At 44.4% G+C, this 144179-nt stretch overlaps 5 protein-coding genes across 8 annotated transcripts in view; 1 reads left to right on the forward strand and 4 right to left on the reverse strand.

Moving 5' to 3' along the window:
• Positions 1 to 6236, reverse strand: part of ADAMTS12 (ADAM metallopeptidase with thrombospondin type 1 motif 12) — a 309194-nt gene extending 302958 nt beyond the window's left edge. For both annotated transcript variants that reach the window (XM_055123852.1, XM_004605602.2), the window contains exon 1: positions 6110 to 6236. In XM_055123852.1, coding sequence (XP_054979827.1) covers positions 6110 to 6236 — 127 coding nt within the window. The remainder of the gene's footprint in view (positions 1 to 6109) is intronic.
• Positions 6237 to 25745: 19509 nt separating this feature from the next.
• RXFP3 (relaxin family peptide receptor 3) lies at positions 25746 to 31765 on the forward strand. Its single transcript, XM_055123689.1, has 2 exons — positions 25746 to 26010; positions 26276 to 31765. The coding sequence occupies exon 2, from the start codon at positions 26487 to 26489 to the stop codon at positions 27885 to 27887; it is 1401 nt and encodes a 466-aa protein (XP_054979664.1). The 5' UTR covers positions 25746 to 26010; positions 26276 to 26486; the 3' UTR covers positions 27888 to 31765.
• A 3747-nt stretch (positions 31766 to 35512) lies between these two features.
• On the reverse strand, positions 35513 to 62305 carry SLC45A2 (solute carrier family 45 member 2). Of its 2 annotated transcripts, none has more exons than XM_004605560.2 (7): positions 61918 to 62305; positions 58914 to 59090; positions 48787 to 49112; positions 42179 to 42322; positions 41346 to 41469; positions 39914 to 40128; positions 35513 to 35737 (listed from the first exon to the last, which is right to left on the reverse strand). In XM_004605560.2, exons 1-7 carry the CDS (start codon positions 62303 to 62305, stop codon positions 35513 to 35515), a joined length of 1599 nt encoding a protein of 532 aa, XP_004605617.2. The 2 variants fall into 2 exon arrangements, with proteins under 2 accessions (XP_004605617.2, XP_004605616.2); XM_004605559.2 differs by having other exon boundaries at positions 35513 to 35740.
• A 5601-nt stretch (positions 62306 to 67906) lies between these two features.
• Positions 67907 to 84955, reverse strand: AMACR (alpha-methylacyl-CoA racemase). Its single transcript, XM_004605558.2, has 5 exons — positions 84611 to 84955; positions 81238 to 81381; positions 78531 to 78691; positions 73070 to 73256; positions 67907 to 68624 (listed from the first exon to the last, which is right to left on the reverse strand). Exons 1-5 carry the CDS (start codon positions 84855 to 84857, stop codon positions 68215 to 68217), a joined length of 1149 nt encoding a protein of 382 aa, XP_004605615.2. The 5' UTR covers positions 84858 to 84955; the 3' UTR covers positions 67907 to 68214.
• A 6605-nt stretch (positions 84956 to 91560) lies between these two features.
• Positions 91561 to 109935, reverse strand: C1QTNF3 (C1q and TNF related 3). 2 transcript variants are annotated; one of them, XM_004605557.3, is made up of 6 exons: positions 109852 to 109935; positions 101629 to 101740; positions 98990 to 99144; positions 96377 to 96506; positions 93438 to 93537; positions 91561 to 91720 (listed from the first exon to the last, which is right to left on the reverse strand). In XM_004605557.3, exons 1-6 carry the CDS (start codon positions 109933 to 109935, stop codon positions 91561 to 91563), a joined length of 741 nt encoding a protein of 246 aa, XP_004605614.1. The 2 variants fall into 2 exon arrangements, with proteins under 2 accessions (XP_004605614.1, XP_004605613.1); XM_004605556.2 differs by having other exon boundaries at positions 109633 to 109935.
• Between the last annotated feature and the right edge of the window lie 34244 nt (positions 109936 to 144179).

Here is a 144179-nt window from a genome sequence, read left to right on the forward strand (position 1 = left end):
AGTGGGTAGGACGTTTGCCTTGCACATGGACAACCCAGTTTCAATCCTGCGCATGCTATATGGTCCTCCAAGCACCGCTAGGAGTAATTCTGAGTGCAGAGCCAGGAGTAACCCCTGAGCATCACTAGGTGTGACCCCCCCCAAAAAAGCAAAGCAAAACAAAAAAAAACCTATTTCTTACTGACATGGAAATCAGTGGCTACCAAGGGTGGGAAGGCCTACCAAGGGATCACTGTGGCCCAAAAGCAACATCAAGTCCAAGCAATAATGAGGGAATCCTGCGCTCATTTGGCTTCCTTGCATTCCATTTAGAGATAGGTCCTTGTTTTCACTATATCCACAGGCTAGGACTATAAGTATATCCACTAGAGTGAGAGGAAGGGCCTCGGCATTAAGAGTCACCCATTTGGATTTACTGAATCCTCACAGTTCTCTGTGATGGGTATGATGGGTTCCTCATTAGCACTCACTCCCACCTAAGTAAAAAAAGAAGAAAGAGGGAGGAGAGTTCCTGCTTAAGAATTTCAGTGCTCCTGTTTACAATAGCCAGAATCTGGAAAAAACCCGAATGCCCTAGAACGGATGACTGGTTGAGGAAACTTTGGTACATCTATACAATGGAATACTATGCAGCTGTTAGAAAAAAGGAAGTCATGAATTTTGTATTTAAGTGGATGGGCATGAAAAGTTTCATGCTGAGTGAAATGAGTCAGAAAGAGAGAGACAGACATAGAAAGATTGCACACATCTATGGTATATAGAATAACAGGGTGGGAGACTAACACCCAAGAATTGTAGAAATAAGTACCAGGAGGTTGACTCCATGGTTTGGAGGCTGGCCTCACATTCTGGGGAAAGGGCAACTCAGAGAAGGGATCACCAACTATGATGTAGTCAAAGGCCATGCTGGGGAAGGGTGTTGCGGGTTGAATGAGGGCTAGAGACTGAGCACAGTGGCCACTCAACACCTTTATTGCAAAACACAACAGCTAATTAAAGAGAGAGAACAGAAGGGAATGCCCTGCCACAGTGGCAGGGTGGGGTGGGGGGAGATGGGATTGGGGAGGGTGGGAGGGATGCTGGGTTTACTGGTGGTGGAGAATGGGCACTGGTGAAGGGATGGGTTCCCAAACTTTGTGTGAAGGAAGCATAAGCACAAAAGTGTATAAATCTATAAATGTGCCCTCACGGTGACTCACTAATTAAAAATAAATAAACTTTAAATTAAAAAAAAGAATTTCAGTGCTCTGGGGCTGGAGTGATAGCACAGCAGGTAGGGTATTTGCCTGGCATGCAGTTGACCCAAGTTTAATTCCCAGAATCCCATATGGTCCCCCAGCACCTCCAGGAGTGATTCCTGAGTGCAAAGCCAGGAGTAACCCCTAGCATCACCAGGTGTGACCCAAAAATAAGCAAAAAAAAAAAATTCAGTGCTCTGTCTTCTGTCTACACTGATTCTGCATGGTCTACACTGAGAATGAGAGGTCAAGGGAGAGCATCAATAAGGTGATGCAGAAGAACTGAGTCACACTATAATTGCACTGCAATCTCTTGAGAGCTGATGGAGATGCGTTTCATTCCTAATATGTTTTAACTCCTTACTTAAAATTAGATGTGAAACTTTGGTCACAAATGTTGGGGATACTTCATGAAACACTCTGAGTTAAAGCAGTTGATATAAGTACCTTCGAAATTACAAAACATCTGGCGATCCCTTTTCTTCTGCTTAGAAAGGAGAGACAAGAGAATACTTATTTACCTGGTAGATATTATAAAATAAAATCTACATTTATTCTCTGTGATGATTATTTTTATCTTAGAGAGAAATTAAGATTTCTAAAACTCCATGTTAAAAGGACCAAAGCATTCCTATAATGGTCAGAAGTTTATTTTCATCGTTTTCTTCCATGGGTTCTTAGAACCTCTGGGTTTTTTTGTTTTTTTGTTTGTTTGTTTGTTTGTTTGTTTTTGGTGGGAAGCTACAAATGTTGAAACATTGTGGAGAATTAAATTCATCCCGTCTAGTTAAAAATAAACCACAAAATCTGAATTTGCTCACCAAGCCTAGAATAAATAACTCATAGGTCCTACTTGTTTTTAATTAATGCACATAAAATATCAAAACTCCTCTTATTACTTGTCATCTTGTTGATCATTGATTTCCTCAAATGGGCCCAGTAACATCTCCATTTATCCTAGCCCTGAGATTTTAGCAGCCCCTCTACTCATCCTTCCCAATGGTGCCGCATTAGAGGCTCTTCAGGGTCAGGGGAATGGACCCATCATTGTTACTGTATTTGGCATATGAATACACCACAGGGAGCTTGTCCGGCTCTCCCCAGTGCGAGCAGTAAACTCTCAGTAGCTTGCCAGGTTCTCCTAGAGGGAAAACTAGGCTATAAGATGCTTCGAGAGCTTGGTTTTATAGTCTCTGGATGTTGGCTGTTGATGGGATTACACTTACACGGCGCCAGGGGCAGTTTCTGGGTGTGACTTCCTAGCTACTGGAAAATGGGGAATCTGGGTGGAAGAGGCCCAGTCCCTATCCGAGCAGCCTTGGAGATCTTGGCCCCAGGTCCCGCACACCTGGGTTCCTCTGCCAGTTCCTTCAATGCCTGAGGTTTGTCTAAACGTGTGGAGAGTGGCCTTTTTATAGAGGAAATTATTTTATTCTTGCAAAATGTATGGTTTGCAGATAGCATAAAACAGGATTATAACATTTGCTCTGGAAGACATGCGACATTTCTCCATTCTCGCCTCAACCTGTATAAAGAGCAATTGTCTTACATTGGGCAAAATGACAGCACTACTGATTTCACAGGGTTTTCAAGAGCAGAAGAAACATGGATATGGCCAGTCAAAACACAATGGGGACTAGAGACCCCCAAGGCATACCCTAATCCCTATAGAAGAAAGATTATAGGTCTGTATTCTATGTGCAGGGTCCATAGTTCCCGTTGTTCTGATTCTTTGTAGGAGAACATGGGGTTTGTCCTTTTAGCCTTGCCATAGGGAACTTAGTTTACCTTAGAGAAATGTCCTTTCTGTATGGACACAGGAAGACAGTTAATATTATGTTTGTAACTTGGGAGTTGATTGACTCCAATAATATTTACTCCTGGGCATCTGCTTCCTCAACTCAGTTGCCCTTAATTCCTAGCACCCCAAGAGCAGGGTCCCAACGAGGGACGGAATGGACTCAGGGCAAGCTCTGAGCTACCCTGGCATCGAAATGGGCCAGGCCAAAGCGCCACAATACTCAACTATAAGTTGAGAGCATGGTCATGGACAATTGCTGTCATGATCCAAAGGTAATGACGAGATTAGTACCCTGCTGGGATTAGGAAGACTAACCTGGCCTGAGGACTGTGGTCTGGATTATATAGTGAATGTCCTCAGGAAGAACCAAATTTTAAGGTAAGGTTCTATCTCTTACTGTGCTCATACAGAATGACATTGCTAGAAATATTAGAAGTAGATTTACTATAACTATTTAAGCAGATTACTAGCTCACACCCTGACACACCCTTGTTTGGAATCACACCCTTGAGTGGATCTCCTTAAATGAGATTTCCTTAGATGAGATTTAGTTAATCTTCTCAAGAAATGGTCTTACCCTTCTTTGTTGATTTGTTGATGTTAAACCCACCTTTGTGTCACCACCCTATGTAGTTTGCTATATAAACTAAGACTGTGGGGCACTGAGGGGGAGAGAAAGAAGACAGAAGGAGACAGAAGAAGGGGAGAAGAAGAAGGTAGAGGAAGACAGAAAAGACAGAGAGACAGACACAGAGCGACAGGCACAGAGAGACAGATAGAAGAGAGCACAGTGGCACACACATAAGCAGAGCACAAGGTGAAAGAAGTGTCTCTGTCTCTGCTTCTCTCTCTGTCTGTTTCTCTCTCAGTCTCTCTCTCTCTCACATACACACACACACACACACACACACACACACACACACACATACATATCCCATGCCCCACAGCCTCTCTTAGTTCTCCATGGAAAACTGAGCAGAACTATCTCCACCAATTTGATTTACAGCAAATATTTTCACGAAAAGTGTTCAGAAATCGAAAGTTTTGCATAAAACCTCAATACCTATGTGTCTCTAGTAAGCTCTGTATACGCTACGTTTCAATTTCCCACCCTCAGCATATAACCATGAGGTGCCCAGCGCAAACAACCATCTCTCACCATCCAGAGAGCAAGGCCCAGGGCTCTGCTCCCCACTAAGCAGAAATCACTTAGGAGATGTGAAGCAAGCCAAGCTAAAAGTCAACCCAGGAGAATGCGTGTCTTTGAACCAAATCATCTCCAAATGCCTCGGGAAGCACCAGCAGGCTTGTTTGTGCTGCCGCAAAAGACAGACTTCTCACAAAGGGGCTGCTTTGCAAAGAACAACAAACGCTGCTATTTTAAACTTGGGGGTGGGAGATTGTATCTGAGTTTACACAAGCAGTGCTGGCTGATTGACATCTAACCCGGGGTTTGCAGGCTGCAGCTTACAAGGAAAGCAGAGGTACTTGCTTCTGAGCGCTCTTGAAGTCATAGTAAAGAGTCGTGTTCCAGCAGAAATCTGAAGTTGCAACGTCGACAGAAAATCTTGATGGATATCCTCAAGAGTGACTGCTCCGAGCTTCGCCACCCAAGTTGTCTTGGGGCCTATAAGGCGGGTCAGAGAGCCATGGACGCTTCCCAAGAAGCAGACACAGCAATGAACAGATGCTCGTGCAGCACTGAGGGTGAGTGTGTGAGTACATACGTGTTTGTGTGTGTGTGTGTGTGTGTGTGTGTGTGAGCACACACTATCCCAACTACTGCTCTCGGCTGGCAGTGAGACTTGATGAGAAGAAGCTTTGGAGTCAGATGATGTGAGTTCAAAATACACCGCTAGGCTGGCTCCAAGCCTCTCTGTGTTTGGGCTTCCTCATCTACCCACCAGGGACTGAAGGCTCTTTGCTGTGTCCAACAGGCTGGCACAGAGTGGCCCCCAATCTTGGCACAATGATCATCTCCTGTAGAGAGGGGCAGCCTACTGTGTGGGGTATTGATTGGTCCTGCAAGGAATACTTTCTCTTATAGGCACCGTGATGTTCTCAGCTCCCAGAGTCTCTGAGGCTTCTAGGCCCAGGTAAAACAAAACAGCAGGGGCTGGAAAGACCGTAAAGGGGTCTCACACATGCCTGGAACACCATCAATACTAGTTCCATTCCCGGCACCACACAGTCCCTTGCGTATCTCTGGGCGCTGCCCTAGAGATATCCTAGGCACCAAATAACACTGCATCCTCCCCATCACAGTGAATCACCAGCCCAGTTGGCCAAGATTTGTCCAAAGAGCTCCTAGGACTCCCTGAGCACTGCTGAAGAGCAACCCCCTACAAAAACAGAGACAACAGTCCTGGGGTTATTGGCTTTAAGAAAACATTGTATCACAGTTACAAACAGTCCATCAACTCGGACGCTCTCTAGGTAGCATTACAGATTTCAGGAAATTCAGAGAAAGCAGTAGGCAGCTCTAATCAGAAAAGACAGGGCAACAGGGCAAGATGAACACCTAGGAGTAAATACCCAAGCCCGCCCCCCCCCCAAAAAAAAAAGACAGTTATTTTACAAACACAATCCTCAGACTTTCCAGGAAACCAAAATCTAGCCAAGCGCACTCAGCAGGGGAGCGGAATCACATTTCGCCTCCTGACCAGAAGTTTAAAATCACCTAGAAACACTGCAATGACCGCCTCCGGCCGGTTGGAAATTTTTTTAAAATATATTTTCCCCTCTCTCGGTTCAGAGTCTGAAAAGCAGGGGATGGAAAGCAGGAGGCATTCAAAGCGGAGACAAAAGGAGGTGTAGGGGGTCCCTGCTCCCTCTTGGGTCGCCCCTGCAGAGCACTCAGCGTCACAGCGCCTGGAACTCACCCCTCCCTGCGAACATCGCCTCCCACACCTCAGGAGTGGGGGCGTGGGTGGGATGGGGGTGCACATCGCCGGGTCCGGAGCTCAAAGTTCTCTGCGGAGTTCAGAGCTGGGGGAAGGGCCAGGGAGCCCTCAACTTTTTCCCCCGGTGCTCAGCACCTCCGCTTTGGAAGGAAATAAAAGCCACTCACCTTGCCTCTTGTCGGGGAAGCGCACGGGGCGCGGCAGAGGCGACCCCCCATCGCCCAGGGTCCCCAAGGGCAGGAGCTGGGCCACCACCCAGAGCTTTGCAAGCCAGCTCCTCTGGGCACATGGCATGATTCAGTTGTTGGGGCGGAGGGAAGTCACGAAGTTTCAGCTCTCGGCTCCGGCGATCAAGTCCTCGCCTGCGGCCGAGCAGAGGGACGCGGGGGGGACATGGTCCAGGAGCCGGACCCCAGCGGCTGCCCCGCCCGCGGCTGGGAACTCCCTTGGCTTTTGTAAGCGGGAAGGGACCTTTCCCGCCCCCTCCTGAGTGCCGAGTGGGGGGGGGGTGATCCCTCGGAACTGGGATGCGGACCGGGTCAGGGCCGGGAGGGCGCAGCCCACCCGCTCTCCCCACCGCGGTGCCTGCAGCCCGCCTGGCAGCCCGCTCGGCGCATCTTCCTCCGGGACTCCCACCCCCGCTTCTCCTCCGCCCCGCCCCGAGCGTGGCCAAATAGGGGAGACCTGGGTGAGCCACCCGGGCGGGACTCAGAGAGGGGCGGGAGGGGGGTGGGAAGAGGGAGGGAGGGAGACTGGGTCGCCCCTTGCAGACTGCGAAGATTGAGCACAAAGATGGGGGGAGGGGACTCCCCCCACACTGTAGCTCACTGCCGCCCCTTGCCTGCCTTTCTCCTCCCACTTTCCCAACTTTTCCCAACTTGACTCTTGCAATCCTTCCCAATCAGGCTTTTCTGAGAGTTTCCAGTGGGACTCGGACTAGGGTTTTCATTTGTTTTTTTTTGTTTGTTTGTTTGTTTTGTTTTTTTTTAGGGTTTTCATTTGTAAAAAGCAAATAGGCAGCGTTGCTCCGGCCAACTCACACAAGTGGACAGGGTTCCAGGGTCGGAGGGAACGGCCATCTAGGCACTGAGTGCTAACAAGTGCTCAGACCAAACCGCCCTGAGGCCCTGCACCTCCGCGGCAGGCAGCCCCACCTTTCCTAGCCCGCTTCCTCCTCCTCCCCCTACCCCAAAGCAAGCCAGTAAGCCGGGCCAGTGGAAGCGTCCAGGTGTTTGTCCACTCGGTCCGCACAGCTTTCCTGATCATTCTCGGGCCTTATACCAACACAGAGGTGTTGGGGAGAGGCATCCAGAGAATTGAAGCATAACCCAGAGAATTGAAGCATAACCCAGCCAAAGGCAGAAGCAGGCTTCCTTACTCCACCCAGGAGGAATCTGACCCCTTCACCAATTCCCCAAGGCTTCCAGCCAAATGCGTGTATTCAGCATGTGGTTGGAATACCAATTCACATGACCTTGCTCTGGCAAGCCAGCCAAGTCAAAGCACCGACCAAATGCAAGGTGGACTCCACAGGTGCAGGCACACCAGCCTGTTTCAAGGGGTATGTATTAGTTTCCTGTTGTTTCGGTCACCTGCAACCATAAACTGGGTGACTGAAACTCACGTGTCCTCTCTTACAGCTCTGGAGTTCAGAAGTCTGGGATGGGAGGGCGTATGGAGCTAAAGCTAAAATATTAGCACAGCTGCATTCCTTTCCAGGGCAGTGGGCAGCAGCCGTCTCCACGGCTTCCAGAGACTACCCAGCTCTTTGGCCCATGCTCTCTGCCCCCATTTTCACGACCAGCTGTAGCCAGCTGAGTCTTTAACATCACATCATCCTGTCACCCTTTTTCCTTCTTTTCTACTTATGCGGACCCCTGTCAAACTAGGGTTCACTCAGAAGATCTATTTTATAGTCAGCCAATTAGCATGTTGAATACCATGACTTTTTCTCCCATGACATGTTCTATTATGTCTGCAGGGCCAAGCAGAGAATTCCTCTGTGACTCCTGCTAACAGAAATATTAGGGGATGATCACAATTTGGTACCAAATGGATTCAGATAAGACAGGTGTGTCTGATGTTGGCATGAAGACCTGACAGAAAGGCAGCAGCAAGGCCCTGAAGGAATTCCTTTGAAGGAGAACATTTCCTTTCACTTTCCTTTTCTTCCTCAAGTCTTTCATCTCTCTTTGTCTTTTGATTATGTTCTGCTCTTTCTCTTCTTCCTCCTCCTCTTCTTCCTTTTCTTCTTCTCTTCTTTTTAAATAGACAGCAGGTTCTCTCCTGAAGATAAGAGATCACTGCTGGTGTGCCCGCCCCAGGAGAGCACAGAAACCTGAGCATTCTGCCCCCCCCCCCGCCGAGTCCCAAGATATCAGGAGGATCATTGAACACTCTGGCCACACAGATTTATTGTTGCTGTCACTATTTTCCTTGTGCTTTAGACAGGAAAATGAACTCTGATGATCACTTACTTGTCTGGGAGCACAGCCCTACAAAGTGGGAAACCAAGCAAAAGCAGTGAAATTCAGAGAAGTGAAAAGTCTCAGTTAAGTCACTAAGCAGATTCAAATACAGGTTTTTCATATTGGAGGACCTTTGTAATTCATCATTCAAAAAGAGTAGGTGGAGAAGAATGATTACATATAGATATCATCACAGTGTCATGAGTAATGGTTGAAAACTTTTTTCCATATAAAATAACAAATTGTGACAAAAGACCAAAGATACCTCATAAAGAGCTCCCTTTGCTTATTTGATTTAAGGTGTTACCAACATTCACACTTTCCTAAAAGGCCCTAGGCATAACTAAAGCATAACGTATAGCTAAATTCAAATGAAATTAATGCACTTTTCAGAGCTGTCATTAGCAATGGAAAGATAAAATGACAGCATCCCAATACTCCCATCCTCCCCAAAGAAAACCCATCCTAAATAGTCCTAAAATCACAAATTAAACCTGCTCTCAAAAAAGATTTCACATTTGTGAATCTTATTCGAATGCCACAGCCAGTGCACCATAAAATTACTGCATCACACTTGGTAGTTTGCAGAATCAGAGGACAGAGGAGAGAAAAATCTCCCTCAAAGGGTTTCCAGAGTGGTTAGATAAGAACTCCACCTGGGAATCAAAAACATTGTCTTCAAAAGTTTTATGGTTAGGACCAGAAAGATAGAGGAGCAAGTTGGGCACTTGTCTTGCATATGGCTGATTGATTCACGGTCCATCCCTGGCACCATGTAAGTTCCCCTGAGCCTGCCAGGAGTAATCTCTGAGTTCAGAGGCAAGAGTACAGAGCACCACAAGTTGTGCCCCCCCCCACACACACCATATGGTTAAATATTGGTGTCACATCTATTGTCTTTTTTTTAAACCTTACTACCATTTCCTGGAAAAGATGGAGCAGGTATTTGTAACTCTCTAAAGTATCAGTCAGTTCATTTTATATTTGCATAGACTAGTGTTCAAGTTCAAGACATGTGATTCTAGACAACTGAATCAATCATCAGAACTTGACTCAGGACCAGTAATAATAATAATAATAATAATAATAATCAAGACTAGCAACTTGATCAATAATCAGGACTTCCCTCTAATAATTCTGACAGCCCTAGTCCCAAGAGCTTATCCCTCTGGCTCAGTTTGAAGACTATTCAGTTTGAATCTATTTTTTTGCTTTTTATTTTTGTGTCGCACAACCAAAAGCGGCCACATGGTCCAGGAGTATGTTTACTCATATGTGTGGCTCAGCCTGAGCATGTGAAGAGCGGCCTTGAGCGTGACAGCAGTTGGATTCTGGAGGTTTTTGACTGCCAGAGCTGGGTCCCTTGGGGAGGGGAGGGCTCTCACACAGCCCCCCTCTGGAGCACCCTGTGTGAAATAGCCTGGTGCGGAGTCTGGTGGCATGGTTATGGGGGCCTCATGTTATGCCCCATTTTGGAGAAACAGCCATGTGATCTGGATGTGATCGATGGCATGTTTATCTGGTGCTGGCAGGAGGTTGTTTATGGGCGTGACCCCTGGGTTGCCAGAGACTGGGGAAAGAAAGCAGGCAAAGGACCTGGATCCGTTGAGTCCAAGGTCACAAAATTCCACATTACCTGGGTTCCATAGGACTTCACTCATGCATGAGGCTCAACCTGAGCACATGGGAAGCGGCCTTGAGCTTGACTGTGGTTGAGTTGTGGAAGTTTTTGGATGCTGGAGCTGGGTCTCTTGAGGCAGGAAGGCTCTCACCTGCACTCCTCTGGGGCACCCCAGTGAAGACAGTCTGGCATGGGGTCAGGGCATTCTGTAGTGCTCTCTTTTGGGAGTTTTAGTTTATAGTCCCTGGGGTTTGGCCATTGATGAGATTACATGGTGCTGGGAGCAGTTTGTGAGTGTGACTGCCAAGCTTCTGGAAAACTGGGGAACTGGGGGGAGGAGGCCCAGTCCCGATCCAACTGGGCCTGGAGCTCTCAATCACAGGTTCCTGCTTACCTCTGTGCTACAGGTCTTAACTGCATCTTTTGTACTCTTTTGACATTTATGGGTCTCTTAAATAAGGCCAATAAATGAGCTTATATAGTGGAGCCAGAGGTGGTTTCTGGGTGCGTCTCCCACATACCTAAATTTTGGCTGTTTAATTCTTTATAAACTTGGCCCCAAGTTGTTAGAGTCTGACCAAAGGCACAGCAGCGATTTGGGGGTATCTGGAAGTCTGAAAGCACCATCAGGCTGCTGATGTACTCGCCCCACAGGTACAGGTTGACCGGCTGGTGTCACCATACCCCCATCCTCTCCTCAATTTAAAGAGAACATAAGTTGAAGACAACTGTCAATTCATGATTTCTAAGTCTTAGCAGAATGGGAAACACAGAACCTAAAGAATAAATATTCTGGCAGATGTTGAGATAGCAACAGTGTGAAGAAGGATAAGGGTGGTAACTGATGAGATAACTGGGAACCCTTTATTTCTATACAGGAATATTGATCAAGAAAACACAGCAAGTTTCTCCCTGCCACTGACAAAAAGCATCCAAATGAAAGAGAGAAAAAATAAAATGAACTTTGAAGTGATAGATTAGAAACAAAGGTATCAGTATAAAACCGTAGTTGCTGAAATTTAGAGATGTATCTAGAAATAAAAATATAAGTTTTGATAAGTAACATATATATATGGATATACAATCTCTATGTCCATCTTACTGAAGAAGTTGTAGAAATAGTCCCCCTAAGCAAGAAGTATACCTGACACTCAGATCTTGGATTCCCAGTGCCATTATCTTTTCAAAAAGAACTAGTCTTCCTTAGAGAAATAACTGATTCTAGAACTAGTGTTTTGAAAATAGATACCACTAAACATTTTAACGCTCAAGTCAAAAATAGTTGAACAAAGAACTCAAAGGCAGTTGAAAGCATATCAAAGGATAGAGAAATGAACATAAAAGGGCTGCCACTGGCCAAATTTAAGCAAAAATACATCATAATAGTAATGAATTATTAGTCACACAATAAAAATTTCCCTAATCAGGGCATATGGGTGTGGCTTGGAGTGCTTGCTTTATATGCATCTGGCTACAAGTTCAATCCCCAGCACCACCCTACTTGCCAACTACAACCCTCGTGGTACCACCATTGGTATTCCTGGCACCGCACAAGGAAGTGTGTGTGAATACAAAAGCTAGTCTGCAACGATCAAGGAACACTATGACCATGTGTGTGATACCCAGTCATGGCAACAACAGCAAAAAATGCAAGGGAAGGAGGTTTAAAAAAAGTAGTTCAGGAACTGGCGCGATAGTACAGCGGGTAGGGCATTTGCCTTGCACGTGGCCGACCCAGGTTTGATCCCCAGCATCCCATATGATCCCCTGAGCACCGCCCAGAGTAATTCCTGAGTACATGAGCCAGGGGTGACCCCTGTGCATCGCCAGGTGTGACTCAAAAAGCAAAAACATTAAAATTTAAAAAATAGTTCATCAATCCATACTGTGCTTCACCCCTTGGAAACTATGCATACCTTATATAGGTTAGATAATATATTTACAAAAAGTGATAGAATTTATGGTCTGGTGTATACAATTCATCTCACTTTTTCTTTTTCTTTTTGGGTCACACCCAGCGATGCACAGGGTTTACTCCTAGCTCTGCACTCAGGAATTACTCCTGGTGGTATTTGGGACACCATATGGGATGCTGGGAATCTAACCTGGGTCGGCCTTGTGCAAGGCAAATCTCTACCTGCTGTGCTATCTTTCCAGCCCCAGTTCATCTCTCTTTTAAGTGAATAAATAAAATTAGTTCCAGTGACGATAAGGGTGCCATAAGAATTTCTACACTTTCCTTTATTGAAGACAGCAATAAATTGTCCATATATGAATTATGATTTTAATATATAAAAAAATCCGATTTTTGACAAGTGTATGTATATATGAAATCAGAAATTTTCTCCTCCTCCTTTGCAATCCACTTGTTCCAACTTACATCAATTTCAGAGAGTCACTGTCTTGTTGTCTGTCCCAAGATCAGTTTGTATTTCCAGATGCTTGCATAACTGGAGTCATGTAGGATATATTCATTCTGTCGTCTATTACTCAGCATTACAATTTGAGAATCAAGGATGCTTTGTGTACCAATGTTCAACTCCTTTTCATTCCTTCATACTACTCCACTGTATGGATCTATCACATTAGATTTTTCATTCATCACTTCACCTACATATCTGTTGAGTTTGGAAAAAATAACGGCAAAAAACTTGATGACAGACACCTACCTAGCCTCTCCAGACAATTGACAATCAAGGCCCCACAGTGTCCCAACAATTGTATTTCAGTGGACTTCAGTTCTATCCTCTGGAAAAGTAATTGAACCGCCATACAGAACATCAAAAATAACAAGCAAAAAAAAAAAATCAGCTTTGAAACTGAGCTGGATTAAGATAAAAGATCTCTCCATGGTTTTGTTGAGCTGTTAGATATCTCCCCAGCCTGGAGATGAGTGTTTGTAGCATGCAGATTCTTTAGAACACAAAGAAAGACTGTGTGCTTCCCAGACCCTTTCATGAGGCCCCGAGACAGATGGCCAAGGGGTAGATGCCTCTGTAAACACCTTTACCCACCTCAGCCACATCCCAAACAGATAGCTGCCAGGAAGGCCTCTTTTGTTGCTGGGAGTCCCTCTGAGCCTTTGACATTGGCTTTGCTATCCTCCTAAATGTGCAGGGAGTGTCCTGAGAGGCCTCCAAGGGTTGTGTTATATCGATTTAGTTACTGCTCCCCTTGATCAGATTAAGATGCTGTAATTCATCTTTTGAAAATAAGAAGGGTGATATGTGGAGTATTTTGAAACCCAGCATGAGAAAATGAGGTTTACAGCATATATTTACTGAATGCATGGATTAGTTACTATGGAAGGCAGAGAGAAGTCTGAAAGACTCCACAGAAAGAGGTGGTGTGATTGTGTAGGTAACAGAAAGAAGCAGGTAACTGAAAGGCATTTTATGCATTGAGATTCAGCTTAATGGAGCTTATAATTCCCAACAATTCATTTTCCACCTGAACTTGAACTGTAAAACTGGCACAGGCAGGAAATGGGAGGGGAGTTGTTGATATGTTATGTGTGCTGGGAAAACATGGCCTGAAACCCCAACTAGCCTAAAGGCATGAAGGCCTTTGACACAAAGCCCATCCTGAAAATCATTCATTTGAAAACCACTGAATGGAATGCAATGAATGAATAGAAAATCACTGAATGGAAAAATCATCGAGATGAAGAATTCCAAGGCAGCCCACAGATGGGCTTTCTTAGATGGCTTTTCGAAAGGAGAGGTGCTAGACCTTTGAATGGAAGAAACTCTACCTTGGAGAACCACACCAACAAGTGAGGACTATCAAGAGAAGAGCACTGAGGCCAGAGAGCTAGCAAAGCAGTAGGGTGCTGGCCTTGCACATGGCGGACCTGGGTCCAATCCCTGCCACCACCTATGTTTCCTTACCAGGAGTGATTCCTGAGCTCAGAGCCAAGAGTAAGGCCTGAGCACGTGGGGTGTCAACAGCACCCCATCCACCACCACCCCCCAAAAAGACCCTAGCAAAAAACTTAAAGGAGGGGTAGTTTGGGAAAACTATATCTCTCCCAGACGCTACAGAAGGAACCAACTCTACTAAATCTTGATTTTTTTACTTCAGAACTGTACATTTTTATTGCTTTAGGTTACCCAGTTTGTGGGGATTTGTTATAACAACCCTAGGAAATAAATGCAGTGTCTAATAAAAGTGAATAGCTGTCATTATGTATCCACATGGTGAATAATATAACTTAATATTAAAGTATTAAATTTCAATAATAATTTAATATTATCAATACTGCGTGTCATTGCCATTATTGGTGGTGGTGGTGATGGTGTCTAACACATGGCTTTCCACAGATTTAGAGCTCAATTCATAATTACAAGATGTGTGATATCTGCAGATTGAAAAGAAGGGGTGTTGGGACTGTCCTCACATACTTCAGGGGTCTACAGGAAATGGATCCTTTGCTCCACTCTCTTATGACAGGCCACTTTGTGGAACTCTGGAATCCAAAACTTCTGGGCTTGGGGCTGGAGCGGTAGCACAGCAGGTAGGGCGTTTGCTTTGCACGTGGCCTACCCGGGTTCAATTCCCAGCATCCCATATGGCCCTTTGAGCACCGCCAGGAGTAATTCCTGAGTGCATGAGCCAGGAGTAATCCCTGTACAATGCCCAGGTGTGACCCTAAAAGAAAAAAAGAAAAGTTCTGGGTTTTTTTTTTTTTTATCACCAGTATATTGACTTCAGGAGTGATTTCTGTTCTCTTCTCCAGAACTCTCTCAAATTGTCTGCCCCACTACAAACTTTCTAGAACAATCTAGCCACATGACCACAAGCTTTCCAAACTCACATCTTGTTCTACTTACCCGTTAATTCCATATTGTATTATTTGAATGATGGCCTTGTGTACTGACTCTTTTCATGCCCCTGTATTATCTCTGGGCTAGAGCAATAGCGCAGCGGGTGGGGTATTCGCCTTGCACGAAGTCAACCCGGGTTAGATTCCTCTATCCCTCTCGAAGAGCCAGACAAGCTACTGAGAGTATCTCGCCCACACGGCAGAGCCTGGCAAGCTACCTGTGGCATATTCGATATGCCAAAAACAGTAACAAATCTTACAGTGGAGATGTTACTGGTGCCCACTCGAGCAAATGGATGAGCAAGGGGATGACAGTGACAGTGACAGTATTATCTCTAGACTTAAATTATAAGTGCCTGAACATAAGCATGACAGTGTTTATCTCTGTTATAAAACACAGCAGGAATTCTTTGTGCTTTTCTTAGACCTAATGGATGTTGCTATGTTTTTAACAGACACGTTTCCTGATCACATCTTGAAAGAATAGAATGGGATCATATTTTTCATTCCTATCCCCAGCAATCATTTTCTAAATCCCATCCTGAAGACTGTAAAAACCCATCTCAACCCTGTCTTCTCAAGAAACCGCAAGGATCCAGCAGCAACGTTTGCAAACTCCATAACTGTGTCTGGGTCCTTGCCCCTTCCCTGACAACGTGAACTCTGAGTGAGTCACCTTAGGCTGGACACTCAGGTCACAGTGTGGAGTCCCATGGCTCTTGCTCATACAGGCTATTTGTCTTGAGTAACTTAACTTCAATCTACTCTAGGTATAGTGTCAGATTTTTCATCCTGTTAAATCAGGAGAGATGCTCCACGGAATTTTCCTAACACTTGGAGAAAGAATTTCAGAAGACTGTTTACCCTGCTATTCATCTTGGCTATCCTGGAGCTCACATCCTGAGGATCTCTACCTAACTCTTTCCACAGGGAAGCCCGGGCCCAGTCAGCCCAGAATTAAGCCCTCTTGATCCCTTAGCCAAGAGCAGATGAAACCTCTCCACTCTACTTCTAAATATTCCACTGGCAAAAGAGGTCTTGATTTCCTGCATAATAGTAAGTCTTTCTTTCACTCCAAGGTGAGGGCCTCCCTTCTTGGACAGAATCAAAGCTATCACAGCAGGTGACAACAGAAAGTTTGAGGGGGAAAAAGAAGTGGGGAGAGGGGGCTGGAGCTACAGTACAGCAGGTAGGGGGTTTGCCTTGCACGCGGCCGACCCGGGTTCGACTCCCAGCATCCCATATGGTCCCCTGAGCACCACCAATGGTAATTCCTGAGTGCAGAGTCAGGAGTAACCCCTGTGCATCGCCAGGTGTGACTCAAAAAGCAAAAAAACAAAAAAAAGAAGAAGTGGGGAGAGAGACCTGCATCAGAAATGATCATTTGCATGCCTTCTGTCTCTAAGTGCTTTCCTTGGGTAACTTCATTTATTCTAATAACTTAAAAGTCAATTCATTCCTAGCTAATAAACTGCAAATACTGATGTCTCCAACTGCCTCTTTGGGCAGGGGTGTGGAGGGGGGCACACCCAGCAGTGCTCAGAACTTTCTCCTGGCTCTGTGCTCAGGAATCACTTCTGGCAGGGCTCAAGGGACCATACAAGGTACCAGAAATGGAACCCAGGTGGGTCACGTGCAAAGCAAGCACCCTGGCCATTATACTATCACTCCAGCCTTTCCAACTACCTATTCCACCTCTGAATTTCAAAAAAATAATATATCTGTAAGGGTCTGGAAAGATAGTTCAGTGGGTGGGGCACTTGATCCACATGCAGCCAACCTAGGTTCTATTTCTGACACCCCATAGGGTCTCCTGAGCCCATCAGAAGTAATCTTGAGCACAGAGTCAGGAGTAAGCCCTAAGTACCACTGGGTGTGACTCCAAAACAAATCAACAAAAAGTTCTATACCTATTTTCCCTAAATATGCCTTTTTCCCAGGCTTTCAGTCACTGCTGATTCTTCATAGCTCCTGTGGGTGAGCCTGCACTGGAAACCACCTTTCCAACTCTAAGCCCATGCAACCAGTTACTGTGTTCACATCCTGGGGATTTCTTCCCTGCCAATAAAATTCAAGCCAGGGTTTCTCTCCATCTTCACAAGTCAGTGCTTGTGAATATTTGTGTCCCAACCAACTCCAGAGGCTGGACTCCCACCACCATCTCCAGTGTGATAGTATAATCAGTACAGCCTGGGGGTGAGGGTGGGCGGTGGGCAATTAGGTTAGGAGGGAGGAATGTTTCTGAATGGAATCAATGTCCTTCTAAGAGACCACAGAGAACTCTCAGGCTGCTTTGGTTACTGGAGGACACAGCACAGGAGCACAGAAGGCAGGTTTTTGTGAATAAAGCTGCAGGCTTTCATCAGATACCAAGTGTGCTGGTTTCTCAATCTTGGACTCCAGGCTCCCAAACATGAGAAATAAATGTGTTTCTGTGTATGTGTGTTTACCCAGTCTGTTGTTCTTGTTGCTATAGTCTGACCAAATTAAGCCAATTTTATACCACTTTTTGCTCTATTCCCTAATCTTTCTCCAGGATCCCAGCTCGAACCTAATTGCCTTTCAACCTTTTACCCATAAATATCCTGAGGTGAGGGGGAAGTTGTGTGCTCAAGGATCAGCTGTGCTCAGGGCTTACTCCTGGTTCTGTGCCCAGGGATCCCTCCTGATAGGACACAAATATGTCGTATTAGGGGCCGAACCTGCATCAGTCACCTACTAGACAAGTTCCTTATCTTACTGTTCTGTTTCTCTGACCCAAATAAGTCTTGTTTTTGTTAGGTATAAATTGAGTTACATAACTTCCCTGCTATCATAATTTGGGCCTTCCACCCAAAATCTGACCAGAAATAAAATTTCTAGTAAAAGTACTTTATCTAGAAGACAATCCCAGAAAACACTAGAATAAAGACTAAAAAGTATAAGGAAGGGAAGAAATCTAATCAAGAGTACATTACTGGGGCTGGAGAGTTAGCACAGCAGGTAGGGCATTTGCCTTGCAGGTGAACAACCCCAGTTCGATTCCCAGCATCCCATATGGTCCCCCAAGCACCACCAGGAGTAATTCCTAAGTGCAGAGCCAGGAGTAACCTGTGCATCGCCGGGTGTGACCCTCCCGCCGCCCCCCCCGCCAAAAAAAAAAGAGTACATTACCAAGAAAACAAACAGATTGCCAACAGAAAGTTTATGTCTTAACTGAGAAAAAGAAAATAGAGCTGGAGAGCTGGTACAGAGGCTAGGACACTTAACTGCATATAGCTGCTACTAAAACAATGGTGTGAATCCCATCACGACACCTCACTGGGTGTCACGCCTCTCGGCACTGCCAGGTGTGAATGAAATAAATGATACGTGTATATATATGCACATATATGTACATGTATACATATGTATATGAATGAAAGACTGACAAAGAAAATAGAATGTAGGGGTATTAATTTATCAATCAATTCTCATTTGTCTTTTGCTCTAAATTTTCTGGCATGTGAGGATAGATGAGATCCCTGTGACCTCTCACTCATCCCACAAGGGAGCAAAACAGGTTCTGGATGCCAGAGAGTTACACGTGCTGGTATTTGAAAGATAAGATGGCGAGTAAACAGAGAGTACTTGTGAGGGAAGGTGGCAGGATGCCAAGGGCATCTATACCTACTCCAGTATTCTCTAGCAGCTTCCCATTGGGTTTCAAGTGAAATCTAACCTCCCAGTCATGCCTCCTGGGCTTGTCTAACCTGGTTTTCACTCACCTGTTCTCATCAAGCAGGCCCTCTTTCCAGAATGGTCTCCCTGCCAAGGTTAACTTTGGTCTGTCGCTTTGCCTGATGAAATGAAATGCCCGATTCTATTAGTCAACTATTGCTCAGAGCTGGAGTAAGAAAGCTGTCAACCTCCCCCAGAGATATTACCTTGTCCTCTCTCTTTTTTCCATATTCTTTTGTTGGGATCCACCAAGAGAAACTTGAACCCATACGTTTCCCATTGCCTTCAACATGACTAGTGCAGATGCTCCATAGAAGCTGGTTGCCATGGCGTTGTCCACAGGCCAGGCCTGGGGTTAAAAATCTGAAGGAAGATGTGAAGTGGGCAGAGAAATAACTGTGATTTCAGCTGCCCTTCCAATGGAAACAAGGTCAGAAAGTCATGGAAAATGCAACTGTGTGTGTGCCTGCTGTCCCACACAGAAATGTTGCTGGTGTTTTATTTCAGCTCTCCTGATCCTGGGGGTGTTGTCTTTTCAGTGTACTGAAAGGTTTTTGATATTTCAATTTGTTTCAGTCAAAAATCAAAGATACTGCTGGAACCACGTCCTTGATCTAATACACAGAACCAAGAAGCTCTGTCTAGTGAACTCATATCAACAAATGTGGCCAGACCCACATTACATTCATTTTTCCACCCTGGTTCAGCACTCTTAGCATGCATTTCTCTTCAGTGTTCCCTGATTCCATCAATAAAATCGGCAAACTTTTGCAGTGCTTTCGGTGGGCTCTGGATTTCATGACAGGTCACACTGGAACCCATCAGAGTAGATCCTTTAGAGAACAACAATCCCTACAAGTACCTGTTAGGGGGACATAGCAGTTTCTTGGGAAGGGGAGCTGTCTTCAGATTAAAAAATGAAACTCATGTTTCCCCAAGATACTGAGAAGGACTTTTTATAATTCAAAGAAATTTTAAAGGGTAAAAAGACAAGGATAATTGTCATCAATGGAGTCTAAGAAAAGTTGCACAAGAAAAAAATAATCATATGCTATCTGGCTCAACCTTTAATATTTATATAGTCATTGCAATGCAAATACTGGGAATGGACTGTCCAAGAGCAAATATAGCTAAATGGAGAGATGTTAAAATATTAAACAGGGAAGGAAATACATAAGAAAAAGGTTAAACATTCAACTTCCACCATAGGAAGTAAAAAATTATGATGCCTAAAGGAAAAAATAAAGTAGCAATACAAGCTTATCAAACAGAATTATGAAACATACAGCAAGAGAATCAGTTTGAACGTTTGAATGAGCAAAGAAAAATGAAGGATCCATCAGTCTGGAAGCTACACTTGAAAAACAATAATAAACGCAGGCTGGAACAATAGTACAGCAGCTATGGCGCTTTCCTTATATGCAGCTGCTCCGAGTTCAATCCCTGGCTCCCCAGGGACTAAATATTTGCACTCAGGGATCACTCCTGGTGGGCTCAGGTGATATGATATGTGAGAAAATAGTTACCCGTTCACCTTGCACCGTCACTGTCACTGTCATCCCATTGCTCATCGATTTGTTCGAGCGGGCACCAGTAATGTCTCTCATTGAGAGACTTATTGTTACTGTTTTTGGCATATACAATACGCCACGGGTAGCTTGCCAGGCTCTGCCGTGCGGGCGCGATACTCTCGGTAGCTTGCCGGGCTTTCTGAGAGGGGCGGAGGAATCGAACATGGGTCGGCTGTGTGAAAGGCGAACGCCCAACGCTGTGCTAGCACTCCAGCCCACTGTAGGCAGTAAAAAGTAACTTCTGCTGGAAAAGCTAAACCTTCAGCTTTGTTGTTGTTGTTTTGTTTTGTTTTGTTTGGGGGACATATCTGGCACTGCTAAGGCTCTGTGTCCAGGAGTCACCCTGTCAGGCCTTGAGTGACCATATGGTGCTGAATCAAGGTCAGCAGCACTCAAGACAAGCACCTCACCCACTGTGCTATCTTTCCAGCCCACTTTAGTTTGTTGGCAGATATCTGAGACATCACAACTTTTCTCCTTTCATAGTTTGCCTCTCCTCTAACATGAGTTCAGGACCACTAGCAGCAGAGTAACACCAGGGTGAGGTCAGGACACTGAGTGACCTGGAGTGCCCCTGAGTGCAGTAACCAATGGTAGTAGTATCCAGATGTCATCAAACTGGAGAGATAACTCATGGGCTGAGTATAGTATACTGCAAGGCATGCAAAGCGTGCAGATTAGGCATTCAATACTTAGCACTATGTGGTTCCCTGACCACAGAGCCAAGAGCAGCCCCTGTGAACTGTTGTGTGTGGCTTAAAACACAAAACCAGCCAACAACCAACCAACCAAAGAGAAACCACGAAGCCAAACTGCTCCACTGCAGATGGGTATTGTAGCAGTCAATGCACCAAGTTTCCTGCATTTTCCTTCTAACCAGACAAGGTCAGGGTATGAGGCTTAACACATGGGCCAGAACCGTTTAGATTTTCTTTTTTTTTTTTTTTTTTTTTTGCTTTTTGGGTCACACCCGGCGATGCACAGGGGTCACTCCTGGCTCATGCACTCAGGAATCACCCCTGGCGGTGCTCAGGGGACCATATGGGATGCTGGGATTCGAACCCGGGTCGGCCACGTGCAAGGCAAACGCCCTACCCGCTGTGCTATCACTCCAGCCCCCCGTTTAGATTTTCTAAGAATATACATTCATCTATGAACCAGAGTAACATTTAGACAGAATTCATTGAATTTTATTAGAGCTCTGTAATAGCTTATCTGGACAGCATTTGGAGATCGGGCTTTCTAATGAGAAGGATGAATCTCGGGGCTGGAGCAATAGCACAGAGGGTAGGGCATTTGCCTTGCATGCAGCCAACCCGGGTTTGATTCCCAGCATCCCATATGGTCCCCTGAGCATCGCCAGGGGTGATTCCTGAGTGCAGAGCCAGGAGTAACTCCTGTGCATTGCCAGGTGTGACCCAAAAAGAAAAAGAAAAAGAAGGATGAATCTCACCAGGGCAGGTACATGGGTAGTATAAGAAATTGAAACATGCATTTTTCCAGTTCCCACACAAAGAAAAGCTCCTAAATGCTTTCCTAAACAAGAAAATAAACAGATCTATTTATTTAAATAGATAAATATGTCTGCCACTTTTGGGGTCATACCCGCCGATGCTCAGGGGTTACTCCTGGCTCTGTACTCAGGAATTACTCCTGGCGATGTTCGAGAGACTATATGGGATACTGGGGATTGAAACTCATGCAAGGCCCAACCTGCTGTACTATCGCTCTGGTCCCAAATCTATTTTATTATATTTTAATAAATAGATCTATTATTTCCTTGTCTAGGAAAGCATTCAAGGCTCTGTGTGTCAACAGATGACTGGATACAAAAATATGATGTATATAGTCACAACAGAATACTACCCAAGTGAATTTTTAATTGAAAAAGATGAAATTTCGCCATCTGCAACAACACTGATGGACCCAGAGGGCATTATGCTTAAATCACTGTCATTGTCACTGTCATCCCATTGATCAACGATTTTCTTGAGCGTGCCCAGTAATATCTCCATTCGTCCTATCCCTGAGATTTTAGCAGCCTCATCCTTCCCAACAGTGCCACATTAGAGGGTCTTCAGGGTCAGGGGAATGACACCCATCATTGTTACTATATTTGGCATATGAATACATCACAGGGAGCTTGCCAGGCTCTCTCTTGCTGGCAGGAAACTCCCGGTAGCTTGCCAGGTTCTCCAAGAGGGAGAACTAGGCTAATTTTCTGGTAAGGAATGTAAATTATTTTTTTTTGTTTCTTGCCTTCAATCAGGTGACCAGGAAATCCGGAGTCCAGGTTCAAGATAAATGGAGAGTGAGGGACTGAACAGATGGCCTATGCAGCAGAGATCTTTGTTTTCATGCTAAGAACAAAATTCACAAAGATTCCATGTGAATTCCAACAACCTCCAGAACCATTCCTCAGCATCCTCTTATCTCACCTGTTCATCCCAAGAATCAGCATTAGACTCCAAACAAAGACCTGGAGGAGCTGTGAGCAGAGAGAGGACAAACCTCCAGCCCAGACCTGGGAAGTCCCTGCCGTGGACCCGGAAATGTCCTGGTGACAAGTACCTTCCCACATCAGGTCGCAGCCCCACATAGGGGAGACACTGCCAGATGCTCCATCCTCTCCTGGGGATGCATAGCAGGCTGGAACTCTGGCTGGCTGTCAGGACAGGCATGATGGGCTCAGTGTACATGGGAGGATATTGCAGCCCTGAGATCTGGGACTCCTCCCTGCGCCCAAAGGAAGGTCCTTATGGGCCTAACCAGGGGCTTCCTCCTAGGCCAGGAGCTCCCTTGATTAAGCACCCCTGAGCTTCAAGGCTGCCCACAGCAACCACAGCCCCCAGAGTGGTTCCGCCATGGGGGCAGCCCCAGGGACTCAGCATGAACAGCCCTTTAGTCTCGTTCTGCCTCAAAAAATTATCATGCATGTGTGTGTGTCTCTGTATGTGTGTTTCAACAGGCAGTGCTCATGGCTTATTCGAACTTGACACTCAAGAATCACTCCTGTTGTGGGTTGGGGGACTGTTTGGAATTCTGAGAATTGAACCCGGATTGTCCCTGTGCAAGGTAAGAGCCCTCTCCACAATACTACCACTCCAGCCCTTTCGAAATAAATTTCTTTCAAACATAGCAGGAGTGCTCTCTAAACAAATCCCTTTGTTTGGGGATCACATGCTTAAGTAAGTCAAAGAAAAACATTGCATCATTTCACTCATATGTAGCATAGAGACCAACCCAACAAAGGAGTGACCTCAAGTTCTCAAGTTATAAAAAATGAACTTGAAAAAATAACGCTGAGATAATTAACTTCTACAGAACAATAGAGTATTGGGGAAGAATAAACTCCAGTTCAGAACTGTTCAAAAGTGGAAGGAGTTGGTTCTGTTTCGTTTTACTAAAGTACTGGCGCCCTCTAGCGGGCCTGCTGAGCAGTCAACTCTGAGTCGTTTCCCGACTGTTCTTACTTTGGAATCAGACCCAAGGTATGTTTTGGATACCACATTTCTTCTTTCTTCATCTTTTATAGACTAAGTTTTTCCCTATCTCTTCTCATGCAAGGTCACATCTTTTTTATCACTGTAAGCAAAATTGCAAGTTCCACATTACCCCAGAAATAAGAACAAATATATTCTTGACACTTCAATTTAGTCTCAATGAGAAGAATATTTCCGATTTCTGCAGTGGCATAAATCACATCTTAAAAGGTATGATTTATACCAGAGATACTGACAAGAATTTTGGAAACTGAAATTTAAGAAATAATTCAAATAATTAATACTGTTTACCTTTGTCTAAAGGACTACCTAGAAGATTCCTTAGCATTTACTTCTATTGACCTTTTTAAAACACCCTGGGAAAGAACTCAAACTAGAGTAGTAGGATAAGCAAGTGGAGAGGCTGGTGGTCAAAAACCAGAGTGATGGGTCCTCTGCTCTAATTGGAGCAAGATAAGAGAGTGCAAGGGTATCTGAATTTGGGGGAAGAGCTTTGGGTCAGGTCTCAAATGGTGATATCAAATGTCTGGAAGATCAGCTCACCAACTATATGTTTTTATGTAACTTCTCAGATTACACCAAAGCCAAGGACAGTGCCTGAATCCAGGATCCTGCAATATGATATCCCCCACCTCCAAAACTCTTAACCATCACTATTTTAAGTGGACAATTAATTATAAAAGAAGTGCGGCTTTGAAATAAGCCATAGAAAGAAGGACAAATACCAGATGATCTCATTCATTCATGGTATAAAGAGAGAGAAATAGAGAATAGACAGTATGAAGTGATGGTAAATCCTTGGCCTTGAATGACAAATCTGAGATGACCAAGCATCCTCTCCTGGTTTGGGAGAGGAAGAGGTGGACTAGAAGTGACACAAAGACCTAGATGAAGGGTCTTGTGCATACATAGTAGTGAAGGTGTAGTAATTTTTTTCACCAAAACCACCATAACTAATGATACCTAAACTATAATAAAATTCCATTGTGTGTTCAAAAGTGGGGCTGGAGAGATAATACAGCAGTAAGGCTCTTGCCTTGCAAGGGGCAGACCTGGATTCCATCCCCGGCAGCACATACAGCCTCCTGAGTCCTCCTAGGCTACACAATATGCAGCTGTTAGAAAAGATGAAGTCATGAAAGTTGCTTATAAGTGGATGGACATGGAGAGTATCATGCTAAGTGAAATTAGTCGGAAAGAGAGGGACAGACATAGAATGACTGCACTCATTTGTGGAATATAAAATAGCATGAGACTAACAACCAAGGACAGTAGAGACAAGGGCTAGGAGGATCACTCCATGGTTTGGAAGCCTGCCCCACATGCTGGAGGAGAAGGCAGGTGGGATGGAGAAGAGACCACTAAGTTATCCAAACCACCACTAAGAGATCGCTCGGGATGGGAGATGTGTGCTGAAAGTAGACTATGGACCAAGCATGATGGCCTCTCAGTATCTGAATTGCAAACCATAATGCCCAAGAGTAAAGAGAGTAATACGAAGGAAGGTTCCTGCTACAGAGGCAGAAGGTGGGTGGGGTAGGGGTGGTGGGAGGGATACTGGGAACATTGGTGGTGGTAAATGTGCAATGGTAGAGGGATGGGTGTTTGATCATTGCATAACTGAAACTCAGGCATGAAAGCTTTGTAACTGTATCTCATAGTGATTCAATAATTTTTTTTAAAGCAGTGATCCCTGAGCGCTGCAGAGCCAGGAACAAGTCCTGAGCACCGCGGGGGGTGGCTCCCAAATTAATAAAGCGAATAAACCGGGGAATGGGGGCGTGAGGGGACTAGATTGTGCCTGCGTGAAAGTCCATCATCTGATTCAGCGTGTGGGCATGAGAAAGAGGCCACTGTCTTCGCTTTCAAGAAAAAGAAGTGGGAGAGATATTGAACCATTTTCTCCAGGAGGGGAGCATTTCAAAGAGAACGGGAGCAGGGGGCTAGAATTTTGTGATTAAGACAAGGCACGAGATCGCAGACCCCAGGCATCTGCAGCAACGCGTACCCGTACAAAGGTGACCACACAGTTCCCTGCGGAAAGTTTAGAGAGGCCTGGGGTGGGGGTTGGGGGGAGGGGCTCTGCGCTCCCACGCCTCTTCCCTCCTTCCTCCACCCCAAGCCCAGAAGGCGCGGCCAAGTTCAGCACCTCGGAAAGCGCCCCCCTCTCCTCCCGCACGCGTGTACGCATGCTCCCTGGACGCCCCGCAGCCGCGGCTCTGCGGGTTCGAGTGTGAGCGGGTGAGCAGGGCGAGCGGGGAGTCGGAGCGGGAGGCGGCGGCCGCAGCAACGCCCCGAGCCCCGAGAGAGTCGGCGGGATGGACAGAATTCTCTCCGAGAGCTGAAACCTCATCCCGCCGCCGCCGAGGAGCCCGCCAGAGGTATTGGAAAGAGAAGGAGTGAGGGGCGAGGGGGACTGCTGGAAGGTAGCGGGCGGGGGGCTCCCGCCTGCGTTCCGGGGCGGCAGAGTGGATCTCGCGCCGGTACCCAAGTGACAGTGGGAAAACGCACTGGAGAGACGCGCGGCTCTAATGGGTCATAGAGTGGGGGGGGGGGGGGGGCGCGGGGGACTCCGCGCAGGGTGGGACCCCCTTTGAGCGCCCACCCACCGCTCGTCCCTCTGTTTCTCTCCAACTCCCCTTGCAGAGCAGACGCTGAGCTTGGCTCCCGTGACGCGTGCTTGCCACCCTGTCCCCAGGCTCCGTCCTCGGTGGCCACCTCGATACCTGTCGCGCCGCGCCCCGAGTCCTGGCCTCCTCCTTGGGGCGAGCTGGACCCCCTCGCAGTTGTGTCCCAGGGACCATGACCTAGAGGAGCCCGTGCGTGCGGGTGGCCGCTGCTCCCACGAAACGCCACCATGAATACGAGGGCGGCGGATGGGGACGAACTCGCGGAAATCTGGAGTCTGATCCCGGAGTTTCTGGACCAGGCGGCCAACGCCAGCGGCAACGCGTCGCTGGCGCTCCGGGACGTCTGGTGGCAGCTGGGGCTGGAGTTGCCGGATGGTGCGGCGCCGGGGCATCCCCCCGGGGTCGGGCACGCGGTGAGCGCGGACACCGAGGCCCGGGTGCGCGTCCTCATCAGCGTGGTGTACTGGGTGGTGTGCGCCCTGGGCCTGGCCGGCAACCTGCTGGTACTCTACCTGATGAAGAGCAAGCAGGGCTGGCGCAAATCCGCCATCAACCTCTTCGTCACCAACCTGGCGTTGACCGACTTCCAGTTCGTGCTCACCTTGCCCTTCTGGGCCGTGGAGAACGCCCTGGACTTCAGGTGGCCCTTCGGCAAGGCCATGTGTAAGATCGTCTCGGTCGTGACGTCCATGAACATGTACGCCAGCGTCTTCTTCCTCACCTCCATGAGCGTGGCGCGCTACCACTCGGTGGCTTCGGCCGTGAGGAGCCACCGGACCCGAGGGTCCCGCCTGGGCGACTGCTGCGGCCGGTGGCGCCTGGGGAACGGGCGCCGCTGCTCGGCCAAAGCGCTGTGCGCGCTCATCTGGGCCTCGGCCGCGCTCGCCTCGCTGCCCACCGCCGTCTTCTCCAGCACCGTCAAGGTGATGGGCGAGGAGCTGTGCCTGGTGCGCTTCCCCGACCAGTGGCTGGGCGGCGACCGGCAGTTCTGGCTGGGCCTCTACCACCTGCAGAAGGTGGTGCTGGGCTTCGTGCTGCCGCTGCTCGTCATCAGTCTGTGCTACGTGCTGCTCCTGCGCTTCCTTTCCGACCGCCGGGTGGTGGGGACCGAAGGCGGGGCGGCAGCGGCGGCGTCGGCGGCGGCGGGGGGCGGCCCGGCCGGAGCCAGCGCCCGGCGGCGTTCCAAGGTCACCAAATCCGTGACCATCGTGGTCCTGTCCTTCTTCCTGTGCTGGCTGCCCAACCAGGCGCTCACCACCTGGAGCATCCTCATCAAGTTCAACGCGGTGCCCTTCAGCCGCGAGTACTTCGTGTGCCAGGTCTACGCCTTCCCGGTGAGCGTGTGCCTGGCGCACTCCAACAGCTGCCTCAACCCGGTCCTCTACTGCCTCGTGCGCCGCGAGTTCCGCAAAGCGCTCAAGAACTTGCTGTGGCGCCTGGCGTCGCCTTCGCTCACCAGCATGCGCCCCTTCACCGCCACCACCAAGCCCGAGCCCGAGGACCCGGGGCTGCAGGCCCTGGCGCCGCTGCACGCCGCCCCCGAGCCCGACCTGCTCTACTACCCGCCAGGGGTGGTGGTCTACAGCGGGGGGCGCTACGACCTGTTGCCCAGCAGCTCCGCGGACTGACTGGACTGATCGCGGGGCGCGCGATGCCTGCCTGGGGAGTGAATTGGGGGAGGCTGGGGGTCAGGGGGAAACCGGATGGAGAGGTAGGTGGACCGCGCGCTTCCACCCCGTCCCTTCGCCCTACTCACCTGTTTTCCTTCCAGCGCTGCGCAGTGGGGCGGCTCCTAGAACGGAGAAAGGCGTTGAGGATGCCCAGAAAGTTGGGGTCGGGCCTCACAGCGCTCAGCTGAGCTCACTGATCCTAGAAACTTTTAGGCGGCTTCAAGGTGCCTCCAGCCAGGGGAGTGCCTGAACTTTCCCTCTGAGCCGGGGTGGGCCAGCTTGCCCGCACCAAGAGCTGGCTTCCGGCGAGAGTTCTCTGGGAAGGAGAGTCAGGCGCAAGGAACGTTTTCGGTGGTGGTGGTGGTTGGGGGGTGCAATGTCTGGGATAGAGAAACAGACTCGGTCTGCCCCAAGGAGAAATGCCCCGCGAGAGGGGCGGGTCCCCTTGGACCCTTGATTGTCCCGACCTGGCAGGTGGGCAGATGGCGAGCGCAAAGCACGACCGGGAAACCGCCTCCGAGTTCAGATGTCACTGGAGCCCACCCTGATCGCTGTGCTTGAGAACTAAAGGCTGGGGAGTGGCTTCTGATCTCAGCGCGTGTTTCCCCGGGTGGACAGACCCCCTCAGGCTACTCCCCTAAAAGAAAAGGGGATGATGATTCCTTGGTAACCTAGCAGGCAGGGGAAGTCAGAAAGCCCCGCTCCATCCTCAGCTCCCCTCCCCCTCCCCCACCCCCCACCCTTAGTTGGAAGAAATGGTACCTGGGCTGCGCCCAGGGAAGCAACTTTAAAGGGTTTGAGCGCACTCGCTACCCGGAACTGGACTTCCCTGCAGACTTTGACCAGCCCGGACCGTGGGAATGAGGGTGCTGTTTTGAGTGGGATCTTGACTGGGATTCTGAAACACGACGAGCGGCTTGGGTGTTTTGTGGGCTTCCATGGAAGACACGGATGCTGTGGGAATGCTCAGACAGTTTCTGGAACCAAAATTCTTGCTAGCTGATGTCTGGTCTTTCCAAAGGGAGTATGCAGTGGGGAAGGAGATTATGGGAAGACTTGAGTTAAAGTTCAAGCTTCCTAAAGGGTCTGTTTGGGGGATGAGGGTAGAAAAAATTTAGGTGTGATGGTCTCTCGACTGCTCACCAGGTTCAAGGAGAGCAGGTGGGAAATAAAAGATGAATTCTTCCTGGTTGCCTCTATGTCCATAGAATTGTCTCTGGAGAGCTATACATTTCTCAGCACAATTCTGTCCTGATCTCACGGGTTGGTTCTTTTTTGTTGTTGTTGGGCTGTATGGGGGGGTAGCAGGGGGGAACTCTGAGAACTGGAATTAAACAACTGCATGTACCCATTCATCTGGCAGCTTTGACAGAGATGCATGCCAGTGTCTTTGGCAACATGGTTTGAAGTCAAGAAACAGCAACTGGGAGCCAGAGTGGGACGGTGCTTGCCATACATGCGTCCCATCTGGGTTTGATCTCTGGCACCTCATATGGTCCCCCAAGTCCCGCCAGGGATGATCTCAGAGTGCAAAACCAGGAGTAAACCCTGAGCACAGTTGGGTATAGTCCAAAAAAGAAAAAAAAACACATTAATTGGTGTGGTAATTTTATTTATTTGTTCATTTGCCTGTTGGCCACACTCAGAGGTACTCAAGGCTGACTCCTTATTCTGTGCCCAGGGATTACCTGGCAGACTCGGGGGACTGTGTGGGGTGCCAGGGATCGAGCTCAGGTTGACCATGTGCAAAGCAAGTGCCCTGTCCTCTATCCTATTGCTCAGACTCCTGGTGTGATAATTTTAATACAATAAATGGCCATTCCAAAAGACATGTCTGCTTAAATAGCTTCTTGAACTGTATATCAGTATGTTGTAGTTGTGCTGGAAAAGTCCCTTAGTGTAGCACTGCACTGTCATCCCGTTGCTCACCGATTTGCTCGAGCGGGCACCAGTAACGTCTCCATTGTGAGACTTCTTGTTACTGTTTTTGGTATATAGAATATGCCATGGGTAGCTTGCCAGGCTTTGCCGTGCAGGCAGGATACTCTCGGTAGCTTGTGGGCTCTCTGAGAAGGATGGAGGAATCAAACCCGGGTCAGCTGTTTCTCACTTCTTATGTATTGTATTGTGTATTGTTGAGTTCAGTCCCTTAGTATCTGAGACTTAAAGCCCAAAGGGTGAGTGTCTGAGATTTAAGGTTCAAAACGTGACAGTGCAGTTGCTAAACTGACACCTTGCTGCAGAAACAAAACCTGACTGACTCTATACTACACAGTCTTCAGAAGTGAGCTATTTTTAGAAAACAGGATAACGCTTTTTTAAAGCAAAGGACTGAATTAAGTCTTTCTTTGTCCTCTAAGAAGAAAACATTAATATATCAATCGTTTAGCAATTGGGCTTATGAAGACTGAAATGGAGCCCTTCTCAGAGTTCCAAAATAGAGAATAAATTAAAAAGTAAACGCCCAGAAAGAGCAAATTCTAGCATGCCAGAGACCCATACATTATGCTGCCATTAGACTCTTGGTGAGGAATTCTCTTTATTACAGCAACTTGCCATTTCAATTTTGACAATAAAACTATGTGTGGGTAGTTCATGTTTCTTAGAAAAGTGTATTAAAAGGTGTATTTCTGCTACAGTGCGTGCAAGAAAAACAGAAGGGGCTGGGGCAAGGATTCATGGGAAAAACTGCCAAGAGAATCACCTTGTCCCTATAGAGTTCTGAGGACTTCTGAGGTCATGGTGTGAGGAAGCAACACAGGAGATTTTTGTCTACCACAAAGAGAAAATAGCCAATTTTGAAACCAACTTGAAGTTTGAAGTCAGCTATTTATCTTTTTTTTCTATTTATCTTTAGAGTGCCTGTTTTGTATGCCAAGTCTTGTAGTGGGTACTGAGACTTCATACACAAACGACTTTCCTGACTTCCAAGTACTCAATATAGAAAACCCTGGAACTATAAACTGCATATTATAGATAGAGCTAAAAGAAAATATCATGGAAAGAGAGGGGTTAGAAAACTTGGTTCTGCTGGGGGTTCAGAGACTCCCCTGGCCAGAGTCTTTGAGATAGATTTAGAAATACAAGTACAACTCTGGCAAAAAATGACTATTAAGACAAGGAATGAGGATTTCAGGTAGCTGAGCTAAGAAACACAGCAATCAAAGACTCAGAGGTTGCAATGTTAGTTGCCTTGCAGGGAAGCAGGAAACAAAGCAATTCAGCATCCTTTTTTCCTACAACATTTCCCAAGATTGGTATTAGTATGCACAGATCTGTGTATATGACTTATTCATTTGTCTGGGACTGGGGCATTTTCATTCGAGAGAAAACATAGCATTGGTATACCATGAGTGGGTAGCTGCGTGTTCAAAAGTGGTTAAAGACTTTTCAGTTGAATTTGATATGCCAAAAACAGTAACAGCAAGTCTCCCAATGGAGACGTGACTGGTGCCCGCTCGAGCAAATCGATGAGCCATGGGATGACAGTGATAGTGGCAAATTGAATTCTGTCAATTTATCCCAACCTCAGTGGAGATGGTGTGAGTCTTTAAATATTTGAGGAGGTAAAAGGAAGAAGGAACGAGAAAGAGAACATCTGATCTGGTCTCTTACTCATCCTTGTTTCCCATCCAGTGTTCCTGCAGAAGGAGCGTCATTCCCAGTAAAGGCTATGTCCCCTGCTTGGCCATAGATGACAACTCCTGAATTTGGGGGATCCACATAAGAGGGCGCTCAGCTGCAGGTCACTGTCCCAGGACTTCCACACATTCTTTTCAAAATCTTCATAACCCAAAGAAACCCTTGGAGAAATAATCTGAAAATAAACACTAGACTCTGGCAATAATTTCACTTCCATTTATTTCGGGTGTAAGGGACACTCCAGACAGTGCTCCAGGGCTGCTACTGACTCTGTGCTCAGGGGACCATGGGATGCTGGGGGTTGAACCTAGGCCTCCTATACGCATTAAGCGTTTCCCCCAGCCTGAATTGCACTTCTTAATCTTGCCAAGTCTGAGGACAGGTAGGCAAAGCCAGAGAGCTCGTCCCTCCCCGTGCTAAGGCCACCCTAAGTCAGTCATGACTCTGCCTCTTGACCATGAGTGGTGTGAGCATGAGGAGTGAGGAAGACTGGGGAGATGAAGGAGTGTCGAGTGTGACTCTCCCAAAGAAAGAGATCGCTTCATTTGGGTGTGAGGACAAAATACAAGGAAGGGAAGCAGAAAATGTGAAGCGTACAAATGAAGAAAGCAACCCGCAGAGGATGATAATAGAAACTATGGTACCCACAGAGGTCAGAGCAGAAGGCCCCACCGGGTGTGGGAAGCCCCCAGGAAGTGGTAGGAAGCACAAGGGCCTGTGGCCTGGAGCTAGGAGTAAAGCTTTATGGTCAGCAGTTGATGGGCATGAGCAGTGGGCAGAAAGGAGGGAGCACTTTGGTTTCAGTCTTAAGCCCCCCGCCCCTCCCACACACACATAGATACAGCCAGGGGTGTCACTCACCGGGAACAGCCAAGAGATGCTTCTTAGGCTCAAAGAGAGGCTGCCCAGAGAATTGCAGCAGTGAGCTGCTTGCCGAGCAATAGGGGAAAACACGGGTCTGAGGTAACACAAGGCAGAGGAGAGGGAAGGTAGGAGAAGGAGGAGAGGGAAGGAAAAAGAAGGAGGTAGGGAAGGGAGGAGAGGGGAGCCAGGGAAGCTCTTAGGTTGTGCTCCTAGCCAGCTTCCTTTAGCCTTGGACCGTGGTGGCCAGGGCCTTGGCCCAGATTGCTCTTCAGGAGTTTTTGTTTTGTCTTCCCCCCGTCAGCTCTATCTCTCTCCACCACCAGGTCTAGCCATCACAAGACTACCCACACCTTCTAGATTTTACTCCAGTACCCAACACCACAGAAGAAAATGGCCCCGGGTCTACTTCTCAGGGCTTTGGGCATCCTTTCCTGGGTCTGGATTCCAGAGGAGGGGACCACACTGCTGAGCCTGCACCCTGCTAGCTGGGGGTGGGGGGAGGGGAAGTAAGAAGGTGCTGTGGGCAGATGTGGTAGAGGTTGGATGGCAGGAGAAGATCTGGAGGGAATAAGAGCCAAGGGAAAGGGAGCAGGAATGGGCTGTAGATTAGGGGCTTCCATTCATAGTCTGGCTCTGCAAATGTTCCGTATCAGTCTGCACCCGCATACATCCACAGGTGTGTGAAAGGGGACCCAAATCTCGCAGAAAACCATACCAGAACAGGCTTCCTCTTCCCAGCAGTGCTACCCCAGGGAGCTGATGCCCAGGGCCTTGGCCCCACTGCCCTCGAGAAAGTGAAGACAGCAAGAGCTGCTCACAAATACCCTGTCACAGCAGGGTGCAGAGCCAAGCACCACGGAAGAACCGGGACAGGATCTCGGCATGAGGAGTGGGAGATGAGCGCGTGGAAGGTATGACAAGAGTTGTCATTTTGCAGCTTAAGTGCCAGGCTCCTGGCTAAGTGCTCTTCTAGCAAACAGCAGAGACTGGGGGAGCAAGATCCAAATCCAGGGCTACCATATGCAGGCGGGGAGCGTCAGGTGAGTCCTGCCATGCCTCTCTGCCTCAATTTCCTCATCTCCAATGAAGGAGTCCCGTATCAACCTTCTGCCCCAAGGTTGCAGATCAGCACAGCAGCCTAGAACACAGTAATGCAGTGACACAGAAGAGCAGCAGGCACTGCACACGCATCAGGTATTGTTAATGGAGCGATCCCAACTAGATCGTGAACAAGGGGGGTATGTAGAGTTGAACGGTTTAAGGGTGAATGGCAAAGCAAGGGTTAAAGAGCAGCCCAGTCCCCAAGCTGGCAGCCCATTAGACCTTAAATTACTGCCTGCCCAGCCTGATGAAAACCTGGTCATGAGAAGCAGTGGAAGAGACATGGCCAGAAAAAACATTTCTTATTGTGGAGGAGATGAGAAAAGAAATGGGAAGACAGTTTTCGAAAGATTTTCATATGGAACAAAGGTGCACAAGAAATGAGCTAGTTTATTTGTTTTGGTTTTGTTTTAGGCCATACCCAGTGATGCTCAGTGGTTACTTGTGGCTCTGCACTCAGGAATTACTCCTGCTGATACTCAGAGGATTATAAGGCATGCTAGGGATCAAACCTACCTGCAGTACTACTGGTCCAGCCAAAATGAGCTGATTTAATGGGGTAAATTTTCTGACATGAGATGTTCAAGTAGACTTGTCAGGGATATCTAAGTTTATATGAGTAAGTTAAGTATGAAATAAATATGGGAAGTTAATGTCACAAAAGGAATCTCTAGCTTTTTGAGTGTTGGCATAGTTCATGAGAAATATAACTCCTGCTAACTCAACTCAATATGGACAGTGATTGGAAAATGGAACAGGGGTGGAAGATCTGGAGAGATGGTCCAGGAGGTAAGACACACTGACCTTGCACACAACCCCAGTTCACTATCTGGCTCTGCATTTGGTCCCCCAAGCATTACCAGAGGTCACTTTTGGGCAAGAGCCAGAAATAGCCCCTGAGCACCATCACTACTCATCCTCCCAATACTCCCCGCTAGCCCCAGAGGAAAGCAAAGACGAGGGCCTGGACAGAGCCCAAAGGGCTGGAGTTTAATATGTGGGAAGTCTGGGTCTCTTCTTGGATACTAATGATCCCCTGAGAACTATCTGGAGTGATCCTCAAACACTGAGCCAGAAGCAGCCCCTGCGCATCCCCAAATATAACCAAAACTGTACCTTCCACCCTCCAGCGCCCCTCCCCCAATAAGTGCAAGCATCTCTCTCTTTCTTTTTTTTAGAGAAACATAGAGATGATTTTTACCTCTTCACTTTTATTTATTTTAATTTTATTTTTTATTTTTTGCTTTTTGAGTCACACCTGGCAATGCACAGGGATCATTCCTGGCTCTGCACTTAGGAATTACCCCTGGCAGTGCTCAGGGGACCATATGGGATGCCAGGAATTGAACCCAGATCGGCTGTGTGCAAGGCAAGCACTCTACCCGCTGTACTATCGCTCCAGCCCCAAGTGCAAGCATCTTATGTAGCTGTAGTTTGCTTCTCAAGATTTTGGGTTTTTGTTTCTTTGTTTTGTTGGTTAGGGGGCTAAAACCAGTGATGCTTAGGGGTTACTCCTGGCTCTGCACTCTGAAGTTACTCCTGGCGATGCTCGGGGGACCATATAGGATGCCAGGGCTTGAATCTGGGTCTGCTGCATGCAAGGCAAGCACCCTACCTGCTGTACTACCACTCCAGTCCTAGTTCTGAAGTTTCACCATTGCTTGAATTACTCCCTGGAGAACAGTTGTGTCTTCTTGTGGCCCTGCACTGAGACAGTGAGACAGGCGAGTACTGTCACCGCAGCTGTGAATGGGAGCATGCACACCTCCTAGGACATGTGAATCCATCCTGATACACGGTGGCTGTAGTGCAGGAGGCCCGCTGAAAGCTAGAGCTTAGTAAGAGGATTATCGCTGAAGACACAGCACAGGGCTCCCAGCCAGCGATCCAAACAGGGCCGAGCTAAAGAGAAAATGGACTTCCAGCCACACGGGCTTCCCCGTGTCTGAGTTTAGGAACTAAGTCTCTTTATTGATTCAATCCACATATCTAACAAAGAACACGACGAAGCAGCAGCCAATCAGCGCCACCGCAGATGCCGTGATCACCACGACGCCGACGCTCCCGGCCATGTTGACCAGAAAGCCCAGGCCACCCCCAACCAGGATCTGGGCCAGCTGCACCATGCAGGTGAGGGCAGCGCAGTCCAGACCCTGCCCTCTGCCACAGTTAGTGTCCGGGTCAGCTCCTTGGGCCTGCCGCTTCTGCAAAGGAAACAGAGGAACTGTGTTTGCTTTGTATCCGACTTCCCTTCAGGGACGAGGTGAAACAACTTTTCCTGCAAAGAGTCTTGGTTGCAGTTAGTCAACTCTGCTTTTTTGGGTGACAAAGCAGCGATAGTACCTAAATGAACTGATGTTCTGATATGGCTTTGTGGACAGCAATATTCTTTGAATTTTAGGTAATTTTCACGTGTCACAAGATATCATCCTTCTCTTGATTTTTTTAATCATTAAAAAAATTAGAAGTCTTGGGGCTGGAGAGATAGCACAGCGGGTAGAGCGTTTGCCTTGTATGTGGCTGAACCAGGCTCGATTCCTGGGATCCCATATGGTCCCCTGAGCACTGCTAGGAGTGATTCCTGAGTGCAGAGTCAGGAGTAACCCCTGTGTATCACCGGGTGTGAACCAAAAAGAAAAAAAAGAAAAAAAATTAGAAGTCTTAATTCACAGGCTGCATAGGTCTTATTTAGCCAGTAGGATCAAGTTTGCTAGCCCCTGACATAAGGTCACCAAGAAATTCCACCTTGCTGCTTGTGACAGTCATCCCTTCCTTCTCCAAAATCTTAAATTCCACCACTGATATCCCCATGGGTTCAAAGATTAGCATACAAAAATAATCTTCCTTAAGAAGTCACTGACTACAATGTAGAAGAAATTTCATACACAGGACTAGAGAAATAGTACAGTAGGAAGGGTGCTTGCCTTGTACACAGGTGACCCAGGTTTGATTCCTACTATTCTACATTGTCCTGAGCATCACTGCAAAATGCAGTTTTTGTTTTGCATAAAAACCAAAAACAAGTGAACTGGTCCAGGGGGCTGAAGAGACAGTATAGGGGTAAGGTGCATGTCTTAAATGCAGTAATCCTGGGTTCCGTTCCTTGGCATCACAGAATCTCCCAGTACAACTGGTTGCAGTCCCAGAGCCCTACCACCATGTCTAAGTTCCCAGCACCACAGGGCCTGGGAACCACCACATCCCTGGACTCTTGAATTAAACTGTATGGAAGGCTCCAGAACCTCCTGTGCACCACTTGGGAAGTCCAAGAAACAAAATCCCCCGAAATACTCGGTAGAGTGGTTATATTAAGTGGACCAGAGAGATGGTGCTACAGGCAAACTGCTTGCCTTGTACGTGCTCATCCCAGGTTCCATCCCCAACATCCCAGGTGGTCCTCCCAAACACTCTCAGGAGTGATTCCTGAGTGAAGAACCAGAAGTAACCCCTGATCATCATTGGGTGTAGCCCCCAAACAGAAAAAACACAGAGTGGTTAGATATAGTAGCCTAGGGAAGACAAGAAGAGAGTGCAGAGAGAGCTAGGTAGGAGTCCCTTCTCAATATACACTCTGTGAAGCACTGGGGCTGTTGAATCAGATGAACCGATTACATCTGTAAACTGGTTTATATGATAGATGAGCAGCATCCTCAACATCATGCTGCTGTCAAGTGGAGGAGGCAGGATTAGCATTCAGGTTGCTCTGAGTTCCAAGCTGATGAGCTTTTGCCTAGAACCACCTAAATCTCTCCAGAGACAGTTCTCTGATAGCTATCTCTTCAACGGCAAGCCCCATCATGGATGGAAACATTCATGATAATACTGTTAAGGAACGCAGTGAGCTGCAGGTCTTGATAGAAAGGTCATTGATGGCACACACCTTGCTGCGTGTGCCAGATCAAAAGACTGGCATGAAGGCCAGCTCATGGACATGTGTGCATGTCTTTAACAGTTTCATGCTGGGATGGAATAAGCTCTAAACTGTGCCCTCAGAATTTACATCACTGTTCCATATAAAGGGATATAAGCCTCTTTCCACTGAGTAAATATGCCAAATTCTGAAAAGAAGAGGTGACCTTTTTATTTTATTTTTGTTTGGGGGCCATAAATGGCAGTGCTCAGGGTTTAACTCCTGACTCTGTGCTCAGGAATCACTCTTGGCAGACTTGAGGGGGACTACCTGGGTGCTGGTCAGTAGCATGCAAGGCAAGTGCTCTACCTGTTGTACTATAACCCTGGCCCCAAACACAAACATTTTAGAGCAGAAATTCCCTGGCTGGTAGTCTTCTGGTTCCATCTAGAGCCTGAGCTCCACAGCAGAGAGCGAAGAGCTGGTAAGAGTGACACCCTGTGACCAGCATCCTTCCTACACAGGCTGAATTACTGAAACCTGGACTTCCATGGCCACTGTTGCTTAGGAGTTCCCCATCCCTGGCCAATAAATGATTCCCCCACTCCTCCCAGGCAGCAGTTGGAGGGTGGGTGCTGCAGGTGCATTTTTGGCAAATGTCTGAAGTTCTGGGTTCTCTTTATTTTTTCTTTTATTCTTGGTATGTATGTGTGAGTGAGAGAGAGAGAGAGAGAGAGAGAGAGAGAGAGAGAGAGAGAGAGAGACCCTGGAGTGCTCAGGGATCACTCACTCACCCACCATATGGTGTGCTGGGAATTGAATCGGAACTGCCCATGCAAAAGTGTTCCAATATCTGTACGACATATCCAGCCCTCGGTTCCCTTTTCCTTGTCTCTTTCTCTTTATTTTTTGTTTGGATATTTTTGGGGGGAGGGAGGGAAGGGGAGCACACCCTGCTGTGCTCAGGGCTACTTCTGGGTCTGCACTCAGGGGTCACTCCTGGAGAGCTCAGATGCAGGAAATTAAACACAAGGCCAGTGCCCTCCCTGCCCTAGTATTGCTCCCTCCCCAGGTTCCCTTTTTTTTTTTTTTTTCTCTTTTTCCTTTTCCATTTTTTTTTTTTAATTTTTCCCCCTCATCCCCCTTCCTGCGCCTCATAGTATGGTGTACTCCACGCCACGTTGGCCAGCGTGGGGCTTTTGCTTAGCTCATAGTCCAGAGGTGGCTGTTACATTAAGAACCTTCAATATTTCAACAAAAACTTACTGTTATTATTTGGAGTTTCCCCCCCAAGTCTGACCTGTTCAAATGGAACCCTTTCACATTGATGACAATTATAAATGTTAAGTCGGTTTTGGATTTCTGTATAAAGTCCTGGGAAAATTCTGCCAGAAACCAATTCCTAAAGCTGTCTCTGGTTCCCGCTTGTTCCACATCCACCGGCTCTGCAGGGGCATGGGCGCCCGGGCCGAAAACCCGGCCGGCCGGAGCCGAGCACGGGCCCGACTAGGGCTGGCTCTGTATCCTGCGGCTGTTTCAAGTTCAAAGCACACATTTTTTTTTTTTTTCCGCGCCACCAAGTTCGTACCTTCTCAACGGACCCACAAAATGTCGGACACCACGCCTTCTCCCGGAGGGGAGAGAGACCAAGAAGGAAGGTTCTTTCCTCCGTTAGCCGGCGTGGGGCAAAGGCTTAATTCACAGTCTCCATACATGGGTGCAGGCACTTGCTGGAACCCCAATTCCTAAAGCTGTCTCTGGTTCCCGCTTGTTCCACATCCACCGGCTCTGCAGGGGCATGGGCGCCCGGGCCGAAAACCCGGCCGGCCGGAGCCGAGCACGGGCCCGACTAGCAGGTTCCCTTTTTTTTGACTCAGAGCAGTGGGATGGCGTCTCACAGAGCTGTGTCTCCTTCTCTAAGCTGAACCATAAACAGACCCGCCCTCTGACTCTCCACTCCAGTCTGGGCTTCAGTGAGGAGGAAGAAGGGCTGGAAAGGGCCCGTCATTGACCAGACTATGGTTCCATATGGCTAAGCATTTTAGCATGGATTTTTTTTTTCTTTTTGGGTCACACCTGGCAATGCACAGGGGTCACTCCTGGCTCTGCACTCAGGAATCACCCCTGGCGGTGCTCAGGGGACCATATGGGATGCTGGGATTAGAACCCGGGTCGGCCGTGTGCAAGGCAAACGCCCTACCCGCTATGCTATCGCTCCAGCCCCTTAGCATGGATTTTTAAGAATCCTTCACTTTCTTTTTTTTTTTTTTCTTTGCTTTTTGGGTCATACCCTAAGATGCACAGGGGTTACTCCTGGCTCTGCACTCAGGAATTACTGCTGGCGGTGCTTGGGGGACCATATGGGATGCTGGGAATCGAACCCGTTTCAGCCACATGCAAGGCAAACGCCCTACCCGCTGTGCTATCGCTCCAGCCCTAAGAATCTTTCACTTTCATCTTTGCCTTCTACTCTCCCCAGTCTTCCGGTGAATTGACCCCTTACCCAGGGCAGAAGTTCAAAACACACCTGTTCCTCCTTCTCCTCCCGGTGGTACTCGGCGATGAGGTTATAGGGCACGGTGTACAGCGTACTGGACATCACTCCAAATGAGGCACAGAGAGCCAGAGTGGGGTAGACTCTGGGGAACAGCCCGATGAATCCTGTCCCCAGGCCAAACAGTAAATACCCCATGAAGTAAAGACCCTTTAATCCCACGTAGGAGACCAGAGCTTTCTGGAAGTCTGAGGGGAGAGAAAAAGGAGCGATTATAGCTGCCAGGGCCACGTGGCACTTACTAATTCCAGACCATCCTTTCTTGTGTGGATTCTCTCCTCTTAGGAGCCTTTTGATACTGCAGCCGGAACAAAAGAGGCTCCTTATCTGAGCTTGAAAACAGCTGGCATTTGGGAAACAGTTTGAAATCCTCTGCATAAAGGAGAGCTGCAAATTGCCTGGCTAAGTTAATTTTCTTCTCCTGGGGGAAAGACCTGGCATACAACTAATAGGATGCAAAAAAAAAAAAAAAGTGGTAGCAAAGTGCAGTGACTGTGGGATCTGGGATCTTGTGGCCCCAAGGCAGAGGGGGGAAATGGTTTTTCTGAATCCCAGGGTCAGCCAAGCAGGTCATAGGCAACCCTAATACATAGAGGTTACTCCTGGCTCATGCACTCAGGAATGCTCGGGGACCATATGGGATGCTGGGATTTGAACTCGGTTCGGCCGCATGCAAGGCAAACGCCCTACCAGCTGTGCTATTGCTCCAGCCCCTGCTGATTTATATTGACCCCAGGGTTCAAACTCAGGTAGAAGGAAGAGAAAACCACCAGATTCTATAGAATGACCTAAGTCATTCCATTTCTCTCCACCCCACCCCTCGAACCCCTGACCTAGAGTGCTGCCTGCACAGCTGAGAAGCTGGCAAAGGGCACAGTGCAAGAATGGGTGACACTGGGGCTGGAGCAATAGCACAGCGGGTAGGGCATTTGCCTTGCACGCGGCCGACCCAGGTTCGATTCCCAGCATCCCATATGGTCCCCTGAGCACTGCCAGGAGTAACTCCTGACTGCAAAGCCAGGAGGTAACCGCTGTGCATTGCCGGGTGTGACCCAAAAAGCAAAAAAAAAAAAAAAATGGGTGACACTGTCCCAGACTTTGCATCTTGTCCCTTGCTGGGAAGGGGATCACACTGCCCTCAGCACCTCTCATTGCTGGCTCCTTCACTCACCACAGACAAATTCCTGAATGTCTCAAAACCTCACCTTCCTCCACGGACATAGCCAAGAAGCCCCTTCTTAGGGGGGTTGCTGGCAGGATGGAATATAATCAAATGTGATATGTGTGTGGTTCTTTATATGGGGGTAGGATTTCCTGACCTCCTTCGTGTCACCAGGACTTTGGTATGTCAAAGTCTGAGTTCGAACTGACCCTTTAGAAGAATCCCATGGAGGGTCACACTCACATGAGTAAAGCGATGATGACACGGAGTTGATGCACAGACCCCAGCACCCCACCTCGACCCCTCTTTGGTAGATGAAAAACTCTGTGGAATTGTGTGCACTGTAGGGATCCCCATGGTACACGATCTGAAAGAGAGATTGGGGGGGTGGGCTATAAATGCAGTATGGCAGGAACCCCTTCTTATGGGCTTTGCTTCTCCATCCAACGGGAAGTAGCATCTCTCTGTCTCTTTCTCTCCAATGGGAAGTAGCCTCTCTGCCCACGGGACTCATGCTAGGTACAGAGCTTCTTCTCCCATGTCAAAATGACCTTGACTCAGTGACTTCTTGCCAATTGCATCAAGTCTAAGCAACATCTCCCTGGGTTAGTGACATCTATCCTTCAACTTCCTGTTATACCCACCTGACTTAGGCAATCCTATCACCTGTTCACCTGTTTTCAAACAGTCTAGATGGGTTTCACTCATCTACACACATGTCATTCCAATTTCTGCTCAGAATGTTTCTCCCCCTTCTCTCTCTCCAACTCCTATTCACCTTTCAAAGCCCAAATCACAATGTTCCTCCAATAGGAAACTTGCCACAAACACTACAGCTCACGTCGATATTTTCCCCTTAGTTCTTGGATTTGATCAAGTACTGCTCCCGCAGTTGTCGACAGTATTGTGACAACTATATTGACTTTGGAACCAGTGTGTGAATAAACAACTTGACAGTGCTCTTTCCAATAAGTCCACAATGTCCATTTTAGAGGTTAGTCCAGAAGAACCCCCACAGGGTCAACCATGGGACTGATATGCAAATCAATGAACATGTGTGTGGACACGTTTGTTACCTGGCCCATGAAATCTGTGAAGAAGAGCATGTTGGACAGAAAGGCAGTCCATCCAATGAGGTGGCTGATGCAAAGGTAGCGGTAGTGGGGAGGCATGCTCATCAGTGCCCTCAGCAGGGACTTCATGGTCATTGTCCTTGGAGTCTGGAATCAAACATGAAGCCGGTATCACCTTTGGTCCAGACAGCCAGCTCTAAAAGCCAGGGCATGCAGCTCATGTAGATCTGCCTGTTGACCATCACAGTAGGTCACCCTCATGATTTTAATTATACATGTATACTTAACTTTATTTACTCATTTATTTATTTGTTTATTTATTTATCGAATCACCACAAGATACAGTTACAAAACTATTATGTTTGAGTTTCAATCATACAATGATTGAACACCCATCCCTCCACCAGTGCACATTCTCTACCACTAATGTTCCCAGTATACGCTCCCCCTTTCCAATTTTCCCCCTGCCTCCATGGCAGACAATTTCCCCCATACTCTCTGTCACCTTTTGGGCATTATGGTTTGCAATATAGGAGTATACTTAACTGTTTACTGTGATACCAGAAGGGGAAAAACCAAAACACAGTGTGTGCTTTGGGTCAAAGGTGAAAAACAACCCAAACAACCAATGTTTGCTTTCAGATTTTTTTTTTTTGCGATCTGGGGTGGGGGATGACTCCCAAGTGGTGCCAAGAGCAACTGTGACTCACTCCCAGCAAATATTCGCCACCCTGTCAGATGGCTCAGTGTTAGGGCCTGAAGGCAAGGTACCACTAGAGACCGGTGGTACTGGGGTCACCAACTCCTGTGATATGGGAGACCTCCACAGCCATATGCCAGGGATAAAACCAGGGCATTCCTGTACTATTTCCTCAGCCCCAACATAACCTATCTTGGAATGAAAATAGCAACACATAAATAAAGCTCACATATCTAAGCCAGCCCATGAATGATTACAATTCTTAGATTGGGGGCGGTGGGGCTTGCTTTTGCTTTCAAGCTACTGGGGCACTGCCGGGTATTACTCCTGGCTGAGAGGGTAGCTCCTAGCAGTGCTCCAATGAACATGACATGCCAGGAATAAAACACAATTTACACATGCATAACACGTATGATGCTGCTATGTAATTCAAACACAACTCATGCATGCACAAACACAATTCATACTTGCGTAATTTATATATTCACACATGCATTGCCCTTTGAGCCATCTCCCTGGCCCATTGTTTATATTTTTAACAATTTTTAGCACAATTTTAAAAACAATTTTTAAAGCAATTTTTAACAATTTTTAACACAATTCATACATTAACACATGCATGGCCCTTTGAGCCCTGGCCCACTGTTTATATTTTTAACTCTGAAAGCGCAGCTGGTTGAATTCCAGGCTTGCTCTTAGATCTCCACCCCTGGTGTTAGCCCTTTGGTTATGTTACGCTACATGGCAAAGAGATTTTTGAAGCTATAAAAGGTGATTAATCAATCAATTTTTAGTTAATCAAAAGAGAAATTTCATGGGTGACCCTAACCAAATGGTCCAAACTCTTTTAAGAAATGAGAGTTTCTTCTAGCATGGTACATAAGGGAAGATAAAAAGTTACAAAATGTGAGGATTTCTAGCTTTGAATGGGGTGGGGAGAGGGATACAAATGGAAATGAATGGAGAATAGCCCCCAGGACAAAGAGACTCCTAGTCAACAGGCAGTAGGAAACTCACATTCTCTAATTCAGAAACTGGATTCTACCAGAATAGATTTAGAAGCCAATTCTTCTTCAGTTAATTCTCAGACGAGAATCCAGTTCTGCATTCATATTGATTTTAACATGTGAGAGCCTGAGCAGAGCCCACACAGACTTCCGATCTATTGGACTGTGAGATAATAAGTGGTCGATACATTTGTGGTAATATATTGGGTAACAATAGAAAACTGCTACATACAGCCAATCATCTCTCTCCTCTTGGGCAGATGCCTCCTCTCAATTTATTTCTCTGAGTCTGCCATTAATCAACGAATATAAATGAGCCCATGTTCAATTAGACATTTCTGTGGCAGGAAATTGTATTTATTCATTGTTATTTGTCATATAAATTGATTATTTTTATTCATCAATATTGTAGTATTTAACCTATTGACCATGCGTGATCTTGCTTTCTATACCTAACCAGTATTATAAATAAATTATATTTATAATTTAAGATTATAAATACTGGTTAGGTATATATTTATATTCCTTGGAATATAAATATATATATAAATATATATATACACACATATACATGTATATATACATATATATATAGCCCCAACTCTTTAACTTTTTAGTTTAGACTTAAATTATGTTAAACTAGAAACAACTTTTGACAGAATTTTGATACAACTGTTTTGAGAATAATTTTTTAATAAAACAGTCTTTCACATCATGTCATATAAGAGAAGAGTCCTTGGAATAATAAGCAGTACGGTTGCACTTACTATAAATATGAACCTATGAAACTATGATCTTCAGTGTGGAGGGGCAATGACTCTCTTTTGTCAACTTTTCTTTTTTTCCTTTTGAGTTTTTTTTTCCTTTGGGGCCACATCCAGCAGTGCTCAGGGATGACTCCCAGCTCTGCTCTCAGGGATCACTCCTGGTGGGCTCAGGGGGCCATATGTAATGCTGAGAATAAAACCAGGTTGGCTCATTGCAAGGCAAATGCCCTACCTGTTATATTTTTGTTCTGATCCCAACCTTTCTTTATTCTGATTCTTGACATAATGAGATTGAGTCTTGGTTCATTCATTTATAAGATGGTATTCCAAGACTTTCAATATTGGTTAACTATTGTGGGAATCCCTCCCCCTAACAAAAGCCCCCAAGCGTGGGATATGCCCCTAGGGAAATAGTTTAGGTATTAGAATGCACAGAGCTTGCAAATATGCACCCAGGAAAGCAAAAAATACCAGGAAAAGATAGAACAAATGACAAATACCTTCCTGTGCCAGGCAAGCATAGAATAAGATTGTTTAGGGTCTTTTAGATATAGGAACAATATGGGCAAAAACAAAATAGGAAATTGTCCCCACTTTACTCTTTTAAATGTGCCTGCTGACTAGCTATCATGTATCTATTATATATGAATGCCTCTGCCAACTCAGACTATGTCAACCTGGGTGGGGGGAGCAATTGGGTACTTAATAAATGTCCAACCCATGAGAACATTTTGGGCTCAAGCTTGGACAATTCTAAAGCATGGACAGTTCATATGTGTTCATTTATTTCCTGTTTGCTATTCTCATTCTCTGAGACCAGATGGCAGGATTGACAACAAACTATAATGGCATATTTTTCTTATAATTCTTCTTGCTGTTCTTAAAATTCTTATGTGATAGTACCTATGACTTTTTTTGTGGCAGGAAATTATATTTACTCATTGTATATTTGTCAAATAAATTGATTATTTTCACTCATCAATATAGTAGTATTTAACCTACTAACCATGACTGAACTTGTTCTCTATACCTAACCAGTATTACAAATATAGACATTTCCCTGGAATTAAGAAAAAAATACTCTTATGTGTGTACAGTCACTATCAAAGTAGTGACCATAATGGAAACTTAATGCAAACTTATGACTTTTTCCTGGATCACAGGAAGAAGCAGTTAAAGGTTAACTGTTAAAGCACTTGCTCATAAAACAATGTGGCTTTCATGCCTAACACTACATGATTTTACTTCACTTTGCTTCCCTTCTTTCCCAAAACAAAATTTTAAAATATAGATCTGGTCAGTGAGTATTTATCCTCATTCCAAATATTCATCTATGCTTTGGCCTCCTATATAATTTTCTTACAACTTTCATTAATCTAAATTTCCCTTCATGTCCAAAAAATGTGAGGTTTCAAATTGTGCTTAGTATTTCTCTAAAACTTGGAGCTACTGCAATTATTCGAAGATTCTGTGGTTTTTTAACTCAGAATGGACATTCAGATGGTATCCTCTTCCTGACTCATCAGAATCCTTGGTAAGGCCTCTTCAGTGGTTCCAAGTACCTGGGCGTTATTTTATTGCATGGTTTGTGCATGCACCTCGGTCAACTGGAGTTTGGATGTCCATGGATTTATAAACAAACAAACAAAAGCTACAAACCATAGGGGGAGAGAGAAATCTTATTAGAGCACGCTGTAGCCTCTGTGTTAAAGGGATCAATGAAGGCAGGGAGGGAGTGGTAGCTTTTAAGGAATCTGGTTGAACCGTGATAATTCAGGCCTATTGTTATGCAAACAACCCCCTTTATCTAGTTGCACAGCCTGGTTCTGGAGAGTAAGGACTGAAATAAACAGTAAACACCAGGGCCCTAGCTCATAGTAGAGAATCACAGGGCTTAAAAGGAAACTTTCTGATTTCACAATTGGAAGTGAATAAGAATTAGACTCTTGGTTTTGATCTAAGATATGCTACTTAGTTTTTATTCTTACATTTTTTTTCCCTAAGCCAAATAACAAAAATCAGCTGGAACCAGCGGCTTTTAAAAATCCATTAATAGTTAAGAGAATGTATCCCAGTGATGTTGACATTTATGGTCTTGGTATATAAAGTTATCTCACCTTACCACTATTTATGTTTATGTAGAGCTTTTAAAAGTATTGCTAATATGATCTATCTTCATTGATCATTCCAATAACACCGAAAAACAGACAATCCAAACCAACAAGAGAGGTCAGTCTTGTAAGAGATAGGAGATGAGATTCTTGCGGGCAGTCGAAAGTTCCATTAGACCAGAGGTTAAGTCTCTATGCAATTTGTTCTTAGAGCACTCAAAATTCTGACGGGCTAATTATAACAGCAGATAAACCTACTGTGTGAGTGAAAAATACTCCACCTAACTTTGCCTGAGTGATCTTCTATAACCTGAAATAAGACCTCATTGGTAAGTAAAATTACTTTTTCATTTTACAGAAATGTCAATATACAAATTCATACATTCCAGAGGTGGTGACAGTAGGATTTGAACATCCATATTCTTAATCTTTAGATCATTTACAAGATCCTGAGAGATGTTCATTAAATGAACTGCATAGGTTAACCTGCTAGGCCAGGGTGGAAATGTCTAAACCGCAGGTCGTCTAAGGCCCAGGGTCTGGCCCTGATATGTGATGGATCAGAGAGTATACTTGCTGGCTGCCTGTGGCTCATCTACCTGTATTGTATGGCCTGTGCACAATATAATAAATATCCAAATGACCCTTGGGTGAAAAATTAAAGAAGCCTCCACCCCTGTTAGAAGAATGCAAAGGTCTTCCACAACTTCTTTGCAGTGAAGAATTCTTTTGTACTCTATTGTACTCTTTGTATTGCATTCAAACTCAACTTGAAGAAGATACAGCTGTGTATCAGAGTTTTCCAAAAGAGCTTTCTACAACGATGGGTATGTTCTATATCTGCGCTGCCCTGTAGATCAAAGGAACATTTGCACATCTGAGATGCCACCACAAGACTAAGGGCTGAGTTTTAAATTTATTTCCATTCATTTTAATTTAATAGTTGTAAGGGCTATTGGCCATCATATGGTCAGCATGGTTTTAGTCTTTTCTCTTTGACTAGTTCATATTTACCTAGTTCAATTTCTCTGGCATTAAGTAGAACTTGCTTTAAAATTTTCACTGTCACTGTATCACTGTCATCCCATTGTTCGTTGATTTACTTGAGCAGGCACCAGTCTATATTCCTCCCTGCCCTGAGATTTTAGCAGCCTCTCCTCTCTATTCCTCCCTGCCCTGAGATTTTAGTAGCCTCTCTTTACTCGTCTTTCCCAACAAATGGAGGTTCTTTCAGGGTCAGGGGAATGAGACCATCGTTACTGTTTTTGGCATATTGAATATGCCATGGATAGCTTGTCAGGCTCTGCCCGTGAGGGCAGGATACTCTCGGAAGCTTGCCGGGCTATTTGAAATATATATATATATATATATATACACACACACATATATGTATATATATGTATATATATACATATATGTATATATATATATATATATACCCAGCTAGACTGGGGTGGAAATCATACACACACACACACACACACACACACACACATATGATTTGTTGCCTACTGTCTGAACTCCATCAATCATGGTGTGGTAATTATGGAAAATGGGCACGAAGACTTTAAAACTTTAAGCTAATTAATTCACTGGTAATTCATTGAAAATAAACAATATCAATACTATGACCATAATCAACTCATGAACTACAAATTCAAGATGCCTAACTGAATTGCCAACCTAAAGAATACTGCTGCCTTTTGGAGGAATGGTGATCAAAATCTAAACAGCGACAGTATTACTCATGGCCTACAAATGAAGCCAAGCTTTCTGTATTGTCTAACATTTCCCAGCTGGATTTATCTTCCTAGTTCTGATATCCTGTAAAGGTAAGAGACAGGAAATCAAAAGGGAAACGTGCACTTTTCATTAGGGTACAAAGTCTCAATCCCAAATGCTAGCTGTTGAGGATTCAATCAGACTTCACAAAACTCTTCTCATCAAATAAGCAAAAAAAAACAAAGAATGATGTAAAGAAGAAAGTCAAGAACATTTTCAGGGAAAAAAGAAGTTGCATCTTTACCTGGTCATCCAGATTTTTATTTTTCCCTCCTTGCATCACCAGCTCTGAATCTGCATAGCCATTTTTAGCCTTTTCAATGGACCCATACTCAAACACTCTGTCTGAAGACAGTGGAGGATCCTGGGTGGCTTGCTCTTCAGGAATGTCTTTTGCCACATCTGTAAGTGGGGCTTCAGGGATACTGCACAGATGAATAAGTAAACACAGAGTGAGCATCAAGGCAGAGAAGAAGAACATGACTTGGAACTCTGTGCCAAACACTCTTCCCAGCTCCAGATGGGACCAGTCAATGGCACCCAAAAGGTAGCCCAGGGCACCTCCAAAGCCTGGAAAGGAAGAAAGAGCTGTATTAGCATATGAAGTGAACCATCTTCCCTTTCTCACAGGCCCAGCCTACCCCCTCTCAGTCTGCAGAGGCAGAGGCAGACTGGTTTGCTTGGAGAGGAAGTATAGCCAGGGCTAATATAGAGGAAGCAGTGATGTAAGGTCCAGCTCTAATGGGCTGGATCACGTGCTGTAATTTGGATTTCCTCGCTCATGATATGATAGTAACCTGCTAGTAGGGTTGCAAATGGAAAATTAAATAGTACTAGACACTCAGTTCAGTGCTTGGTAAATACTGCCACCCTCAGGAGCAGTGTGCAAAGAAGACTTTGAAACTCAATTCTCTACACCAGTATTCCTTAACATTTTCATACCCGTGGACTGACATACTGGTCCTGCATACTGATCCATGGACTCGCAGTTACAAACAAAGTGGTAGACCAGTGATTTTCAACCTCCGAACTTACATAATGGCACCCATCCATGGTCTATGGATGGACTGGGGGCCAAAGCACACCACTCTACACTGTTTAAGATGAAAAATTCAGGACCTTAAAAGCTCCCAAGAAGAAACAATTTCTGATTCAAATACAATATCATCATTTCTATTATCACTTATCTAGTAATAAGCTTCTTAGGGCAAAGAAAGTTAAATTTGTCTTTGTTCCATTAGGAAATGAGAAAGAGACTTGTTCCAATTGATAACCAAAGGAAAAATAAGAACAAAAGTTCACACATGAATTTTTCAAAAGTTGACTATCGTTTTACAGGACCCTGACCTGGAATCTTTCTGGAGCCTGGTGTGTGTGTGTGTGTGTGTGCGCGCGCGCGCTGCAGCGCGCACGCGCGCGCATGGCTCTACACTCAGGAATTCCTCCTGGTGCTGTTTGGGGAACCATAACCCAAGTTGGGGGAACCATAACCAGAAACCCAAGTTGGCCTTGAACAAGGCAGGTACCCCACGGGCTGTGCTATTGCTCCAGCCTCTGGTGTTTATTGTTTCTGCTTAAATATGTGATATCTTAAGGGATACTAATGAAAGTTTTCTCTCTCCACCTAATGGTCCAATATTTGAAATCTTGCTATTGGTGACCTATTCTTGTGGATTATAGTCTTAAAATAGTGCACCTGGTAAGGGCAAGTCATTTTGTTTCTCAGCAAAGGGTGGTAAGTTCTTGGATGTTCCTCCCGGTGGCAGGATCCAGTGTTCTTCAGAGAATGGCAGCTGAAAAGACTTTGGGTTTTAGGTGTCCCAGAGCTACAGTTGGATGTAGCTAAATGCCATAACCAAATATGCCTTGATTTTGAATGTGTGTGTCATTGGGGAAATGATTCTAACAAACACCAACTTAACACTGGATGGAAACGTTTCAGCTTCATCTCTCCACTTTCAGGTATGAGGAGCAGCAAAGAGCTGTTAGAATTCACTCAAGTCTCTCCTTTTGGCTTCCTCTGTAGAAATCAAGGATATTTTCATCAAAGTTCTCCTCCTACACAAGGCCTGGTTATTAGCAAGGAAAGCTAATACCAATTCTCACACTTAGATCTAGGCCTCCTTTCTCTCCACCAGCAATGCAAACCTCACTGTGGCTCCTGGATTCAATCCCCAGAGTGTGTGACAAATCATGAGTAGGATTATCCCATGATGTCCCCTGACACATAAGATAAGAAGTCTTTACAAGGAAAGGCCATCCAGGGATCCAGCTGACCCTTCCCAGAGTCAAGCTTGCATTCAACCTCAGCCGGGGCCAGAGGAGGGGGAGCAAATAGCTGTGCAGACAGATGTTATATTTCACAGCTAATGATACTATTTGAATAACGGTTCATTCTGGAAGAAGCCCAAGTGTACAGAAATATGTATTTTTTCCCTTTAGGTCATTACTGGGGCAGTTTCAGGACAAAGGAATGTAAAGTGGATCTATCTGAATCAGACTCTGCACCCGTCACATGCTTGTAATTGCCTCCCTGCTGGCCATTCTTCATCCAGAATCATGCACTCAAATGAAGAGATCATCAGGTACTGCTAGGTGCTACCTCAGAGTAAAGATCCCTCACATTCCTTTGGGGCCTGTGACAGAGTCATGTTGGATCTTTTCTAGTTTATGAAAAAATAACCCCCAAACAACTCCTAACATGCACAGAAAATAAGGAAATACTAAAGAGTAAATTTAAATATCAACTATTAGATAAATATCTATGTATGTATACACGTATGTGGGGGGGTGTGTCTGGTGTGTGAAAATTAGAAATCAATTACAGTTATTCCTTTAGTAATAAATAGAAATTCATTGATTGCTTGACTGCCACTACAATAGAAATTCATAGATTACTTACTCTAACCAAAAATTCTGCTAGGTGCAGTAGTGAATAAGACAGATATAAAATGCCTTCTCAGAGCTTAAGGAATAAAGAAACATTAGTAAAAATGACACAGATGATCTGGTTGTGGGAAGACTGTTTTTTCTTTAGAATTACAAAGCACCTGTTCTCTTAAATGATGGCATGATCACATATGTAAAATATAGACACACCACTATCTATAGTGTAGCTTGACACCACCACTCCACCTTGACTTCTACCCAGCCCCCTTTCCAGTTCAAATGAGCCATGATGCTACCTTACTTTCAGAGAGAGCTTGTCATTTCTTGATCACTCTGGACATCACTGAGTGCAGGAAGGAGGTTAAGTGATATACATGATACCCTTTCAAGTAACAGTGCTGCATAAAGTAACAGTGCTGCAAACCACAGTGCCTAGAAGAAAAATGGGGGAGAGAGAGAGAGAGAGAGAGAGAGAGAGAGAGAGAGAGAGAGAGAGAGAGAGAGAGAGGCAGGCTGGGGGTGGAAGTGGGTAGATGTAGGGGAAACTGGGGACATTGGTGGCAGGAAATATACACTGGCGAAGGTACAGGTATTGGAACGTTGTATGACTGAAACTCAGTCATGGTAACTTCATAAACGTAATTCGATTGAAAAAGTGAAAATATAACATATTGCATAAAATCCTACTACTGAAGTTGCTAAGTATATATATTATATATATACACATTATATATATTATGGGCTGGAGCGATAGCATAGTGGTAGGGCGTTCACCTTTCACATGGCCGACCCGTGTTAGATTCCTCCGCCCCTCTCGGAGAGCCCAGCAAGCTACCGAGAGTGTCGAGCCCACACGGCAGAGCCTGGCAAGCTACCCGTGGTGTATTGGATATGCCAAAAACAGTAACAATAAGTCTCACAATGAGAGACGTTACTCTTGCCCGCTCGAACAAATCGATGAGCAACGGGATATAGATTATATATATTCAACTTTGGCAGAGATTGCCATTATCTTTCTAAGGAATTGTACCAGTTCAAAACTTCATAGCTAATAGAATACTTGTTTTTATTCTTCCTCCATGACCCCCCAAAAATGCATTTCCATGATTCTGATTTTCAAAAGCCCTTCAACTCCAAAACCATAGAGCTAGGTGGAACAGAAAATGTGATTCGTGAGCAGGCCAGACTAGACAGAGCTTCACACATTTCTTTGTGAATCCCTCAGGCACTAGAGGCTCCATGTCTTGCTGTGTGGGCCTGATTGCTTTGGAGGGTGGAAGGTGGGAAGCAGGACCTCCTTCAAGTGGGTTGAGGGAAGAACCCCAAAGGCAGAAGAACCAATGCCTTATTTCCTGGTTAGATCCTGAGGGAGAGGACCAAGGCCCTGAAGAAGTGGATCTAGAGTTGATAAGGGACTCTGTTGGGTGGTAGGTATGGATGGATTCATCCAGTGCTCACAATACCCTTTAAAAAAGACATTGTAACTGATTCACATAATTAGTAGTGATTATAGTCTAGAGAGTTACCTTAAACACTGAATTAGTAGAGATGTTAACAGCTCACAGAGAGAAGACAGGCTTAAGTTCCTGTCAGCTCTAGTCACAACATCCTCATCAACGTAACAACACAAAATCTTACTTTCCATAAACTTCTGTGTAAAGATGTCTGACTTAATGTAGAGTGTTAATTCATGACCGTTGAACCTACGGCCAGCAGCTTTACTACTTATGTCTGAACAAAGCTCATTGAACACGCATATTCTCTCCACAAGGCACATGACTCTGTTCTTGAACTTATGAACCCAAGACAGCACTTCACAACACTACTTTTGAGACCATTTACACAGTGAATCTGCCAGAACAAAAAAAAAATTGGCACCAAATATATCACAACATTCTTGTTTATAGCATGAGATTCAAAACAAGAAAGCAGAGTTTCCTCTTGATGAGCTTCAGCTGGGAAGGGGAGCGCAGAGCGGCTCCCTTCTGCCCTGCCCTTGTCTGCAAATGATCACAAATGAGCTGCCAGGACTGACTTTGCTGTTGTATATAAATCTGAGTGAGTGGCTGAATCTGCCAGGACAGAATCTCTACGTAACGGGGACCCAATGTATTTCTATATCAATTAGAGTAACAAGGAAACTCAAACAGAGTTTGCAGCTCACAGACTTCCCCACACCCTTCTGTGGCGGAAGGAAGAATATACTGGTCTGGGTATGGCCAAGGAGACTATGGTGTTCAAGGGCTGGTATGAGAGAATGAGAGAGAACTCAACTAGGAGTTGGTGAGAAAATAGACATCCTGGAAAGTGTCCATGTGAACACACGGCACTAAAACCCTCCCTGCCCCTCAAACTCTGTCCCTTTAAGCCTCCAGAATTTAGATATGATTGTTGTGGAAGAGGGTGAAAGAACATTCCAAACTAAGTCTGAATTTCCACCAATCTGCAGCAATAGGGCACAGGTCAGAAGCAATTTATTTAAATTTGAGGTTTGGGGATTCCCACATAAACAGGTTAGACATACAGATGCATACAATGCTATCCATTTCTAAGCACTTATGTTGCAAGTTTGGCAATTTACAGTAAAGTCAAATTCCTCTCCATTATTGAACAAATAAATGCAGGAAACTGTGAGAGTATGCTGGCTAGAGGAGGAAAATGCAGAGGCTGCAGTTTGTGCTCGTGGCTGATAGCTGTTGATGTCTGCTAATATGCCTATGACAATAATGTTTTCTAGAAAAGCACTCACCTTAATGATTGTGTCATTTTCCCCAAAGCCAGTTTTTTGGCTTCAGCACTTGACTGACTAATGGTATCCAATAGCTGATGAGACTCTGGAAGCGTCACATTTTCTGACCTGACAATTATCTGGCTCTTGTTTCTGTTCTTGCTTATAGATTTGAAATTATGTGAAAATCACATATTTATTATTTGGCCTGATTTGGGAGCCATGCTTGGCTTTCTGCAGTTCTTGGTGTCAATAATATTTTTGCACCAAATTGGGGCAGGTAAACCCGTGAGAATTTAGCAAAATGCCTTAACTCTTCCTAAGAGTGCCCCAGAAACATGAAGCACCAAGAGGAGATAGAAGAAATCTGGGCTTAAGGTCTTGAACCATGTGGGTGAACCCTTGTGAGACTATGCGGGGGCTCCCAGAGCTGCTACAGGACCAGTACTAAGCCAGTCTTGGTCAATTCTGCTCAGGGGTCATGGATGGCATCTTGCCTGAAGGAAATCACCCTCAGATGGACCACCCATAGGACCATCCTTGGTCAAAGGAAAAAGAGCCAGTCTGGCCCAATGCCCCTCCTTCATATCCCAGATGGACAGTTCTGAGAGGTGCTTTCTTAGGCTCTATAAGGCACTAAGATGTTCCCAGAATAGAGACCCCCTTTCTGTGATGCTGCTGGTCTAGCTCCATTCCATTCTCCCATTTCCTCACTCTCACCCTCTGGAGGGCTGGAGCGATAGCACAGCAGGTTGGGCGTTTGCCTTTCACATGGCTGACCCGTGTTCGATTTCTCTGCCCCTCTCAGAGAGCCCAGCAAGCTACTGAGAGTATCGAGCCTGCAAGGCAGAGCCTGGCAAGCTACCCGTGGTGTATTGGATATGTCAAAACAGTAATAATAAGTCTCTCAATGAGAGACGTTACTGGTGCCTGCTCGAACAAATCAATGAGCAACGGGATGACAATGACAGTGACAGTTACACTCTCCGGACATCTTAATAATCTGTCTGCAGATACACTCTGCTTTGGGAAATAGCTTCTTCTGTTTGTTTGTTTCTTTGGGGGGTCCACCCAATGATGCTCAGAAGTTATTCCTGGCTCTGCAGTCAGGAGTTACTTTTGGCAGTGCTTAGAAGTCCACATGGGAAGCTGAGGAATCAAACCCAGGTTCACTGCAAGCAAGGCTAACATCTTACCCACTGTACTATCACTCCAGTCCCTGGTAAATAGTTCTAAGAAGAACCAGACAAAAACACAAACAATGTCTTCAGTTGGCTGGTTAACTGATTGGCTTGTTGGCTGAGAGATTGCTTGGGTTTTGCCCCTAGTCTACCACAGCTCAGCAGTATGACTTTGGGTCAGTCACATGACCTTCAGCTACTCAGCTTCCTCAATAGTAAAATTACAGTCCTTGAATAGAATATTTGTCCCACTAATATTTCTTAAACAACTCCAGAAATTACTCATGGCATGTGGAACAATGGACAGCAAATATAATGTTCCTGCCTTCAAAGATTTCATATGCTTATTACAAAGGAAAATAATAAATAATAAACAAGTAAATAAATAAGACACGGCCAGGTAATGAAAATCACATCACTGAGGCGGGACCAGATAAAGTAAGGATTATAACAGAGCAAGGAAGAAAACCAGGCTGATTGGTATAAAGGGAAAGGTTGGAGCCAAGAAAAATCTCTTCCATTGCCTCTTGCTCAAACATATCTCTGAGATCTTCTGTGAGGTATATGAATCACACTTGAATGGAAAATAGGGCAGTTTAAAAGCATTCTCTAATTTGCCCTAAGTCATTCAGGGCACCTTCAAAATTGAAATCCTGTCTCCTCAGTTTCTGCTCTGGCCACATCCTTTCCAAGCTGCCTGGATGAAGGGATGTGAAAGGTCACCACAAGAATAAAATTTAATGGGACCAATCAGATGAGCAGATGAGAGAAAACCACTCATACAACCATAGGAGGAAGAAGGCTTTAACTCTACTTTAAAAGGTTAAGCAGTTGGGGCCAGAGAGATAGTACATAGAGAGATAGTACAATACTACCTTGCTCATGGCCTATTTGGGTTTCCCCACATCCCATATGGTCCCCCAAGCACAACAAGCAGTGATTCTGAGTATAGAGTCAACAGTAAACCCTGGGCATTACAGGGTATGGCCCAAAACAAAAAAAATTGTTTTAATTAAAAAAAATTAAAAATAATTAAGCAGACTCAAATAAGAAATATGGCTTTCAGGGGTTTTTTTTTAAAGGTTTGGTCAAAGAACCCATGTCTAAACTTCAGTTTAAGACTGTTCTTGTTCTTAATTATTTCAAATCAGGGTTGGGTTGGGTTTTGTTTTAATTTTTATGCATACTTTGAAGTATTAAGAAAAGAATTAGAAGAAGAGTTAAGAGGGTGAGTTTAACAAGATACCCGTTGTTTCCAAGAAGCACAAGGGTCAAATTCCTGGCTGACTCACCACAAATGAAACTTTTGCAAGCCTGGGAAGGGGAGAGGAAGTCACATAAATGTGAAGGTTTGTTGTTGCGTTCTTTGAAATGGCTTTTTGCCCTGGGCCTGTGACCATTTGCCAAGACACTAGCAAATAGCCATGGAATAAAAATTCAAAATCCTTTGAGAAAACCAAAGTCCAGACCTAGAGAAGGGCCTCAGCAGTTAAGAGGAAGCAAGATTGGAACCTGGGGTTCTTTTCATGTCTCTCTCAGGCCTTCTGAAGCAGGACAGAGCCTACAACTAAGGAGAACAGGACCTGGTTCACTGTAGCAAAAACGTACTCCACTAGAAGCATTTTGACAGAAAGGAGAAACTCCATATGTACTCCATATGCACAAGACGAAGGACAGAGATGGGGCCGGCAAATCTACCCTGGTCACACATACACCAGTGATGGAGCACTTCAAAGTCCCCTTTAAAAATGAGGCGGGGCTGAGGAGATACACATTCCTGGCATGTGGGAGGCCTGGGCCAGGTCAGGAGGAGCATCTGAGTATTTCTGGGCTTAGTCTCTAAACCAAAATAAATCACTGTAAGAGGCAGAAGCTGGAGGGTGAATTTAGCCAGACGAAGGAGGATAGACACAGAATGATCTCTCTCATATGTGAGATATAGAGAGACATCATAAGGGAATAACAAAGTCGTAAAGGTAAATAAAAGAAAGAACAAAACTGTTTTTCAGTAGGAAGTTTGCCACTGGATTGGAGGTGGGGTGGATGGATAATTAAGGAAGGGAACGATCATGATCACGACCATGAAATCCCATTACTCACTGATTTCTCAGGCAGGTTCACTAACCTCTCATTTTGTCCTTTCCCTGAGATCTTTGAAGTCTATCTCGACTTGGCCCTCCTAACAATGTTGCACTGGGGGCTCTTTCAGGATCAGGAGAATGAGATCCAGCTTGTTACTTGATTTAGCATATGAATACACCATGGGAAGCTTGCAAGGTTGTCCCATGTGGGCAGGAAACTCTCAGAAGATTGCCAGTTTCTCACAGAGGGAGAAGTAGGCTATAAGATATCTCGTGGCCACTTTGCGGCCGCACGCTTCTGAGAGCTTGCTTTTAAGTCTCTCTCTGGATGTTGGCCGTTGATGGGATTACACACACCTGGGTTCCTCTGCCGGTACCTTCATGCATGAGGCCTGTCCGAATGTGTGGAGAGGGGTCTGGAGCATGGCTGTAGCTAGGTTCCAGTGGTCTCTGGCTGCTGGGAGGTCTGCTCGGGGTGGGGAGGGAAACTGGAGCCCATCCCCTCCGAGGAGCCCCATAGAGGATAGCCAGGCATGCGGGCAAGAGACTCTCTGGGGAAGGAAGTGAACACTAGGATAAAAGGGAAGGAAAAAGTGCCTTCTTCAGAGACAGACTGGGGAACAGGAGGGAAACTGGGTATATTGGTGGAGGGGAGTGGACACTGGTAAAAGGATTGGTATTGAAACATTGTATACCTGAAACTTAATAATGAATAATTTTATACCTATGTAATTCATGGTAATTAAAAAATATACAAAGAGAAATGATTTAGGACCAGCATCATCCTGTAGTCTTAGAACAGTTCTAACTGTCTATAAATGCAGGCTGAACATTAGCCTCATTGCTCAAAATGAAAGACAGGGCAACAGCCCAAGAAATGAAGAGAACCCCCGTTGTCTTTCTGGCAGGGACTTTTCAAAGCATGAGGCTGAGGAAATGCCAACTCTTTACATAACTAAGAAAGCTCTAACCCGTGTGTATGTGTATGTGTGTGTGTGCGTTCCTTTTCTTGATTTATTTTAATATTATTTTAAAACATGGTGCTTAGATACCTGCCACAGAATAATTTAGACTGCTGATTAAAAATGCAAATGTTTAGCCCCAGCTCGAATCTATTGAATCAGAGTAATCGGAAGAGAGTTCCAGGAAGTTGCATTTTAAAAACTCCTCAGAAATGCATTATTACAAATTGAAAATAAAAAGTAACAGAATCAGTAAAGCGCACAAGGCCTCTTTTCTTTTCCCTGAAAATGTTTCCCCAAATGATTCTTTTGAACGTTCTTATATAAACTTCCTTTTGCAAGTTTGCCACAGTCCAGTCACAAGCTAACTTTAGAGAAAGACACTAGGAGACGGCTCCCTCGTGACGGGCGCGTTCCATCAACTGGCCCAATTCATTTGAAAACCCTCGACAGGCAGAGACACCACATGCATTCAACAGAAGCATAGCCCTGTCTGAGGAGCCGAAGGCAGCTTCCAGAATAGTTCATACCTGTGAAGAGGGCATGGTAGTGGAGGCCTCTTTCCTTATCGTGATGAGAACAGACATCAAACAAGTAGGCTTTGATTGGCCCATCAATGAAGTCAGCAGCAAAATCAAAGAGAACCACACCTATCATGGTGATGCTTATGGCTCCAATCAGCTTCTTCTGGGGATCAGCAATCAAAGCTAAAAGAGAAAGAAATCTCGGTCTCTAGCTAGAGAGATGGTTCAGGGTGTAAGGTGATTCTGATGTCATGCCGGTGATTCTGATTCCATCCCAGGAAACACAGCATGCTACCCTGAGCACATGGGTGCCGTCCTCAAATTTCCTCCAAATAAAAATAAACATCTAACATCTTCTAAAGCTTGGACTCAAACGATCCACATTTTAGTTTCCAACAAAATTTTCTATTATCAAATTCTCTCCCTTTGTATCCATTTGGTGTTGCTCTTTCAATAAAAAAAGACATCATTTTTTCTGCAGGTTTTAAAAATTATGCAAGTTAGTGTCCTGAAGAAGCAGAGTTATTGAGACAGAAAGTAGATTGAGCGAGTGCCTAGGACTGACAAAGTGGAGGGAAGGAGAAAGTAATTGCTAATGGTTACCAGATTGCTCTGGGTGGGAGAGATAAAAATTTATGAAATTAGTGATGCTGGTTGCACAGCCTTTTAGATATACTGGAAAGCATTAGGTTGTACACTTTTAAGTGGTGACTTTTCTGGCATGTGAGTCATAGCTCTTTAAATCAAGCAGTTTTAAAAATTCTGCATCCTCATTAGAGCCATTCCAAAGACAAAGTAATGCTAGGAAACCAGAGATGAGAACAGTGAGGGTCCCCCGAGCTCATCCTTTAGGCACTTTGACAGAGAAAGGTCTTGTGCCCTGACGTGTGCTCTCAATCTTCAGCTGAAATGAATTTCAGGTGCCAGAGCCTTTTCTCGGAGTCCTGTCAAAATATTTTTGGAATCTGAATCTGCGGATCTGAGGCAGGCTTGGGAATTGGCATCTCTCATAGTTCTCTCATTGCTGCGTGTCTGATGCCCAGATTTTGAGGAGCACTGATTAATGGGGGCATGTTGTGTGTGCTCATCTACCTCCAGTTCAATGAATGGAGAGCAACTTTGCAGTTTTAACTGCAAAATAAGGAGCAATGTATAACTATACCACAATTTACCCAATTAATCACAATAATTTTTCCTTACTTTCCTTTTTTTGAAACAAAAATCTTCTGTAATATGTGCATGTTTTAAAAATTGCAGTATAAAAAAAGTGAAAAGGGCTGGAGCAATAGCACAGTGGGTAGGGTATTTGCCTTGCACGAAGCCGACCCGGGTTCAATTCCCAGCATCCCATATGGTCCCCCGAGCATCGCCAGGAGTAATTCCTGAGTGCAGAACTAGGAGTAACCCCTGAGCATGGCCAGGTGTGACCCCAAAAGCAAAATAATAAAAATAAGTGAATGATGTGACCAGAGAGATAATATAGGGCTTAAGGTGCTTGACTTACATGTTGTCAGACCCAACGACATGTGTTCCCCCAAGGACTGCCAGGAGTGATGCCTGAGTGCAGAGCCAGGAGTAAGCCCTGCAGAGCATAGTCCAAAGCTCTCCCCAAAATAATAAGTGAAAGAGAGGTCCACCGGTCCCTTCCAGAACTCCATTCCACCCCATACCACACCTCTGCTACAATAGTTCGAGGCAACTATTTTTGACAGGTTTCTTGTAAATTCTTCCAGAAATGTCCTACATTTATAGTATGCATGTCCTATTTTGAATATATATATAAATAATAACTGATAATTATCTGGACTCATTTTCCACTCTGCCCACTTGGAATGTAATATTATTCAATGCAACTTTTTAAAAAGGATTTTTAAAAATATCCTTTTGCAAATGCAACTATTTTTTTTGGTTACTAATCATCAATTCATTGATGACTCATTAAGGGCTAAAAAAGGGTTTTTTTTAAATTGTTATTACTAATTCCGGACTAGAGTGATAGCACAGTGGGTAGGGCATTTGCCTTGCACGTGGCCTACCCGGGTTCAATTCCTCCGACCCTCTCAGAGAGCCTGGCAAGCTACCAAGAGTATCCTGCCTGCACAGCAGAGCCTGGCAAGCTATTCGATATGCCAAAAACAGTAACAAGAAGCCTCACAATGGAGATGTTACTGGTTTCCGCTCGAGCAAATCGATGAACAACGGGATGACAGTGTTACAGACAGTGCTACCACTAATCACCAACTCATTGATGACTAACTAAGGGCTAGAAAAAAAGTGCTCACTGCAGTTTTATGCCCAAAATTTGCACCACTAAAATGTTCCCTTGTGCTGACAGGCCGATTCCCACACTCCCCTCATAGACTATGTAAAGCAATGAGCAGAATTAACTCTTGTTTTGACACAAAGGAATGTTATAGAAAATACCTTAAAGTCATTTAACAGTTTGTTAATATGACAAAGTACTAAATAGAATATAAAGGGCTCCCCAAAAGACTCAGCATTGCTGACAAATATGTAAAAATGTCATTGGTACAAGATAAAACTTAAATCCTATTTGTAAATGCTCACAAAAATAGACAAAAAACACATTCTGGTGTTTTTTTTTTTTCTTTTTTGGGTCACACCTGGCGATGCACCGGGGTCACTCCTGGCTCGGCACTCAGGAATTACTCCTGGCTCGGCACTCAGGAATTACTCCTGGCGGTGCTCAGGGGACCATATGGGATGCTGGGAATCAAACCCAGGTTGGCTGCGTGCAAGGCAAACGCCCTACCCGCTGTGCTGTCGCTCCAGCCCCCAAAATAACACATTCTGATGTTTCTAAAAAGTAAAGACTCCAACCACAAAAACTGGGGTCGTTCAAATGTGGAAATTCGATGGAATCAAGAAGAGATGGTGAGTTGCTCACCAACTTCTGACTAAGCGCCCCCCACCCCGGGGAATTCACCCTCTTCACCAATTGGGTAGCAGGAGTGGTCCCCTTGAGTGCCCACGGGTGCAGTGCACTGACCTGATACCACCGCGTCCCCGTTGAGGTACAAAGCCATTCCCAAGAGCATCAGGACGCCCAGCGTGAGGATGTAGGGTCTCCGCCGGCCCCACCTGGCTCTGCAGTGGTCGCTGGCTGATCCCGCCACGGGCTGCAGCAGGAATCCCAGGACGGGGCTGAGGAGCCACACCACGCTGTACAGGCCCCGGGGCAGGCCCACGCTGAGCAGCACCGGGGTCACGTAGGCCGCCTCCACGGCATAGCAAAACTCCCGGCCAAACATGGCCAGGCTGTGCATGACCAGTCTGCCCGTGGACCTCTTGGGAGGCTCCAGGGAGCCAAAGGCACCATCCTCGGCCAGGGATTTATAGGTGTGAACGCCAGGCTGCCCAGTGCTGTCGCTGCCCATGGCCACTGGGTAAGGAGCCTGCCCGCAAGTCCTCCACCGCCGTGGTCCTGGGGTCTGGGCTCCTGGGGTCTGAGCTGGCATGGCCAGCAGCTGTGGCCAGCAGCCCACTGAGCGGGCCAGCGGGAGGAGGGGCTCAAATTCTTTCATGCCTCTAAGATCACAAGTTTAGAGGAGGGGGAAGGGGCGGGGCGCGGCAGCGTGACGGGGATTAGCTACAGAGATCTTGCAGGCTCCTCAGAAACGTTTTCCAACTCTCCTTTGTGCTATTATTCATTCTCACACTTTCTCCTGGCCTCTTTCTCTCTCTCACATACACAGCACACGGGCATGGAGCTTTGAAACAGCTCGCCCGGAGTTATTAAGTTCAAATATGAGTCAGTGTCATTTTATAAATATAAACAATGGTTTGGGATATAAATATTCTGTGCTTTTCTGAACACAAGTTATCTTCACACATTCTCCTCTAGTGTCAATAATTAAAGTCAATCATTTAAGTAGGCGTAAAACAGTGGGAAGTTGCACATTTTCCACTAAATTATTAGCAACCGCAAAGCACTGCGATATTCCCCTTGATTGCACTTAACTCTTTTTTAAAAATTTATTTATTTTTAATTAGTGAATCACATGAGAGTACAGTTACAGATTTATACATTTTCGTGCTCTTGTTTCCCTCATACAATGTTTGAGAACCCATCCCTTCACCAGTGCCCATTCTCCACCACCAATAAACCCAGCATCCCTCCCACCCCCCCAATCCCATCTCCCCCCACCCCACCCTGCCTCTGTGGCAGGGTATTCCCTTTTGTTCTCTCTCTGCAATTGGGTGTTGTGATTTGCAATAGGGGTGTTGAGTGGCCATCGTGTTAAGTCTCTAGTCTACTTTCAGCACGATTGCACTTAACTCTTATTAAAATTCCATTTTAATGCCAATTCTTCTACATTAGTTTGATCCCCTTAAGAGCACCTAGCTCTGAGCAGGTGTCCAAGAATTAGTAGATGAATCAAGAATGAACATACAATTTGCAATGCTAGCCAACAGCTTCTTCAGATCGTTTCTGTACTCTTTCCAATTTCTAGGCTCTCTATCACTAGAAACTACATTTCCCATATTCCTCTGCTCTCCAGTGGCTGGGCAGAATTGTCAAATGAGAGACATGGATGGGAAGACTCCAGGTAGGAGAAAGGAAGAAATCCAGGTGTTTTCCTCTCTGAAACACAATCCTTACTGAGAGATGTATCACTTCTGTATCACTTCTGTGGGTCCAACTTCTACCAGCAACCTTAGCTCCTGGTCCAGGTTGCACTACATTTCTCCTAGTCCCTGAAAACAGAGGAGTGTTTTAAGGTTCCCTCTGGCAATATCTGAGGTGTCTTACTATTGCACTGGGTTTTATGCTGCTTAATAGCCAAGGGATTACTCTATATTAAATTTCTCTGCTTTAAACACTTTAGGAAGTTCATATTTTCCTTGCTGAATCCTGAGTTCACGTGTGAAGTTTGTGTGGCAAGGAAAATAGTATCTTAGCGGTAGAATCCTAAGAGCAAAACTTATATTCAGATTGCTGTTTCAATTCTGGTTCACCCTCTTTTTTTTTTTTTTTGATGATGGTGGGATGGGGTGAGGGTTAGAAGGAAGCACATCTGGTGCTGCCTAGGGGTTACTCCTGGCTCTGCACTCAGGAATTATTCCTGGTGGTACCCAGGATGCTGAGGCTCTGTCTCAGATTGGCCGTGTGCAAAGCAAGTGCCCTACCCACTGGACTACCTCTCTGACCCCTGATTCTGCATCTTTTTTCCCCTTTAGGCTGTTTTCCTGGATGAATTGTTAAACCAGTGTTTCCACAATTATGCGTCAATTTTCCAGTTGTTTCACAGGACACCACAGTAAACTCAAAAGGGTTGAATTTTTTAAATATTGAAGTGGATATTTAAAATATTGAAGAGAGTAAATAGTATGATAGTCCACATCATACATTCATGAACTACTCAGAGATAGTTAACTCTTTAACACAGGATTATTCTACTTTCCTTTCACCTTTCTGTAAAGCTGAGGCTTTCAGTCATGATAAAAAAAAATTAGTATTGTATGAAAAGCACTTGGGTAGTAGAGTCCAATTTGATGCCAACATAGAACAAGTTGTGACTGACAGGCATTTGGCCCATTATGCAACAGTGAAGAAGAATCAGAAAAACTAACAGTGCTTTCTCTCCTTTGATGTGCTTATATCATCAAACAGCAGTTGATGATGATGATGATGATGATGATGATGATGATGATGATGATGATAAGTACTTAAGTTGTTGGGACTTAATTATTTACAAATGAAATGGTTGAGTATTCCTTCAGCACGTGACACCATGAAGAAGTTACGAAGAGGCAAAGTTAATGGGATCTAATAAGACTTAAGGTCATCTGAGCCTCTGTTCTCATCTGTGAAATCAGGCATCTGCCCTACCTTCCTCCCTGTGTGGTTGTTGAAGAGCAGGTTAACTTTACCTAAGAATCATCCTTCTTATTCTTAGCCTTGTACGGACTTGGCTTGATTTGAGGAGACATGAGTTTGCTAAGGCCTCCTGAGAGCCTCACTTTCGGATGTTGCTGGAGATGAGATGCAGGACTCAGGCTCGGGATAAAGAGAACCCATAGAGGAGGGAGGCGGGAGAATGTTGTTTGAAGGATGTTCTTAAAATGGTTTTGTTTTGTTTTGGGAGGTCACACCTGCTGTTGGCTCAGGGCTCACTCCTGGCTCCACACTCAGGGATTACTCTTGGCGGAGTTCAGAGCTGTAGGGTGCTGTGGCTCAAACTCACATCAACTGTGTGCAAAGAAAATGCCTTACCCACTGCACTATCACTCAGGCCCTCTTAAAATGTTTTTATATAAGTAAAAGCACAGGAGAGAGAGACGGCAGTGGCTGGCAGCAGGTGCAAGAACTGGCAGAGCAGCAACAGCGGGGTCAGTAGCGTCATAACATTTCTGCGTGAATGACTGTAAGTGTCCTTTAAGTGTTTTCTCCCAAAAAAAGAGTGGATATACAAGAGAGTATATTTTAGTAGAATTGTACAAGAAAAAAATTTCCAACCCCATCAACAAATGGGGAGAAGAAATGAATAGAAGCTTCCTCAAAAAAGAAATACAAATGACCAAAAGGCACATGAAAAAAAATCTCTACACCACTAATCATCAGGTGATGCAAATCAAAACAACAATGAAATATCATCTCAAGCCATAGAGACTGGCACACATCAAAAAGAACAAGAACAATCAATGCTGGCACAGATGAGGGGAGAAAGTAACTCTCTTTCATTGTTAGTGGGAATGCCAACTGGTCCAGCCTTTTTGTAAAACAATATAGACAGTCCTTCAAAAACTAGAAATTGAGCTTCCATATGAGCCCACAATACCACTTTTGGGAACATACCCGAAGGGTGGAAAAATGCACAGTAGAAATGACATCTGTACCTATATGTTCATTGCAACACTTTTCACAATAGCCAGAGTCTGGAAAGAACCCTAATTCCCGAGAACAGACAACTGGTTAAAGAAACTTTAGTACATCTATACAATTGGATACTATGCAGCTTTTAGGAAAGATGAAGACATCAAAATTTGCTTATAAGTGGATGGCCATGGAGAATATCATGCTAAGTGAAATGAGTCAGGAAGAGAGAGGGATAGACATAGAATGACTGCACTTATTTGTGGAATATAATAGGAGGCTGATACCCAAGGACAGTAGACGCATGGGTCGGGAATATTGCTCCATAGTTGGAAGCCTGACTCATGGGCTGAGGGAGAAGGCAGCTGAAATAGAAGGGATCACTAAGTCAATGATGGTTGGAAGGATAATTTGGGATAGGAGATGTGTGCTGAAAGTAGATAAAGGACCAAACGTGATAGCCTCTCAGTATCTGTATTGCAAACCAAATAATGCCCCAAAGTAGAAAGAGAATGGGAGAAACTGTCAGCCATAAAGGCAGGGGGAGGGTTGGATGGGGGTATACTGGGGACACTGGTGGTGGAAGATGTACATTGGTGCAGGGATGTGTGTTCGATCATTGTATGACTAAAACTCAAACATGAAAGCTTTGTCAGTGTATCTCACAGTGATTCAATAAAAAGAAAGAAAAAAGGAAGGAAGGAAAGAAAAAGAAAGAAAGAAAGAAAGAAAGAAAGAAAGAAAGAAAGAAAGAAAGAAAGAAAGAAAGAAAGAAAGAAGAAAAAGAAAGAAAGAAAGGAAAGAGAAAGAAAGAAAGAAAGAAAGAAAGAAAGAAAGAAAGAAAGAAAGAAAGAAAGAAAGAAAGAAAGAAAGAAAGAAAGAAAGAAAGAGAAAGAAAAAGAAGGAAGGAAGGAAGGAAGGAAGGAAGGAAGGAAGGAAGGAAGGAAGGAAGGAAGGAAGGAAGGAAGGAAGGAAGGAAGGAAGGAAGGAAGGAAGGAAGGAAAAAAAGAGTGGCTTGAAGTGAAACCAAACCAGTGGAGTCCCAGCCAGAGTGGGACTTGCAAAGATGGTGGCGGGGGCTGTGCGGGCTCTGAAGCTCACAGAACTACCGCAGCCAGCACAACTCTCCGAACTACGGGCAGCCAGCCACCATGGTGGCAGAAGCTTGGCGTGAACAAACAGGGCTCTCCAGGTCCCTGTCCTTGCCAGGGCTACAGCTGCCAGTGCCACTGGGGCCCAAAGGACACAGGGCAACCAGCAGGTCAACCTGAATATGAGGACAAGGACATCAGCAGCCTGACGGTGCCCTCGGCTTCCTGACACCCCAAAGTCGCTGCAAAGCCTCTGGCAGGACTCCAACTCAGGACAAGTGAGAAATTAAACCACAAGTTAGGTATGTGGGAGACACACCCACAAACCACTTCCCACTCAGCCATACCAGCTCATTTATTGGCCTTGCTCCAGAGACCCATAAAAAGAGTCTAGAAAGAGGTAGAAAGTCACCATTAATCTTGGACCTGTGCAAAGCTGAACAGACCAGAGCAGATCTGAGGGAGGGGGTTTGCCTGGCGCCCGCCCAAACAGGGCCCGTGGCAGCCGCTCACGCCCACAATCCAGTTGCTGCCATGCCCCTGGCTGTGCTCCGCTACTTTAGAATGGACCCCCTCGAGATATTAATTAAGCCCTGGCTGCAGTCGTTCTGTGGGTTTGGTGACTGAAATTAGGCTTTCTCAAGGTCAGGATGGGCTACCTTTCCTGACCTCCCTGTGTCTCCTGAAGCCCCGGCGGTCACATCCACACCCCAAAATGACCACCCAGTTAAAAAAAAAAAAAGCTATTCCAGCTGTACCTTCCTGATAAAAGTACTGTAAGCCCTGAATAAACACAATGACCTCTTAGCACCTGTATTATAAACCTTAATGCATAAAAGGAGAGTGAGAGAGAGAAAGACAGACACAGAGACAGAGACAGAAGAAAAGTTGGCAGGGTTGGGGATGTTGGTAGGGTAGTGGGAGGGAAACTGGAGACACTGGTGGTGAAAATGGTGAAGGGATGGGTGTTGGAACATCATATGACTGAAACCCCATCTTGAAAAGTTTTGTAATGGTTTATCTCACAGTGGTTCAATAAAATTTTTAAAAAGTAAAAGCACAAGTTTAGAGAAGAAAAGCTTTAATACAAATCATCGTATTACTTGAAAGTATATTATATGAAGCTATTTAATATTAACAAATATAATCTTTCAAGTAAAATGAGAGGTAGAAAGAATGGTTAGCACTTAACATAAGCAAATTTAAAAATTCCTTTAAAAACTACACTGTTAACCATTTTCAGAATTCAATCATTAGTGATGAGTCTTGTTGGATCATGGTGATAATTCTTTTTTTCATCTTCACACAAATGTGATCTTACGGATTACTCAATACTATCATGCAATACTCAAATCATTTGGGCAGTAAGGCTTGGAACTTAGAGATTAGCTTGCATTTTGTGACTCTCAATAATTTTATCTGCTTTCAGCTGATCGATTTCTTCCTGGCTGAACCCAAACTCTTTCAGTATCTCTTCAGAATGTTCTCCCACCATGGGTTCCCTTTTGGAAGAAGGCGTAGCTGGGGTGTTGGACAGCAGAGGTGCAGGACGGGGACTCGTGTCCTGCTTCCCATCTGTGATAAATGAGCCCCGGTCTTTGTTGTGGCCGTGATGGGCAACCTCTTCAAAAGTCAGAACTGGAGTCACGCATGCGTCTGTGCCATCAAAGATCTGACACCACTCCGCCTTTGTCTTCTTTGCAAAAATACCTGCAAATGTCTTCTTCATTTCTGGCCAGTGGGCTGTGCTCATCTGATTGGGAAGTTCTTCTGACTTCAACCCAAGTCCTGAGAGGGAAAAAATAACATGCTAAGTGAAATGAGTCAGAGAGGGACAGACATAGAAAGATTGCGCTTATCTGTGGAATATAAAATAACTGAGTAGGAGACTAACACTCAAGAATAGTAGAAATAAGTACCAGGAGGTTGGTTCCATGGCTTGGAAACCGGCCTCACATGCTGGGGGAAAAGGCAGCTCAGATAAAGAAGGGAACACCAAGTAAAATGTGGTTGGAGATGCCACAAGGGAAGGGAGATGCCTGCTGAAAGTAGACTGTAGATTGAACACGATGGCCCCTCAATACCCCTATTGCAAACCACAACACCCAAAAGGAGAGAGAGAACAAAAGGGAATGCCCTGCCACAGAGGCGGGGTGGGGTGGGGGGATGGGATTGCAGGGTGGGGTGGAAACTGGGTTCATTGGTGGTGGAGGATGGGCACTGGTGGAGGGATGGGTTCTCAAACATTGTATGAGGAAAACACAAGCATGAAAATGTGTAAATCTGTAACTGTACCCTTGAGGTGATTCACTAATTAAAAAAAAAATAATTAAAAAAAAGAATACTACAGAAAGCAAAAAAAAACCCCACCAATTTCTTAGATGATTATGTTTTGGATATACTGATCATAATCAATAGAAATTCATTTCAAGATCACCATACTGTCCCAACTAAGATGTCCTATTATAGTCCCTAAAAGTGGTCTAGAAGAAATTCAAACTCAGCTTAGAGTCACAGCCAAATCTGAAGAGGGCAGATATAGTCGGGGTTACAGAACTCAAAACAGACTGACTTTGGGGCTGGAGTGATAGCACAGAAGGTAGGGCATTTGCCTTGCACACGGCCGACCTGGGTTCGATTCCAAGCATCCCATATGGTTCCCTGAGCACCGCCAGGAGTAATTCCTGAGTGCATGAGCTAGGAGTAACCCCTGTGCGTCGCCAGGTGTGACCCAAAAAGCAGAAAAAAAAAAGCTAAAACAGACTGACTTTCCCATGGTCAAGACTCTGCTATTTACATTTTATAACAAGGGGTCCAGCTTTCCAAAATCAATTTCTTCCCTCTGAGTTCTCTCTCCAAAACAAACCTCTTCCTGAGGTTACCATCCATCACATTAGACTGAAATAACACTGTACAGAATATTACGTAAATATTGTACATAATGCTCCCAAGCCCTACAAAACATGAAGTTCATACAATATTATACTTGACTCAGCTTTGAAGGAAGAAGCCTAAGGATAAAATCGAGTATCTTACTTAAAAGATCAAATTCAACAGTGAAATTTTATGAATAATATCCATTTCCCTTTACTGTGGTGAATAAAAACAAAACAGAGCTCGAGGAGGAAATGGTAGACACTGTTGCAAACTAGGAACAAAGGACGTGAAAGAAATAATCAGACTCATGCAAGTTACTCCCGAAGCCAGTGGTCATCTACCAGCCAGGCAACAGTGGAACAGGCAAGTTATTCTCTTCGGCCCCTCAGGCTTTGGGGGGCCAGTGCGGAGACCATGAAAGCATCCACCTGTGACCTCTAACTGACCATGGTCTGGTCTGTTTCCTTCCTGACTTCAAAGACTCACCCTGCAGATACACCTGAACTCTGCATTAACTCAATTACACCCAATGGGTCTCTTAACTGGGGTTGAGTATAAACACCATTTTCAGTCTCTGACAAAAGGTGACTGTTTCTTTAGAGGCCACACCTGGCAGTGCTCAGGGCTTACTCCTGGCTCTGCACTCAGGGATCACTCCTTGCAGTGTCCTGTGCATGATATGGGGTGCCAGGGATCGAAACAGGGTCTGCTACATGCAGTCAAGCACCCTACCTGCTGTATAGTCACTCTAGCGCAGAAGATGATTTTCAAAGGTGGAGAATTATCCATGGAATGATGATAAACGACACTTTTCTCCTCCCCAAATTTTATTAAATTACCAAGAATCACAAAATTATTCACAGTTGAGTTTTTGACATACAATGTTCCATCCCCAATCCCAGCCCCACTGTCAACTTCCCTCTACCAGTGTTCCCTATTCCTTCTCTTGTCCCTCAACCCTAGTCTAGTTGGCCATCTTGATAGATACCTTTTAAAACTGGTTCTTAAAGTTTGGGTCTCGCGATTTCAGTGTGCTGGCTCTGGTTTGGATATCTCTCGCTATCGTTCCTAAACACCAACAATGTACCCAAGTACCCTGGACCCCTGTGAAATGCACTTTTTATACATAATATTTTGCTTAGGCTTAGCCACGTCTGCCAAATAACTCACATTTTTATTATCCTTTCCTTCCTTAGGAGCGATAGCACAATGGGTAGGGCGTTTGCCTTGCACACGGCCAACCCGGGTTCGATTCCTCTGCTCCTCTCAGAGAGCCCAGCAAGCTACCAAGAGTTTCCCGCCTGCATGGCAGAGCCTAGTAAGCTCCCCTTGGCATATTTGATATGCCAAAAACAGTAACAAGTCTCACAATGGAGACGTTACTGGTGCCTACTCAAGCAAATCGATGAACTACATACAGGATGACAGTGCTACAGTGCAGTGCTATCCTGTTGTTGAAAGCAATAAACTCTTAAATTGCTCTAAAGAGGTGAAAGTTTCTACAGAGGGAAGATGTCTGTGGACACTAGGGGCTCTTAATGTGTAGAGAGATTCAAGGAAATCAGGAGAGCTCACAAAACTCTCAGGGTGGTTACAAAAAGAAGCCCGTGATGTAGGGAAGCAAATCCCAAGGAGGGACTGTATACTGCACCTGGACAGCCACGAAAGCAACAGCAGAGCACCAGACTTCCAGCTGGAGATTAATACACTGCAAGCAGCTTGCCACACCACTTCGGAGACTATTCCACAGCTCCTCAAACACTAAGTCATCCCTATTCTTTAAATTCAAATATTTCACAGGAACAACTGAACATCACTAAGTTCAATGGCCTAATTGGGGAAGAAGAGATCCCACATTTTCCTGCACAGTTGTGACTACATGCCAGTCAGGTAACAAGCTGCAAGTAAGGTCACCTGCTGAAGCACCATGCAGTCATGAAAAATTTCAACAAGCACCCACTCCCCAGACTCTCTCTGTTCCTGGTTACTCCTGACACTAAGCCCCGGGACAGATGCCCCGCCAGTCATGAAGGGCAGATTATTTCTAGGGAACGATGCAATGTGGCCACAAAAATATTCAAACTACTTTGGCTAGAGCATCAGGATAGCATAAAGAGCTTGCCTTGCAAATGGCCCACCCGGGTTCAATCCCTGGTACTCTGCGTGGTCCTCTGAGCCCCGTCAGGAATGATCCCTGAGTGTAGCACCAGGAATAAGCCTGGAGCACAGCTGGGAGTGGCCCAACCTCCACCTCCCGCCCTCCCCCACAACTATATATATATATATATATATATATATATATATATACATACATATACATTGTGGACTCATTGCCAGGCTGTTTTCACCTGGGGCGCCCCAAAGGGGGACGGGTGAGAGCTCTCCCTGCCCCAAGGAACCCAGCCCCGGCAGCCGACCTCCACTACTCAACTGCCGCTACGCTCCAGACCAGTTTCTGGGCCACTTTCCGACATATTATAAGACATTTCCTACCCATTTTCCATAATTAGTATACCATATTTGATGCAGTTCAGACAGTAGGCAACAAATCATAGAGAGTAATATATATATATATATATATATATATCTCACTTGTAACACTTGTCTTCCTGTTGTTCTTCGATTTGCTCAAGCGGGCACCAGTAATGTCTCCATTTGTCCCTGTCCCGTGCTGTGTAGCCCAATGATATCTGCTCGCTCCAAGAACAGAAGGAGGTATATATATACCTCTTAGAGAGCCCAGCAAGCTATTGTATGGCGGAGCCTGGCAAGCTACCCGTGACGTATTCGATATGCCACAAACAGTAACAATAGGTCTCATTCCCCTGACCCTTGAAAGAGCCTCCATTTGCTGGGAAAGACGAGTAAGGAGAGGCTGCTAAAATCTCAGGGCTGGGAGAAATAGAGACGTTACTGGTGCCTGCTTGAGTAAATCGACGAACAACAGGATGACAGTGATACAGTGATATACATATATATATGTATATCCTTGTACATATATATGTATATATATAACACATATATAAAACTGGTAAAGGGAAGTTGACACTGGGGGCGGGATTGGTGATGGAACATCGTATGTCAAAAATCCACATATATATATCCAAACTACTGAATAGGAGAGATAAATACATAAAGATGGAACTCCCACAAAAGGGATGAGTATTTTTCAAATACCTGAGCCATTTTTACAGACTTCCTCATTTTAAAACTGAGGAAAATGCCTCCCAATATAATCATAGCTATAACCATTAGTTATAGAAACTGGTGACATGAGTGGCATCATGAATATCAAAAACAGAGGATCAAGAATATCCACAGAGAAAGGGATTTTTTTGGAGGTGGAAATTCCTTACCTTTGATCAGCAGCTTATAAAATTGGGGTTCTATAGCTCCAACAGCCATGAACCCCCCATCAGCTGTCCTGTATGTTGTGTAGAAAGGAGCTCCGCCATCTAGCATGTTCTCTCCTCGTGGCATATCCCACAGCCCAGTATTTTGAGTTTTCCACAGAAAAGTACTTAAATATGCTGCTCCTTCCACCTTTGAAAAAACAGTATGATACAAACATGAATCAATTTAAAAGCACAGCTTATTCTTACCTAGGTGTTTCCTAAGTATCTGCATTAAAATATTTATCATTGAGACAGGAAGGTAATATTTATTTATAGAACTTCTTTGATATTTGAAGAAAAGCCTGAGCAGGCAGATGGAGGCAAGTTTTCAGACCCTTACATTCAGAAAAGACTAACACAAGGGGCTGGAGTGATAGTCCAGTGGGTAGGGTATCAGCCTGGCACACTGCCAACCTGGGTTTGATCCCTTGCATTCCATACGATTCCCTGAGCGCTAACAGGAATGATCTCTCAGTGCAAAGCCAGGAATAAGCCCTGAGCACAGCCAGCTGTGGCCCCAAAACAAAACAAAAGTCTCAAGCAGAACTACCTTTTTCTTCCTTTCAAGTAAAACTGGCAAAATGTTGACCATTTTTGAGGTGAGGGTATACAAAAGTTCACTACATACTCTCTCCATATTTATTTATTTATTTTTAATTTTTTTATGAGTGAATCACAGAGACGTGTAGTTACAGACCTATGAATTTTCATGCTTATGTTTCAGTCATACAATGATCGAGTGCCCATCCCTCCACCAGTGCTTATTCTCCACCACCAGTGTTCCCAGTATCCCTCCCACGGCCCCCACCCCATCCCCCTCTGTTAATATATGTTAAAAAAATGAAATGAAGCAAAAGATTAACATCCCCAAACATGTTAACACATACAGATGCATACTATTTTAAAAGGGAATCATGAATTTAGCTTACTTAGGTGACTCCAAGCTTAAGAAAACTATCATTGAACATTTAATGTGCATAAACTTTAGTATTACTCAGTAGAAGATTACAAGTAAACATAACACTATGGATGGCATTTGTGGGATAGGGGAGTTGGGTTTTTTAAGTCCAGATAAAGTAGGCTGGGAACGTCCACTCTGCACCTAATGCTGAAGTACTTAAAATGGATTCACCCTCTCGGCACAATTATCACTGGCTGGATACACTGGGCCACATGCTGCCTGTCCTCTAATCATCTTTGACCATCATTTGTACCACAAGGGATCCTAGAGATGGGAAAGTAATGGAGATAAAGTTTTATTGTTTGGCCTGCAGTAATTAACCAACACCCTTTCTGTCCTAATTCTGACTAGACATGTCTGATTAAAGTAAGAGTGACCTTTAATGTACATCTGAAACAAAGTATGCAATTACATGGTATTAATAAATTATTCAAATAAGTCTCATTAAAATATTCTGCCTTAGGGGGCTGGAGCGATAGCACAGTGAGTAGGGCGTTTGCCTTGCACGCAGCTGACCCAGGTTCGATTCCCAGCATCCCATACGGTCCCCCAAGCCCTGTCAGGAGTAATTCCTGAGTACAGAGCCAGGAGTAGCCCTTGAGCATCACTAGGTGTGACCCAAAAAGAAAAGAAAAATATATTCAGCTTTAAATTGTCTGTAAGACCCCCAAGTTCTCTCCTTCCTGACCAGAGAGGCCGTGTCCACTGAGGGCAGGGGACAGCACCAGGGCACAGGCCTTGAGTTCAGCTGACTCTCTCCGGCTCTTGGAGGTGGCAGTCACACTCCAAGACTGAGTCTCAAGTCACAAATCTGTAGTTGCACTGTGTGTATAAACAGTATCGGTTTGAGACATAAATGAATTAAAACAGTTTTTAAAAAGAGAATCTCGAGGTTCCCAAGTCTTAAGGGCTGGGTGTGATTAGGCTGAGGGGAGACGGAAGTGCAGCCCTGACCCCTAGAGGAGCAACTGTGGCAAGACAGAACTTTCCCAAAGGTCACCAGGGACAGATATTTACAAGGCTCCGTTTTAAATGCCTCAATCCTGCAAAAAATGACCCCGACCCTTCCTTTTCACCTCCAGTGCTTTGTTTCCATGACAACACTCCCTTCCAAGTCGCCACTTTGCTCTCCTTAGCCCTTACTCCTCTCCTTCTGCCCACTCCCTGCTCAAAGGCTGGGGATCTGTTCCTCCCTCAGAGGGACTGTCGTTCCAGTCCCACATGGCTCCCTGGTGACTCTGCAGCCAGTCCCCATCGGGAACTCCCTTCTCCATAACAGAGAAGAAACGGCTCTCTCTCACTCAAGAGCATCCCCTCCTCTCTGCCAGGTGTGTTCACACCATGAACAGCAGATGAACTCACTTACTTCCCTAACAGTTCTCTCTCTCTCTCTCTCTCTCTCTCTCTCTCTCTCTCTCTCTCTCTCTCTCTCTCTCTCTCTCTCTCTCTCTCTCTCTCTCTCTCTCTCCTCAAAGCCATTATCACCTCTGCATTTCAAAGAAAGAAACTGAGGTACGGGGAAGATAAATAACTTACTCAAAAGCACATGAGGCCAGGGAGATAGGGCCAAAGGCTGGGATGCATGGCTTGCATGGGTAGAGACCTGAGTACAACCCTTGCCGCTACACACCCCTCACCAGCAACCCCCTCCCCGACACCCTGCCCCCTTTACATGGCCCTGGTGGTCCCCTCCCCTCACCAGCACTGCACCACCAAATCCTATCAATTTTACATCTCAAATATTCCTCGAATGTATCCACTCCACTATTAACCGCTTTCACACTTGCCCATACCACTCAATGCTCATCCTCAAAATCATTTCTTTGACTCTAGTCTGTCTCCCTCAAATCTGTTCTCCGTCCTACCTCCAAAGATCAGCCCAAATGCACATGCACAAAGGCACTGGCCTGGGTTCTGACCAACTAGCCACGAGCTCTTGGGCAGACTCCTATGCTTTCATTTTCCTACCAAATGAAAGCATAACAAAAATGATTCCAAAATGATTCCAAGAGTAATGTGTGTCTTTTTGTTTTGGGTGGGCTTTTTATACGGGGGGGGGTGCCCTTCCTAGCAGTGTTCAGGAGCCTCAGGGGACCATTCCACCATTCTAAGCCAACTGGGCGAGAGGTTCAATGCCAAGGCCAGAGGATGTGGTGCCAAAGATTATCTGGGCCACCCCTGGCGGTGCCCAGGGGCCTCCAGGGCTGCATCTGGCAATGTTCAAGGAACAACCTGATGCCTGGGAGAGAAACAGCCACAGGCAAGGCTTGCACCTTGACCCATATTCTCTCCAGCCCCAAATTGTTTGAGGACTGAAAGAAATCACACGGGGAAATGTAAAAAACTAAAGCCCCTTGGCACGTGCACTCGCAGGCTCTCCGGGCGGCTGTCTCACCACCCGCATTCGGTGCTCTGGAACCGCTGTGTATGGGCTGGATAGGGACGGCCATTGGCCAAAGACAGGCGACGGAAGAACGAGGACCAAGCTGGTTGCTGATTAGTTACCATTTATTCAATCTTCCATCTTTCTCATCTCCCGCACTCCCAGCTCCGGCCTCTCTCTGGATCTGCTGCCGCCTCTCTGGCTTCTCTAGTCTCTCCCCCTACTTGTCTCTCCCACCTTGCCCTCCAGGCTACACCCAGCCAGGTAGCAAAATCGACATAAGAAAGCCCTTCTTGAGGGTAGGGCATCCCAAAGCCCTTCCTGACTCTTAAGGTTCTTTTTTCCTTTCCTTAGTCCAAACACTTATTAACATCTTAGTACTAGTTATTTTTGTATGGACATAGCAAGAGATACATTGAGGCTTGCAAGGCAGCTCTCCTGGCAACATCTTGCCACAGACTCAGACTACAGCACTCAGGTCAGATTAATCATTCCTCACCCTAGCAGGGTCCGAATCTAGTTATCACTGTTTGGATCCTGACAGCATTTGTCCATGATCAAGCTCTTAACTTATAGTTAAGCATTAGGCACTTTGGCCAGGCCCATCTCGATGCCAGGGTAGCACACAACTCACCGCTTGCCCTGGGTCCGTCTCGTCCTTCGTCGGGACCCTGCTTTTAGGGTGCTAGGAAGTAAGGGCAGCTGAGGCTTAGGTCGAGAGAACAGATGCCCAGGAGGAAAATATCATGTAGAGTCAAATGACTCCCAGGTTACAAAAGCATAGCATTTGCTAAGTCTTCCTGTGTCCATACAAAAAGGACATTGCTCTGAATAAACTATGCAAAGGACTCAAGGAGAAGAGAAAAACATTATTTACAAGCCAACAGAACACTAAGAAAGAAGCTACAAATAAACAAAGAGGAATAGGAGCACTGTAACGGGAGTAACCCAATAAACCTAAACTACCTGAGGCTATGTTTTCCTACAGGGAAAGAGCTCACACACCAGCACAGGAGGTGCAGACTCAGCGGGTGGCAGCAGGAAGGCAAAGCTCGCAGGCCCAGGGAGCTCCTGCAGGAGGGGCCGGTGGGTCCATTTCACATAAGCACCCTTAAGAACATTCTGTCTGCTCGGGGAGCCGGCCAGAGCCGTTTTCATGTGGAATGCTTGAAGGCTACTTTCCAAGCTTACAAAAAAACTCAGGAGACAATGTTGAAATATATCACAGGAGCCAGGAGGATCACAGAGCACCGAGATGTGGGAATCCAGGGTTAGGGACAGGGCAAGTGAGCTGAGTTTCTGCTCTGCTCCTCAGGCACAAAGCTGTAAGTCAGACCTCGGCATTGCCCAGTCTTGGCTGCGCACTGCAACCCCAAAACTGACAGTGTGATGCTGGGCATGACGACCACACAACAAGCCGAGCACGCTGGCACCAAGTATGAGAGCACCAGGGCCAAGTGTGCGTGACCTCCAGTGCACTATGACCAGAATGAACAAAGGGCGGGGGTCAAGGGGAGGATGAAGGACGAAGGGAGAAGATAAAACAATCAAATCAAAACATGACATTTTGATATATGCCAAAGATACAAGGCTCTTTTCTTTCTTCCCTTTCTTTCTCCCTCCTTCCTTCCCTTCCTTCTTTTCTCTCTTTCTTCGCAGAACAGGGAATGAGACCAGAAAGCAAGGCATCTACTCTATCCCTGAGCCATTTTCCCTGCATGAAATGAGACAACTTAAAAAGAAAAGGGGGGGGGGAGCTGGAGCGATAGCACAGCGGGTAGGGCGTTTGCCTTGCATGCGGTCGACCCGGGTTCGATTCCCAGCATCCCATATGGTCCCTTGAGCACCATCAGGAGTGATTCCTGAGTGCAGAGCCAGAAGGAACCCCTGTGCATCGCCCGGTGTGACCCAAAAAGCAAAAAAAAAAAAAAAAAAAAAAAAAAGCATGTTCTGTGTAACTTGGCCTCAAAGTTCTAATCCCATACTCTTTAATCTTGCTCAGAAAAGGATTTGAAGTAGCCATGGGGTCTAGCAGGTAATAAGTGACAGACTTAGCGCCTCCCCCAGTTAACACTTACCATGTTGGCATCAATGACCTGACCTCTGCCAGAGCGTGTTCGTTCAAAAAGAGCCAGCACGATGCCAAGGGCACACATGAGGCCCCCACCGCCGAAGTCAGCCACGAGATTCAGGGGGGCGTAGGGATTCTCGCCGCTTCTGCCGATTCGAGAAAGCACACCTACGGCGTTAAAGACACGGAGAGCACTCACTGCCACCCGAACGGACGTCTCCCCGAGACAACCGACCCCCTTCATTGCTGACATTAAGTGAAAACTGGCACACCATGCTTCCCCACATGTCAACCCACTCTGCACATTTCTAAGCAAGTGTTCTCCTCCAGCAAGGATCTTTGTTCTGTGCATGGTGGTCTCCCAAGCACTGCTCACAAGGTCTGGGGTCCCTCCTGGTGACTCCCTCCATGGCGAACTGTGCGGTTCGTCCACGGGTGCACTGCACTGCTGTGAGTCCCATAGGGAGGACCTGGGACACCCCAGCAATGTCTGGGGCCCTCCAGGGTCACACCTGGCAATACTCAGAGGGACCCTGTGGTGTCAGGGTGATCTGCACGCAGGGAAGTACCTTCACCCCTGTAGTATCTCTCGGGATCTCTTTGTTCTCACTTCCACGTCTCTAGAACTTTATTTCAATGGATACTTTAATGTTATTATCAAAATAAGAACACAATAGTGAACAATGAAAAACCCTTGATACAGAAATACAGAACATGTGGAGGGAGTGATGGGGATGAAAGAATCCAAGAGTTAAGGAGCCAGAGAACAGAGGTGGGCATTTGGTGTGTGTGTGGGGGGGGGGGGTAAAGTAATATGGTATAGCAATACTCTAAATTCTAACAGTACCGTAAGTATATGAACTATAATTTTTACAAAGTAAAACTGACACTTTTTTTTTTTTGCTTTTTGGGTCACACCTGACAATGCTCAGGGGTTACTCCTGGCTCTGTACTCAGGAATTACCCCTGGCGGTGCTCAGGGGACCATATGGGATGCCGGGAATCGAACCTAGGTTGGCTGCGTTCAAGGCAAATGCCCTACCTGCTGTGCTATCGCTCCAGCCTTCATAAAACTGCCACATTTTTACTCATTGAAACTCTGAATGTAGTGGGAAGGGTGTGATCAACTGAGATTATACTTTAACAATTAAGATTATACTTTAACGTTCATATTTTAAAAGACTCAAAAGTCAGTAACAATGTAACTTTAAAGTTGAGTTTTAAACCAGATTAAAAAATTGCATAATCCAATCTTTGCCTCAATATTTAACTATGTTTATTGCCTTTATTTATTCAAAAGCATGCAGTTTTTAGAATTCTAGAATTAATCCTTTTTAAAAATTTATTTTTAGGGGGTAGAGTGATAGCACAGCGGGTAGGGCATTTGCCTTGCATGCAGCCGACCCAGTTTTGATTCCCAGCATCCCATATTGTCCCCCGAGCACGGCCAGGGATAATTCCTGAGTGCAGAGCTAGAAGTGACCCCTGAGCATCGCTAGGTGTGACCTGAAAAAGCAAAAAAAAAAAAAATTATTTTTAACTGAATCACAGGGAGATCCACAGTTATAAGCTATTCATGATTCGGTTTCACTCATACAATGTTCTAACACCCGTCTCATCACCCATTTGAAGACTTATTTATAAGCAAAAATTTCAGCGAAGTGGTGTTACACCTAAAAACTATGGACTTTTTCTGAAATGAGAGTTCAGGTCATGATTCCCAGTGCAGGCAGGGAGAGAGTGGAGTCAGCATCAAACTACAACAGAATTTTCAAAGTACAGAGTGAACATTCTAGTGCTGTTGGGGAACAGTTTTTCCTCAACGTGGCCAGACAGACTGGGCACTGGGTCCGGGTAGACGCAGGGTGAAAGATGACGAATGAGCAGAGAAATCACTCCGGGAGACAGCTGATGGCCGCTCCCTTTATTGCCAAACACACATATTTTATAGGGGATCTGGGCTGAAGAGGATGGTCCAACCACATACAGCTTAGCCTAACTGACCTATCACCTTTCCAACTCTGTTTGCCCCGGCCGAATCCCAATTAGAGCTAGACGCTGCATTTAGGTGACAATCTGGTGGGGGCTTGGGTGAGACTCAAGGCCGCATACCTGGTGCTTGTCAAATGCACTGACACTCCTTACCAGGTCACTATGCAGGGAAGGTCTTGTCTGCTGTGCAGGGACAGATCTTTTCTGCTCTGGCCTGTTGCCATGCTCCACATAGTGCCGAGAAGTTTCCGACTTCATTGTAAGGTATGGACTGAGAATTAATTTCACATGGGGATAAAATAAATGTCACGAGTGACAGGATTATTATTATTCCCTAAGTGTGTTAAGATGGAAAAAGGTTGAAAAATGACCGTTCCAAGACAAACCAACAATTCTTTTTTTTTCTATTTTGCTTTTTGGGTCACACCAGCGATGCACAAGGGTTACTCCTGGCTCTGCACTCAGGAATCACCTCTGGCGGTGCTCAGGGGACCATATGGGATGCTGGGAATCAAACCCGGGTCAGCCGAGTGCAAGGCAAAAATGCCCTACCTGCTGTGCTATCGCTCCAGCTCCAAACCAACAATTCTTAAGCAACTATGTTAAGCAACTATACTTTTGTTGACTCTAAGAAATACCTAAGTCCTTACATTAAACATCCTACTGAATAACTTGATTGGAAGCAAATAAAGTACACAGAGCAGTTATTTCTTTCAATATACCAGATAAGGCCAAATAGTTGATGTCATGGCCGGCGACCTGGGAGAATCTTCCAGACTGCCCAAATCCACTCAGCCTGGCATAGATGAGCCTTGGGTTCTCCCTCTGCAGAGTTTCAGGGCCCAGCTGGAGTTTTTCCATGACACCTTAGGAGAAAAGTAAGAAGAAAGGAAAACTTTTCAGAAACACAGAGGATGTGTAAGATCCCTTCAGTGTGGCTATCATAATACTTCCGGGAGTCATACTAGTAACACTCACTGCAAGCCTGTGTAGGGTGCTCGCAAAAAGGGCTCAGAGAGGGAGGCCATCATTTCTGAAATGTGCTCCCGAATGGCATGTGGCTTGTGCTCCCGAATGCCATTTCCTCCCAGAACTTAGTCCCTCCAGACACATCTAAGCCGTTTCTATCACCAGATGGCATTTCATTCCTTTAGACCAGTCCCATGAGAGTTCCCCCAGTTATGTCCTTACTCCTTGAACAGAAATGCCTGCTTTTCTTTAGCATGTTACAACGAGTCTTTATTCGGTTAAAAATCCAAATGGGGGCTGACGAGACAGTACAGGGTAAGGCGCTGGCTCCCTTCTAATGTTGGCAGCCTCTACTAGTGCCCCATTCCTGATGCCTCCCTATCAGCCACCACAATCTCCTCCACACCAGTTCTGAGTGACAGGGTTCCCAGGAAGTTTGGCTACTACTCCCTGACTTCTCCTCCTTCCACCCAGTCTGCACCTTCATGAGGTTGCAATGGGGGACCAAGGCACTATCCCGGTTCATGCCACCATGGGGGCATCTGAGAAAGATAGAGGTCTCACCCAGCACAGGCTGCAAAGGTCTCGTGCTGAGGCATTCACCGTGACCAGTCTCCTTTCTAATAAACTGTGATCTTCCCTATGTCTGGAGATCTAGTTGGTGAATTCTTTTAACATCCCACCCCTGGAGCCCCTTCAGAGTCTGGGTCTGAGGGAGCCGCCCTCACTTCTGATTTCTCTGAGGGGAAACAACAGCTTGGGGGAGGGGACGAAGAGAGCTCAAAGGGCTGGGCACAGACTCTGCTTGCTGGAAGTCCAATTTCAATTCTAGCCTCCACACAGTCCCCACGGTACCACCAGGAAGGACCCATGTGCACAGAGCCGGAAGTAGCCCCTCTGCCCCTAGCACTGCTGGAGGATAGTCTCCAAACAAACAAAAATTTAGTGTCAGCAAGCTGCTCTTCTTTCTAGGGCCTTTTCTGCTTCAATGTTTACTTCCATGTCTCCCAACTTTATTTGTCCTATCATCCCCTTTTCAGGAAAAAAAAATCACATAGTGGCAAAATGCAACCCGTCCACAACTGTACCTGAGGTTACTATCATGCTATCACCCCACTCCCTCAACAAGCCCCAATGTTTCTGCACCCCCCGAGGGGTAATAATAGCCCACTCTGGGGAACACAGTTCTACCTTCAGCTCATCTATCCATTTTCCCCATCCACTCCGGAAATTACTCCAACAGAACTCTGCCTAATGTTCCTACAGGCCTGCACTGCACCTAGCATCAGTACCTTCCCCCAAAACCACATTGTATCTGCAATCTGTCAACTGACTAGTACATTTATTGCACAATACCCGGGGGGGTATTGTGCAATAAATGTATTGTTTAAAGCCTTGAGGGATTAAAAGCAAGGAAGATTATAGAACCACTTTGCCTTCCTACACCTGCAACAGTTTGTCAAAGAACATCAATTACCAACCTAAACCCTGTGCAAACCTTTGCCTGGCAGAGCAACTGTTTTCCTCCCAAGTGGACAAATTGCTTAACCTCTTGAGCAAACTTCACCTTCAAATGGCACTCTACTAAAGTATGATGTAATCTTAAAGTTAAATTATTGTTCCAATTTAAACCATGACTGCAAGAATTAAGACATTTAAATATGCCACACATAAGTGGTATGTAATTTATTCACCTATATTTAGTGACCGGCAGCTTTATGGCAGGCAAAGCTTGGGACATGTACTTGGACAATGAAAACTGCTTTAAGAGTAATCCCGAGTAAGTACTGGAGTAACGCTAGCCTCAAATACCAGTTTTAAAAACAACAACAGGGGCTGAAGAGATAGTACAGTGGGTAGGGCGTTTGCCTTGCATGTGGCTAACCCAGGTTCAATTCCCAGCATCCTATATGGTCCCCTGAGCACCACCAGGAATAATTCCTGAGTGCAGAGCCAGGAGGAACCCCTGTGCAATGGCAGGTGTGACCCCCCCCCCCAAAAAATAAACAACAGCAACAACTTTTCCTTATAGGATCCAGGAGGTTGGAGGTATGGAGGGAACCCCAAGCCACTAAATGGAAGAAAAACAATTGGGCAGTGATCACTGAAAACTGGACAGATTGGACATAAGTTTCTTATTTGGGAAATAGTGGAGATTCTGGTTTCATTCACTGACATTGTTAAACCAGGAAGAAAGATGCTCATTTTTTAAAGGAAGGGGGAGGGGATGTTTCTGGGCTTAAACCTGGCTTTGTGTTCGGAGATCTAGTCCTGGCTGTGCTCGGGAGACTGTAGGTGGTACTGGGGATGGAAACAGGGTGAGCCTCATGCAAGGCACGTGACCTACCCACCAGCTGGACTCTCTCTGGCCTCCAGAGATGCCCACTTGTAAGGAAGAGAGTGGGGTCAGTTTAGGATTTCTGTAAATTGCAGGGGTTAGGGGAGAGTCAGATAGAGATGGGCAGGACCTGAGTTTTGGGGAGATCTGCAGCTCCCTAATACTCAGAGGGGTATATAATTAGAGGGAAACACAGAGATTTGCATGTTGGCTTTCGAGGTAAAAATGGACCCAGATTGTATAGGAAGCAGTGTGCAAAGTAAGGAAGCAGTGTGCAAAGGAAGCAGTGTGCCAAGTACGGAAGCGGTGTGAAAAGTAAGAAAGCAGTGTGTAAAGAAACGAAATGCGCTTAAGTTGCAACTTGGAAACGCTAGCGTTTAACCCTGGGTGATTTAGATCGATCAGCGACCCACAGTAGCAATAAGCCTGCATTTCTGTGCAATATTCCAGGGAGAGAACAGTATGGCTCTCGCTAGAATTTTCATAGTATCCGTGACTCAAATAATCAGGAAACGCAGCTCAACTTGGGGAAAAAAAACGGGACCGGGGTCCAGAGAGCAGCAGCACCTGGAGACACAAGGGCAACTGCCTATCTCTGAACCCAAGCTTGGCCTCGAATCCATGTCCCGAGGCGCGGGACAGAAGCGCGGGCACCCGGAGGCCCGGCCGGCCAGGGACGGGCGCGGAGTCCTCCGATCCAAGGGCAAGCGCGCAGCTGGCAGAGGCTCGGCCGCAGCGCACGGCCCGGCTCCCCCCTCTGTGCCCGGGCCTTCGGGGCGAGGGCTCACCGTGGCGGAAAGGCTCCAGCACCACGTCGGCCCGCGCGCACAGGCGCCGCAGCACGGCTGCTCCCCGCGGCCGCTTCAGGTCCAGCGCCAGCGAGCGCTTGCCCCGGGACAGGAGGCTCACGTCGCCGCCGCCGCCGGGCCGGTCCACACGCACCACCTGCGCGCCGAAGTCCGCCAGGACCATGCCGCAGAAAGGGCCCGGGGCCAGGCCGGCCAGCTCCACCACCGAGATGCCCCGCAGAGCCATGGCATCCCCCGAAGACCCAGGCGCGGCCGGGCTAGCGCTCCGCGACGCTTCCTGCACCCTGCAGCCCTCGCCCGCGCCGGGCCCCGGGTTCCCCCCACGCCGGGGCGTGCGCCTGCGCGCGGAGTCTGCGCACTGGGGCGTTTCCCAGCCCCGCCTCCCCACACTCTGGAGAGCGGCTCGTCGAACGTGACCTTGGGTGTTTCTGCTGATACTGTCCTTTGAGGACGCCACTGCTCCTACCTTAGCCACACCAACTCTTGTGTTATTTAAGTGCCCAGAGTAACAAGAAGAATAACAGCAAAATACACAGATATTTGCAAAGATGCCAAGACGTTTACTCTTTCTTGGTCCCTTTCGACTTCCTGACTGGTCTGCCAGCTGGTGATTTCACGCAGAAACGAGTTCAGAGCCCTTTAAAAGGCACTCGATGATGAGTAGCGGACTTTGTGGAGGAGTCTTTTTTTTTTTTTTAAGTTGACTCATGGTACAGCGAAATTATCAGAAACAATCAGAGGGAACAGAATAGGCTGATCCAAATGAAAGAGCTTTGAATATATTTTTCATTTGTCAAGGCTTTGGTTTGTAAAATTTAATCTACACCTTTTCTTAAAAACAACAAAATTTAAAAATCACGAAAAGTTCTACTACTATCACAAGTTTTCCTCTTTCCTAGAGATGTGTAGAGGTAATGTGATGGATTATTTGGCTCTTGTTGGAATTTGGATAGAATGCCAGAAATGGGCGCCCTAATCTCCCTTAATTCTTTGAAAAGTGTGTTTTTGTGAGTTTTGAGGAAGGTTACAAAAGGCAAAACGGAACAGACTTGTAATGGAGACTTTTTAAGACAAGTTGAGATATTCTTGATCAGTTTCAGCAACTACCTCAAGGTTCCTGGTGAGTCCCTACGGTTGGTTGCCTCCCTCTTAACGTCTATCTGCCCTCATCTCTGAATATCTTATTTAAAGAGTAACAGGTGCATAAATCTTAAGAATTCAAGCCAAAAATCTGCTCCAATGTAGAACTGATCCAGAATGCTCTCCCTCAGAAGCTGGAGGAGAGTCTTTCTACACAAAAGGCAAAAGCAATGGAAGGAAATTATCTGTTGGCTGGAGCTAAAGCCCAGGTGACTTTTTGTGGCTGGTTGTCCTTAGTTTCAGTTTCAAGATGAGGCATTTGCAAGGTTTTACGCATGTGCTTGCTGCCAAGTTGTTGAGGCTGCCCAGGCATTAGAGCCATCTCAACCTAATGTAAACAAAAGGGCAAGATTTTTTATTTAAATTTTATTGAATCACCTTGAGATAGTTACAAGCTTTCATGTTTGGGTTACAATCTCACTATGATCAAACACCCATCCCTCCACCAGTGCACATTCCCCACCACCAATATCCCAGGTATACCCCCCCTTTCCCACCCTCCCCCTGCATCTATGGCAGACAATATCCCAAAGGGCAAGATTTAAGGCAAGGCTTAATGTTTTCTTAGAGATAAGTTGTATTTAGTAATATAGTGAGTAGTTTCCCGCTGAGTAGATGTATATGTATGTGTGTATTGTGCATGTATATATACATATATGCATTATTGAATATAAACATACACATACTATATTTTGTTTGTCTAGCTGTCAATAAACGGACACTTGAGCTATTTCCATATTTTGGCAATTATAAACAGCACTGCAACATAGGTCTGCATATTTCTTGTAAAATGAGGTGTTTTTGTTGTTGTTCTTGTTATTGTTGGGTTTTGGGTCACACCAGGAAGTGCTTAGGGCTTACTCCTGGCTCTGCACTCAGGAATTACTCCTGGTGGGCTCAGGAGACCATACAAATGCCAGGGATTGAACCTGTGGTGACCTCATGCAAGGCAAATGCCTACTTGCTATACTCTTGTTCCTGCCTTGAAATGAATGTTTTGTGTTTTTTTAATAGATGCCTAGGAAAGGAATTGCTGGATTGTATGGTAGGTATATATTCACATAGCTTTGGGGATACTATTCACCATAAAAATACAATGAAAATATTTGTGAGTTAATATTAATTTGTGAATTAAAATTAACATTTGCTAGAAATAACAGAAATACCCCCAACAGAAAATGTTAATTATTAATGAAATTGTTAAAACCTTGTTTTCAAGGAAACCTTAGTAGCATAGCATTTGATTGTGTTTTTAATCTGTTATTGCAAACCAAAGTAAGTTTCCAAAATACATAATGGTTAATTAAATGGTCATTTTCATGACTATACCTTTAGGAAATGGACACAACAAACATATAGAGAAAATGGGAATAAATGCACAAAATGCTAATATTATTTATTGTATGCTGGACTAATTTTATTTAATATCTGCTAGGATATTTTTGCTCGAGCAGGCGCCAGTAAAATCTCATTGTGAGACTTGGTACTATTTTTGGCATATCGAATACGCCACGAGTAGCTTGCCAGGCTCTGTCATGCGGGCAGGATATTCTTGGTAGCATGCCAGGCTCTCTGAGAGGGACAGAGGAATTGTAAACGCGTTGGCTGCGTGCAAGGCAAACGCCCTACCCTCTGTGCTATCGCTCCACTCCATTTGCCTTGCACACAACTGACCCGGGTTCGATTCCTCTGTCCCTCTCGGAGAGCCCAGAAAGCTACCCAGAGTATTCAGCTCGCATGGCAGAGCCTGGCAAGCTCCCCCTGGCGTATTTGATATGTCCAAAACAGTAACAGCAAGTCTTACAATGGAGACTTTACTGGTGCCCGCTAGAGCAAATCAATGAAGAATGGGATGACAGTGCTACAGCGCTACAGCATATTTTTATGCCTTTTATAAAGTACTTGCCATCAATATTTGAAGGAATCTCCAGGGCTTCATCCAGCAATGTTTGCAGAACCATGTGGTACTAGAATCATATGTGAGTTGGCCACACATAAGGCATGAATCTTAATCCCCGTACTATCTCTCTAGCTCCCACAGTTATGAAAGAATATTTGAAAAACAACTCCAACTACCAAAAATCAAGATGTTATCTCTATCTCCAGCTGTTTTCCACATCTTTGAGCTGAGGGTTATTTATCACTCCAGTGACTCCCTAGCCACTTGCCTTCTGTGCCTATTTAAAGACTCAACATCCTGTTTTCTTTTCCACGCACATGCCCTTGTTTTTTTTTATAATAAATTTATTTATTTTTAATTAATGAATCACCATGAGGGTACAGTTACGGATTTATACACATTTGTGCTTATGCTTCCCTCATACAAAGTTCGGGAACCCATCCCTTCACCAGTGCCCATACTCCACCACCAGTAAACCCAGCATCCCTCCCACCCTCCCCAATCCCATCTCCCCCCCACCCCACCCTGCCACTGTGGCAAGGCATTCCCTTCTGTTCTCTCCCTCAAATTAGCTGTTGTGGTTTGCAATAAAGGTGTTGAGTGGCCACTGTGCTCAGTCTCTAGCCCTCATTCAGCCTGCAACTCCCTTCTCCCGAATGGCCTTCGACTACATTATAGTTGGTGATCCCTTCTCTGAGTTGCCCTTTCCCCAGAATGTGAGGCCAGCCTCCAAGCCATGGAGTCAACCTCCTGGTACTTGTTTCTACAATTCTTGGGTGTTAGTTTCCCACTCTGTTATTCTATATACTATAGATGAGTGCAATCTTTCTATGTCTGTCTCTCTCTTTCTGACTCATTTCACTCAGCATGAAACTTTTCATGCCGATCCACTTAAATAAAAAATTCATGACCTCCTTTTTTCTAACAGCTGCATAGTATTCTATTGTATAGATGTACCAAAGTTTCCTCAACCAGTCATCCGTTCTAGGGCATTCGGGTTTTTTCCAGATTCTGGCTATTGTAAATAGTGCTGCGATGAACATACATGTGCAGATGTCATTTCGATTATACTTTTTTGCCTCTCTGGGATATATTCCCAGCAGTGGTATTGCTGGGTCAAATGGGAACATGCCCTTGTTTTGCTTATTATTCTCTGTTAAGTTGAACACTCATGAAGGAGCATGTGATGACGGGTATGAAACCAAATAGGGTATATGCCAGGTCTGTGTGTACCTTAACTACTATCTCGAAGCCCCAGATGGTATACTTTAATTTCTTATGACTCCTTTTTAGCTCTCAGTTTTAGGAGAACTTGTAAAATCAACCTTCTGATTATAACTTGGGCTATGCGTAAAACTGTGAATCATTGACAATTATCTTAGCTTCTCCCACTTCATTTCCCCATCACACTTGGCAATTAACTGCAAACATGCGGTGCGCACCACCTGCCTGGGAAACCAGACCTGTGTGTCTCTGCAAAAAGGTGACAAAAATCAATATTAAAGAACTTTTGGTGTGTGATGAAGTCCCCTTCCTTTCAGGGACAGTCGATTTTATTAGGTGACCCTAAGAACATCAGTGTCTCAGGAACTGAAGATTGAAGAAAAAATTTCAAATTGACTGCAAACTTTTCTGCAGATGAGGAACCTTGCTTTCTGCCACATTGTGGACCTATTCACATAATCAGAATGAGGATGTTTTTATTTAACAAACTCATGTGAATTCAAATTGTATGACAATTCAAGGGCTGGAGCGATAGCACAGCGGTTGGGCATTTGCCTTTCAGGCGGCCGACCTGAGTTCGATTTCTCCACCCCTCTCGGAGAGCCCGGCAAGCTACCCGTGTGTATTGGATATGCCCAAAACAGTAACAATAAGTCTCTTAATGAGAGACATTACTGGTGCCTGCTCAAACAAATCGATGAGCAACGGGATGACAGTGACAGTGATGACAATTCAACTTCATTGAGAATATTGCTAAATTGCACATTTAGGGGCCAGGAAGCTGATTCAAAGTCCCGATGCTCATGATATACATTCAAGAGCCCCAAGTTGGATCCCAGGAGTTATGTGGTCCCGCAGGCTTCACTGGGAATTATCTCAGGCACCATGCCAGAAGGGAATCCTTGAGCACCACTCAGTATAGCTCCCAAAAAAAACCCAAACAAAATGGATATTTAACAAAATTCTGTTTATTTCCATATCATATTGACTACATATTTTACTCAGTTTTCTCAAAAGTCATGCCTATATCCTCTAAGGCACTTTGCTAGTAGTGTAAATCTTGTTAGTTATAACATCCCTCTTGGGCAACATGCAACATCAATCTATCAGCAATACATATCTATGAAATATTTATCACACGTTGTGATAGTAAACCTCAATCCCTTAGCCCACAAATGGGAAGGAAACAGAGTCACAAACACAAAATTACAGAAACATTAACAGTCAAGCACATTGTGGGTAACATCTATTCACTCTAAAATCGCATTTTATTTGATCTGAGAAGAGCTTTTAAAATATTTCTGATCAAAAGAAAAGGGTAAAAAGTGAAACTGAGTATAGAACATAATAAAGACAGCAAACAGGGCAGCCCTGATGAATTGTCTCTGCTTCTAGCCGTACGAGGTAAGTAAAACAAGCACATCCATAGCTAAAATTCCTTTGTTTCCTGTTCAAATTGTAATTGAAAATAAATTAAGGGCTGGATAGCTCTGCGGAATTAATTACATAACAATTTTCAGATAGGCATCTCGAAATAAATTATGGGCTGGATAGCTCTGTGGAATTAATTACATAACAATTTTCAGATAGGCATCTTAAATATGACACCAATCCGGTAGATACATATCAAATTTTGTACTTATCATTTGGTGGTAAATTTAATCATTTCAAAATAATTTTTGGAGAGGAATAAGCCAAAGTCAAGAGGCTTAGCTGCTCTGTAAATACTATCACCTAGAGTAACCAAAAAACTCTTTTTACTTCAGAAATGAAGAGATTTTCTTGTAGTACAAGTTAGTGCATGTAAAATTTAATAGGGTAATTTCTAAATTGAAAAAATTAGATGATTACATCTATGCCACATGAACCTAAGCTCACCTCAGCTGATTATTCCGTAGGCGCAAATCAACAAAGATTGACTGCAATCTCAGCAACACAATGAAAATGATTCAATCTGATGATGCCCGATCTCATCATCTCACATCTGGACTTCGAGAAAATTCTATTTCAAAAATTAAAAGTTATTAGATTAAGAATTTAATTACAGAAGTATTCTTACTAAAAAGTAGAGGAGGAAGAGTCATTCATTTATGGGAACTTAAGAAAATACATATCTTTTGTGCATGAATATTGATCCAGTGAATCAAATATTTTTCCTAATCTAGGCTTTACAAATGCTTTTGCTACCTAGCTACTGGTAAGGGCCCCTATTTTTCCATGGCCTCATCATAATCACTGCATCCTATTCTCTGAAATGTTAAAGAGAACAATGAAGTTCAAGCTCCAGGGACACCTGAAAGCTGCTATTAAATTAGAGACAGAACCACCAAAAGTGCTTTTGCAAATGATTTCTCTGATGGGAACTATTATTTACAATCTGCAATAGAAAGTAAATTCTCTTTTAAGTACTCAGGGAAGAGGGATAAAGGGGATAAACATATTTCTCAGAATCTTCCAAAAAACTGTTTGGTGGTTTATTCTTTAGAGCCCCTGAGCCATCCGTGCTATGTGTGCACTGGTAGCATAGTTAGCGATGCAAAAATAACATTAAAACAAAAATGTATTTAATTCAGTATGTAGAACCCTCGACTCCAATATCTCTCAGATCATAGCAACACCAATACAGCTATAAGTCTTCTCAGGTGGAGTTGGTTTATTTCTCAATTCATTTGGTTTCAAAGAGCAGGAAACCAGCAAAGGTGGAGAAACGTTGGTGGTCCCCGTGAAGAGCGCCATTGCCCATCCTTAGCCACACTTCATCCCCTTTGGACAGCTTCAGTACTGCGTGGTTGCTGGATGTGTCTGATTTCCCCTTTGTTTCATAGCTGTAAAATTGAAAAACAGAAGTATCAACTACTTAGTCTTGTAGTGCACAGTCAATTACTTACCAAATCTTTCCTCTCCTTCTTTCCTGGAATTTCATGAATGTAAGCATAGACCCTCAACAACTCTCAAAAAGGCTTATCAGGACAAATGACATGCCCACTATTAGGTCTGACAGTATAACTTGTTCGATCCTTAATCACTGTATCACTGTCATCCCATTTGATTGCCAATTTGCTCGAGCAGGCCCCGTAACGTCTCCATTCATCCTAGCCCTGAGATTTTACCAGCCTCTCTTTACTCATCCTTCCCAATGATGCCACATTAGAGGCTCTTCAGGGTCAGGACAATGAGACCCACCATCAATTCTTAGTGCTCCTTGCTTATTAAGGAAGGAGTGACCATAGCAGGAACCAGAATGACCTTGGAAATTATATGACAAAACCTGAGTTCTTGAAGACTATGTACAAGAGAATTCTCACTCCCTGTCACCAAACTGGGTTCTGCAAAGTTCTATGAGAAGAAACAAAATTTCAATTGTTCAAGCTACTATGTTGAGTCAGTGGTAGAGCAGTTTTTTCTTCTTTAATTCAGAATTGGGGACTGAAAGAGCATACTGCCATGGCCAGATTAAAATATGTTGCCTTGACAGGAGGACAAGCAGAGAGTAGTGAGGAAGAAAATATTGTGGGTTTGAAAGCTGGAGAGGAAATGCATGTTCTGCCATGACAACATTTCAGGAAAAGGGACCACCCTTGAAAGACCCAATAGGTAGCAAGCCTACGTATACAATAAGAAAGGAGGAAGCCAGAATAGAACTTTTAGAAACACAGCTACTGAAAAGATAAGCTCAGAAATCATTTTTATAGGTGGTTATGCTGCCTTCATCAATCTGTATCCTCAAAAACCAGGAAGAGTAACCCCCCCACCACTTTCTGCTGACCTTTGTTCTCCTCTAGCTAAGAACTGATCAGGAAAAGTTCTGATGTGTCCAATCACTATGTTCTGGATCTCTTAATTTTAGTAGCTCCATCAGCCGGTTATTTTTGTTTTGTTTTGATTTTGTCTTGCCTCACAAGTTCATTCTCCTCTTGGAGATCTGGCTTAATAATCCTCATGTCACCAAACATAACAAGGAAAAAAATATCAACCCCCATGCTTTTCAAAGATTATTCACTTCCGTTTCAATTAGGGGAAAGGTGTTGGTCTAACCTTCTCTTCCAACGCTTATATCAGAGCACTTGAGATCATTCTTTTTAGAAATGTCGCCGCTCTGTCCCCACCCTGCCCCCACGCCCACCCCACAAAGTCTATCTAGGATCAGTCTTCTATATAATTAAAAGAAGCAAGCACAGCCAGTCTGGGGGAGATCTACTCTGGACTGGACCTGTAGCCTACCAATATGGTGACTGACGAAGGTCATCAACAGAATGGGCCTAATCACTAGGGAACTGACAGAAGAAAAGGCAGAGGAAGGACAGTTAAGAAATGTACATAAAGGACAAGTAACTGAATGTGTAGCTTAAGGTTCATCAATCTGCTAATGCTCAGGTTTATCTGATTCTTTTATTCCCAAATAGCTACTGTATTCTGCCCCCCACCCCCACCCCAGCTGCTGTAGGAGGAGATTGCTCAGTGAGAATGCAGTCCATGGCTGGTTCTGTTGATTCCAATCCCAGTTCCTGGCCTTGGCCACCCTTTGATAAGAAGGTCACCCACCTGTACATGCTGAAGACAGTATTGCCATTGTGCATGAGGTACACATACACTTCCTCAACATCCTCATGCTTCATCATGCTGAAGGTGAAGAAATACACACCTGAAAGGGGCAAACATTTATACACATTTGCACGTATGTTGAGAACTGGAGATTTCATTTTGGATTGGGGCTTCCCAAGCAGTGCTCAGGAGGCCTAGGGGCACTTTCCTGGGCTTCCTGACCAATCAGATCAGAGGTTCAATGCAAGGACCCCAGGCATCAAACCCCTGTAGTTACAAGAAAGGTATTTACCACTGGACCATCTCCCTGCCCCTCCTCTTGAACTTTATTTACATAACAGTACCCTTATCAGCTCTCACCTTCAGACTGCTTTTTTTTTTATTTTTATTTTTTGCTTTTTGGGTCACACCTAGAGATGCACAGGGGTTACTCCTGGCTTTGTATTCAGGAATTACTCCTGGCAGTGTTCAGGGGACCATATGGGATGCTGGGAATCGAACCCAGGTCGCCACATGCATGGCAAATGCCCTACCCACTGTGCTATTGCTCCAGTCCCTCAGACTGCTTTTAATTTTAGCAACTGTCTCCACTCAGTGGTCAAAAAAATCCAAAAGTAGAGAGATGACAAAAAGAAATACCTCTCCAACTCCGAATGATCTTGAGTTTGATCATTTGGGAAAAATTAATGTATCAGAATCACCTAATTCTTAATGATAATCTCTAGAGCAATACTTTTCAAAAAGGGGCCATACAGCCCTCAGCATATCCAAGCAGACCACAGGTGAAAATTGCATAAATGGAGCCATATTAAGAAACAAGGAGGCTGCAGAAAAAAATGATAAGGGAAAAAAACACAAATGACACTCTCCCCCCACAAAAAAACTGAGGAAAGTGTTGAGGAATACTACTCCAGAACATACACCTTCTGACTTCTCAATACAAGTCAAATTTTCTCCACTGACACTCCACCTTAGTACAGCAACAAGGGGGAAAAAAACCCAGTATTTCTATTTATATATATAATTTTTAAAAAACTTTTCTGAACAAAAGAAATCTTACATCACATAGCAAAAGGACATAATGCATATTAAGAAAATATGACCCTGAAAATATGACAGTGGGCAGGTCGTTTGCCTTGTACTCGGCTGACCCGGGTTCGATTCCCAGCATCCCATATGGTCCCCTGAGCACCAGGAGGAAAAATTTCTGAGTGCAGAGCCAGGAGTAACCCCTGTGCATCACCGGGTATGACCCAAAAAGCAAGAAAAAAAAAGGAAAGAAAGAAAATATGACCCTAAGTGATCACTACTTAACTAGAAAAAGTGTGGTATTTTGAAACTACAGAAATAATGCTGTGAAAAGGCAAACAAACAAGTAGAGTTCATTTATAAGAGAAAATACTCAAACATATTTTAGTGTTCTACAAGCCACGTGCCAGAACATGGAGCAATGAAAACAAAATTCAAGCCAAGGTTTTTTTTATAGTGTATGTCAAGGTTACTACAGAGTTCATGACATGGAGAGTCTTGCGATCCACAGCCGTGCTCAGGGCTTCTGCATGGCTCTGCACTCAGTGCTCGGCCCTCTGTGGGGTGCTGGGGAGACAACCCAGTCATTTGCAGACAAGGCCTGTGTCTCTCCCGCTACACTGTTAGTTTAAACACAAACAAGTAAGGCAGTCAGGATGCGAGATAAGTTAGGTTAGTGTCAAAAAGGAGGAAAGAAAAGAAAAGCATATTTGTGGAGCTGGAGTGATAGCACAGCGGGTAGGGCATTTGCCTTGCACGTGGCCGACCCAGGTTCGATTCCCAGTATCCCATATGGTCTCCCAAGCACTGCCAGGAGTAATTCCTGAGTGTAAAGCCAGGAGTAACCCCTGAGCATAGCCAGGTGTGACCCAAAAAGAAAAAGGAAAAAAAAAGTATATTTAAATATATAAACTGACTTTAACCTACATAAATATACTACCTACACAAAGTTTTTAAATAAAAAAATAGACTCAGACACTCCTTGGCTTGGTAGTAAAGGGAAGATAATTATGAGATATAAACTGTAAGGGCTATAATCTAAGGTCTTTTAAATTAAGGATTATGACATAAACTTTGTAAAGCAGAGGTAACTATGCCCTCTGGTGACATATTTCGTTCAGTTAGAATCAGAATTGATTAACTACAATTTTTTTCTTTGCTTTTATTTTTATTTCTTTTTAGAGTTAATAATTTTAGTCATGACGGAAATCATCTTAACAAACATTTGTGTCATTCCATCCATTCCAGGGTCACCTGCATCCCATCTCTGTGTACGTGATTCCTTTCTTTTACTTTACAAGTTTTTCTCCCAGATTTTCTCCTGGGCACCTGCATGCAAAACCCTTTGAGACATCACTTACTGCAGCCCCTCATATTTTCTAAAGAAATGATTTCAACACACACACACACACACACACAACCCTTATGCTTTTCAGATTCTAATTCATTGTATTTGAAATCTAACAGGAATCTATAAAGAAGTTGATAGTTTTAACCAGAATCCAAGAATTCTTAAATCACTCAGTGTCTTCCTGTATTTTCTCCTTTTTCATCTTCTGTCCTTCCTTCCTTCCTTCCTTCCTTCCTTCCTTCCTTCCTTCCTTCCTTCCTTCCTTCCTTCCTTCCTTCCTTCCTTCCTTCCTTCCTTCCTTCCTTCCTTCCTCCCTCCCTCCCTCCCTCCCTCCCTCCCTCCCTCCCTCCCTCCCTTCCTCCCTTCCTTCCTTCCTTCCTTCCTTCCTTCCTTCCTTCCTTCCTTCCTTCCTTCCTTCCTTCCTTCCTTCCTTCCTTCCTTCCTTCCTTCCTTCCTTCCTCCCTTCCTCTCTTCCTTCCTTCCTCAATCTTCCCTACCACCCTTTCTTCCTGCCTGCTACATTGACTGTTCCAGTGATTTCTTTGTCTTTACATCTCACCTGATACCGGGGCCCCAAATCTACCAGTCATGACATCAAAGAAATTCCCGATGTTGGTCTCCACGCTGCTGAAGATAATCCCACTGTTCTGATTGCTGAAGTGCGTTGCCAGAGAAGCCATGAACGCAATCTAAGAAAACAGGTAACTAATAAGCAATTTATCTTTAATAAATAAGGTTTTTATACAAGCCTGTGTCAAGTTATTTATAACAACATGATTAGAACTCACTCAAACATTCATCTATGGAGATTCATTGCGACTTCTAACAATTTAATGCTATATGGTCATTAAAATGATAATATACAGTAATGGTGATGAACATGTGTTTCAGGAAACATTAGAATTTAAAATGATTTGGGGAGTTATTTGGGAGGGTGTGGAGAGGAAGACTAGAAGTGACACCAAGACAGTGGTGAAGGGTCTTTGGCATTTTGATATAGATGGACTGTAGCTGTGTTTACCATGAGCATAAATGCAAATACTATTGCAGCTATATTACCTCAATTCCAATTTTAAGAAATTAAATAATAGAGAAAATGCTTCTTTGAAATATTAAAGTTCTATAGTCAAATAAAACTGGAAAAAAATTGACTGAAACTTTCCATGAGTAGCTATTAAATGCACAGTGACATATTAAAAGAACTGAGAAATCTTACAGCCAAATAAGCTTTGAATTTTGTTAAAACTGTGCTATTTCTCCTCCCCCACGCTGCTGCCCCAAGACACCTGTGATGATATTTCAGGTTCTGGCACAAAGCTCTTCACATTTCCTCAGTATTTAGAACCAGCAAGGTGGGGGGTGTTAGGTTAAAGAGGTGAATTTTGGAAAGTCCTTAAACTTGGGAACTGGTTTTCCAGGGACTCAGGAACCATTGGTGGGCAGGAACTCTCAGTGACCTCCTCTGACGTCTATGGTCTGGGGGCTGAGTACAAGCATCTTTGGCCAATGATTCCATCAATCACTGCTATGTTGCTGCCATAGCATAATGACACTTCCACTGTGTTAGCATTGGCAACAAGACAGGCAAGTCACCCTCCTTCATGATCTTAAGACCAATCCTTTGAACATGTGAAAAAATTCTCCCTGGGAATTGTGTTGTGCTTTTTAGATAAAATAGTGAATGTTGCAAGTGTAGGGTATTTTCCAGTAAGCCAGCCATCCTATGACCGCCCCACCTTGGCATGTGTTCACTATTACCTTTGGGGTTAGCATTGCAGGTGTCAAAGATGTTCATCTGTCAAGATATGTTTTACAGGGCTGGAGCGATAGCACAGCAGGTAGGGCATTTGCCTTGCATGCGGCCGACCTGGGTTTGATTCCCAGCATCCCATATGGTCCCCTGAGCACCGCCAGGAGTAATTCCTGAGTGCAGAGCCAGGAGTAACCTCTGAGCACAGCCAGGTATGACCCAAAAAGTAAAAAAAAAATTTAAAAAGATGTGTTTTACCTGTCCAACAGCTTGTTTCTCTCTTTCAGAACATTTAATGCTGGCACATGAATCCTGGATTGCTAAAATAACTTAATAAGATTTAATCAATAGTTACAAAACCTCTGAAAGTAATATCCAGAAACTAAGAGCTTACATTTTAAAAACCTAAGGCCCAGAAAAATTACAGAATTCATTATTAGTTGAATATTTGCTCCAGCTGATCTCTAAGAGCAGTTGCCTTATATTCTACACTTTATGTTCTTATATTACAGTATGTTCTCTGTTTCATTTTGATTACTATTTTCTTATAACCTATGCTCACATTTTCATAAGTTAGATAATTTTTATAATCTACATAAATTTTAGAGTTACTGAGAGCATGAATTTTGAAATTGATTTAAAAAGAGAAAAGCCATATAAGTGGCACTTCAGATTGTACTAAAATATCTCACTTGTAGCCTTAAGATGTAAAAACTTGAAGCTAAAATGAATATGGTCTTATCTAACTATATTTGAGTGAATGGGTTAAAAACAATGTTTCTAGTGATCAAAAATATATTGTTAAAAAAAGAATAAAAACATACCACTAATTCTATTATTAGAAAACATTTTTTTTTGGAGGGCATCACATTTGACAATGCTCAGGGTGACTCCTGACTCTGCACTTAGGGATTAATCACTCCTGGTGGCGCTCGGGGGACCATATGGGATACTGGGAATCGAACCCAGGTCGGCCATGTGCAAGGCAAATGCCCTACCTGCTGTGCTACGGCTCTGGACCAACATTTTTTGCTTATACATTTTAACAAGTACTATATCAAAAATGGGTAAAATATTTTAAGGTCCTTAGATGTTCTGTTCCTCTATCCAAAAGTTAATGCGTTCAGGTTGCCAAGACCATCTCTAATTTGCACATCTTCTCTTTGGGAATGAGGGGTTAGATTATATTTGGGGTTACTTGTATTTGGTCTCACGAGGGTTATTGAATTTCACCCTTCATAAATTTCTCTTCTCCCTAAGAATAATTTCAAGGCACTCTAAATAACACAGTCCTTGGGGGAGATGCCTAAATTAATTTTAGCCTACAGCGGTGAGAGTTTGAAGTGGTTATCCGGCGTCTGGAATCCTGCTCTGCTGACCAGACCCATTTGAAGGCACCTGGATGTATAGAGGGTGAGTTACCTGCAGCTCCGGCGGAACCCCTGGGTAGCCCTTCTCTCCTTTGGGACCGTGCTGCCCCCGTTCACCGCGTGGGCCCAGGTCACCTTTGTCTCCTTTCTCACCTTTGGCCCCCTCATGGCCAGTGGCTCCGTTATTCCCATTGTTTCCATGATTTCCTTAAACAGGCAGAGATCATCAAATGAGAGATCCTTATCACTCATACTCATTTTTAAAAAATACAAACATGGTCCCTTTCTTCAAAATATATCGTTATTTTTCTTTTTGGGTCACACCCAGCAATTCACTGGGTTACTCCTGGCTTTTCACTCAGAAATTACTCCTGGCGGTGCTCAGGGGACCATATGAGATGCTGGGAATCGAACAGGGTCCGGGGTGTGCAAGGCAAATGCCCTACCCTCTGGACTATCATTCCAGCCCCAAAATATGTCTTAACTCAATTGTGAAAGACCATTTGAAACAACTCCAAATGCATTCCCCAGGTGGGGCACTTCAAATGGATCCTTCTCAAATGGACATTGAGAACTATTCGAGGGCCCAGAGCCATAGTACAGCGGGGAGGGCGTTTGCCTTGCACGCAGCCGACCCGGGTTTGATTCCCAGCATCCCATATGGTCCCCTGAGCACCGCCAGGAGTAATTCCTGAGTGCAGAGCCAGGAGTAACCCCTGTGCATCACAGGGTGTGACCCAAAAAGAAAAAAAACACCCAGAAAACTCTTATCCTTTTATTTAATTTGGTCTCTCCCCTTCTCACTTCCTCATTCCCCACCTCTGCCTTAGATGCTCTTAAGGTTCCAAAGGTTCGTTTTCTGACAAAGCAAGATTTGATGAAAAATTGTATAATGACTATCAATGTGTAATTTATAATAGCAAAAGTCATAAACCTCCTAAATATCTACCAATGCAGAAAGTGATAATTTTTTTAAAGGACCTATCCTAGTAAGTGATGCATTAATCACACAAAAAGAAACGCTAATGAAAAAACCTTTTTTTCTGCCACACCAGAGGTGCTCAGGGCATGGTTCTGTGCTCGAAAATCACTCTGGGTGGGCTTGAGAGGGGGGTGTCAGAGATTAAACCCAGATCTGCCACATTCAAGGCAAGCACCTTACCCATTGTTTTATTGCTCTGGTCCTTATATTTTTATATTTAAAAAGGTGGTGAATCAATAGGGAAACATTTTATTGGGAGATATTTTGATATATAAATACCCAAAATTTGGAACAAATTAAATTAAGAATACATATGATTTGGGGGATTCATAAGACTGATTTTTATATCATTCTATAAATTAATACTTTTCCACCTTGAAAGTTTTTACAAAACAAATAAAATCACTGGTAAAAATATAATGATTTTGAAAGTACATTTTGATAATAATTCAGCGCCTCTCTGCCACTGAAATTATTTTTAAACCTCTTCTCTTAGTTCTGTATTTGTGAGATTTCAAACCCTTTTGTTACATTTTGTATGCTACCTTTGGTCAAATATCAGAACATACCTACTGTCCTTCCGGGTGAATAAACTTTGACTATGTTTACAAATGAAGTGCTAATAGCTAACTTGTTTCTCATGGGAAACACTTAACATCCCCGCCTACCCTGTAACTTCATCCAAGTTTAGGCTTCCAAGGATTGTAGAGCCAGCCTGTCTATAGAACCAGCCCTATCCCTAATCACTGCACCTGTTGTCCACCTCCCTTATCGTCAAGGACATATTTTCCAAGTCAGTAAGCAGAGTTTTAAATCTAATAATATGTTTTCTCTTTTTTGATTAGTTTTTTGTTTTAATGAGAAGCCACTCCAAAGAATAAAATAAATTCTGCCTCCTTTGATACATGCTAGCATCAGTGGACATGAGTCAGAAACAACCTTTCCTGGACTCTGAATAAAGGTCTGAACCCCAATTTAATCTGGGAAGGAAAGAGTCATGACCCTAGATAAATTTAGAAGCCCTAAGAGAGGGGAAACGTGAACTGTCCTTTCCTTGGTTGGCGCTGGGTACTATTAGGTTCCCAGAAGCCCGTATCTGGGGCACACACTCACAGTAGAGATGGCAGAATAGTGGTGGTCTGCAGGGGAAGCCTAGAGCACTCCCCTTGCTAGCACTTGGTGCTGTGGTCCAAAAATATTCCCATGAGTTCAAGAGTGTTAGTAAAGTCAACAAGAGCAAACTGGGGGCCGAGGGGAACTAAAGCAAGGAGAAGAACAGCTTAGCCTGACCTAGAATCAGGGAGAAAGAATGGTAAAGAGTGGCGTTGTAGAGACAGCGATCATCTAGACTGGTAAGCCTGATACTCCAACCCTTCATCCCTTTATAAGCTCCCTGAAAACTAGGTATAAAAGGTTATAAAGAGCAGGCTTAGCAGAAATGCTGAAATAAAAGCATGTCCTGACTTGCCCTGGCACTAACCCTGCCACAGAATTCTGTAAGCAGTCTAGATTATTAATACTATCAGAATTTAGACTGTTCTCCCTAACTTGGTAAACCCAGTCCCCTACCAAGTTCTCCTGAATTTTCCACGTATTTCCTTGAAGTTGCACACCCAATTATTTAGCCCCAATTATTTAGGTACAGCTTGGTCCCTCTACTGGCACTGTCTTCCGTGATGTTTTCAACAGCACGTCTCTCTCATTCTTACCTGGAATGCCAGGGGGTCCAGGAGGACCGGGGGGCCCTTGGTAGCCTCGGAAGCTGTAGTCTCCATGGCAACACTTGCTGCAGTCTGGGGGCATCCCTCCAGTTTGTGGAGACTGTAGAAAAACACAAAGAGAAGCTTCAGAGAAAGGTTACCTGCGAGCTATATGGACTTGTGAGCCTCCTCTGGCCTTGAGCCCAACATATTATTTAATTCTGAACAACTCAGGACAGCATTTTAAAAGATGGGGGTGTCAATGGCAAAGAAATCAGAGAGGAGCTAGTGAGCTAAAGGAAGAAGAAGCAAGAGTCACTAGACGACACATGATTTGGAAAGAAGAGTGAGCAGGGGTGGGAGATTGGGGAGATAGTTCTGGAATGCATTGTCTTCTGTTATTGGACAATGAAGGAAGACACTCCCTTTGAAACAGATATGAGGGTTTTCCTAGCCAATTTCAATGGCTTCAATATTTTACTGTTTGCCTAGCTTGGTGTCTATTCAGCTTAAGCTGGTAGGGGGAAAAAAGGTGCTAGAAGCCTTAAAAATCAGAAATTAAATAAAGTATACATAGAAATGACTTTTACATTATGTGGCCCAATTCTGTATTTATTTCTGCCTCTTTTTTTGGAAAGTGTTAAAACTAGTTCAGGACAGCTGTTTTTTTTGGTTAGCTATTTAGTAGAAATTTTTTCTTTTTGTCAGTATGTGAATAGTGTAAATTTTGCAATCATATAGCAAGAAGTATTGGCTTCAATTATAGTTATTAAGGGTTTCCATATTCACACTATTGAGTTGAGTTTTTAGAAATCCGAGATTGTAATGCCAGAGAGACAGGTCAGCTAGTGAGCACATACTTTGACTGCAGGAGGCCTGGGTTCAAGCCCAGATTCCCACACTGTGTGTATCCCCAATCACTGTCCAGAGTGACTCCTGAGCACTCGGCCAGGAGTGGCCCCTGAGCAATGCCAGTGTGGTTCAAGATAGAAAAAAATAAGGATTTCTTAGATTGCAATGCTAGCTTGTCAAATAGCCATAATAAACAGTTATCCTTATAAAATTAAGAAAATATTCATTTATCTCATAGTTGGTTTTTTTCTGCTTTTTTTGTGGGGGAGGGGTCACATCCGGCGATGCACAGGGGTTATTCCTGGCTCTGCACTCAGGAATTACCCCTGGCGGTGCTCAGGGGACCATATGGGATGCTGGGAATCAAACCCAGGTCGGCTGAATGCAGGGCAAATGCCCTCCCCTCTGTCCTATTGCTCCAGCCCCAATCATAGTTTTATCATTTTCTACATCTTGAAACATTTTAAACTCCCTCTTAGTAAGTTTTCAACGTGATGTTCTATGTGATAATCCAAACTTTTAAGTTGGCTCATTATTTGAACCAAAATTTGATGAGTATTTAATGAATATTTAATATCTTCAAATATGACACTGATCTAAATGTTTATTTATTCAGAAGTAAATTTCTAAACTTTATTCTCACTGGCAAGGAGCTAGATTTTTGTGGCAGTTGGTTGGCAGAGGAGCTAGAGTTAGCCTTGCTGGGCTGGAGATGTAGCTCCAATGGTAGAACCCTGGCCTTATATACGGGAGGCCCCGAGTTCAATCTCTGGCACTACACGGCATCCAGAGAACTGCTGACTATGACCGTGATGCCCTCAGGTATTGCTGCACAAATTTTGGGGTGTGAACCTTCTCAATAAAAAATGCATTTATATACATATATATTAAGAGTCAGAGTACTGATTACAAAATACTTCTACACATCTACCCCAAGATAGAAAAACATTAATTTGAAAATATATATGCATATCTATGTTCACTGAAGCACTTTGTACAATAGCCTGAATATAGAAACAACCTGATTTGTTCAATGACAGATGAATGGATAAATAAGTGGAGCGATAGCACAGTGGGTAGGGCATTTGCCTTGCACGCGGCCGACCCAGGTTTGATTTCTCCATCCCTCTCAGAGAGCTCGGCAAGCTACTGAAAGTATCCCTCCCTCATGGCAGAGCCTGGCAAGCTACCCGTGACAGATTCAATATGTCAAAAACAGTAACAAGAAGTCTCACAATGAAGGTGTTACTGGTGCCCGCTCGAGCAAATTGATGAACAATGGGACGACAGTGCTACGACCGTGCTACAGTGCTATATGCACAATAAAATATTATGCAGCCACTAGCATAAAGCAGAGCCTTCCACAGAAATTTGGGTGGAACTGTGGGGGGGGGACCAGACTGAGCAAAATAAGCCAGAGGCAGGACAGCTACTGAACAATCTCACTCTCTGTGGTATATAGAGGAATAAATTAAAGATATGGAAAATATTCATTATTAATACACCTTGAACATTGAATTACAGACCTGAGAATACCAGGTGGAGAGGGAGGTAATGGAAGTATGATGAGGTGGGCCAGAAATAATACAGGGGCCTAGAAGTGGGGCCCTCTAAGGTAAAACCCTAAACCAAATTTTAGTATGCACCAAAACCCTAACTTGTCCGTGAATAAGATGGGGATGAGAAGACTGAACCAGAGGCAACTTAAGGACAGTGGGGAGGGTCATGGGTTTGACTGGCAATGTCGTGCCCTAATTTTGTACATGAATACTATAAACTTAGACACTAGTGTAACCTTAATTGTCTTTTCATTTTAAATAATGTATATTTATTATTATTAGTCACTGTCACTGTCATCCTGTTGCTCATCAATTTGCTCCAGGGGGGCACCAATAACATCTCCATTATGAGACTTGTTGTTACTGTTTTTGGCATACCAAATAAACCATGGGTAGCATGCCAGGCTCTGCCGTGAGGGTGAGATACTCTCAATAGCTCTCTGAAAGGGGCGGAGGAATTGAACTGGGGTCGGCCACATGCAAGGCGAATGCCCTACCTGCTGTGCTATCACTTATTATTATTATTGCTTGTTGTGCCACACACGGTGATGCTCAGACTTACTCCTGACTTCGCACTCAGAAATTGCTCAGGGCACCATATGGGATATGTGGGATGCTGGGGATAGAACCTGGGTAGGCTGCATTGCAAGACAAGCACCCTATCTGCAATACTACCTCCAACCCAATATGCCTTATTATTTTATAATAACAAAGTGGCAATTACAAAATTACTTGTGGAAACTCAGACCAAAATTATAATAAATTAATGATATTTTTGTTTGGGGGCCACACTTGATGACATTCAGGGTTTACTCTCAGCTCTGAGCTCAGAGGTTGCTCTTGGAGGTGCTGAGAGACCATGAGATTCCAGGACTAAGCTTGGCCTCCTAAGAGCGAAGCATAGGTTCAGCTCAGCTTACTGAACATGTCTCCAGGCCCCTTCAGTGGGAGTAATATTTAAAAACAGCAGAAAAGGCAAGTGTGGTTGAGAGAGAGAAAGGGAGGGAAGGAGGGTTTAGAAGGGAAGACAGAAATCAAGTTTTCTCCAATATTCAAATGTCTTCCAACATTAAAAATCAATGAGATAAAGTTAAATAAAACCCCTTTTTAAAAGGAATTCAAGTTTTCTCTATCACTGGAAATTCAAAACTTTTTTTTTTCATAATAATGGGCATGAACTTTTCCCTCACTCTCTCATTCCTTTTCCTGCAGATTTATACATTGCTATTTAGGGAAAACACAGAACAGAAACTGTTGTCCAAGATTCTCCTGAAATAGCGCAGGGTTCAAATCTTGAGTGGGCAGGAGGTAGAATTGGGAGCTAACTCCTAGCCCAGGCTTCAGGCCCTGGGGCCTAATGCAGAAAAGGACTGGAAGTCTATGAAAAGATTTTGTCAAACTGGTCAAGGGACAGAAAGAAAATCAAATCAACCAAAGTAATTGGTCGGAGACACTTGAAAAATGGAAGATACCACCGTACCACTCCACATTCTGATGTAAAGACGCAATCTGAGAAATATTCCTTAATTTCCTGGTATGGTTTTGCTGATGGGAAATGCAGCTTCTTAAACCCCAGGATGTCTTAGGGCTTTGCCAGTAATGGATTTTAGGGACACATGGAAAATCCTGAAGTGTGATGGATGGAAAATCCTGAAGCAAGAATAGATTTCAAACACCAGGATGCTGCAGATGTGGAGAAGACAAATGTATTGGAATCAGCGCTTCATCCAGGCTCTGCAGTCCCCTTCCCACAGACATCATTTTTCTTGTCTGTTACATTAGTGAATGGTCATATGTCTTGGTTCTCTTCTCAGATGCAATGGGAGATGCTAAACGTTTCCCAGCACCTCATTAAACAATGATTGAGAACATTTTGTTTTTAAAGACTGGTACCTGGATGTAATAAATCAGCTTGGTTGTCTGGTGCCAGAGCTAACTAGCTAACTAGGTGCCAGAGCTAACTAGCTAACTCGGACCTGATGTCCGCACACTCCAGGGGCAGGGCCGTGCCCTTTGGCACTTAGAGAGCTGAGGACAGCACTTCTTCTAGTGCAGGAGAGATTTTTAGTTACTAGTAGGCAGCCCCCTCCTAAAATTCCTCCTGGGAATGTTCCATCCTCTGGCCTTGTCTATGCAAAGTTCAGTCGATGGACTATGGTTCATGAAGCATGTGGTGGACTCTGAACCCATTGGACAGGTGATGGTCATTGAGAAGTGTTCTCCTACCTAAGGAGTGGTTGTGAACTTGGCAGTTATTCTGTAGCACCTTCTGGAGTTTATCAACCTCACCCTGAAGTTTATCAACCTCATAGTGTCAAATTTGTACCCTCTAGGGATGCAGACGGGTAGCGCAGGATGAGAAAGTTCAGTCCACTTCATAGTAGGAGGCTGAGAGGCAGCTCCTCAGAACTGAGCTCAACTATTACTGGCAGGTGATTCTAGAAAAGACTATGCAGAACACCAACTCTAACTTAAGGAAATAGGAGACAGGAAGGGGGTAGAAGGAACGAACTCAAGAGGAGGTGGTGGGATTGGGAGAGAAGAGTGGTGATGGCCTGCAGAGAAGAAAGAGCTGGGAACGGAGAACAGAGTCAGCTAGCTCAGCCAGATGCCCGCACACTCCAGCATTGTCCTCATGCCAGATTCATCCTTCCAGAATACACATCTAATCACCCTGAGGCTATGCTACTAATAGCCTCGAGCAAACAAATCAAATGTGTGCTGGCAAAGTAAGGTCTGTGCTCCCTTACTGGTCTTGTGGCCACCTTCAGTCTGGCCACTTCACGCTGCTGTGCTCCTGTCCCCAGAGCCCAGGGGACTTCCAGGGATTCCCTCGTCTCTTTTGATTTTAAAATTCTATTCTTCCATGGAAGAGGAAGAAGCAATAATTTTTATCTCGTCTTTCTAAGAAGTAATTTTTTATCTCATCTTTCTAAGGTCCAATAGGGTAGTTACCACCACTCACTTCCCCCACCCCTGCCCAGCCCAGTCTGTCTCCTGTGCAATGATGTGGCTTATTATATGGTGGGTCAAACACTTCTCCATTCACTCATTTTATTCTCCTTCAGAGCTGTTCAGAAATAGGAGTGTGTGCCTATTTACCCTCCTGCTAAAGCACAGCACAGTGAAAGGCAAGGGAAGTAATCAAATGAGGAAAAGGAAGAACTCAAAAAAGAGAGGTAGAGAGGAAGTGGGGTAGAAGGCAATCCTGAAATCAGCTGATGTTCGAGAGGCTTTCCATACAAGTCTTCTAGGGGTGTAAAGTTGTACTGAAAATCTGCTGAATATTATTATTAAATATCATCATTTAGTTTTAAACCTCTTTTTGGGAATTTGTTTGAAACCTCCTTTTGGTTTGAAAAGAAGTTTGGTTTGGTCTTTCTTCTCTTTCTTTCTGATCATCTGATTTGGTCATCTGATTTGATCATGCTAGATGACTATAGAAACTAGGAAGGTGACATATAAGTAGAAATGCAATTTGGATTTTAATGACCTAATGGGTGTTTGTTGTCATGAAATAATCCCGTGACAGGTTACACCTGCCATCTGTTCCTGTCTCAGGGGGTTCCTGCAGCCAAAGCCCAGAAGAATTTAACAAAGACCTCTTAAAATTAAATGGGAAGCCCAGCTCAAAGCTTGGACAAAAGTGAAAGCATTTTCACTGCAAAGGAAAGCACAGATTAGCAACAGACATCCAGCAGCCCGAATGACTATCGGATAAAAGGAAAGCTCTAAAAATGCCTTTTAGAAAATAGAAGGGAGTCTTTAGAAGTTAGCACTTCTTCTACAGCTCCTTAAAGAATCAAGTTTTCCTAATACAGGAAAAATTGGTCAAAAGCAGTTGTGTGACTGAGTTAGAAGTACCATGTAAAGCCCAAGGACATTGCTGATTCTGTGGTCCAGGGTAGAACCAGTCTCAATCTGAAAATGGGCAGTTTCTAGTTCACCTATTTGACTTTTTCAGGGTCTATTTAGTGCATGGATGCAGTCAGTCCTTACTGTAAGACCCATTTATTCAGATTCTATGAACAAAAGTGCTGGAGGACTAGCTCAATGGGCTGAATGAAGCACATTTTTTGAAGCAGGAGGTCCAGGTTCCATCCTCAGTAACTTAGCAAACAACCCCCAATCACCAAGTTGGGAATCGTGCCCCCACCGGCCCTGAGTTACATCAGTACCTGATCACTAGTGATCCCAAAGCGAAACAAAACAAGATAATGATCCTATAATAAAAGCAGCTTCACAACTCATTTCAGCATGCTCAGTAGTTGGAAAATAAGTACAAACCTGCCTTCCTGCTCTTAAAAGTTATCCTCAATTAAACTGAGTTTCATCAATTTCCATTTAACCCCTGAAAACTTAACTCACTGCCATACTTCCATCTGAGTTTTAAGCTGTCCCCTTAGTCGCCATGCTTATATTCTAACGTATAAACCATGTATTCCCATGACTGTCAGGCATGGAATCACACAAAAAGGTTCTCATTTTAAATACTATATGGGACAGGAGTGTGTGTATGAGGGGGTGGGTCGGGCAGGGAGTTGTTTTCATTCTGATTCCCTTTCTAAGACAGGCTTTACAAACTAACATGCTATATAAAATAGAACCACAAGACTGGCATGAGAGGTCAGAGGAAACACACAAATCAAAGTGAAAGATTCAAAGGGCTGCTTTTCCTCTGAGAGGAGGAATTCAGAAAGTCCAAGTGCTTTTATAGACACACTGCAAATGACTCTCTAGGATGATTTCATCTTTCCACAGAGGTCAGCACGGGCTGAGCAGGAGGAAGCCAAGTTTCAAAATAGCCCGTACTGGCTGCTCAGGTTCCCTCCGATGGGCTGGCGCGACAGCCTGCTTTATCCCAGTACACCCATGCCCTCCCTGCTAACTTTCTAGCACAGGCCTGGCACCCCTGGTGCATCAGAGCAACCCAGAAGAGACCCACAAACAATTCAACACACTTCTCAAAAGCATCGATCCTAAGAACCTTAGCTGGAAAAGAAAGAAAAAAAGAAAGGAAGAAGGAAAGGAAGAAAGAAAGAAAGAAAGAAAGAAAGAAAGAAAGAAAGAAAGAAAGAAAGAAAGAAAGAAAGAAAGAAAGAAAGAAAGAAAGAAAGAAAGAAAGAAAGAAAGAAAGAAAGAAAGGGAAGGAAGGAAGGAAGGAAGGAAGGAAGAAAAAGAAAGAAAGAAAGAAAGAAAGAAAGAAAGAAAGAAAGAAAGAAAGAAAGAAAGAAAGAAAGAAAGAAAGGAAGAAAGGAAGAAAGGAAGGAAGGAAGGAAGAAAGGAAGGAAGAAAGGAAGAAAGAAAGAAAGGAAGGAAGGAAGGAAGGAAGGAAGGAAGAAAGAAAGAAAGAAAGAAAGAAAGAAAGGAAGGAAGGAAGGAAGGAAGGAAGGAAGGAAGGAAGGAAGGAAGGAAGGAAGGAAGGAAGAAAGAAAGAAAGAAAGAAAGAAAGAAAGAAAGAAAGAAAGAAAGAGAAGAGAAAGAAAGAAAGAAAGAAAGAAAGGAAGGAAGGAAGGAAGGAAAGAAGGAAAAAAGCAAACAAAAAAGGAAAAACACAACTCATGAAGCTTTACAGTAATCCTTAGAAGAGAAGGCGGAGTACCTGGCCCCAGAATGGGGTGATCTGGGCTAGGTCATCTACCTCGGGGTGCGGTAGCTCATCTGGTCTCAGGGATTTTAGGTCTGTAGAAGTGTTATTATCCACAGTCCCACTTTTAGGAGGGCTCCGCTCTCTCACTTTCTCCCTCCTGGTGCCGCTACGGCCAGTCTGGTGGTGACTTTGCACTATCCTGGCCACCACGTTATTAGCTCTTCCGCTCACCTCCATGTATTCATCTTGACACAGGCAAAATGGGAGGAAAAGCAAAGCCAGCAGGTGCCAACAGGCGAGCTGTCTCCCCAGCATGATTCTCCACAGAGCCACCCCGAGGCTCCAGCTGAAGCGGGCCGGGGCTCCGGGCGCCGTGCTCTCCTCGGGCAAAGGCCAGGGCAGGAGGTGCGAGCTGCTGCCGGCGGCCAGGCGGTTTTATACTTGGGGGATGTGTAATAAATAAGGCTGCAGCACGCCAGAGGGAACACGGTCCTCCTCCCCGGGCGGACCCGCCCCCATTCATCACTTTCCCACACCGCGGGCAAATCCCAGCCCGCGCGCGCGGCTTCCAGTTGGTGGGGTTCATAAATGTCACACCTTGGCACGGTGGGGTGGGGTGGGGGGCTTCAGGGGTGAAGAAAACACACACCAGCCGCTGGAAACAAGAAAGCGTGTGTCCGGGGGGTGGGCTTTTGTGATTAGACACGGAGCGGCTGTGCATTCGCGGGCTCGGAGGCCTTTTGGAAAAACCTCTCGTGGGGCTTGCCAGGAAATTCGGGCTTCACTGCCTCTATTTCATCCGTCCTGGCAGCCGAGGCCTGGCCCGGCCCTCTGCAGTGAGCATGCGTGCTCCCCAGCAAACCCCCCTCCCAGCTGCCACTCTTTCCCCTCTGCACTCCAGAGACATAAGATTTTGGGGGGCACCCACCCCATTCAGCAAAGATACTGTCCCACCCCACATTTTATTTCCTTTTCCCTTGGGTTTTCCAGAAGCCAAAGTTTACATCCAAATGAGCCAACTCGTTTAGAGCCAAAACGAAAGGAGACAACCCCCTGCTTTGTGTTAAGAGAGTCATCCGTCTCTGGGGGCTTACCCTTCTGACAGATTCCTGATAAAATGGAAGGAAGGGGGGAAGCGCCAAGGCAAACACACAGCGCAGAGCAGATCGGAACGGAGAGAATGACTGTCTTCCTTCATTTCACTTGTACAACATCATTAATTGGGCCAAAGAGCAGGCAGACATTCCTTCCCTCCTTGGGGATAATAAATTAAAAGAACTTACAGAGCTTTGCCGTTAAAAATGGTTTCTATCTATGTATCATTTTATGAATCATTACTCATTCAGGGCTGATTTAAAAAGCCACTGGCCCTTCCCCGGGAAGTCTGGTAATACTGAGAGACTGGAAGGGGCTATGTGGAACGGTCATGCTCAGGTGACAGGGGCGGCGTTCTAAGAAAGTTCAAACTGGAAGGACCCAGGCCCTATGATGAAACCACAGAGCAGCTGGAGAAAGGATGGAAAAGCTAGAGGTGCTCACAGCTGCCAAACTCTCCGCTATGACGCTTGAGAACCAAAAGCATCTCCTGACCTAGCCACCCCTGCAACGTCGCAAGGCATCCAGGTTTCAGAACTTCAGCTCTAGCACCCACATTTATGCACAGAAGGGATTTGGTACTGGGGATGGGGTGAGAGAGGGATTCTGCAAAATGACAACTGTCCAGTTCACAAAGGCAGGGAGTTAGCCAACGCAGGCAGATCCCACTGAGTGGAACCTGGAAGTTCTGCTCTGGGCTGGAGAGCCAGCACAGGACGTTACATGCCAGCTTGCTGGTGGCTGACCCGACACTGCAGGTGGGCTGGGAGCCCTGCCACGATCACTTCTGTGCACAGAGCCAAAACAGCTCCTGAGCACTTGCTGGAGTAACCCCGTGTCCCACTCCCAAATTAGAAGTTCTGCCACATCCTTTCCACAGGTCTGCCCTACTGTGCTCAGGATCCCCTGACAGGAGGAGCTGGACAGAGTCCCCTGCCTCTCAGTTACAATGTGAGTTGCTCTTGAGCAACTATTCTGGAACTTGGTGCCTTGGTTCGTACCTGGCAGGCATCAGAACTAGAACTTTCTTGGAGGCAAGAAAATGGATCTGGGAGAAAAGGTCCAAGGGGTATGTTTTCAATAGGGTGTTCCCTCATCGTGGAGGCCTGGAGAAAGGTGGACAGGAAGACAAGAAAGCCAGGAATGAAGTGGAAGCAAGGTCCCCTGGTCCATCATTTGCGAAGAGCAGTGTTTGGATTTGCAATCTGGCATCTCCCACAACCTGGACCATCTAGTTAAGGAACTCAAGTCAGAACTGCTGACTTCCAACTGCAATGAGACTTTCCACAGCCTTTTGCAATCCTGTCATCTATTCTAGTGCCCCTTAATCCTTCCTGCAACTCAAAGTAAACTAGGGAAGCTTCTACAGAGATCAGTGCCTGGACCCCATCCCAGACCCACTGAGTCAGAACCTGTAGTGAGTCCTTGGCACTTGTAGCTTTTTAAAAGTTCTCCTAGATGATTCCAGCACACATCCAGGGCTAGTAATTACTAATCCATCTTCTCTGCAATGTGAAAGGAATTAATGATGATGGTGGTGATGTTTATAATTTGCTGAACACTTATGTGCCAGCCAGCCCTTCTGTTTGAGTTCACTGGCTTTTCTTAGCATACTATTTTTCTTGTTAAGGAAACAGAGACTCAGAAAAGAAATGTAAGTGACTTATCCAGTGGAACTCACTTGTAACCCATTAGGCTTCTCTTCCTGTCTACCTGTCTGCCTTCAGAGAAGCTGAATGGCCAGTAAAAGAGTAACTGCAGAGAGAAGCTGGTTTCTTAGCTGCCAGGAAATATGCCTACTAGAACCAAGCAGTTGGAAGCAGTGAACTGAATTGCTACCAGCTCCCCAAAGATGCTGATGTCCTAATTCCCACATCTGTGGCTATTGTCTTACTTGGAAATGAGTGTCTTTGTAAATAATCAAATTAAGACGAGGTTATTGGGAAAGGCCTAAAGTAGGACTGTATTCTTACAAAGAGGAGGAATTTGGCACAGAGACAGACATGCACACAGAGAAACACCTCATGAAGATGAAGGCGGGGATCAGGGCAATATATTTAGAAGCCAAGAGATGTCAGAGATTACCAGGAAACCACTAAGTAGGAGGAGAAAGACCTGGAGGAGACTGTCCATTAACCTCACAAAGTGTCTGGAAGCTTTAAGAAACTCCAGACCTGATGAGACAGCAGAGGAGGTTATGGCTAACTGGGGGGTTCAGCTAACTGCTCATGTTCAAGAAGGGAGAGTAGAAAACTGGCCCAGGGAGGGATCCCCAGGCTCTCAGTAGATACCTCTTACTTCCCATTCTGTTTCTGAATTTTAAGATGCACGTCTAGCATGCACCCAATGACCCAACATGGGTTGAATTCCTGGCAACACATAATTCCCCAAGTAGAACCACCTGGTATGACCATGGAGGTCGCCAAGCACTGGGGGTTGGCTTGGGTCATTTCAGCACCACAAGACTCAAGTAGCATCACGTCCTCAGACCCTTGCATTGAACCACCAGCTTGCTCTGTTGGCCAAGTACTGCCAGTGGGGTTCCCACACCTTTTTAGCACTGCGTAGGAGAAATTCCCTGAATGCACTTTAAGCCTTGGCTTATTGCTAAATCTAACTAAGGGTTATCATTTCATGCATACTCTGCCGATGTCCATTGTATTCTGTTTATATACTTGAACTAAAGCAAATACATCATTTCTTGCCTATGGATTGATTATTGAAAACTTGTTTTAGTTAAATAATTTCAGTTATTTTGTTAATTAAAGAAGGCGTATTATATTTATTAAACTCTACTTTGTTTCCATTTAAGGGACTTAGAAAATGCACATGTATTTTCTAATACAAAAGTGGAACAGGAAGGAAGGCAGATAGGGAAGGGGGCCCAGGGCAGTGAATTCTTGGGAAATTAAAAAAAAAAAAACAGCCTGAAGGCTGCAAAAACCCACCTTGTGGACACAGGAACTAAGGCCGGTAAGACCTTCACTGGTGCCAGCACAGACCCAGACAAAGCTGTACTCTCCTCTTCCCCCACCCGCTTCCAGCCTTCTCTTGCTTTGTTCCTGCTATAGAACAAAGGCCAGGAAAGGAATTTCAAAGCTGACCATCAACTACTCCCAACTATGCCCCGTTGACAACTACCCTAGTGATGGACTCTTACCTAGACAGAAACTCCACATGTGGCAGCTTGGGAGAAAACCCTGCAACAGCCACCTTGAACAAAGGAAGCGTGTGCATCTGCTGCCTGTGCCCATGTGTTGCTGCTGAGCACATGTGGTACCTGAGCACCTGTGTCACCCGCATCTTCCCTGTTGAAGATGTCGCCCTCATCTTCCCTTCTCATCTGTTGAGATGAGATGTGTACCTTCATGCTCTCACCTGTACTGGGCTCCTTCTCCTCTGTAGAGAATCCTACATTCTCTCTCTTGAGGATATTTCTCTTGAGGGTTTGATGGCAGCAAATGAAAACATATACATACTATTGTGCTGCAAAATATTTGTCACAGTTTGAACCTCATGTTTCAGCCCTCTCTTTCTCTCTCTCACCCCCTTTTCTTGCCCAAAACCTCCAAATAAAATCTGTTTTTTTACTTCACTCTTCATCTTCTCCTGAAATTTTTTTCCGAGAGAAAGGCAAGAACCCCAAAGGCCTGGGTAAGGCCAAGGACTGACTTTCCTTTCCTGCAAGGAGCCAGGCCCACACTTCTAGATTTCCCAGCCATTACCCCAGAGGGCAGAGTTGGCTAGAGAGGAAATGGCAGATCCCCTTTTTCTAGGCTCCAGCCTTTCCCTATTCCACTTCACATAAGTCATTCGGGGACCCCACTGGTATCAAAACATAATGTTAGAAAGGAATCATTGGGGTCAGAGGGGGGGGGGGAAGAAGTAGAAATGTCAGATGCAACTAAAATACTCAGCACACCTACCAGGAGTGCTTCAGAGGTGGGCTAGTGACAGACACTTGGCCTAGAGGTTCAATGTTCTTCCTGTCACCGCCTTTCCCTTCCAGAAAGCTTCAATGCTTTGCTGTGTGGAAAGATTCAAGACACTGGAGTCTTTCTTTCTCTCTTCATGACACTACAGTCTTTCTTCCGAATAAGCCAGTCTTATTCAGATAACAACAGAATGATATGATATCCCTTGCTTGATATCCCTATAAAATGTGCCTTAATGTTTAACTAGAGATATTACTCAGAGGTAAAATGTGTGCCTGGCCTGTGTGAGTCCCTGGGTTTGAGGGCAGCAAATGAAAACATATACATACTATTGTGTTGCAAAATATTTGTCACAGTTTGAACCTCATGTTTCAGCCTGTTCAAGTTTCCACCAGTCAGAAGTCAGACAGAAAAATCACAGCTGATAGTTACAAAGTTGACCCACACTGAGATGCTGAGAAAAGCGTGGTCCTCAATAGTCCATGAAGAGAAACATCACACTGGATGATGGGCTACTTTGTCAATGATGGAGCAGAAGCTAAAGAAATCTAGGTGTCTCCCCAGGGAATGGAAGAGCAGAAATCCCAGACCCACAGCTGTCAGTGTGCATGAGCTCTCACCTGGACCCCTGAGAGTCCCCAGCTGCTGTGACGTGCTGGGGCTGCCATGGAAGCTTGTTTACTTGGCTGCAAGGGTCCAGCCGGCAGCGGGCACAGCCACCCTGCTGCGAGCAGAGGTGCAGCTGGACGAGAGCGCAGGCCATGAATCGGCCCTATATGCCAGAGGCAAATATTTGTTTAACTCTACAAAGGAGGCCATTGTGAGATGTGTAGGTTCCCTCTGGCATCCCCCACGGTGCTCCTCTGTGTCCTGGGCCAAAAGGAGATCCGACTGGTCTGGCAAAAGACACAGTCAAGAACTGTGTCGGATTGAACGTGTCTTTATATCAACGCCAGCTTATAGAGTTGCTAAAGAAGGCGCCTGTTTGCCTGAGTTTGGGGGAGCAGTCGGAGTTGACCGCTTCTCTCCGACAACTTCCCACTAAAAAGTTCCCTCAACTCAGTGCACTGAACTCCGTGGAGACTCTAAAATCAAGATTCCACCCCTTTGATTTAAACCAACAAAAACGTGATTCAAATGCAAATAAAAAAATCAAATCAGAGTTGAGGTGAGACAGGCTAGCTGTAAGGGTAGGTTTTGGTATTGAAGGCTTTCTCAGATTATTCCATCAAAATTTTTTATGTGGAGAAAAAAGAGCAGAATGAAAGGGGAACACAGTGTTTGGAAAAGAGCCATTGCCTCTGAATATTAGTTATTTGTTCCCTGAAAGGAAACAGGGTTGTGTGTGACAGCAGTAGGAAAGAACATGCCGAGAAGTTGGTAGACTCATCAGAATAGCATCACCTTGGTGAACTAGGGGCTACCAAGCCTTAGACAAATGTAGGAACCTTTGGGAGGTGTCCTGAGAATGCATTTGTTTTATGGCAGGCACTCTCTGTCTCTCTGTCTCTCTGTCTCTTTCTCTTTCTATCTCTCTCTGTCTCTGTCTTTCTCTCTCTCTCTCCACCTCCTTTTTGGGAATTGTGGTTTGCAATACAGATATTGAAAAGTTATCATGTATATCCCTTTGCCTACTTTTAACACTCAGTTCTTGTCCAGAGTAATCATTTCTAACTATTATTGTCATACTGGTCCCTTCTCTAACCTAACTGTCCTTTGTCCCCACATGATTGTGGCAAGCTTTCAACCATTGACAAATCCTCCTGATTCTTGTTTTTCCTGGTCTTCAATAGTAGTCTCATGCTAATTTATTTTTTATATATCCCACAAATGAGTTCAGTCATTCTATAGCATTGACTGAGATTATCTCACTTTTCATCTCCTTTTACTCTGAGCTTGGAGGCCCCCTGCTCCAGATGGGAGCTAGAATGGCAGAGCCTCTGTCAGCCTGGATCTCTGCACGACTGGGTGGAGGAGAAATTTGATGAGTCTTGCAAAATATTGTCTTTGAATGATAAATGAGCTTTATTGTTAAACCAATTTGCTTTCAGAATTAACACGTTCCTACAGGTATTCTTTATCTTCCACTACCTCATACGTATCCTTAACTATACCTATTACCTTTGTTATATGTTCTTAGATCATTAAAATATCTTCCTTGTAATAATTACGGAGTTAAAATTGTGTTATTTTACTATGTTCTCTTTTCTATGAGAACTTTTCCTTTCGATATTATATTTCCAGTAGCCAATATAGTATCAAAATGTCCAGTGCCAATAAATAAATAGTTTCTAAAGGAAAGAGCAGGCATCTTCTGCCAACAAGTTAAATCTATTTGAGCTCAAATAAACCAATTGCGAAGGAGCTTGGGGATTAAAAGGACCAAAATCTTTCTATTATTTGGGTGTCCCTAAATACCTTATGAAGTACCTCTTCCACATTCAAGGCTCTCTTTTCTCAGGGAAGTCTCTCCTGACTGCTCCTACACCCTATGTTCCATTTCATTCTCTCCTTACCTACATATTCCCCAACACCCCAGAGAATTAATTTGAGACCAGGTAAGTAAACTCTGATTAATAGATGTAGGTAGCCAAATCACTTGTGTGTGTGTGTGAGTATGTGTGTGTGAGAGAGAGAGAGAGAGAAGGGGGCAGATAAAGGAGTGGGTAATGGGAAGGTGAATGATGAGTGAATGGATGGGTAGAAGGATGATGACTGGATGGACGTGTAGAAGGATGGTGGAGAAAGAAATCAATAATGGATGTGTGAATGGTGATGAATAGATGGATGAGTGGATGAATGGCTGGTAGATAGATGGGTGATGCCTGCAGTTATGGACATAAATTATGGATGAAATGATGGACATGTTAATAAATAAATATTGGTTTTGGCTTCAATCTGAGTTCGATTCCCTACTCTCAATTTTTTAGCTGTAATAACTGAACCATTCAAAGTCACTGTTTCCCTATGACAAAATGCAACTAATAAAATTCATGTTATAAGGTGATTGTGAATATTAAAGAAATAACTCAGTATAAGTCACTCTCTTTCCAGCATGCTGCCTGGAGCCCACTAGCTGCCATTATAAAGGGAGGACAGAAAAAAGAGATGAAGCTGGAGGGAATTATTAGAAAGAAAAATCAGATCAATATGAACTTTATCACACTTCCTGATAGTGATTAGGCAATTTAAAAATAATGTTTGAATCTTGTACTTATTCACATCAACAAAAATAAAACAATCTTTTGTAAGTAAATGCTTGAAGAATTTTTTCCTCCATTGAATTCAGCTGCGGAATCTACAAAGGCGTGACAGTCAATAAATAGCCTGAGATTCTCATGTAATTTTTTTAAAAAATGCATTAACTTCTTTTATTACTCTGGATGCATTTAAGAAATAAAGATATGTTTCTTCTCTATACAGGAAGAGACATACCTCCTAGCTGGATAAAAACCCTTGGATTTATAAAGAGAATATAGATCATTCTTAATCCACCTTGAAAATGAATCACTTGATTCAGCAAATAATAGGGCAGCTCTGTCTGGCCTGCTTTCATGGTTTGCCACAGCCTGTTCCAGGATCTTCTGGAGGTATTAAAGAGCAAAGTGTTTCCACATGAGTAATGCTGATTCCAGACACTCCACCCCAACCACAGAGGGGGCAGATTTGAGGTTGGCTTCCCAGATACTTTCTTTATTCCAAGCCTTAACCTCAGCCATAAAGGAAAGACATTCTGGGATTCCCCACCAGGGTCCTTCTAAAGGAGTCCCCTAATGATGTTGCTGGCCCCGTTGGTCCCTGTCTGCTGGGGTGACGTGGTGATGTGCTCATGTTCTGTGCCCATTCACCTCCCTTGTCTGTTTTCTTCTCACCAATCCAGTCAAACGCTCCTGCTCCCTCTATCTGTGCCCAGCCCCACTTAGAATGCGTTCAGGTATGAAGCCGGTCAGTTTTTTCTGTATTTTCTTGGGATGCAAATCAGTGGAGAGGTCTCTTATTTTATGAGTACTTCGGCATTTTGAGAAAAAAGCCAAGATGGCTGCAGCCCATTGGACTAAATTCACCGGCATTGTTGTGTTTAAGGAACTGACAGGTAGACCTAACTGAGTACCTAACCTAAAGTACTTAACTCAAGAGGTATAGTTAGTTAGCAGCAGTGTGAAAGCTAAAACATGGGCGGGTCAGTCTGCAAACTTCTGAACTAGAGATCTTCATACTTTGTGAAGGGCATAGACTCTGTCACTGTCACTGTCATACCATTGCTCCTTGATTTGTTCGAGTGGGCACCAGTAACATCTCTCATTGTGAAACTTATTGTTACTGTTTTGGGCATATCCAATACGTCACGGGTAGCTTGCCAGGCTCTGTAGTTGTCGATACTCTCAGTAGCTTGCCCGACTCTCCAAGAAGGGCAGAGAAATAGAACACGGGTCGGCTGCGTGAAAGGCGAACGCCCTACCACTGTGCTATTGCTTCAGCCCATAGACTCTGTATTAAGCAAAATAAAATTTACGCTGCATGTCAGCACTGAGACACTGAAGGGAGACAAATGGTCTTGGCTGGACTGGCTCTCACTGAGCTTTAAAGCAAGACCCAAATGTTACCACCTCCATGAAGAGTTCCCTGATGATGAAGAGCCAGGCAGGAAGCGTACCAGGCCTCATTCAGAGACATCTGGTCTTGGCTCTGGACTCCCCTTGACAAATTAGCTTTGTGTCCTTAATCATTTCGTTTCAATCACTACCTCCAAAAGCAGCTCTTGGAGCCCCCCACCCCAATCACCACCAGTGAGGGAGGTCTACAGGAGGACAGAGATTTGGGCTGCTCTCATCTCCTCTCCTGTTTTGCTTCTAGGAACATGGGTCCCAGCCATCTGAAACAGCAAAGAGCTCCATGAAATACCGTCAGTGTGGAGAAACTGGCAGGAAAAGAGGATATGGAGGCAAGGAATGAAAAGCAAGTGGAACATGTGTTTCTGAAGCTCAGTTCCCAGAGGTCCAGCCACCTTTTCTCTCAAGTGTCTCTCTCATCCACTCCGCTTGGCTCCTGCAGCTCAGAAGCAGACTGACACAACATGGAAGTGAATGTGTGTGGCTGTGATCTCATAAAACTTTATTTATAGGAACAGATGGCCGTGCAATGTAGGTGTCAACCTCACCAGACTGACAGTCCTCAGAGTGTAGCAACATTCTCAATTCACAGCAGGGATCATAAGGTTACAAATGCCGCCTGTTGGTGCGGGGAAGCTCACATCTGTTTTCTAATTTCACAGAGGTTTTACCAACAACTGGAAGCTCCAGAGACAGATGAAGGCTCTGGCAGGGGTGCCCATGAAAACATGTTTTCCAACAGGCAGCAGGAAATCAGCATTCATCTGTTTTCAAATGAAATGCACAGCAGCTGAGGGACAGCTGTTCAGTTTTCAGATGACAAAGTTCATTGTCCCAGACATTATCTGGACATTTCATTTTCTAGACATTCTATTCAAATGGTTGCAGTTATCTGTAACGGACTTACCCAAAGATGTATCATCTCATCTGGTCATTGTCACTAAAATTTAAGGGATCTCTTTCATTATCCAGACATTCTATTCAAATGGTTGCAGTTCTCTGTAACGGATTACCCTAAGATGTATCATCTAACCTGGTCATTGTCACTAGAATTTAAGGGATCTCTTTTTCTCCAATTCAAGAGTACAATGCATCAATTTTATGCTGAATTGTATGATTTTACACTCGATCCAGAGTAATGTAATTCATTTACCAGAAAATTGTTCTTCACTTTGATTGAAAATTAGTCAAGATTTTGACAAGTTCCAAGCCATTATTTTATGGCTTCACAGCAGACCACCCATTGGGAAAGGGGACGGCTTGGGAGCAGCATGAATATAGAATCAAATAAGAACAAGTTTAAGTTGCCATCATGCTGTAACTTCTTTGCACTTTCTTTGACAGCTACTTGTGCATATTTATTATATGTGTGGTTTTACTTATGCCAGAAGATACCAATTAATATCTAGCACTTTCCTGGAAACTTAACTCACCTTTAAAATGTTTGACAATAGAGCAGTGAAGAATCCTGGCCGGTGGGCACCACAACACCAGAGAATGCTCTGGACCCCAAACCGAGTCGATAACACCAGGATGCCCCAGATCGAGCAGGTGCAGTCTCCCCGCCTTCTCCAGATGGAATCCCAGCGACCATGATATTCTACAAACATGGCTCCAGTATGTGGGGACCAGGATTATTTCTCCAAACTGCACAGCCACATTCCTATATGCAAAAAAATACTCAGGAATGGCTCCTTCACTCCTGATCAGCCATGATCCCAGAGGCACACAAACCAATCTTGAAACACAGCAGCTGCTGGCATAAATGCTCCTGGACTGTGAACTAAGCTATGGCCCCGTGCCACCCCGGGAGGGGGAGGGTTTTTGTTCCTCAACCTTGCCCCCTTTGCGGCAGCATAGTGACTGCTACCTTTTGGAGCCAATTGGACAGAGAGGTAGGAGCTTGCAGTGATGGGGTGCACGGGAAATCTTGCGATAGGAGGGGGGACGGAACTGGCCCTGCTCCCCGCCTAGACAAGACTCCAAGTGGCTGCCCACGAATGGCTCCTCCACTCCTGAACGGCAATGATCCCAGAGGCACACAAACCAATCTTGGAACGCAGTGGCTGCTGGCAGAAATACCTCCAGACTTAATTACTAAAATACCAGAATTCCAAAACCCCATGGCCACTATTGCGTCTGTGTCACATCATATGCTCTTCATTATCAGCAATAAGAAACAAATTATCTAATGATGCCTTTTCAGCAGGTCTGATTGTTGAGGGGAAATTCCATATAATAATTGTGGGTTTTCTGTCGAAAATTGAATGTAATCAAAGTAAAGAGAGAGTAAAGTGAAAATCATCTGTCACACAGGAAGGGTGGGGGATGGAAGGGGAGGTATATTGGGGTTCCTGGTGGGTGGAACATGTGCACTGGGGAAGGGATGGGTGTTTGATCATTGTATGACTGAAACTTAAACCTGAAAGCTTTGTAACTGTTTTCACAATGATTCAATAAAAATAAATAAATAAATAAATAAATATTAAAAATAAAATAAAATGTTTGACAATATTCTGGGTTGCAGGCATTCACTTATTAATTTTTATAATAGCTTCAAATTCTAAAGAACTAGTCTAGGTAATTGAAATTTTTCTGTCCATAGACGATATAATGTAAATCTAAAGTTAACAATGGAAAAAAAAAATCTCAGACTGTGGAAAATAAGAGGTTGCCAGAAGGACAGGGGGTGAGGTGGGGGCATAGAGTCAAAAGGGTTAAATTGATCAAGGAAATGGCTCTGAAACTTTGGAGGTGGAGAGATGGTGAGGCATATGCAAATATTAAGGTATGAAACTGGAGTCCTGAGGCTTAAATGCTATTACAGGCCAATGGAAAATCAATTAAGTTTTATTCTAAAAAATAAAACATACCGACACAAAAAACATAGCAATAAAAATTACAAATTTAGTTGGTCATTTGTTTCCATGTCCTGACTATTGTACTAAATGGTCAATAAACATGGATTTGGATATACTATATTGAATTAATATTTTTGTATTTTAAGAACAGATACTGAGAAGTGGAATCACTGGGTCATATAGGAGTTCTACTCCTACATTTTTGAGAAATCTCCATACTGCTTTCCATAGAGGTCAAAACCAGATAATATTCCCACCAACAGGTAATGAGTTCCTTTCTCATTTTATCCTTGCCAACACTGGTTGTTTCCAATCTTATGTATACTATTATCACTGGTGTTAAATATCTTATTATTGCCTTGATTTTATTCCCTAACGTATCATAAAGTTGTATACATACACACTAACATACAATTATAAGAAAAGGTGAAATTGAATAGCTTGCTGCAACACGGATGGAGTTGGAAGTTATCATGCTAAGTGAAATAAGACAAAGGGATAAAGACAAATATCAGATGTACCCACTCATCTGTTCACTATAGAGACTCAAGAATATAGACAGTACTGAGCAATGACAAACCCCTGGCATTGGAATACAGGATTGGCTTCCAAACAGTATGATGCGGGAGTGGGGTTAGGAAGAGACATAGGAACAGAAATGGAGGGTTGGGGGCACTTCGGTGATGGTGGAGTATGGTAACTTCCTCAATATCAGAAATGTTAACATCTTTCTACCTTTATAAACTAGAATAACTTTTAGAAATACAAACTCAGGGTCTCAATAGTTAGTATGGGTTAAGGTACATGCCCTATGTGTGCTCTAGTTTGATCCCCAGCATAATATGGTCCCTCAGGTATCACTGCATGCAGCCCTGAAGGCCCCTGAGCACTACCTGATGTAATCTTGGAGCACCCCCTCCCAGCATCTCTGGGGTGGCCCCTGTAATTCCACACCTGGAGCACCCAAGCAGCGACACTTACTTAGGCCCTTGTATGGAACTACAGTCCCAATTAACTCTGTGTCTTCTAAGCACTGCTTTAGAGTAACCCCTAAAAAAAAATCATAGCATGCACCAGCAATAACCTACTAATGTACTAATATCATTTAATCACATCCTAACCATATGAGCCCGTGTGTCCAATACAATCTTGGGTTTCCTGAAAAGATTTCCCACTTATTAAAACTACTCTGGGATTTCTAGGTCAAGATGTAATCTTACATTTCAAAATGTGTAAAGATTGTTATACCAACTTCTTTCCCTCTCACACTGTCACTGCTTCTGCTTTGCATTGATGGACCTGCGACTGGAATCCAAAGATCACACTTTGGAACAGACAGGGTCTTCATGGGAAGTGGTGAGTAAAGGAGATGGTGCCCATATGTTTGAAATCCTAGACTCAGTGACTTTGAAAGGAAGTTTAGAAATAATCTTCAGTATTGTTGATGGGACTTATGAATGGCTGATTCTGTGAGTCCACCTGTCTGGATCACAGCCCCCAGATAACTTAGGCAGGGATTGCTCCTCAATCCCACAGCTGGGCTCTGGTCCTTCTGCAAGAGAATTATCTGAGAAGATGGGAGTACTCAGCAGAACAAGAGGGCGTTGAAGAGGGCGTGCTGGAGTGCAGAGCAGAGCAGAGTGAAGAGTGGTAGAATACAAATACTGTGCACATGTTCATAGGCTACCAGTTCTAGAAGGGGTCCGCCTTCCTGGGTGATTCAGGTCTAAATGGCTTGACCTGTCTCCATATTTGGTCTCTTCCCTGGATACACAAGCATCTCTCTGGGAGATGCACAGGATCTTGCCTCTTCATCTTCTGATTTCCTCCTGTTCCCTGGTCCTCATAGGCAGAAAGATCCAATGTTGGGGAATCTGGGAGACTGGTGAGGGTCTTTTGGGCCTCTTAGGTGACCTTGTTGGATATGGTTAGTGCTGAGTTCGGTGTCAGAATATCTAAGATGGAGGCAGCCATGAGTCCCCGGCTGTCTCATGTCCAGCATGCCTTGGAATGTACTCCGATTTGTGCAAGTCACGCCTGCCCATAGTTGCACCCATGGCTGCTATCTCCACATGAACAGCGCCCCCTCTGTGCTTCTCAGGCTTTCCCCCTGGATCCTGGAAGCAGATTCATGGCTGAGCCTGGTGCACCAGTGGATGGGGGTGGATATCCCCCAGCACATATGTTTTCTCAAACATTATTTCAGAGGGCTCTGTGAGTGTGATTTTTGGATCAGATTAACATTAAGATCTGGGGAAATCTAAATGCAACTGTCCCTTAAGCCAACACTTCCTGCCTAATTTTGCTCCTCAAGATATCTTCCGAGTAGTCCTTTATCCAATAGACAGTATTTTCAGGTGGAAATGCCTATCAGTAATTCTAGAATAGGCATATATGTGCCTCCTGGTTCTTTTTATTTTTTATTTTATTTTATTTATTTTATTTTATCACCATGTGGAAAGTTACAAAGTTCTCAGGTTTATGTCTCAGTTATACTGTATTCAAACACTATCCCTTCACCAGTGCCCATATTCACCACCAAGATCCCCGGTATACCCCCTGCCCCCCACCCCAACTGTATAACTGATGAATTTCACTTCATTTTCTCTTCACCTTTATTACGTTCCATATTTCAACACAAAACTCACTATTGTTGTGGGAGTTATACCCCCAAACAAGATAGCCCTACTAAGGAAGCATTTGATAATTAGTTTTCCATTAAAAGATTGCATGTTTTCAGGCTCGGATGTGTCCCAGTCCCGAATCCCAGAGCCATGTTAGTTGCTGCTCAGTGTCGCCAGGGCTCCATCTGGAGAAGGTGTTGTGGCTGCACCTCCACCTTCCGGCTCCCCGGTGTTGTTGGCCCCAATTTGGGTCCGGAGCATTTTCCGGGCCGCGTTGCTCACCAGAATGCCTGGCCGCTTTTCTGCTCTCCTGGTTCCTTTTAGAAGCTATAATTTAGTAGGTGAAATGTTTTTTGATGACATGCACAAGTTTCTCTGAATTCAGGAACTTGTCTTTATGTCAACATAAAAGATTGAGAGCCCAGGGCCAATTTTACTCAGAGATAACAAGGCATGCCTTCTGTAAAATAACCAAGAGGTATTTCAAGTTTCTCATATCCACGTCTCCTCAAGTAGATCCAAGTAAACCCTTTTCTCCCTATGCTAAACTTGGGAGGATTAGTGGATGCTTCCAGCCTTTGGGTAAGAGCTTTTATTGTTTCTCTGACCAAGACCTTTCCTAGCACTTGGCTTCCAGAGCTCTCTCCTGGACCATCCTTGAGGAGGAAGTCAGAGGATTACACTGGCTTGTCTCTAAGAGTGCTCAGTCTCCTGAAGAGCACAGCTCAGAGTTTCCAGACACTCCCAGATAAATCGTGCTGTCTGTGAAAAGAACATCCTCTGGGAAATTTCAGCAGGACTGGTTTTCTCATCATGTCCATTTCCTCTCTCTGGATATCACAGGAGAATCATTCCAGACCTGCTTCTCATCCTCAGTCCCTTACCTCTGCACATCTCTGAAGAATTATAAAGATCATTCTGTTTCCATAAACTTATTTTGGGTAGACAGTGTGGGTAGGGCAAAGGAGAGATTGAGAGAAAAGAAAGAACCAGACCGGCCTAATGCTTTCCTATCAGATTTCATACCGAAGTCTCTATACTTAGCCACACATCTCATTACCATGGGTTTACTGGGGAGCGCCTTGGTACACTTCCAGACACACCAGGGCTCTCAGAGAACTGTCATTCTCATCAGAATACGATAGCTTGCAACCCAGACAAGAGCCTAAGTAAGACAAATGATGGGTTGGCAAGAGAAGTTTGGCCAGCCCTCAGGGCATACCAGAGCAAATAGGGGATGGAAATGTCACCCGGTTGGCCAGTTCAGTTTCCTCCTCACTCTAGAGTTAGTCCAGCTCAAAGGCTTGGATATGAGTAAAGTTGCAGAAAGTCAACATTCAAATCTAAGTGCTAGAATCACAAATGTGATTCTCAAGCTGAGAAAGTCACACTTTTCTTCTTCTTCTTCTTCCTCTTCCTCTTCCTCTTCTTCTTCTTCTTCTTCTTCTTCTTCTTCTTCTTCTTCTTCCTCTTCCTCTTCTTCTTCTTCTTCCTCTCTTCTTCCTCTCCTCCTCCTCTTCTTCTTCTTCTTCCTCTCTTCTTCTTCTTCTTCCTCTCCTCCTCTTCTTCTTCCTCTCTTCTTCTTCTTCCTCTCCTCCTCCTCCTCCTCTTCTTCTTCTTCTTCTTCTTCTTCTTTCTTCTTCTTCTTCTTCTTCTTCTTCTTCTTCTTCTTCTTCTTCTTCTTCTTCTTCTTCTTCTTCTCCTCCTCCTCCTCCTCCTCCTCATCCTCCTCCTCCTTCTATTGAATCATCATGAGATACATTTACAAAGCTTTAATGTTTAAGCTTCAGCCATATAATGATCGAACACCCATCCCTCCGCCAGTGCTCATTTTCCACCACCAAAGTCCACAGTATACCCCTATACCTCCCATCTCAGTCCATCCCCTGCCTCTATAACAGAAAATTTCCCCAATATACTCTCTCTTTTTTGGGGTATTATAGTATGTTCGAATTTTCCCACCACCATTCAGGTCTGCCTGTCAGGGACAGATGCCAGATAATTTATTTTCTATTACTTACTTTGAATATGAGAGGTTGGAATTCCGGGGTTCTATGAATGTAAATAGTTGAGGTCCAGAGATATCTCTGTAGGGCGCTAATCCATTTTGTGATTCAATTGGAAATCCCTGGACCAGGGCCTGGACCAGGGCCATGTTTGTGGAAGCTCGTGGTCACAAAGGCTTCATCTGGAGCAGCAGGGAGAGTGCACCTGTTCCATCTGAGGTGGCCTGGTGAAATTGACTTCGTACAGGTCCTGAAGAGATTTTCAGCAATGTGGTGTCTTCTGGGACTCAGTGTTGTGTCTGTCTCACTGATGTTTATTTAATTGACAGTTTGTATAAACAAATAAGATTCCTTCCACATCCGTTTTCTCCCACTCATTGGCTCGATGGCCAAAAGTATACAGGGCTACCTGGCTGGTCACGTCCACTATGCAATTGATATTGGGTTGTGACACTGCAGGGCTGCCAGGCTGATGTCACACCCCTTCCTCAGCAGCCACCCACTGCCACCATCTTCCTGCCCTCCGCTGCCTCAACGGCATGTCACACTTTCAACTGCACTGTGTAGCTCTAAGAAAGTCTGAGGGAGACTGTTAAGGCATCCATAGCAGTCTTCTTTCACATTCTTACAGGGGTGAAATTGGTATCGTTTATTCTCTTTATCTTTGGGTTTGTTCTGCCCACAACAGCATTATCATTTGCAATGCAGTAGGTATACTTACTTCCCTGAGTTCACCAATTCATTATGGTTGGGAACTCCAGGTTAATTATTTTGTTTCTCTGAAGTCTAACCTGGCAGGATAATCCAGATATATAATAATGACAGCATTAGTATTTAATTAAAAAATGATAACAAATACAAAGTAAGTTTTTAATAAATATACTTGAATAGCTAGATAAAAAAATCTCCTCTTGTATCTTTAGCGAGATGAATGTAAATGCCTCCAATGATACTTCCCCCAACCCCACACAATAGAATACTGAAGAGACAACTTGATCAAAAATAACTCATTTTCTCTGAGGAATTATAGTCACGATAAAGCCATCAGGGGAGCAAATAATTACAGCCACCCACGTGTAGTTATGGCAAAGGTCTGGACTGGCACAAGAGAAGAGAGAGGAAGCAGAGGTGCTGTGCAGGCGCCGCTCTGAATAACTACATTCTTTACCAACATAACAAAGGACTTTAGGAGTCATGAATTCAAATTCAGAAATATCGTTTTTTCACAATACAAGAACTAGTAATCTAAGTTAAAAGTATTGGTAGGGCTGGTTTCTTCTGAGGTCTCTTCCAAGGAAGTTAGCTAAAACCTATAAAGAAACTCATTCAAAAAGATGTACCTGCCCCTAGCATAGCGGGTAGGGCGTTTGCCTTGCATTCGGCCAACCCAGGTTCAAATCCCAGCATCCCATATGGTCCCCTGAGCACTGCCAGGAGTAATTCCTGAGTGCAGAGACAGGAGTAACCCCTGTGCATCGCCAGGTGTGACCCCAAAAACAAACAAACAAACAAACAAAAAGATGTACCTGCCCCTATATTAACAGTAGCTTTGGCCACAATATCTAAGACATGAAAACAAACTTAGTGTCCATCTATGTATCCAAGATTAATGGAATTTTTAAAAGTTGTTATTCATACTCAGCAGAGTATACAATTCAGCTATTTGTGACAGCTTGGACAAAAGTTGGGGTTTAACCAGTCAAAAATAATCAGAAAACAAAAGGCAATTGCTAAATAATTTCTCACAGGGGAATATAAACAGCCAAAGCAAACAAAACTTACACATCACAGCTAAAATATCTCTCCTTGACTGTGTAAAATACAATGACTATCACCTCAGAAGGAGAAGGTAGTGACAAGAAAAGGTAAAGGGGGTCGTTCTGATAATGGCTACGGTGCTAGAATTGGGTTGTGGATATGATGAAATCTATAGCCACAGAGAGTTGTGACTATATCCTGAAATGCACATAACATTAATAATCAACAGTATATCAGCAATATCTTAATTAAAACAAAACAATCAAATGTCTTCTTATAAGGGTAGAAGTCAGACTGGTTTAGGGCTGACACAAAAAGCTTCATTTTACCTTAACTATCTCTTTTGTGGTCTTTTCTCTGAAATTAGTCACAATCTTTTTTTTTTTTTGAGGGGGGGGTTATACCCGGCGATGCACAGGCGTTACTCCTGGCTTTGCACTCAGGAATTACTTCTGGCGGTACTCGGGGGACCATATGGGATGCTGGGACTCAAATCCGGGTTGGCCTCGTGCAAGGCAAATGCCCTACCCACTGTACTACAGCTCCAGCCCCCAAATGTAGTCACATTCTGAGGGGCTAGAATTTGGTCCTTCAACATATAAGTTCTGGGAAACTGAGTTTAGCGCAGGAGAAGGTCTATATTCTGTGAAGAGCCCAGCTGTACCTCAAACCCCAGAAGTTTGGCTCCAACATGAACCACAACCACAGGCCCAAGCTCTGGTTCCCCATCTCCCTGGGCCTCTAAAGGGTTGTTATTATCAGCCACTTTCCTCAGTGCCTGATTGGAAGATTAGGCACATCATTAATAATCCTTTTAGTCAAGTCAGATTAGTGTGCAGAAGGTAACTATTTATAGTAGCTTACCCGCAGACACTTCTCGTGCAAGCAATTTCTCATTGAAATGACATCACTGTCTGGTTCTACAGGGCATGGAGTTCCACGTGATTCTTCATGTCAAGTCTGTGGAGATTCTTCTTCCTTCTTCCTCCAAAGCCTCCTTGGGTGTCTCCATGCATCCCTCTTCTCCCTGTGAGAGGAAGATCTCTGTTTCTTGATAACATGGACATGAAGGTATCAACATTTCCCTGTTGGTTACATTTTTAAAAGGAAAGGACAGGATGTACTTTAGTTTTTTGGTTGTGGAGTCATACCCAGGGGTTCTCAGGGTGCATTCCTGGCTCTGTGCTCAGGGATCACTCCCGGAGGGCTCAGGGGATCCTATGGGATTGATCCCGAGTGTGCAAGGCAAGTGCCCTACCTGCTGTACTATTGCTCCCGTTCTTGGACAGGATGGTTCCTTATACAAAGTATAAAATAATACAGAGTTTCTGAGATGAAATTTTATTTATGAATATCTGGAAAATAGTAAATAGTTGCTGGGCTGAGGAGATGACCCAATGGGCTGGAGCACATACTTCCAAGTGGGAGCACCAGGAGTACCACCAAGAACTACCTGGTCTGTCCATGACTGCTGGGAATAAACGCCCAATACAATGCTGGGAGTAGCTCCCCAAAGCACTGCTGGACATGACCAATAATTATTGCTGATTGAGGAGTGGGCACCCTCCTGCTCCACGGCGATTGCTCTGACTATGGTCTCCGGACTCACCTCTCTGCCCACAGTCCACTCGGTCCAATCCAGCTCATAGCTCTCATTTCCCACATAGTGACCAGGATATACCCTTGATATCTAAGCTTGGGAAGGCTTATTCCTTGCTTAACTCCCTTGAGAGTCTTTTCTTAAAAAGTAAAATCACAATCTAAGTTGAGGTGGCTGCATTTTTGTCTTGTTCACTTCCTCTACCTCTCACCTTCCATTTTAATGAGGATGGTCCACCTGAAATTCCCACTTTGTCTAGTCCATTCCTTCCATTCAGTAAAGGAGTATACTCATTGAGCAACTCCAAGACAGCAGAAACTCAGAGCTGGAGAGAGAGCTCAAAGGGCTGAGCTAACATGTTTTGTATGCAGGAATCCCATTTCAATCCCTGGTGCTACATGATCCCCCAAGCACCACTGGGAATAACCCCCAAGCACCGAGCTCAGAGTAGCCTCCAAGTACCATAAGGTGCAGCCCAAATATCAAGAAAGAAAAGAAAGCCTTGCTATCCTGTTCTAGGGGCTGGGGCCACCAGAGTCAATGCATGGTCTGAGCCCATCTTCATGGATTCATGGAGAACCTCAGTCTCTCATGAGCCCTGTACTCACAGGTTACCTGGAACATTCTACATTACTGTGTTACCTTCTTCAGACTGAGTGGATAACTTTTCGTGTTATCTTCTGTGGATCCTGACATGTCTCTGGCTAGAGGAAGTGCACATCTGTTCTCTCAAGCCATGAAAGACCAACCCATTATTTTGGTTCTTGTTGTACTGCTGGATTTGTCACGTTCTTCCAGGTAGGACCATCAAGATCAATTTCCAGAACTATCTGGTCTGCCCATGACAACCGGGAATAAACTTCCAACACAGAGCTGGGAGTAGCTCTCCTCTGCACTGCTGGACATGACCCCCAAACTGATAATAGTTGCTGAGTTAAGGAGTGAGCACCCTCCTGCTCCATAATGATTGCTCTGACAATCCCCCACTCTGTCTTTCCACCACTAGAGGAAGGAGAATTCCCTTACTCATCCCATAGATGAAGGGGAACATGGATTATGAAAATCCCCTCTTTTTGTGCCTTAAGAAGAACAGTTAGGAGCAGGAGAGATAGTGTAGCGGGTAAGACTCTTCCCTTGTGATGCTCCTTCACTGCTGGTGAGAATGTCAACTGGTCCAGCCTTTCTGGAAAAAAATATGGACAGTCCTTCAAAAAATAGAAATTGAGCTTCCATATGACCCCACAATACCACTTCTGGGAATATATCCTGAGGATGCAAAAGAGCGCAGTAGAAATGACATCTGTACCTATATGTTTATTGCAGCCCTGTTCACAATAGCCAAAATATGGAAACAACCAGAGTGCCCTAAAACAGATGACTGGCTAAAGAAATTTTGGTACATCTACACAATGGAATACTATGCAGCTGTTAGGAGAAATGAAGTTATAAAATTTGCTTATAAATGGATAAACATGGAGAGGATCATGCTAAGTGAAATGAGTCAGAAAGAGATGGACAGATATAGAGGGACTGCATTCGTTTGTGGAGTATAAAATAACATCACATGAGGCTGACACCCAAGGGCAGTAGATACAAGGGCCAGGGGGATTTCCCCATAGCTGGAAGACTGCTTCATGAGTGGAGGGGAGAAGGCAGAATGAATAGAGAAGGTATCACTGAGAAAATGATGGCTGGAGGAACCAGCTGGGATGGGAAATGCATGCCGAAAGTAGATAATGGACCAAACATGATGACCTCTCAGTGTCTGTGTGGCAAGATATAATGCCCAAAAGTAGAGAGAGAGTATGGGGAATATTGTCTGCCATGGAAGCAGGGGGAGGGTGGGAAAGGGGCGTATACCCAGGATATTGGTGGTGGGGAATGTGCACTGGTGGAGGGATGGGTGTTTGATCATTGTGTGACTGTAACCCAAACATGAAAGCTTGTAACTATCTCACGGTGATTCAATAAAATTAAAATTTTTTTTTTAAATCAGGGATGCTTTATTGTTTACCACGGCATCAAAAATCAGATGGGCCGGACACATAATGCAATTTGGAGACAACTGTTGAACTAGAGCTGTTACCGACTGGATTCCATGGGACGTCAAAAGACCGTGTGGCTGCCCACAAACGAGATGGTCAGACTCCTTCGTCAAGACCCTAAAGAAACGGTTTGAGGCTCTTCATCTTCCTGGAGTGAGCAGACACCATTGGGCTACACTAGCACATGACAGGAATGAATGGAGAAGTTACTGGCGTCCCTTGAGCAAATTGATGAGCAACGGGATGACAAGTGATACAAGTGATATTTTTTTATCCTATACTAATTTAATTTCCTCGGCTGAGGAGTTTCTCTTCTACTTTTCAATAAACTTTTCTATTTTCTTTTTTTTTTAATTCTTATTTTTTTTAATTGAATCACCATGTGGAAAGTTACAAAGTTCTCAGGTTTATGTCTCAGTTATACAATACTCAAACACCCATCCCTTCACCCGTGCCCATATTCCACCACCAAAGACCCCAGTATACCTCCCACCCCCCGCCCCCCGCCCCCATCCCTGCTTGCTTAGTTGATAAATTTCACTTCATTTTCACTTTACCTTGATTACATTCCATATTTCAATACAACATTCAGTATTGTTGGAGTTTTTCCCCAAGAAAGACAGCCCTACTGCCAATGCAGCATTTGATAATTAGTTTTCCATTGCTGAGACTGGAAAGATATGAAGTCCCGTTGTTTCAAGTACATAGAATTTTCCCCCCCTCCTTCCAACGCCACTAAGTTCGTGCCTGCTTAATGAATAGTCCTCATATTATGGCTGACACCACGCCGCCCGACGAGAAAAAAGGATATTTCCAGTCCTGGCCGGCGTGGGGCTATGGCTTAGTTCAGTCTAGAGAAATGGTTGCAAATAGTTTCTGGAACCGGAAGTAGTCTAGTTAGGCTCCGGATTCTGGTTGATCAGCAGCATCGTGGCCACACAAAAGTGTGGCCACCCGGGTCGAGTCTCGGCGGAGCATGTGCTGGTATCGGCCCAAGACTTCCCAAGCGTCCCACTGTTCCAAGTATATAGTTTTTTTTTCCCCCTCCCATTCCCGCGCCTCTAAGTTCATGCCTGCTTAATAGGCTTCATAATATGGTGGACACCACACCGCGTTTCTCCCAGAAAAGGGAAAAGAACCGAGAAAGAAGGATATTTCCTCACCTCGGCCGGTGTGGGGCTTTGGCTTAGTTCACAGTCTAAAGAAATAGTTGCTACTTTGATTACCTTCAATATTTCAACAAAAAACTCAGTACTATTGTTTGGAGTTTCCCCCCACAGTAAGACCTGCTAAAAAAGAACCTTTTCACGTTGCTGACAATCAAGAGATATTAGGTCTCTAATATCTCGAGCAGCCGCGCGGTTTTGGATTTCTATATGAAGTCCAGGGAAAATTCTTTTGGCAATTGCATCACTGCGATCTTTTACTTCCCTTTTGTGGTGCTCACATGATGGAGGAGCCTGGAGAGAAGAACTGTGCCCCGCTGGCGGCACATGGGCCAGTAGCTCCGATCACACAGTTTGGAGGCATTTTGGGGGCGCTGCTCGTGTTCAAAGTAGTTCAGTTGCCTCCGGGGTCGAGCTCGTGCGGTGGCAAAAAGGGCTAAACTTTTCTATTTTCTAAAAAAAAAAAAAGAAGAAGAGAAAAGAAAAAAAAAAAGACTCTTCCCTTGCATGCAGCAGATCTGTGTACCATTCTCACAATCCCATATGATCCCTGAGCACAGAGAGGAACAAGCCCGAGAACTTCCAGGTGTTTAGCCCCCAAACAAACCAAATGCGCAAAGAAAGTGACTGGAGAGATGGTACAAGGGTTAAGGCACACGCCTTGCATGCAGCTCAGTCCCCAGCACCATGACACCCTATGAGCATTCCAAGCACCCAAGCTACACTGCATCTGTGGTTGGCAAAGAATCACCAACAGGGGCCCTAGAGCACCTAAATGCAACTCTGGAATTCCTCCCCCCACCCAGACCCAAAGTATTGCAAATAGGTAAATTATTCAAAATAATCATTAGTCAATTTTCCTACAAAGAAATCACTTGCATCCACTTAAAACAGGGCACAAATCCTGTGACAGAAGTTACCAAAAGATATAAGATTTTATCTCAAGACCCAGAGAGATACCGTAGAGGGGTTAAGGTGCTTATTTTACATGTGGCAAACCATAGCTCAATTCCAGGCACCACATATGGTCTCCTGAGGACCACTGGTAGTGAGCCTTGAGCACAGAACCAGGAGTAAATTCTGAGCACTTCCAGGTATGGCCCCCCAAACAAAAACAGACAAAAGATTTTTATCTTGAAAAATATAACACAAAAACTACAAAAGACTTATATTTAAATTATAAAATTAAAACACCTATTTAAATCTAGGTTGTAATGTAGTTCAGGAGCTATAATTTAAATGAATTAATAATTATTGTAGCTGGAGTTTAATTTCTAGTGTTTTTTTTTCCTGATATACACCTTTCATTTCATGTTTTCACAAAATCCAAGGGATTGACTTTCACAAATTTTATATGGTACAGTTCCTAACCCTTTTATAATTAAATCAATATATTTTCAATTCTTATATACTCCTGAAATGCCTTAATGTTTTCTTAAATGTTGGCTAATTATTCTCACTCATCGTAGGTAATGGTCATTGGCTTTACTATGACAAGAGATCCCATAGTATTATTTCATGGACTTCATGGAATTCTGCACCTGCTGCACTGTGAGCAATGTCACTACAATCAGCTTGCTTGCCACTTGCCTCCTGCTGAATTATTTAAAACTCTAGGAAAGATAGAGGGAAAGAGCTGTGAGGATGTGGGCCACATAATGTTGACCTATGGCAGCATTAGGTGAAGAAGACGAAGCTGGTGGAGATGAATTATTCATATAATCTGCTCATTAGTGACCTTTATATCTGTTTAAAGACCTACTTAACCAGTATTCAGATAACAATTCTTCTGTAGTTTTGTTCTTCCTTTTCAGCCATATATTCAACTTACCATAGGCTACTCTGGCAGCCAGCATGCAGGATTTCAAGGGAACTAAAAATTCCCTTACAGCAAGGGTAGCCTTATGACTAACTTTTGGCCAATGGAACATAAGAAGTCATAGAAGTGAGATCTTCATCTTTTCTCCCTTCTGCTGATGAACTGTGGATGGAATTGCTGGAGCTCAAACAGCTATTTTGTATAACAAGTTTGAAGCCACACGAAGAAAGAGAATCAATGAAATGAGTTTGGGTGCTAACGTGCCATCTCATAGGTATACAGTTCTGGATTTAATTATGTGAGATAAATAGACTTTCAGGACTTTTTGACAAATAAAAAAAATCTATAGACATAAGAAGAATGTGAAACTACAATGCCTTTGGTTGGTGGAAATTATTTGTTCATTTGGTAAAACAATCATTGCTGTTTTGCAGGTTCCAACTGACCTTGTTCCCACAAGGAAGGATTTTACACTTCGTTGGAAAACAGATGCAATCACTCAACAAATATGTAATTGCAAATACCCTTATAGAAGTTTGCATACACATTTCTAAGGCATTGGAACAATGCATTCATTAGTTACTTTCTATATTATTTTATTGCATCCTTGGAATTGTAGTGTATTTTCATCACTACAATGAAGAATTCTAGCAACCAGAACAGAACATGCCTCTGTAGCTGTGGACATTATTTAAAATGAAGCCTTTTGAAAATAAAGTCAGCACAGGTGTCAGTTTTCTCGTGATGCCTGCGTATAAGACTCTGTGAGAACATTGGAGAGGATTTAAATGTAACACTCCAAGGCCATGCAGGTGTCTCAGTGGTAGAGTATTTGCCTAGCTTATGTGAGGCATCAAGACCCGGATTCCATCCCTGGGGTGCTAAAGGAAAATAAATAAATAAATAAATAAACAAATAAATAAACAAAAAAACAAATATGATGCTCCAAATCTGCCACTAAGGGTTATTTTGAGCTGAAGCCAGTTGAAAAAGAGCAGACTGACAGAATCACTTCTTGAATAAACTTTAGTGAGACACCTCTAAGCCCTCTGCTCCACAAAGCCTCAACTTTTGTTCTTCCTTGTTCATCGTTACATTGCCTATGTTGTGTTCCAGTCTATGAAGATTGACTTTGACTTCCACTGGGTCAGTTTGGGGCTTTGGGACTTTCCATGGGAGCAGAGATGCAATGAGAAGAAACCATGTAGGATATTCTCTTTGTGTTGTTTGGATAGCAGCACTCAATGCTCCCTGTCAGTGTTCTCCACTTAGGATACTGACAACTCATGGTGGCCTTGTCAGGATGATACCGTAACTTCAGAAGATCAGGATTGAGGTCTCCTTTCTTCTATAACAGTGGTCCTAAATGTCTATCTTTACCATTTTAATGTCTCATTCAGGTTTTCCCATTAACAGACAGAAAAGTTCTTGTAAAGGCAGGGCAACATTTGCCTTTGGGAAGGTACCTCCTCTTCCCTCTGTCATATCATAAAGAACAGAACAACACACAATCACGTGATTGCTATCCAGCAGCCATGACTCTGGACTCTTATCTACCCAGAGACAACCCCAAAAATCTGTACAAGAAAACCTACCAAACCCCATATATCCTCCATTAATGCCCTTAAAGCACTTACCTTCCTCTCTACCCTTAGGAGCCCAAACTGCTTTCCTTTTGTGGGGCATTGTCCCATGGTAGGTTGCTTTTTGATAAAAATGATATATGACCATGCTTCACATAATGGCTTTTTAGTCAACAACAAACCATGCAGAAGACTGTGGTTCCATTAGGCTACACCATACACCTAAGTGTGCAGGAGACTATTCTGTCTAGCTCTGTACTTACCTTCTACGATATAGGATGGTCACAACAGCAGTTCCCTTGCTTGGCTCTAAACACTCAAGTCTAACCTCCTCTTTGCATCTTTGTTTCTTTCATATGAAGATCATTCTGCACACCTACACACATTAATGTCAAGTAAGATTTATATACCTTTCCCCCATGTTAATCAGTCTTTTAGCTTAAATTCCAGTGTCCCAGGTACAGAATCTGAGTCTTATTTTTTTCCACCAGTATAGTAAACAAGGGTGAAAATCAATAATGAAAAGGATAGTTGGCATCTCTCTGAAAGCAAGCACCCCAGAGCATCAGTGATGCTTGTGGGAACAAAGTTTTGTTCTGTAGAAATCTAATAATCATTTCACTTGCTAATAAACTTGATTCCATCTTAAAGCAATTCTGACTACTGAAAATAGGAATTGCAATTTTCAAATGTATGTGCCTGGCGCTGGTAAAAAAAATTTTGGCCTGTGAGTGACCTGGAGCTTGGGATCTGTCAGTCAAATTAGTGTAGAAACAGCTCCTTATACTTTGGTTTGAAAGTTTCCTTGATAACGGTTTGGTACAGGTATTTTAATGATCCCAATGAATGAAATACTTCTGCGTATTAATGTTTTAATGCTAGCTGGTAAAAAGGTAGTGATTACTGGTGCAGCACCCAGCTGATGAAATGGAAAGGGGCACTGGAATATGCAAAAGTGGCACAATTGAGACACTTGCAATTATCAATGTAAGTTGACATGGAAAAGGCAAGGACAGATGTCTTGGCTGTGTGAGAGCCACATTATTAAATTTAATAGGTGGCCTAGATAACACATCTCTAAAATATAGCGTAAGTTTGAGCATTGAGTTGGGCCAAATCTGAGACTTCTATATGCTATGTCCACAGTCCTGAAGACTTTTCTAACAGAGCTCCACCTGTTAGGGCACGGTTCTGGATCCCGACCACAGACAAGGACCACACAGGAATGCAATTAGCAAGCATATAGTTTATTAAGCTGGCTAGCCAGGGTCGTGCATACGCACACAGCGACACGCAGGTCCCGTGTGCAAGGCAAGGCCCTGAGCTTCTTCAAAGGAGATCTTATGTGGGCCTTCACCGGCCGTTACAGCAGAGCCCGTGCATTTCATAGCCAATAGATTTGTAATGATACATATATTCCTAACCAATCCATTTAGGACATCACTCCTTAGCCTATAGTTTTAGAGATCAGCATTTGAGTCAATGTTCAGGAATGTCCTGGGTATTAGGGCAGTCATGGGTCTAGTGGCATGGACTAAGGAGGCATCTAAGAGGCATCTGGTTATCTGGTCTGACTTGCAACCTGGGGCACCTGTATCGGAGTTCCTTGCTCAGGGGCAGAAAAACAAGTTATTCTGCAATGCGGGCTCCTGAAAAAAGAATCTTGAGAAAGCTAAACTAGTTCCTAAGGTCTGTTCTGGGCCAATTCCTCACACACCATCTCCTGAATAGACAGCTGCAAAGGAACTCTCTGGAACTCTATTGCTGCTTGTCAACCATCAGCCCTCCAAAAGCTCCAGCTCAAATAGTTCATTCCCATCCCTCCATCCTTGATTACTAAGTGAGTCGAATGCTCCTGTTGCTGTAAGGCAGAATTCCTTCAATAAAAGTCCATTGTAATTACATGCAGTTGACTTGAGTTGCAAAGTAAAACCTGTCCACCTGTAGGAGGTAGTAAACACTTGAAATGGAACCTAACATTCCGAATGGTCTTTTCAGTGATTGGGTTGCACATAGTTACTGGGAGGGACCCTGACTCCCTCAGAACCTCTCTCAGTGGTTTCTACAGAGTCTGGCCCAGTGATTATTGCTTATTGATGATGCCTAACCAATTACCAATGCCAAGTTAGAGGAAGCTGAGTTCCTTACAAATTTAGTTGGACAAGATTTTATCAAAACCCCTTTGCTTCAGGCCCTATTATCAGAGGGAAGCATTCACTGCAGTTTGGGACAAACCATGAAGTCAGTTTCCAAATATGATTCCCAGCTGCTCCCTTGCATTCGACCACAGGCCACATGGCAACTGGCTAACCAGCCGCAGAGCCAAGTCACTCTCAGCAGCCCATCTGCGAAAATTATTCTCCTGGTATTATACGAACATCTGCAAGGTCCATTTTACCCTGCAGAGTAAGGAAAAGAAAAAAAAAAATGCCACATACAGACCGGCTGGTTAGAAATGAAAGACTTTCCATTGAACTGGGCCATTTGCTTCTGAATAGTGATGTAAATGAAGTCATTCTGCAGCTGGAGCTCCTGCAGCCAGGCGCCCCGGCTCACGGACCCGGCTGTCTGGGCCAGGTCCCATTTTGACAGATGGGAAGGTTTAAGGGCCAATACTCAAAGCAATTGTTGACTGTTTTCAGACTCTTGCACTCAAAGAGATGGGATTAAAGCAAGCAGGAGAGATATGGGATCAAATGAAAGCTTTATAAAGCCTGATAGCAGTAGCAAGATCATCTACCTTTGCACCTTCAAAAACAAAGGATCCATTCCATACTCTTCATTGAGATGAGAACTAACACTGATTCACCTGAGCCATTTATTTCTAAATCAGTTTTTTTTTTAAATCTTTCTTTAAAAGATTAAAAGGATGGTTTTTGCTGGCTGTTTCTGAAAGTTATAATATATGCCATTTCCTCTAGGAAATTATAAAATTCACAATAAACCAGAATTGAAATGTCCAGAGTTAGAAATTAATCTGTGAGAAGCTTATAATCATCAGATGGGTAAAACTGTAAGTGGAGGGGCTGGAGTGATAGCACAGCGGATAGAGCGTTTGCCTTGCACACGACCGACCTGGGTTCGATTCCCAGCATCCATATGGTCCCCCCCAAGCACTGCTAGGACTAAATTTAATAGGTGGTCTAGATAACACATCTCTAGAACGATGTGGAGCCAGGAGTAACCCCTGTGCATTGCCGGGTGTGACCCAAAAAGCAAAAAAATTAAAAAAATTTTAAAAACGAAACTGTAAATGGAGTACTTGATTGTCATTAATGAGCTACAGTGAAAGTTATATATGTATGTGACCTTATTTGGAAATAGTCTCTGCAGTTAGAATTAAGATGTCAGTTAAGGGGCTGGAGTGATAGTACAGCGGGGAGAGCGTTTGCCTTGCACGCGACCGACCCAGGTTCGATTCCCAGCATCCCATATTGTCCCCTGAGCACTGCCAGGAGCAATTCCTGAGTGCATGAGAAATTGCCTTCAACTGGAGTTCTCTGAATAAGTAAGAGTTAATCAGGAAACTTTTTTTTTTCCCATATTCTTATTGGGTGAGCTGGAGCTATAGCACAGCGGTTGGGCGTTCGCCTTTCACATGGCCAACCCGAGTTCGATTCCTCCGCCCCTCTCGGAGAGCCCGGCAAGCTACCAAGAATACCGAGCCTGCGTTGCAGAGCCTGGCAAACTACCCATGCGTATTGGATATGCCAAAAACAGTAACAATAAGTCTCTCAATGAGATACGTTACTGGTGCCCGCTCGAACAGACAGATGAGCCACGGGATGACAGTGACATTCTTATTGGGCTGTTTATTCTGCTAGAGCTGGTCCTCTCATGGCACTAGTCTGGGCTGATGCTGTCACCAGTTCTCACCTTTGTTTTTGTTTCTGCATCTCAATGTTTCTGGCCTCCATGCCTTTGAGTGACTTTGGGCTGGAGGGAAAAAATGAGTGCTTTAATTCACATCTTAGCTTTTATTACTTCCTGAGAGAAGAACTCATTGCTGCGGACTCCTTAGTCGGCCTGCCTGCTTCAAGATGATATCCTACTTACATACTTGCTCCTATTGGGGTAACAGTGACCTGGACCCAGTGGAAGAATTATAGGAGGAGAGATATGAACATAATGAACATACGGGAAATATGAACATGTCTCCAAAGAGGTCAGAGGCTAAGTCTGGGATGATGCAGCTGCTACCAAGGAAACTAAGAGTCTCTGAGAAGCTAGAGCGGAGAGAATGATTCCTTCTCAGAGTCTGAGGAGCACCACTTGCTGACATCTCAACTTGGACACCTCTACCCACTGGCCATGATAGTTGTATTTCTGTTATTTTATAGTACCTAGTTTTTGTTTTGTTTTAGGCCACACCCAGTGGTTCTCAGGGCTTACTCCTGGCTCTGTGCTCAGAGATCACTCCTGGCCAGCTTGGGGTGCTGGGAAGCAAACCGAGGCAGGCCACGTGCGTGGCAAGTGCTTTACCTGTTGTTCTGTCACTTTGGCCCTATTTCTGCTATTTTAATCCTCCATGTTTATAGTGTTTTTTTTTCAGTTCCAGGAAACCAGCACCTTTCTATTTCTTTTGGGTTTCTTCCTATCTTTCTTTCTTTCTTTCTTTCTTTCTTTCTTTCTTTCTTTCTTTCTTTCTTTCTTTCTTTCTTTCTTTCTTTCTTTCTTTCTTTCTTTCTTTCTCTTTCTTTTCTTCCTTCCTTCCTTTCTTTCTTTCTTTCTTTCTTTATTTCTTTCTTTCTCTTTCTTTTCTTTCTTTCTCTTTCTTTTCTTTCTTTCTTTCTTTCTTTCTTTCTTTCCTTCTTTCTTTCTTTCTTTCTCTTTCTTTTCTTTCTTTCTCCTTTCTTTCCTTCTTTCTTTCTTTCTTTCTTTCTTTCTTTCTTTCTTTCTTTCTTTCTTTCTTTCTTTCTTTCTTTCTTTCTTTCTTTCCTTCTTTCTCTTTCTTTTCTTTCTTTCTCCTTTCTTTCCTTCTTTCTTTCTTTCTTTCTTTCTTTCTTTCTTTCTTTCTTTCTTTCTTTCTTTCTTTCTTTCTTTCTTTCTTTCTTTCTTTCTTTCTTTCTTTCTTCCTTCCTTGCTTCCTTTCTTCTTTCTTTCTTTCTTTCTTTCTTTCTTTCTTTCTTTCTTTCTTTCTTTCTTTCTTTCTTTCTTTCTTTCTTTCTTTCTTCCTTCCTTGCTTCCTTTCTTCTTTCTTTCTTTCTTTCTTTCTTTCTTTCTTTCTTTCTTTCTTTCTTTCTTTCTTTCTTTCTTTTCTTCTTTCTTTCTTTCTTTCTTTCTTTCTTTCTTTCTTTCTTTCTGCAATGGGGAGGGCATGGGGTGCTAAGGGTTACTCCTGGGTCTACACTCAGGAATCACTCCTGATGGTGCTTAGGGGACAATATGGGGTGCCAGGGACCGAACTTAGGCTGACTGCATGCAAGGCAAATGCCTTCCCCAGAATACTTATGCTTTGACCCAGCACCTTTCTATTTCTTTTTCTTTTTTATTTGTTTGGGTAGGAATTAATATGAAACAAAATATTAATATTAATAAAATTCCTTTTTGTAGGGTATGGGTTTATAGCAGACTTAGAGTAATAAATAAATAGAATTGTAAGCCTCTGTCCCTCCCAGAGAGCCCTGCAAGCTACCAAGAATATCCCACTCACACAGCAGAGCCTGGCAAGCTACCGTGGTGTACTCAATATGCCAAAAGCAGTAACAATGGTAGTCCTCATTCCCCAGATCCTGAAAGAGCCCCCAGTATGCCATTGGGCTACACTAGCATGCGACAGGGACAAATGGAGATGTTACTGTCGCCTGCTCAAGCAAATTGATGAACAACGGGGTGACAAGTGATACAGTGATATATTTATTCTACATGAAGTTGGTGGGTCCCCGTGGTTGAGTTATGTGAGGTGGAGGAGAGAGAGACTGCCACTTTATCCCGATCTGCCTCTGCCACCTGGGACCACTAGGAAGGCTGGGACTGACAAAGCCTGCTATGAGTTCCCGCAAGGCACGGACCTCGAGTGCCACCAGCTCCACTAGGTAGCAGTTAAGCCACACCTGCTGCCCACTTGTTCTGCGTGGCACAGGAGTTAATTCCTATCACCCAGGAAGCCGTGGACTCAGGCTGGAGAGGAATTGCTCTTTGCAGGAAAAGGAAGGCCAGTGCTAGGCCTTGCCCAGGGCTGCACAGTCCTTGTCCTTGTCACAGAGAAGAATTTCAGGAGTAGATGATCAGTGAAGTAAAAACAGATTTTATTTGGAGGTTTTTTGAGGAAAAGAAAGGAAGGAGAGAACAGGAGAGAGAGTAATAATGCACTGAGGAGAGAACAAGGATTTCTCAAAAGGTGGAGAGGGCCCCAGAACACATTTCTAGAGGGGAGATTTGGGAGACACATATGCTCAGGCACCACATGTGCTTGGTCACATGGGCACAAGCAGCACATGGGCTTGGGCAGCATATGCACGTGCTTCCTTTATTCAAGTTGACTTTTATCATTTTCCCCAAGCTACCCCACATGGGGGTTCCTAGCTAGGTAAGCATCTGTTGCTAGGATGGTTGCCAAGGGAACAGAATTGGCATTGGTTGATGGTGTTCTTTGAAATTCCTTTCCTGGCCTTTGTTCTTGCTGAAGCTTCTCTTGGAGGGGAGTGGGGGGAAGGTCCAGTCTTCTCTGGGTCTGTTGGAGCCAGGAATGGGTTTTTAGCCTCCTGTGTTCTCAAGGTGGTCCTGACAGCCTTAGGGCTAGTGGTTTTATTACTTCCCAAGAAATTCCATTGCATGGTGGCCTGCCTTCATCATAATGATAATGATGCCTGCCTTTATCATTATCATCCCAATGTTTAATACGCACATCCAAATCAACCATGATGGAAGAAAGCCACTGAATTTCTTCCTACACTTCTATAGAAAACGAAACAGTGAATTATTACTATAAGGGGAGGAAAGAGTATGCAGCCCAGTAGTATAGAAAAAATGGTATTTGGAAGGGTGTTAGCTATTTAATAAAAATGTAATGTTGTTTTCCTGCCATTGATGATGTCTATGGCATTTGTCACATAGAGTGAGCTGTGTAAGATAAGTCACCATGAGATCCCCGGAGCCCACAAATGCTAAATGAGTTGGTAAAAGGGTCTTTGTGGGTGGAATTAGTTAAGGATCTTAAAATACACGGGGTTATGTATAGACACAGTCTCAGCACGAAGATAAGTGTCCTTATAAGAGATGCAGTGGTGAGAGAAATGGAGGCCAAAAACCACTGAGGCCAATGACAGGGAGACACGGTCCCGCAGAACACAGAGGCGTTTTCTGGGAGCGCCTCCAGACACTGAAAGAAGCCAGGCGAGGCCTGCAGCTCCTGGAGGGAGCTTGGCTCTGTTGGCGGATTTGCTCATATTTCTGACTTCCAGAACCGGGGAGCTGTTTTAAGTCACTAGGTTTGTGGTAATTTGCTAGAGTGGTCA

This window comes from Sorex araneus, chromosome 1 (assembly GCF_027595985.1).
Source record: "Sorex araneus isolate mSorAra2 chromosome 1, mSorAra2.pri, whole genome shotgun sequence".
Taxonomy (NCBI): Eukaryota; Metazoa; Chordata; class Mammalia; order Eulipotyphla; family Soricidae; genus Sorex; species Sorex araneus.

Bases quoted from the DNA above. Each gene is read 5' to 3' on its own strand.
- RXFP3 (XM_055123689.1), top strand. From the start codon at position 26,487: ATGAATACGAGGGCGGCGGATGGGGACGAACTCGCGGAAATCTGGAGT.
- AMACR (XM_004605558.2), bottom strand. From the start codon at position 84,857: ATGGCTCTGCGGGGCATCTCGGTGGTGGAGCTGGCCGGCCTGGCCCCG. The intron at 73,257-78,530 runs GTAAGTGTTAAC...GTTTTTTCAAAG, and splicing joins AGGTCATTGATGCCAACATG to GTGGAAGGAGCAGCATATTT. The intron at 68,625-73,069 runs GTAAGGAATTTC...TTTCCCTCTCAG, and splicing joins TTATAAGCTGCTGATCAAAG to GACTTGGGTTGAAGTCAGAA.
- C1QTNF3 (XM_004605556.2), bottom strand. From the start codon at position 109,935: ATGCTGGGGAGACAGCTCGCCTGTTGGCACCTGCTGGCTTTGCTTTTC. The intron at 101,741-109,632 runs GTACTCCGCCTT...GTTTTTCTACAG, and splicing joins TCACCCCATTCTGGGGCCAG to TCTCCACAAACTGGAGGGAT. The intron at 99,145-101,628 runs GTAAGAATGAGA...TGCCTGTTTAAG, and splicing joins TGGACCCCCTGGCATTCCAG to GAAATCATGGAAACAATGGG.
- SLC45A2 (XM_004605559.2), bottom strand. From the start codon at position 62,305: ATGGGCAGCGACAGCACTGGGCAGCCTGGCGTTCACACCTATAAATCC. The intron at 49,113-58,913 runs GTATGAACTATT...CTTCCTTTCCAG, and splicing joins CTACCATGCCCTCTTCACAG to GCTTTGGAGGTGCCCTGGGC. The intron at 35,741-39,913 runs GTGTGTTTTGAA...TTTCCTTTGCAG, and splicing joins GGGAGGAGAAGGAGGAACAG to AAGCGGCAGGCCCAAGGAGC.